Below are 144,179 nucleotides of genomic sequence, written 5' to 3'. Positions count from 1 at the left end.
TTCTGAATTTACTGCTTAGTAGTTTATTTTGATATAGTAGTTGTTGTTTGTTTTTGAGTTTAGAGTTTCTCTATAAGTCCTTTGAATTTATGTTTTTAAATTGAGAAAGAAAATGTCTTTTTTTAAGTTCTCATTACATCAATAAAAGTAGTTTGTTTTCACAAGAATCAATGATGAATTGTTGCAAAAACAAGAGCAAGAGACAAAGACCCAAGTGAGTTAATTCAAATTAAGAGATGAGGAACAAGTATGAAAGCATGAATAAAAATCTGAAAGTAAGTAGATTATAATGGACAATTAGACATAGAGGACATAACAAGTAGATGCCTAGGATGACCCTTGAATATCCGTAGAACCAAGGAGTAGTAAGTAAAAGTCCCAAGGCTCTGAGCATCAACTACTAGGATCAAGGAAAGAAAGAAATAGCTCAAAGAGCCAAAATCCTAGAAGATGCTTATGGTGAAGATGTGTCAAGAAGAGAGACCTGAGCAAGTAAATTTTTAAGGGTGTTTCAACACCAAGTACCCTAAAACCAACTGGTTTGGGAGTGCTAATTGAAAGCTTAACCTAAATGTTCGTCTTGAGACAAAACACTTAGAGTCATGGTCAATCAAGGAAACCAAAAGAGGAATGAAAAGAAAAGAACAATCAAATGAAAAATAATAATAAAACTTAGTACTCCAAGGTGACAATCAATAGAAAGGGCTCTAGAAGCAAGCACTTAAAAGGGTCCTTAAAAGTCTAAGAGTTCATTGTAATATGAAAATCACAAAGTTCATGCATGATTTGATACTTAGCCTCTATCTTTAATTGTGAATACATTCTCTTAGGGGTCAAGTCTCAATCAATTAAGAACAATTCACATTAATTTGCTTGGGGACAAGGAAAACTTAAGTTTGGTATTGTGATGACTTGCATCATCTACCTTTTTTTCTTAACTGAAAGGAACATAGAATTAGTAAATTCTCATTCAATTGATACAATTAATTGAACTAAATGATGAATTTTATGGTACATTATTTTGAAAGGGATCTTATTTGAATTTCAAGTGAAAATAGCAACAAAAGAGGAAGAAAGCAAGAAAAATAAGCTGGGCATGTGTACTGGGCGTGCCACTTGGTGTAATCGCCAACAATTTGAATGGGCGTGGCATGCCAGCTATAGGGCGTGGCACGCCAGTTAGAACCTCCAGAGGAGAACCCATGATGAATTACAATGGGCGTGGCACGCCAAGGCCAGGCGTGGCACGCCAAAGAGATGAACAACAAGGGGGCGTGGCACGCCTAGGCCAGGTGTGGCACGCCAGTTATCTTTTCCAGAGAAGGGACTCTAAGCTTTACTATAGGCGTGGCACGCCAAGGCCAGGCGTGGCACACCAACTACAAATTCCAAAGAAGGATCCTTGAAAACTTACAAAAGGGCATGGTGATGAGGAAAAATCGATTCCACACAAACTAACCGGCAAGTATACCGGGTCACATCAAGTAGTAAAACTCACAAAAGTGAGGTCGATCCCACAGGGATTGATGGATTAAGCAACTTTAGTATGGTGATGAATTTAGTTAAGCTGATATTTGATGATTTGAGTGATAATTGATTGACAAAATGTGAATTGCTAGGAAATTAAAATGCTGAATGTAAAATAGTTGAAACTTAAATGGCAAAAAACTTAAATTGCTGAAACTTAAAGAACAAGAAACTAAAAAGTGCTGAATCTTAAATTGCAAGAAATGTAAATAACTGAATTAAGAGTGCAGGAAAGTAAAATTGCAGAATCTAAAGTGCATGGAAACTTAAATTGCATGAAAAATAAAGGGATTTGGGTGCTGGGAATCAAAACAGAACTGGACAATGAAATCAGAGAGATCTAAATGAAGAAATTCAAAGGAAATAATTCATCAGGGATTAGAGATATTGTAGTCCTTCATGAATCAATTTGGTCTCAACTCCTTTGTCATTCATACGATAGATCTATGGCGGATTGAAATTGATTGGATCCCAATTCCTTGGCAATCCAATCTCTCTTATCACAATCAATCTTACAATTTCTTGATCTAATTGTCATGAGAAGAGGTTAAGTGCATATCTCTCATCCATAAGCCACACTAACTCTCAGTATCCTAATTCCTCCCGAATGGTGTTGACAAGATAGTAGTGAAGGATAGATCTCCAATTCTAATGCAAGTGATTCTCCTACCGAGGCTCACACAAACATTAAGTGAATTGAACCCCATTCCGGAGTGAACAATTCACAATCAACACAGAAGATACCCAATAGCTACACAAATGAATAGAGAAGAAAAATTTCATTGATTCATTGAAATTACAATAGAGCTCCTCCCCCTAATAAAATTGGGGTTTAGTTCATCATTGATCTAACAGAAAAGAGAAATTTGTAGAGAATGAAGAACAGAAGGGAAATTGAAATCAGGTCTAAAATTCTCAAAAAGAAAAGAACTAAAAAGAAGACTAAAAAGAGAAGTGTTCCCTATGAAATCAAATTCTCCTCTATTTATACACTTTCCAATTCAGTCATCAAGTACTTGGAGTGGGCTTTTGGCCTTTGATGCAGTGGGTCAGGATTGGTACTTGGATGCAGCTTCAGGAGAACGTAGCATTCTCAATGAGAGCGCAACGCTCATTCACCGACGCGTATGCATCCCCTGTGCATGCGCGTCCCTTGCAGTATAGCACCATCGATGCGCACGTGTACCATATGCGTGCGCGTCGATACTATCTTTAGCCTCAACCATGCTTGCGCGTAACATCCATGCGTGCGCGTCCTTGGTATTGTTCTTTAAATATGCGCTACGTTCGCGCCATGAGCGCTCCTCACGTGTGCGCATCCCATGCGTGTGCGCGTGGATGGCAAAATATCAACTGCAAGCTTCCACGCCATCCACGCGTTTGTGTGCTTTTTCCCAGATGCCTCATCCACGCGTGCGCGTCTTGTACGCGTGCACGTCGGTGGCAGTTCTTCAATCCAAAATTTAAAATTATCGCAGTTGCTCATTCAAAGTAAATGTAGCGCTCTTTTGTTAATGAGTGCTGATCACACCCACGCGTACGCGTCATGCACGCGTGCGGATGGGTCTTTCAAAATTCGTCTTCTACGCGTAAGCATCCTTTACGTGCGCGCGTCGCTAAAGAGCGTAGCGTTCTTCAATTGAGCGTAGCGTTATTCTGCACTGCCTCCTTTTCTCTGCTTTTTCTTTTGCATCTTTTTGTCTGTCATCAATCAAACATGCAATCAAAGCCTTGCTAAAACCATAAGATTTTGCATCATATCATAATAATCAAATAAATCTTGTATAAATCTCATGATAATGCATAAAATAAACAATGTTTGATTGAATCAAGATGAACATGAAATTCCACTCCAATTACTTACTTATTGTGAAAAAAATGCATGAAACCTAATGAAAATAAGTAAAAATTGCTAGCAAAACTAGCCTAAGATGACTTGTCATCACAACACCAAACTTAAATCTTGCTTGTCCCCAAGCAAGCAGTAAAACATGAGAAAAATGAAAGAGTATAAAAAGGTATACTATAAAGGAACATTCTAACCCTTTTCCTTTATTAGTGAACTTACTTAAACAATCAGACATATATACCACCACTGAACTTTATTATCATCCCTATAAAATTGGACAATTTTACTTCTGTTTCAACATTTTATTTTATTCATGCAGAGGGAAAAAGATATATATTCAAGTAGATGTAGATGAAGCAGACATTCTAGCTAGATTACTGAATTGAAGAATAAAATGACAATATACAAACAAAATGCAAACAATGGTAAACTAATCAGAAAGGGGGTACAATTAGACTTCCAACTAAAGCACTTCAAGGCATAAACAGTTGAGTAACAATACAACCTTTTGGCATCTTCTTGCTTAGTCATTCATCATCCTCCTTGGCTTTTGTGCTTTTCTTGCTGATGATGCACAATCCTTCAAAAAAGTTGAGTGATTTTTTGCAATGATAGTGGAAGTTACTTGTTCCCCAAGCACTTGAAAAATGGTTAGCATGCATGAATGTTTGTAGGCTTTTGAGCTTACTTTGGTGTGTGAACACCAAACTTAGTTCCTTGCCAATGTTTCTTATGCAGCAGATTAATCACATACATGAAACCTTGTGCTTTTATTAAAGAAAACAGATTATGAACTAGAAACTAGACAAGTGCTAAGTAGTTTCTCTAATTGTTTGGAGTTACTGATAAATTCTACAGAGGGTTGTAATGTGTTATTGATGAAATCTATGGTGGAACACCAAACTTAAAACCACACATTCACCCTTAAATTGTTTTGGTGTACAACACCAAACTTAGCTCCTTGCAATGCAGAGAATTCTACTTCACTCTTTTATTGAAATAGCAAGGAAAAAAAACTACCTCTGGTTGGGTTGCCTCCCAACAAGCGCTTGTTTATCGCCATTAGCTTGACGTCCTCCTTCTTTGTTATCCCAACTCATGAACACTCTCTTCTTTGTTCCAAGATCCTCCCAAATAATTCTTAGCTCTGTGACCATTTGTTGTGAATATGTCCTTTGTGGCTTCATTCAGAAGTTCAAGGCTTCCATATGGGAAAACCATAGTTACTAGATAAGGGCCAGTCCATTTAGACTTGAGTTTTCCAGGAAAAATCTTGAGCCTAGAGTTGTATAATAACACATGTTTCCCCGGCTCAAACTCTTTTCTTGTGATCTTCTTGTCATTCCATCTTTTAGCTCTCTCCTTGTATATCTTAGCATTCTTATAAGCTTCCAATCTAAACTCATCCAGCTCATCAAGTTGCAATAACCTTTTCTCTCCTACTGCTTGAGAGTCAAGATTGAGGAGTTTAGTGGCCCGGTATGCTTTGGGCTCAAGCTCCACAAGAAGGTGACAAGATTTGCCATAAATTAGTTGAAAGGGTGACTTTCCAATTAGAGTTTTGAATGTTGTTCTATATGCCCATAGAGCATCATCCAACTTTCTGGCTAAGTCTTTCCTTGTGATCCCAATTGTCTTTTCCAAGATTCTCTTTAGCTCCCTATTTGCCAATTCAGCCTGCCCATTAGTTTGAGAGTGGTATGGTGTGGCCACTTTGTGAATTATTCCATATTTGTGGAGTAGTTTTTCCATTTGTTTGTTACAAAAGTGGCTACCACCATCACTAAAAAGGCCTTTGGGCACCCCATATCTGGTAAACATGTGTTTCTTATGAAATTGAAGAATAATTGGTGCATCACATGTGGTTGTGGCTATAGCCTCCACCCTTTTGGAGACATATTCCACTACTACCAGAATGTATTTGAAGGAATATGATGGAGGAAAGGGGCCCATAAATCCATACCCCAGAGATCAAACAGTTCCACTTCCAGAATGAAGTTTTGAGGCATTTTATTCCTCTTTGTTAACCCACCAGCTCTTTGACATTCGTTGCATTAATGCACAAACTCTCTGGCATCTTTGAATATAGTTGGCCAATAAAATCCACTTTGAAGCACTTTAGCTGCTGTTCTTTTTGGCCTAAAATATCCACCATAAGCTGAACCATGATAGTGCCATCATATGTCTCTCATCTCATTTTCAGGGATACACCTTCTAATCATCCCATCTGGACACCTCTTGAACAAGAAAGGCTCGTCCCACAAGAATTTCTTGGCCTCATTACGCAGCTTCTTTACTTGTTGCTTGGTAAACTCTTGAGGAATCTTTCATCCCACCTTGTAGTTTGAAATGCCAGCAAACCAAGGTGCTTGCTGGACTTGGAGAAGATGTTCATCTAGGAACTTTTTATTCACTAGCCGTGGTTGATGAGGGAAAAATGATTCCACACAAACTCACCGGCAAGTGTACCGGGTCGCATCAAGTAGTAATAACTCACAAGAGTGAGGTCGATCCCACAGGGATTGATGGATTGAGCAATTTTAGTTAGGTGATGAATTTAGTTAAGTGAGTAGTTGGTGATTTGAGTGAAACTTGATTAACAGAAGCTAAATTGCAAGTAGATAAAAGGGAGAAGGTAAATTGACAAAATCTTAAAGTGTAGAAGAAGTAAATTGCAGAAACTTAAAGAGCAAGAAAGTAAAAGAGTTGAAACTTAAATTGCAAGAAAGGCAAATGACTGAAACTTAAAGTACAAAAAACTTAAATTGCTGAATTTAAATTGCTGAGAAATGTAAATTGCATTAAGAGTAAAGGGATTTGGGTGTTAGGATTCAAATTGTACTAGAAAATGTAAATTAAATTAAATCAGAGAGCTATGAGATGAAGAGATTCAGCTCAATAGTAAAACAGAAATGGAAAATTGCTTGAAGAAACAAACAACAAGAAAACTTAGCTCAATTGTGAAATTCTAAAAGAGAAATTAAAAATTGAAGAAGAGTAATGAGAACATAAAGTAGATCTAGATCTCAATTACTCTCTTGACAAAACAAAAAAGAAATTGCAGAAGAAATGAAAACAAAAATAGAAACGATGATTCAGATTCAATTCCCAATTCTTGAAGAGACAAAAAGGAAAAGTAAAAGATGATTCTAAGATGAAGAATTCAGTAGAGTCCTCCAATCTCAATTCAAAACCCAAAACAGAAAGTAGAAGTTGCAGAAGAAAGAACAAACAGAAAGAAAACTAGATCTAGTCCCAATTCCCAAATTCAAAATGAAAATTAAAAGTGATAAAACTAAAATGAGCAAAAGGTTTTTCTGCAAATCAAATTTGCTCCTATTTATACACTTTCTATTCTAGTCACTAAGCACTTGGAATGGGCTTTTAATTTTGGCCTTGAATGAGAAATGGTTGGATCCGAATTGGCAATTGTTTGAAAATGGGTCAGGATGCACTTGGTAACACTCCAAGTGGAGCATTCAGTTTGGAAAGTGAACGCCCAGTTCACTTTTCCAAGGCATGCCTTTGGTGCACATTCCTTCTTGCCTAGCGTTCACTAATTAAACGCTGCATTCTCTCATTGAGCATTGGCTTCCTTCCTTCGTCGAGAGCTTTACTCGTGGGTGCTCCCTTTGGTTGAGCGCTACGTTTGGTTTTTGAATGCTCCTTAGTGAGCTTCGATGCACGCCTTGCTTCCTGGCCCACTACGCCCAAAATCGTTCACTTAGTGAACGTGGCGTTCACTTTTTGAACGCTACCCCTTTTGCTGAGCCTTCCTTGGTGTGCGCTTTTCTTCCTTGGGCGTACATTTATTGAATGCTGCGTTCAAAGTTTGAGCGCCACCCTTTGCTTCTTTGGTGCATTTGGCCTGAGCTTCCTCCCCAAGGCTTGAGAAGCACGAAAACATTCACAAAGTGAACGCCAAGTTCACTTCAAAAGTGAACGCTGGCCTAAAAGCGTTGCTGAGTGTGGCCCCTTGGTGCGTTGCATTAGTGAACTCCAAGTTCACTCTTTGAACATTGTTCCCTTGATTGGCCTCCCGTTTTCTTTATTTCTTCACCTACAAGCAACCAAACAAACAATTAAAGTATCACCAAATTCACAAGGTCTTTGCATCATTCATGAAATCAATTAATTCTAGTATAAACCCTATGATTTTGTGTAAAATAAATGATGGTTGATTGATTCAAGATAATCATGAAAATCCAATCCAATCACTTACTTATTGTGCAAGAAAGTGCATGAAACCTAATGAAACTAATGAAAAATGCTTGTAAAACTAGCATAAGATAACTTGTCATTAGTGGTGCATCCTGGTTGGCCTCTTGTGGCAATCTTGACAAATGATCTGCCACTTGATTCTTGCTTCCTTTCCTATCTCTCACTTCAATGTCAAATTCTTGTAGCAGCAGCACCCGCCTGATAAGTCTTGGCTTTGCATCCTGTTTAGACACAAGATACTTGAGAGCAGCATAATCAATATATACTATAACTTTTGAACCAATCAAGTATTATCTAAACTTGTCAAATGCATATACGATAGCCAAGAGCTATTTCTCTGTGGTGTATAATCTCTTTTTGCCTCATTTAACACCTTACTGGCATAGTATATGACATGATGCAGCTTTTCTTTCTTTTGCCCCAATACAGCACCAATTGCAACATCACTTGCATCACACATTAGTTCAACAGGAAGTCCCCATTCTAAGGGTGTGATGATTGGTGCTGTAGTGAGTTTCCTTTATAAAGTTTCAAAGGCATGCTTGCAATTGTCATCAAAGATGAAAGGATTATCAACCACTAGCAAATTGCTCAGTGGTTTGGCTATTTTTGAAAAATCCTTGATGTATCTTCTATAAAACCTAGCATGCCCAAGAAAACTTCTCACTGCTTTTACATTAACAGGTATAGGGAGCTTTTCAATGATTTCTATCTTAGCTCTATCAACTTCTATACCCTTGCTTGAAACCTTATGCCCAAGAATAATACCCTCTGGTACCATGAAATGGCATTTTTCCCAATTCAAAACTAAAGTTGTTTCTTGACGTCTTTTCAATACAAGAGTTAGATGTTACAGACAAGTTTCAAAAGAGTTACCAAAGACAGAGAAATCATCCATAAAGACCTCTAAGAAATTTTCAACCATGTCAGAGAATATGGAGAGCATACACCTTTGGAAGGTTGCTAGAGCATTGCAGAGCCCAAAATTCATCCTCCTGTAGGCGAAGACTCCAAATGGACAAGTGAATAAAGTTTTATCTTGATCCTTGGGGTCCACCACTATTTGATTATATCCAGAATACCCATCCAAGAAGTAGTAATAAGCATGGCCGGCTAATCTTTCTAGCATTTGATCAATGAAAGGGAGAGGAAAGTGATCTTTCCTTGTAGCCTCATTCAATCTTCTATAATCAATGAACATCCTCCACCCTGTTACTGTCCTTGTAGGGATTAACTCATTCTTCTCATTGAAGATGACAGTCATTCCTCCCTTCTTTGGCACAACTTGGACCGGACTCACCCAAGGGTTATCAGAGATTGGGTATATGATTCCAGCATTCCACAGCTTTATCACCTCCTTTTGAACCACTTCTTTTATGGTTGGGTTAAGCCTTCTTTGATGTTGCACCACAAGTCTTGAGTCCTCTTCTAGCAAGATCTTATGCATGCAGATGGCAGGGCTTATACCCTTGATGTCATCAATTGTCCATCCCAAAGTTGTCTTGTGAGCTTTTAACACTTCAATCAGCTTTGTTTCATCTTCCATGTTCAAGGAGGAATTAATGATTACTGGCACGGTCTCTTCTTCTCCAAGAAATGAATACTTGAGACAAGGAGGGAGTGGCTTCAATTCTTGTTTTGGCACCTCCTTTGTCTTGCCTTCAAAGGAGATTTCAGCTACTCCTTCTTCTATGATGTCTTGTTCTACTTCTATTTCCTCTTCTTGTTCTTCCTGATCGTTGGCTTCAACTAGCTCCTCCTCTAATTCTTCTATCATTTCCACCCTCATATGCTTTTCCTTCTCAGGGGGATATTGCATGTCCTTAAAGACATTGATGATCATTTTTTCATCATACACCCTGAGGGTCATTTAACCTTTTTCTACATCAATGATAGCTCTTGCTGTGGCTAAGAAAGGTCGCCCCAGGATAATTGAGTTGTGTCCTTCTTTTTCCATGTCTAAAATGACAAAATCAGCAGGGAAAATGAATTCTCCAATCTTCACTAATAAGTTTTCTACAACTTCATTAGGTATCTTGAGTGATTTATCAGCCATTTGAAGTGACATTCTGGTAGGTTTGACTTTCTTTATTGTAAGCTTTTTCATTAGTGAAAGAGGCATCAAATTGATGCTGGCACCTAAGTTATAGAGAGCTTTTTCCAAGGACATATTGCCTATGGTGCATGATATGATGAAACTCCCTGGATCTTTGAGCTTTGGTGGAAGACCTTTTTGAATCATTGCACTTCATTCTTGTGTCAAGATCACGGTCTCCTTTTTATTCCAGCTTCTCTTCTTGTTAATAAGTTCCTTGAGGAACTTAGCATACAAGGGCATTTGCTCTAGAGCTTCAGCATGTGGCAAGTTGATTTCCAGCTTCCTGAAAACTTCCAGGAACTTGGGAAACTGTTTGTCCTTGAGCTCTCTTTGCAATCTTTGAGGGTATGGCAGAGGAAGAATGTAAGGCTTCACCTCCTTCCTCTGTTCTTGTGGATGCTTTTCCATGACTTGCTTTCCTTTCCTTGAAGCTTGTGGCTCTTCATCCTTCTACTTGAGCTTCTCCTGGTCCTTCTCTTCAGTTGCCACTTCACTGTTAACCTTATCATTTTCCAGTGTCCTTCCACTTCTGAGTTGAATTGCTTTGCATTCTTCTTTTAGATTTGGAATGGTATCACTTGGGAAAGTGTTGGTTGGTCTTTCTGGCTGTTTGAACAATTGTCCAATTTATCTTTCCAGGTTTTTCAGTGAGGCTTCATGATTCTTATTAGCTAACTCTTGATGCTTCATCATTTTCTCCATCATCATCTTCAAATTGGAGATTCTTTGGGATTCTTAAGGTGGTTATGGCTGAGTGTGGGATGAAGATGGTGAATAAAAGTTTCTTTGGTTAGTTGATTAGTTATTGGGTGGATAGAAATTGGATGTGGGGTATTTATTTTGTGGTTTTCTGTATGGATTTTGGTTAGTTTGCTGATGGTTCTGGTGGTTTGTGCTGCGAGGGTTGCTTGAGCTTAAATTTCTTTGCCATGAGTTTTGGTTGTCTCCCCACCTTAGATTGGGGTGGTTCCTCCAAGAGGGGTTATAAGTATCTCCATGGAACTCATTCTGTCCAGCATGTTGGTTGTGCATATAGTGAACTTGTTCTGGCTGCTGTTCTTCATAGCTTTTTTCATTTTGTCCCCACCTAGCTGGTGGTTGGTTTGTAGTGCTCACTGCAGTTAGTTGAAGACCAAATCCTCTTAGCCATCATCTCTATTTGCTGTTGGATTTGTTGGTGCATCATTTTGTTTTGTGCCAAGATAGTATCCACATCTTCCAACTCCAACACACCTTTCTTTTGAACTGGTTGGCGTTGCCTTTGATGAGCATAAAAGTATTGGTTGTTGGTCACAATGTCTATGAGATTTTGGGCTTCCTCAACTGTCTTCATTAGCTGTACTGAACCTCCTGCTGAATAACCAAGGGCCTCTTGAGCTTTCAGTGTCAAGCCTTCATAAAAATTTGAAGTCTGTCCCATTCACTAAACATCTCAGGTGGGCACTTTCTGATCAAGGCCTTATATCTCTCCCAAGCCTCATAAAGTGATTCTCCATCCATTTGAGTGAATATTTGCACTTCTGTCTTCAATCTAATGATCCTCTGAGGTGGATAGAATTTGGCTAGGAATTTGCTCACTAGATCTTCCCAATTGTTGATGCTTTCTTTAGGAAATGTCTCTAGCCATTAGGATGCTTTATCTCTCAAAGAGGATGGAAACAATAGCAGCTTATAGATATCTGAATGCACACCATTTTTCTTGACAGTTTCACAAATCCTTAGGAAGATAGATAAGTGTTGGTTCGGATCTTCAAGTGGACCTCCTCCAAAGGAATAATTGTTTTGTACCAGAGTAATAAGTTGAGGTTTCAACTCAAAATTATTTGCATGAATATTGGGAGTGAGTATACTGCTCCCACAGTTTCTTGGATTGGGGAAGGTGTAAGAAGCTAGAACTCTTCTTAGAGGTGGGCCATTGTTGTTGGCTACTTCGTCTGGTAGATTAGGGAGGTTACCCTCCATCTCTTGATCTTCCTCTTCTGATTCTTCTTCTCTAATAACTCCCTTCCCTCTTTCTTCTCTTATCAATCTCAAAAATGTTCTCTCTGGCTCAGAATCAAAAGAGGTAGATGCACTTCTTCTCCCTCTTGGCGTACAATACAGACAAAACCAGAAACAAAAACAAAGCACTCTACTACTAGAGTGAGGTTAAGGTTAGCTTAAACAAAATCTCAAACAGTTAGTGTGCTTAACAAAAACAAAGAAAAATGCTTAATCTAGATTATCACCTACTTAATCGTTGTCAATCTAAATCAATCCCCGGCAACGGCGCCAAAAACTTGATGAGGGAAAATCGATTCCACACAAACTAATCGGCAAGTATACCGAGTCGCATCAAGTAGTAAAACTTACAAAAGTGAGGTCGATCCCACAGGGATTGATGGATTAAGCAACTTTAGTATGGTGATGAATTTAGTTAAATTGATATTTAATGATTTGAGTGGAAATTAATTGACAGAATGTGAATTGCTAGGATATTAAAATGCAGAATGTAAATTAGCTGAAACTTAAATGGCAAGAAACTTAAATTGCTGAAACTTAAAGAACAAGAAACTAAAAAGTGCTGAATCTTAAATTGTAAGAAATGTAAATAACTGAATTAAGAGTGCAGGAAAGTAAAATTGCATAATTTAAAGTGCATGGAAACTTAAATTGCATGAAAAATAAAGGGATTTGGGTGCTGGGAATCACAATAGAATTGGACAATGAAATCAGAGAGATCTAAATGAAGAAATTAAAAGGAAATGATTCATCACGGATTGGATTGAAATTGATTGGATCCCAATTCCTTGGCAATCCAATCTCTTTAATCACAATCAATCTTGCCAATTTCTTGATCTAATTATCATGAGAAGAGGTTAAGTGCATATCTCTCATCCATAAGCCACACTAACTCTCAAGATCTCAATTCCTCCCAAATGGTGTTAATCAAGAGAGTAGTGAAGGATAGAGCTCACATTCTAATGCAAGTGATTCCCCTTCTGGGGCTCACACAAACATTCACTGAATTGAACCCCCTTCCGGAGTGAACAATTCACAATCATCATAGAAGATACCGAATAGCTACACAAATGAATAGAGAAGAAGAAGAATTTCATTGATTCATTAGAATTACAATAGAGCTCCTCCCCCTAATGAAATTGGGATTTGGTTCATCATTGCTTTAACAGAAAAGAGAAATTTGCAGAGAATGAGAATAGAAGGGAAATTAAAATCAGATCTAAAATTCTCAAAAAGAAAAGGACTAAAAAGAGAATTGTTCCTTGTGAAATCAAATTCTCCTCTATTTATACACTTTCCAATTCAGTCATCAAGTACTTGGAGTGGACTTTTTGGCCTTTGATGGAGTGGGTCAGGATTGGTACTTGGATGCAGCTGTAGGAGAATGTAGCATTCTCAAAGAGAGCGCAACGCTCATTCACCGACGCGTACGTGTCCCTTGCAGTTTAGCACCATCGACGGGTACGCATACCATATGCGTGCGCGTCCTTGGTAGCTGATAAACCACTATTTTATGGTTTATATTGTGTTTAATTGTGTGGTTTTATCATGATCCTTACCCACTTATTCATTAAATTAGCATGAAATTATAATTCTTTCCTGAATTTATAACATGTTTGAAAACTACTTCCTAGAGACTTTAATTATGTAATTTTAATTCTCCTTTATTCCATTCGATGTCGTGATCTGTGTGTTGAGTGTTTCAGACTTTATAGGGCAGGAACGAGTTGGAGATTGGAAAGGAAGCTAGCAAAAATGGAAGGAACACAAGAATTTGAGGAGATAACCAGCGAAAAGTGACACGATCGCATGGCTCACGCGACCGCGCGAAGGAGAGCACCGGCCGCATGGCTCACACGGCCGCGTGGATTTGAAAAGCTAAAGCGACGCGGTAGCGTGGACGACGCGAATGCGTGGCAAGGAAAAATGCGAATGACGCGTCCGCATGGATGACGCGATCGCGTGACATGTGCGATCTGCATAATCTGCAGAATTTGCTAGGGGAGATTTTGGACCTTATTTCGACCCAGTTTTCGGCCTGGAACAGCAGACTAGAGCCAGAGAATATGCAGAAATAAAAGACAACATTTATTCTACACAGTTTTGAGTTTTAGATCTAGTTTTACTCCTTTAGGTTTCTTTTATCTAGGTTTAAGAATTTTAATTTTCAATTGGTCTTAGCATTGGAACATTGAGAAGAGTTATTTCCTCATCAAGACTTCGTCATTCTAGTTCGTTCTCTTAACTTGGTTCTATTCTTCCATGTTCTTTGCTTTGTTCAATTTTGTCATTTGAATACTTTCATGATTATTTAGTACAAGGATTATTTCTTCCATTTTAATTTATTTTCCATTCCAATAATCATGTCTTCTTTTAATTCCCTTTCATGTGTTATGGATTTATTATTTACAATGAGTGAGTAGTTCCCTCACTTGATGGGGAGTTGATTGAAAGGAACTCTTGAGTTGGAAGGATTGAAAGAAAATTTGTAATTGGGTTAACTGTTGGATTGTTATCTAATCACTAACACCAATCCCTTTGAACTAAGTGGATTGCAACTCGTGAACAGATCTAGCATTCCAACTTGTTTGACTTTCCTTTACCTAGTAAAAGATAACTAAACAGAACAACCATTAATTATAAATTAATGTTGAAACCATCCTATCAATGATAGAGATTCCAACTAATCAACTCCCAGTCAAGGCTTTTATTCATATTATTTGAATTTTCTCAATTTAATTTTCCACCTACTTAACTCAACTTCTTGGAACATCTGATTAATAAAATAGCACACTTTTCTGCAACTCGTTGGGAGACGACCTGAGACTTAAACTCCCAATAATTTTTAATTTAACTCTCTATGACATATTTCTAAATTGATAGGCAGATTTTCGGTGAGTTAAGAACTATACTTGCAACGTAACTATTTTAATAATTTTTAATTCACCAACTTCTGTGTCTCATCAGTAGCGCTCTTTAAAAGAGCGCTACGTTTGCGCCATGAGCGCTCCCCACGCGTGCGCATCTCATGTGCGTGCGCGTGGATGGAAAAATATCAACTCTAAGCTTCCACGCCATCCACGCATTTGCGTGCTTTTTCCCAGATGCCTCATCCACGCGTGCGTGTCTTGTAGGCGTGCGCATCGGTGGCAATTCTTCAATCCCAAATTTGAAATTATCGCAGGCGCTCGTTCAAAGTGAACGTAGCACTCTTTTGTTAATGAGCGCTGATCACACCCACGCATACACGTCATGCACGCGTGCGCGTGGATCTTCTAAAATTCGTCCCCTACGCGTAAGCGTCCTGTACGCGCGCGCGTCGCTAGAGAGCGTAGCATTCTTCAATTGAGCATAGCATTATTCTGCACTGCCTCTTTTTCTCTGCGTTTTCTTTTGCATCTTTTTGTCTGTCATAAATCAAACATGCAATCAAAGCCTTGCTAAAATCATAATATTTTGCATCATGTCATAATAATCTAAAAAATCTTGTATAAATCTCATGATAATGCAAAAAATCAATAGTGTTTGATTGACTAAAGATGAACATAAAATTCCACTCCAATTACTTACTTATTGTGCAAGAAATGCATGAAACCTAATGAAAACAAGTAAAAATTGCTAGCAAAACTAGCCTAAGATAACTTGTTATCACATGGCACGCCAAGCTGGGCGTGGCACGCCAACCCCATCATCCACAATGGGCGTGGCACGCCAAGTTGAAGGCGTGGCATGCCAGTACAACAGAGCAAAGAAGAATGGTGGAAACATAAATATGGGCATGCCACTTGAGACTTAAGGTGTTGCATGCCATGTCAAAGAAACAATGGGCGTGCCACTTGGTACTAGAGGCGTGGCACGCCAAGCTCATGAGCCTTCAACATCACTATGGGCGTGCCACTTGGGTCTGAACCTGGCACGCCAGTTCATTTGACCAGAGAGGGTAAGTAAAGCTCTATCAAGGGCATGGCACGCCAGATCGAAGGTGTGACACGCCAGATCGAAGGCGTGGCACGCCAGATCAAAGGCGTGGCATGCCAGCACAAGCCTCCAGTGAAGAAGATCAATGGGCGTGCCACTTGGGACTTTAGGAGTGGCACGCCAAGACACAATAACAATGGGCGTGCCACTTGATGCTTGGGGCGTGGCACGCCAATCTTGCTCGCACCATGGGTGTGCCACTTGAATCCTAGGCGTGGCACGCCAGCTTACTGAACCAGAGAGGAGTACTCATGCTTTATTGAGGGCGTGGCATGCCAGACTTGGGCGTTGCACGCCAGTTCAACCTTCTAGGTGAGAGATTGAAGGCCTTATTGAAGGCATGGCACGCCAGCCTTGGGCGTGGCATGCTAGTTCATTTGGTCAGAAAAGAAAGATGAAGAGTTCAACAAGGGCGTGTCACGCCGCTGCTGGGCATGGCACGTTAGTTATATTGACCAGAGAGGAAGAAGGAAGACACCACTTGGGCGTGCCACTTGAGTTCGAAGGCGTGGCATGCCAGGCTAGCTACACAAAGGAGGCGTGCCACTTGGAAGCCAGGCCTGGCACGCCAAGCCAAGCTAAGGAGCTGGGCATGGCACGCCTATCACACCCCGGTCACACGCCAGGCACAAGACTTAATTTAATTACCTTTTCCTTTAAATTTCCATTGTAATTTTCTTGAGAGTACTGAAAAAGGGGTTGGTTGTTTGTTGGTTGATTGGGTTGGCTAGTAGAAGGAATTAGTTTAGTTTTACTTCACTTCATCTTCTTCCATCTCTTGTACTTTTCTCTAAGCTATGAGTAGCTAAACTCCATCTCATTGGGAGAGGAAGCTATGTTGTACTTGATAGATTAATGATAGTGAATTTCTTCTTCTCTTCATCTTCTCTTTGATTTGCTAGAAGGAATTTTGTTTCTTAACTCTATTATTCAATCATCTTGGAAAAGAGGTTGAATGCAAATTGGGTTTCATGGGAACCTTGGAAAAGAAAACATGGAACCATGCTTGAAATCCCTTCTCACATTTGAGTATATCTGGGTTTTGGGATTGGATATGGTGATATGAAATCCACCCACTATTTGGATCTATGAGGATGTGTGGTATAATCAGGGTCCAAGCTTATCTCTCTTCATGAGCAATTAGACCAAGGAATTGGCTGATTATCAAGATTTGAGAGATTGAATCACCAAGGAATTGGGGTTCAATCAATCATGATTGCCAAGAGGTCAATGAGTTGTATGATTGAAGATGAGATGATCTAGATTTGATCCAAGAGAGCAACACCTCCTAATCCCAGTGAATTTCCCCTATTCTTATATTCCTTATTCTTTATAGATTTCTTTAATTTCTGCTATTAACCTATTCCCCATTTACAATTCAGTCATTTATGTTTTAGCAATTTACTTTCATGCTCTTTATAATTCTGCACTTTGTTGCTGTTATTTATCTTTAAGTTATTTACAATTTTGTCATTTAGAATTCTGCACCCAACAATTCTTCTTGATTAACTTGACTAAATCACAAATTAACTAAAGTTGCTCAATCAATCAATCTCTGTGGGATTCGACCTCACTCTACTGTGAGTTATTACTTGACGACAATTTAGTATACTTGCCAAGGACGGATTCATTACATTCATTATAGTGGACTTAAAATCCGATCATCACATGGCATTCGGCCTTCATCAACTAAGATTGATGAATATAAGGCTAAGATGCCATTTCCTCAGAAACTCTTTCAAGAGGAAAGGGATAAACAATTTGCCCGCTGGTGCACGAATTGTGAATCACACTTTTCACAACTCACCACTAACCAGCAAGTGCACTGGGTCGTCCAAGTAATACCTTACGTGAGTAAGGGTCGATCCCACGAAGATTGTTGGTTTGAAGCAATCTATGGTCATCTTGTAAATCTTAGTCAGAAAATCAATTATAATTATCAGTATGAATTGCGAAGAATAAAAGAGCATGGATTAAATACTTGTTCTGCAGTAATGGAGAATCTGTTGGAGTTTTGGAGATGCTTTGTCTTATGAATCTCTGCTTTCTCTCTGTCTTCTTCTTCATGCACGCAAGGTTCCTCCTATGGTAAGCTGTGTGTTGGTGGATCACCATTGTCAATGGCTACCATCCATTCTCTCAGTGAAAAAGGTCCAGGTGCGCTGTCACCGCACGGCTAATCATCTGTCGGTTCCCACTCATGCTGGAATAGGATCCATTGATCCTTTTGTGTCTGTCACTACGCCCAGCCCTTGTGAGTTTGAAGCTCGTCACAGTCATTCAATCCCTGAATTCTACCCAGAATACCACAGACAAGGTTTAGACTTTCCAAATTCTCAAGAATGCTGCCAATGGATTCTAGCTTATACCACGAAGATTCTGATTAAGGAATCTAAGAGATATTCATTCAATCGAAGGTAGAACGGAGGTGGTTGTCAGGAACCCGTTCATAGGTTGAGGATGATGATGAGTGTCACAAATCATCACATCCATCATATTGAAGTGCGAGTAAACATCTTAGATAGAAACAAGTGTGTTTTAATAGAAAACAGAAATAGTTGCATTAATTCATCGAAACACAGAAGAGCTCCTCACCCCCAACAATGGAGTTTAGAGACTCATGCCGTCAAAGAGTACAAAGTTCAGATCTAAAAATGTCATGAGGTGCAAAATAGACCTCTAAAAGTTGTTTAAATAATAAACTAGTAACCTAGGTTTACAGAAAATGAATAAACTATGATAGATGGTGCAGAAATCCACTTCTGGGGCCCACTTGGTGTGTGCTGGGGCTGAGACTTAAGCTTCTCACGTGCCTAGGCTATTTCTGGAGTTAAACGCCAGGTTGTAACCGGTTTCTGGCGTTCAACTCCCATTTGTAACATGTTTCTGGCGTTTGACTCCAGACTACAACATGGAACTGGCGTTGAACGCAAGTTTACGTCATCTATCCTTGAGCAAAGTCTGAACTATTATATATTGCTGGAAAGCCCTAGATGTCTACTTTCCAACGCAATTTAGAGCACGCCAATTGCACTTCTTTAGCTCCAGAAAATCCATTCCGAGTGCAGGGAGGTCAGAATCCAACAGCATCAGCAGTCATTTTTCAGCCTAAATCAGATTTTTGCTCAGCTCTCTCAATTTCAGCCAGAAAATACTTGAAATTATAGAAAAACACACAAACTCATAGTAAATTCCATAAATATGAATTTTGCTTAGAAACTAATGAAAATATACTAAAAACCAATTAAAACATACTAAAAACTACATGAAATTAACCCCAAAAAGCGTATAAAATATCCGCTCATCACAACACCAAACTTAAACTGTTGCTTGTTCCCAAGCAACTAGACAAATAAAATAGAATACAAATAAGTCAAGAAGCAATAATATCTCAGAGTTTTTGAGTGATGTTCAGATTCTAATTAGATGAGCGGGACTAGTAGCTTTTTGCTTCCGAACAGTTTTGGCATCTATAGGAACTTAGAATTCAGATAGTGTTATTGATTCTCCTAGTTCAGTATGTTGATTCTTGAACACAGCTACTTTATGAGTCTTGGCCGTGGCCCTAAGCACTTTGTTTTCCAGTATTACCACCGGATACATAAATGCCACAGACACATAATTGGGTGAACCTTTTCAAATTGTGACTCAGCTTTGCTAAAGTCCCCAATTAGAGGTATCCAGGATTCTTAAGCACACTCTTCTTTTTGCTTTGGACCTTGACTTTAACCGCTCAGTCTCAAGTTTTCACTTGACACCTTCACGCCACAAGCACATGGTTAGGGACAGCTTGGTTTAGCCGCTTAAGCTAGGATTTGATTCCTTTAGGCCCTCCTATCCACTGATGCTCAAAGCCTTGGATCCTTTTTTATTACCCTTGCCTTTTGGTTTTAAGGGCTATTGGCTTTTTCTGCTTCCTTTTTCTTTTTCTTTTTCTTTTATTTTCGCCATATTTTTTTGCAAGCTTTTGTATTCACTGCTTTTTCTTGCTTCAAGAATCATTTTTATGATTTTTCAGATTATCAAATAACATTTCTCCTTTTTCATCATTCTTTCAAGAGCCAACATATTTAACATTCATAAACATCAAATTCAAAAGACATATGCACTGTTCAAGTATTCATTCAGAAGACAAAAAGCATTGCCACCACATGTAAATAATTAGAATTTTTTTTTCTTATTAAAAACTCGAAAAATATTGCCTCCTTATTCTAAAGAAAATCTGCTATTTTATTCATGTTTAATGATGATGAGAAAAATAAATTATAGCTTAATTGGAGATAAAATCAGAATATAGATACTAATTACTACTACTCATATATAACTTCTAAGGTAAACTTCAAATAAGAACAGTTATCACAGAGTTAAGGCTAAGATTAGAACTCAACAACCTTGAATCTAGGAAGTGGATGCCTCTTTAGTCTGTGGAGTGCTTGGCCCTTCAAGAGATAGTTTCTGACGCTTTAATTCCTTCAGTTCACGCCCTTGTTCTTCTTGTTCTCTAAGCAGTTTGCAGAGCATGCTGTTTTGATTTTGCTGTTCTTCCTTCAGTTGATTCATAGCTTCTTGCAACTTGGTGACAGATGCTTCTAGGTGCTCCCAGTATTCAATTTGAGGGATTTCCGGAAGGAGCTCCTCTGCTTTTCTCTTGATGGGGTCGTCCTGCACTTGTTGTCCTTCCATAGACTTTTTGGTGATTGATTGCTCAACTGAGATATACTTATCTACTCCTATCTTTATCCCAGCATCTTTACATAACAGATAAACTAAGCTTGGATAGGCCAATTTGGCATCTTTGGAGTTCTTATTTGCAATTTTGTAAAGCTCACAAGCAATCAGCTGATGAACTTCCACTTGTTTTTCCAGCATAATGCAATGAATCATCACTGTCCTTCTGATGGTGACTTCAGAGCGGTTGCTAGTGGGCAGTATAGAGCGCCCAATGAAGTCCAGCCAGCCTCTGGCAACTGGTTTGAGATCTCCTCTCTTGAGTTGGTTCGGGGCACCCTTTGTGATGGTTGTCCACTTGGCTCCAAGGAGGCATATGTCCTCTAGGATTTTGTCCAATCCCAGGTTTGATCTCATCATTCTCCTATTAAAGGAGTTTGGGTCATCTTGCAATTGAGGCAGCTTGAAGATCTCCCTTATTTTGTCAGGGTGGGTGTGAACAATCTTCCCTCTAACCAGAGTTCTATAGTCATAGAATGCGGTTCCAGCTATTCTCTGCTTGTCCGTCTGTCATAGATTAGCATAGAATTCCTAAACCATGTTTCTTCCCACCTTTGTTTCAGGATTAGCTAGGACTTCCCAACTCCTGTTTCGAATTTGCTCTTGGATCTCCGGATATTCATCTTCTTTCAGATTGAATTTAACTTCCGGGATCACTGACCTTAGACTCATTATTTTGTAAAAATGGTCTGAATGTTCTTTGGTTATGAACTTCCCTTGATTCCAAAGTGGTTTTAGAATATTCTCCTTCTTGCCTCTTGAGTCGGTTTGTTTTCCCTTGGGAGCCATGATCTTAGTGGGTATTGGCTTAGTGATCACGGATAAACACATCAAACTTAGAGGTTTGTTTGTCCTCAAGCAAAAGAAAAGAAAGGAGAGGGAAAGAGGGAGAGCCAAGCGCAACTTGTGGAGGAGAGGGGGAGGCCGAATTAGGATTTAAAGGGGAAATGGAGGGTGGGTTCGAAAATTTTGAAGGAGATATGATAGAAGATATGATTTGTAAAAGATAAGTATGATAGGAAAAAGATATGATTTAAAATTGAAAAGATATGAAAGATATTTGAAAAAGATAAATCTGAATTTTGATAAAAATCATGTGAGGATTTGAAAAAGATATTGATTATTTGAAAAGAGTTTAGCGTGAAAAGAGATAGATTTGTTTTGAAAAGGATTTGAAAATAATTTGAAGAGGATTAAGAAAAAGGGCTTATGAATTAAGATACATTTGATATTTTTTGGAAAAAAAAAAGGATTTGAAAAATTAGGATTTGTAACATGTTTGTGCAAGAAATCATGAATTGAAACATAAAAAATGAAAAAATTTGAATTGAAAATAAAATTGCCTACTCCCCACAATCCTGGCGTTAAACGCCCAACTGCTGCATGTTTTGGGCGTTTAACGCCCAGTTGCTGCTTGTTTTCGGCGTTTAACGCCCAGCTGTTGCTTCTAGCTGGCGTTAAACGCCAGAAACCCCTTTGTTACCGGGCATTTTTCTCAACGCCCAGGATGCTGTCAATCGGGCGTTAAACGCCCAGAAGCTGCTTCTTTCTGGCGTTTAACGCCCAGATGGCTATTTTTACTGGCGTTTTCTTGCCAGTGAGCTCTTTTTCTCTGTTTTGTGTGCTGAATCCTTCTGTAACCATATGAACCTATGCAATTGACTCTTTACCTTATTAACATTGAACTTATATGCTTTAAAAATAAATAAATAAATAAAATAAAGAATAGGGCAAAATAACAGAAAAAGTTTTGCTAATGGCTGGGTTGCCTCCTAGCAAGCGCTTCTTTATTATCTTTAGCTGGACTTTGCTGAGCTTTTAATCTAGCCTCAGCCTTGAGCACCCTTGCTCAACATTGCCTTCAAGATAGTGCTTGATTCTCTGTCCATTGACAATGAACTTCTTATCAGAATCAATGTCTTGAAGCTCCACATAACCATATGGTGATACACTTGTAATCACATATGGTCCCCTCCACTGGGATTTCAGTTTTTCGGGGAACAGCCTGAGCCTAGAGTTAAACAACAGAACCTTTTGTCCTGGTTCAAAGACTCTAGATGACAGCTTTCTATCATGCCACCTTTTTTATTTCTCTTTATAAAGCTTGGCATTTTCGAAAGCAGTTACTCTGAATTCCTCTAGCTCATTCAGCTGGAGCAATCTTTTTTCTCCGGCAAATTTGACGTCAAAGTTTAGGAATCTGGTTGCCCAGTAGGCCTTATGTTCCAGTTCCACGGGCAGATGACAGGCCTTACCATACACAAGTTGGTATGGAGAGGTCCCTATAGGGGTCTTGAATGCTGTTCTGTAAGCCCACAGAGCATCATCAAAGCTTCTTGCCCAATCCTTTCTACGGGTACTTATAGTCCGTTCCAGGATTCTTTTTAGTTCTCTGTTAGAAACTTCAGCTTGCCCATTTTTCTGTGGATGATATGGAGTCGCCACCTTGTGGCGAATTCCATACCGGACCATGGCAGAGTAAAGCTGTTTGTTGCAGAAGTGAGTGCCCCATCACTGATTAGTACTCTAGGGACACCAAACCTGCTGAAGATATGTTTTTGGAGGAACTTCAGCACTGTTTTAGTATCATTGGTGGGTGTGGCAATGGCCTCTAACCATTTTGATACATAGTCAACTGCCACCAGAATATAAGTGTTTGAGTATGATGGTGGGAAAGGTCCCATGAAGTCAATTCCCTATACATCAAATAACTCAATCTCCAAGATTCCCTGTTGAGGCATGGCGTAACCATGAGGCAGATTACCAGCTCTTTGGCAACTGTCACAGTTACGTACAAACTCTCGGGAATCCCTATAGAGTGTAGGCCAGTAGAAGCCACATTGGAGGACCTTGGTGGCTGTTCGCTCACCTCTGAAATGGCCTCCATATTGTGATCCATGGCAATGCCATAAGATCCTTTGTGCTTCTTCTCTAGGCACACACCTACGGATTATTCCATCTGCACATCTCTTAAAGAGATAGGGTTCATCCCACAAGTAGTACTTTGCATCAGTAATTAATTTTTTCTTTTGTTGCCTGCTGTACTCCTTGGGTATGAACCTTGCAGCTTTATAGTTTGCAATATCTGCAAACCATGGTGTTTCCTGGATGGCAAACAAATGCTCATCCGGAAAGGTCTCAGAGATCTCAATAGAGGGGGGAAACTCCCCTTCTATTGGTTCTATCCGGGACAGATGATCAGCCACTTGGTTCTCTGTCCCTTTTTTGTCTCTTATTTCTATATCAAACTCTTGCAGAAGCAACACCCATCTTATGAGCCTGGGTTTTGAATCATGCTTTGTGAGTAGATATTTAAGAGCAGCATGGTCAGTATACACAATCACTCTTGATCCTACTAAGTATGATCTAAACTTGTCAATGGCATAAATCACTGCAAGCAATTCTTTTTCTGTGGTTGTGTAATTTTTCAGGGCATCATTTAAAACACGGCTAGCATAATAAATGACATGCAGAAGCTTGTCATGCCTCTGCCCCAGTACTGCACCAATGGCATGGCCACTAGCATCACACATTAGTTCAAATGGTAATGTCCAGTCTGGTGCAGAAATAACTGGTGCTGTGACCAACTTAGCTTTCAGAGTCTCAAAGGCCTGCAGACACTCTGTGTCAAACACAAATGGCGTGTTAGCAGCTAGCAGATTGCTCAGGGATTTTGCAATTTTTGAAAAATCCTTTATAAACCTCCTGTAGAATCCTGCGTACCCCAGAAAGCTTCTGATTGCCTTAACATTAGCAGGTGGTGGTAATTTTTCAATTACTTCCACTTTAGCTTGATCCACCTCTATCCCCTTGTTTAAAATTTTATGCCCAAGGACAATTCCTTCAGTCACCATAAAGTGACATTTTTCCCAGTTTAAAACTAGGTTGGTCTCTTGGCATCTTTTCAGAACAAGTGCTAAATGGTCAAGGCAGGAGCTGAATGAGTCTCCAAATACTGAAAAGTCATCCATGAAGACTTCCAAAAATTTTTCTACAGCATGCACCTCTGAAAGGTTGCAGGTGCATTACACAGACCAAAAGGCATTCTCCTGTAAGCAAATACTCCAGAAGGACATGTGAATGATGTCTTCTCTTGTTCCTGAGGATCTACTGCAATTTAGTTGTAACCTGAATAGCCATCCAAAAAATAGTAATATTCATGACCTGCTAGTATCTCTAGCATCTGGTCTATGAATGGTAAAGGAAAATGATCCTTTTTGGTGGCTCTGTTGAGCCTTCTGTAGTCAATACACATGCGCCACCCTGTAACTGTTCTTGTAGGAACCAATTCATTTTTTTCATTATGAACCACTGTCATACCTCCCTTTTTGGGGACAACTTGAATAGGGCTCACCCAGGGGCTATCAGAAATAGGATAAATAATCCCAGCCTCCAGTAACTTGGTGACCTCTTTCTGCACCACTTCCTTCATGGCTGGATTTAGCCGCCTCTATGGTTGAACCACTGGCTTAGCATCATCCTCCAATAGGATCTTGTGCATGCATCTAGCTGGGCTTATGCCCTTAAGGTCACTTATGGACCACCCAAGAGCTGTCTTGTGTGTCCTTAGCACTTGAATTAGTGGTTCCTCTTCCGGTGGATTTAAAGCAGAGCTTATGATTACCGGAAAAGTGTCACTTTCTCCCAGAAATGCATATTTCAGGGATGGTGGTAATGGTTTGAGCTCGGGTTTAGGAGGTGTTTCCTCTTCCTGAGGAAGTTTCAGAAGTTCTTTCAGTTCCTCTGAATCTTCCAGCTCAGGCTGAGCATCCTTAAAGATGTCTTCCAGCTCTGATTCGAGACTCTCAGCCATGTTAACCTCCTCTACCAAGGAGTCAATGAGATCAACTTTCATGCAGTCTTTTGGTGTGTCTAGATGCTGCATGGCCTTAACAGCATTGACAAACCCCATTTGTAGGGTTTATCTTGTATTGATTTTTGGAGATTTTATCAACTTTTACCCACATTTATTCAAGAAATAGCATGGTTTTGTATATTCTCCTTTGATTGTGCTTAAGTGTAAAAACATACTTTTTAAGCCTTATTTTGGTGAATTCTAGTTTCTGTTTGATTTCATAAGATGCCTTGATGTGTTTGCTAGTAATTCCACGGCGCCATTTTGACGATTGGATTTTTGATGGTTTAGAATTTCACAAATGAATTCTCGTTGCAAGTATAGTTCCTAAACCAAACAATAATCCTTTCATACAAAAAGTTGTTTGTCACTAGTACAAACCCCTAAAATTTATAAACCGAGGTATTGAACCTCGGGTCGTTCTCCCTAGGAATTACAATGAAGTGTCTTGTTATTGGTTATGGATTGTATTTTGGGGTTCTGGGATAAGGGACATGAAATGTAAATGACAATGAAAATAAACTAACAACTAAAAAGCACTTGGCAAGGTTGTGAGAATTAGAAGTCCTATCCTAGTTATCCTCCTTGATTGTGACCACAATTGTCCATTGCTACCACTTAGTTAACCTCTAATAATGGAGGAAAGTCAAGTGGATGAATTGACTTGAGCCACAAGTCCTAGCCAACTCCCAAGGAAAGACTAGCTTTAGTGCACTCCAAACCAATTAGCAATCTCTCCAATTATTAATCAACAAAGGAATTAGATAACTCAAGTGTCACTAATTACTCTACCTAGGCCAAGAGGAACAAAATCTAACTAATAGCTATAAGAGACATTTCAACAAACACATAGAGTGCAATACAAGTAAACACATAAATTTGCAAGAATTAAAGAGAGATCTAACTACAAAGGCAAGAGGTCCACAATAGAAAACTAAATCAATCATGAAACAACAAAGAACTTACCAATTGCATTGAAGGAGAAATGTAGATCTACAAAAGAGAATTCACAAACTACAAACAAAGGAATTACATTAGAAGAAGAATCCTACAAGTGCAATAGAGGAGAGGAACGAAAATTAGAAGGGAGAATAAGAAGAAATAGATCTAGATCTAAGAACTAATCTAATCCTAATCCTAGAGAGAAGAGAGAGCTTCTCTCTCTAGAAACTAACTACAAAGCTAAACTAAACTAATTGGTAACTAACACCTAAAGTGATCAATTATGCCTTCTCCTTAATCCTTCATCCTTTTATTCCTTTCCCTTAGCAATTTGGCGCCAAAATGGGTTCAGAAAACCTCTCAAATCGCCAGGCACGTGTTGCATTAATGAGGTCATGTGCCATCATCGGCGCGTGCGCGCATGGTACGCGTGCGCGTCCCTGGTCGATTCTGCGATGTGCGCGCGAGCGCCTTGTGCGCGTGCGCGTGCATGACTGACTTTGCTTCTTTGACTTTTTATGCTTCTCTCCACTTGTATGCTTCCTTCCTTGCTTCCTTTGATCCATGCCTAGCCTATTTCAACCCTGGAATTACTAGCAAACACATCAAGGCATCTTATGAAATCAAACAGAAACTAGAATTCACCAAAATAAGGCTTAAAAAGTATGTTTTTACACTTAAGCACAATCAAAGGAGAATATACAAAACCATACTATTTCTTGAATAAATGTGGGTAAAAGTTGATAAAATCTCCAAAAATCAATACAAGATAAACCCTACAAATGGGGTTTGTCAACCTCACCACACTTAAACCAAGCATGTCCTCATGCTTAAACCAAGAATGAAGTAAGGGTATGGCATTTATTCAATGGAAACTAACTAAATGCAATCTACCTATATGCAACTATCTAAATGAATGCAAGTGCTTGGTCAAAATAAATCAATTCCCAAGAAACATATATGCACAAGGGCTACGGACTAGCAAGTCTAATCCACAATTAAATTGAGTTATTAAATATTTTTACAAACTTGCATGAAAATTATGATCATAGGTGAAAAACATGTAATTGGGCATCAAACCCTCACCGGTAGTGTTTGCACTCTATTCACTCAAGTGTTTAGGGTTGATTCACTCAATTCTCCTCTATTTCATGCTTTCCAAGATTTGTTTTTCTTCTAACAATCAACATTTATTTCATGCATGCATACAAGTATCATGAGGTCTTTTCATTGGTTGTAATGGGGCTAGGGTCAAGGTAGGATGCATATTTGGTCAAGTGAGCTTAAAATTTGAATCTTTGATAAGCTTAAACTTCCCACCTAACCTATGACATCCTATACAATTAAGTTCTAATCTAGCTACCCATTTTTCATCTTTTTCACATACTCATGCATTTTCTTTTCATTTCACAACTCATATGCATTGATCTTATTGAGCTTCACCTTGGGGCATTTTGTCCCCTTTTTATTTCTTTCTTTTTCGTTTTCTTTCTTTTTCGTTTTCTTTCTTTTTCCATTTTTTTTCTATACTTTTCATTTTTTTTTTCTCATTTTTTCTTTCTTTCAAACTATATTCAAGAGTACCAATGCATAAGGTCTATACATTTAATCAATACATGAGCATGTACCCAATTCCCAATATTTACAATAATAATACAAAACTACCTTTTTATTCACCCAATGTCCCAAGGTTCCCACACTTGAATGATACACACACTCTAGCCTAAGCTAATCAAAGATCCAAATAAGGACATTTATTGTTTTTCGCTTTATGGCTTGTAATGTGCTAAATTAAGAACAAGTGGGTTAATCGTAGGCTCAAATTTGGCTAACAATGGAAGATAAAAGGTAGGCTATTTGGGTAAGTGAGCTAAATGAAATGATGGCCTCAATCACATAAATGCATGAATACACAAAATAATGGACATAAAGAATCAAACAAATCAAAGATTACAATCATAGAAAGAGAATAATGCACACAAGAAGGAAAAATAAGTGGTTATAAGATGTAACCACATCATTAGGCTCAAGTCTCACAAGCTTGTGTTCTTAGCTCAAAACATGATCCATAATACATATAATTCAAGCAAGTTCTATGAAAAGTTTTCACTCAAATCAATTGACATGCCCTATAGATAGAAATCTTGAAAAAAATCTCATTATTTTGACTAAGCTTATTGTGTATGCATATGCAAAAATAAGAAAATGCAAGTAAAAATCCTAAAATCCTAAAATGAAATGCAAAAGTGTTGGGATTAGAAATTTGTCACCCAGAATCGCCGACCGGTCGGACGACCTCCCCACACTTAAAAGTTTGCACCGTCCTCGGTGCACTCAAAGATGAGCAAGGGGGTACGGCGACTCTCCGGATTGCTATGTGTTCTTTCTTCCGCTTCCATGGTTGCTTGTGGTGCATTCGTTATGAAAAACAAAAATATAACACCATAAGATGAGAAGATATAAAAGCAAGGAAGCATACATTGTTGGAATGAGGTAAATCACTAGAATGAGGTGAGTGAATTAGTGTGACATTAAGAAATATTAGGTGTGTGAGTTCTAAATTGCGCGGTTTAGAATACACATTAGCATAAAAGCTATGTCACAAAAGAAGCATGCACTTCACTTATCCTAGTGTGCTCGAGATGCTTTAAGTAAGCTTGTAAGGTAAGACAAGCATTAGAGAAGCATGAAAGCATTCAAGTCAAACATATGGATGGATATAATCATGAACACGATGCATTAAGGTAAATGCACAACATCATCCATCAAGAGGTTGCCTAATCGAGGGAAAAGGATCCAAATCACATGGTGGCTAGCTACAACATGCAATTCAAAAGAGTTATAAGCTCGAAGACAATTCTCATCACTTGGTATTTTTCAAAAGGTAAGCATGAAGAACTCAAAACCAAGTAACAAAATATAACCTCAATCATAGAATCCAACAAAGATTATCTAAAAACATTCATGCTAAAATAGCATTTAGGCAATAAGGGATATAGCAATGTATAGTAAACAAAGTCAATACTCCAACACTTATGATGAAAAGAGAGAAAATAAAATGAAAACTAAACTAAAACTAACTAATCAACTAACTAACTAACTAATTTGTTAACTAAAATAAATGGTTATCAATGGTGTTTGGAAGTGTTGGATGAGGAGTAGGAGAAAGGAGAAGGAAAGAAATAAAAAGAGGAGAAGAAAAGAAATGTGGTGAAGGAAGGAAATCCGCGCGTACGCGCGCATGCCGCGCGCGCGCGGATGGCTTATTTCGAGAGTGACGCGTACGCGTCATGTGCGCGAGCGCGCAAATAGGTTTGTGCCAGAGGCATAACGTTGGCGCGACGCAGGCACAACTCTCTGGAAAATGTATGGAGGTTGGAACTTCTCAATCCACGCGTACGCACGCATGGCGCGCGCGCGTGGATGGTCGAAAATGCTGTAAGTGCGCGTACGCGCCATGTACGCGTACGCGTGGATGGTGCTCTGTTTTTCAAAAAATTTTTTTCTATGTTTTTGCACCAATCCAAGCATTCCAAACCTCCAAACAGCTACCAAAACACAATAAAACCTTATTTAACATACTTAAACTACCAAACATACTTAACTAACTAAACAAAATATGAAATTATACTAATTCTACCAATATATACAAAAGAGAAAATGAAAGGATATTACCATGGTGGGTTGTCTCCCACCTAGCACTTTTGTTTATTGTCCTTAAGTTGGACTTATGGGGAGCTCCTCTCAAGGTGGCTTGTGCTTGAAGCTATCCTTGAACATCCACCAATGCTTGAATCTCCAATAAGCTCCATTCTTCAATTTTAATATCTTCAAGCCTTGATGGAGTTCTTCACAAACCATGGGCTCCCAAAATTGATCCTCATATATTCCCGGATCCCATATCTTATTTCCACACCCATCTTCAAGTTGATTATCATTATTCCATTTGGGTGGCATGACCTTAGAATTCTCAATAAAGTGACCAAACATTCTCTTAGACCCAAACAATCTAGCTCTATACCAAACCGTGCAATTAAGCTTTGAACATGCAACCATAATGAGCCTAGAATAATGTTTCCAACCACTAGCCATTTCCTTTTTGCTTTTAAAGCCACAAATATGTCTAAGTTGACCATCCGTCTCAAGCAAACCATATTCAAGGGGAATAATAAAGCTTGAGTATAAGGAATTTACCCACTTGAATGAAAGAATGGATGGTGGTGGCTTGGGGAGAGGTATCTCCAACGTGCTAGCAAGCTTTACTCCCTTGTGTTCTTCCTTATTAATCTCCACCTCTTCATAAGCTTCTTCACTTCCAATCCTTTGTTCATCAATTTCATCTAACTCTTCCTCATCACTCAAATCATAAATGGGAGGTTGAGAGAAATCTACCTCCACATTGCTTTCTATCTCATTGGGAGAAGGTTCTTCAAATTCAAAGGATTCACCACCAAGATGGTTGGATGCATGATCTTCATCACCAAGGGAACTCAATTCTTGCTTCATTCTTTCCAAGTCTTCATTCAAAAATTGTTTTGGAGGTTGTGCACTTTCCTCCTCGACATCAAATTCAATCTTCTTGGATGGATTTTCTATGATTTTAGCTTCCCATGGAGGTTCCGCATCTCCTAGGTCTTCAACCACTTCTTCCTCTTCTTTAATGATCATAGGCTCCTCCAATTGTTCTAATACAAAGTGGCATTCCTCCTTTTCCACCGGAGTTTTCAATCTCTCCTTCATGCTATGTTCCTCTTTAGATTCTCCACATGTAGCCATGGGAGTTCCTTGAGTGTCCAAAAGTTGGGATGCTAACCGGTTTACCACCGCATTCAAGGCGGTCATGAATTGTTGCACGTCCCTTGTCATCTCCTCATGTCCTTGAAGAAGAACACCAAGGGTTCCATCCATTAGAGGTTGGAGTGGATAAGAAGGTTCATTGTCTTGGAGAAAGGGTTCATTATAGGAAGGTGGTTCTTCTTGGTGAGGTGGTGGTGTGTATTGAAGTGGTTCTTGGGAGTAGTAATCTTGGAATTGTGGTTCCATGTATGGCTCATATGGTTCAAAAGGAGGTTGGTATGGTGGGTAAGGATCATGGTCATATGGAGGTGTTTGTTGAAAATAGGCTTGTGAGTGTGGTTGAGGGTCATGTTGAGGATATGACTCATAGGCATATGGTGGTGGTTCTTGGAAATCACAAGGAGATCCACCATAGCCATTTGATTGATATGCATCAAAGAATGGCTCTTCCTCATAGTGCATTGGTGGGGGTTGTTGCCATGATGATTGATCATAAGCATATGGCTCTTCCCACCTTTGATTGTCCCATCCTTGATACACATCTCCATTATAGTCCTTATCACCTACAACATAGTTGTAATCACACTCATAGTCAAAATGAGAATTCATAATGGAAAGAGAAAACAAAAATCAAAAGATAATGGAAAATAAGAGAAATAAAATTCTACAACTAGCAAATAAAGCAAAAAGCAAGATATTCACACTATTCACATATGTACAATAACCAATAACATAACACCATTGCAATCCCCGGCAACGGCGCCATTTTGACGATTAGATTTTTGATGGCTTAGAATTTCACAAATGAATTCTCGTTGCAAGTATAGTTTCTAAACCAACAATAATCCTTTCATACAAAAGATTGTTTGTCACAAGTAACAAACCCCTAAAATTAATAAACCGAAGTATTGGACCTCGGGTCGTTCTCCCTAGGAATTGTAATGAAGTGTCTTGTTATTGGTTGTGAATTATATTTGGGGTTTTTAAGCTTTTGGACAAGAAATATAAATGGCAAAGAAAATAAACTAACAACTAACAAAGCTCTTGGCAAGATATGAGAACTAGAAGTCCTATCCTAGTTATCCTTCTCAATTGTGATGAGAATTGTTCATTGCTACCACTTAGTTAACCCTTACTAAAGAAAGGAAAGTCAAGTGGATGAATTGACTTGAGCCACAAGTCCTAGCCAACTCCCAAGGAAAGACTAGCTTTAGTGCACTCCAAACCAATTAGCAATCTCTCCAATTATCAATCAACAAAGGAATTAGATAACTCAAGTGTCACTAATTACTCTACCTAGGCCAAGAGGAACAAAATCTAACTAATAGCTATAAGAGACATTTCAACAAACACATAGAGTGAAATACAAGTAAACACATAAATTTGCAAGAATTAAAGAGAGATCTAACTACAAAGGCAAGAGGTCCACAATAGAAAACTAAATCAATCATGAAACAACAAAGAACTTACCAATTGCATTGAAGGAGAAATGTAGATCTACAAAAGAGAATTCACAAACTACAAACAAAGGAATTACATTAGAAGAAGAATCCTACAAGTGCAATAGAGGAGAGGAACGAAAATTAGAAGGGAGAATAAGAAGAAATAGATCTAGATCTAAGAACTAATCTAATCCTAATCCTAGAGAGAAGAGAGAGCTTCTCTCTCTAGAAACTAACTACAAAGCTAAACTAAACTAATTGGTAACTAACACCTAAAGTGATCAATTATGCCTTCTCCTTAATCCTTCATCCTTTTATTCCTTTCCCTTAGCAATTTGGCGCCAAAATGGGTTCAGAAAACCTCTCAAATCGCCAGGCACGTGTTGCATTAATGAGGTCATGTGCCATCATCGGCGCGTGCGCGCATGGTACGCGTGCGCGTCCCTGTTCGATTCTGCGATGTGCGCGCGAGCGCCTTGTGCGCGTGCGCGTGCATGACTGACTTTGCTTCTTTGACTTTTTATGCTTCTCTCCACTTGTATGCTTCCTTCCTTGCTTCCTTTGATCCATGCCTAGCCTATTTCAACCATGGAATTACTAGCAAACACATCAAGGCATCTTATGAAATCAAACAGAAACTAGAATTCACCAAAATAAGGCTTAAAAAGTATGTTTTTACACTTAAGCACAATCAAAGGAGAATATACAAAACCATGCTATTTCTTGAATAAATGTGGGTAAAAGTTGATAAAATCTCCAAAAATCAATACAAGATAAACCCTACAAATGGGGTTTGTCAACCTCCCCACACTTAAACCAAGCATGTCCTCATGCTTAAACCAAGAATGAAGTAAGGGTATGGCATTTATTCAATGGAAACTAACTAAATGCAATCTACCTATATGCAACTATCTAAATGAATGCAAGTGCTTGGTCAAAATAAATCAATTCCCAAGAAACATATATGCACAAGGGCTAAGGACTAGCAAGTCTAATCCACAATTGAATTGAGTTATTAAATATTTTTACAAACTTGCATGAAAATTATGATCATAGGTGAAAAACATGTAATTGTGCATCAAACCCTCACCGGTAGTGTTTGCACTCTATTCACTCAAGTGTTTAGGGTTGATTCACTCAATTCTCCTCTATTTCATGCTTTCCAAGATTTGTTTTTCTTCTAACAATCAACATTTATTTCATGCATGCATACAAGTATCATGAGGTCTTTTCATTGGTTGTAATGGGGCTAGGGTCAAGGTAGGATGCATATTTGGTCAAGTGAGCTTGAAATTTGAATCTTTGATAAGCTTAAACTTCCCACTTAACCTATGACATCCTATACAATTAAGTTCTAATCTAGCTACCCATTTTTCATCTTTTTCACATACTCATGCATTTTCTTTTCATTTCACAACTCATATGCATTGATCTTATTGAGCTTCACCTTGGGGCATTTTGTCCCCTTTTTATTTCTTTCTTTTTCGTTTTCTTTCTTTTTCGTTTTCTTTTTTTTTTCCATTTTTTTTTCTATACTTTTCATTTTTTTTCTCATTTTTTCTTTCTTTCAAACTATATTCAAGAGTACCAATGCATAAGGTCTATACATTTAATCAATACATGAGCATGTACCCAATTCCCAATATTTACAATAATAATACAAAACTACCCTTTTATTCACCCAATGTCCCAAGGTTCCCACACTTGAATGATACACACACTCTAGCCTAAGCTAATCAAAGATCCAAATAAGGACATTTATTGTTTTTTGCTTTATGGCTTGTAATGTGCTAAATTAAGAACAAGTGGGTTAATCGTAGGCTCAAATTTGGCTAACAATGGAAGATAAAAGGTAGGCTATTTGGGTAAGTGAGCTAAATGAAATGATGGCCTCAATCACATAAATGCATGAATACACAAAATAATGGACATAAAGAATCAAACAAATCAAAGATTACAATCATAGAAAGAGAATAATGCACACAAGAAGTAAAAATAAGTGGTTATAAGATGTAACCACATCATTAGGCTCAAGTCTCACAAGCTTGTGTTCTTAGCTCAAAACATGATCCATAATACATATAATTCAAGCAAGTTCTATGAAAAGTTTTCACTCAAATCAATTGACATGCCCTATAGATAGAAATCTTGAAAAAAATCTCATTATTTTGACTAAGCTTATTGTGTAAGCATATGCAAAAATAAGAAAATGCAAGTAAAAATCCTAAAATCCTAAAATGAAATGCAAAAGTGTTGGGATTAGAAATTTGTCACCCAGAATCGCCGACCGGTCGGACGACCTCCCCACACTTAAAAGTTTGCACCGTCCTCGGTGCACTCAAAGATGAGCAAGGGGGTACGGCGACTCTCCGGATTGCTATGTGTTCTTTCTTCCGCTTCCATGGTTGCTTGTGGTGCATTCGTTATGAAAAACAAAAATATAACACCATAAGATGAGAAGATATAAAAGCAAGGAAGCATACATTGTTGGAATGAGGTAAATCACTAGAATGAGGTGAGTGAATTAGTGTGACATTAAGAAATATTAGGTGTGTGAGTTCTAAATTGCGCGGTTTAGAATACACATTAGCATAAAAGCTATGTCACAAAAGAAGCATGCACTTCACTTATCCTAGTGTGCTCGAGATGCTTTAAGTAAGCTTGTAAGGTAAGACAAGCATTAGAGAAGCATGAAAGCATTCAAGTCAAACATATGGATGGATATAATCATGAACACGATGCATTAAGGTAAATGCACAACATCATCCATCAAGAGGTTGCCTAATCGAGGGAAAAGGATCCAAATCACATGGTGGCTAGCTACAACATGCAATTCAAAAGAGTTATAAGCTCGAAGACAATTCTCATCACTTGGTATTTTTCAAAAGGTAAGCATGAAGAACTCAAAACCAAGTAACAAAATATAACCTCAATCATAGAATCCAACAAAGATTATCTAAAAACATTCATGCTAAAATAGCATTTAGGCAATAAGGGATATAGCAATGTATAGTAAACAAAGTCAATACTCCAACACTTATGATGAAAAGAGAGAAAATAAAATGAAAACTAAACTAAAACTAACTAATCAACTAACTAACTAACTAATTTGTTAACTAAAATAAATGGTTATCAATGGTGTTTGGAAGTGTTGGATGAGGAGTAGGAGAAAGGAGAAGGAAAGAAATAAAAAGAGGAGAAGAAAAGAAATGTGGTGAAGGAAGGAAATCCGCGCGTACGCGCGCATGCCGCGCGCGCGCGGATGGCTTATTTCGAGAGTGACGCGTACGCGTCATGTGCGCGAGCGCGCAAATAGGTTTGTGCCAGAGGCATAACGTTGGCGCGACGCAGGCACAACTCTCTGGAAAATGTATGGAGGTTGGAACTTCTCAATCCACGCGTACGCACGCATGGCGCGCGCGCGTGGATGGTCGAAAATGCTGTAAGTGCGCGTACGCGCCATGTACGCGTACGCGTGGATGGTGCTCTGTTTTTCAAAAAAAATTTTTCTATGTTTTTGCACCAATCCAAGCATTCCAAACCTCCAAACAGCTACCAAAACACCATAAAACCTTATTTAACATACTTAAACTACCAAACATACTTAACTAACTAAACAAAATATGAAATTATACTAATTCTACCAATATATACAAAAGAGAAAATGAAAGGATTTTACCATGGTGGGTTGTCTCCCACCTAGCACTTTTGTTTATTGTCCTTAAGTTGGACTTATGGGGAGCTCCTCTCAAGGTGGCTTGTGCTTGAAGCTATCCTTGAACATCCACCAATGCTTGAATCTCCAATAAGCTCCATTCTTCAATTTTAATATCTTCAAGCCTTGATGGAGTTCTTCACAAACCATGGGCTCCCAAAATTGATCCTCATATATTCCCGGATCCCATATCTTATTTCCACACCCATCTTCAAGTTGATTATCATTATTCCATTTGGGTGGCATGACCTTAGAATTCTCAATAAAGTGACCAAACATTCTATTAGACCCAAACAATCTAGCTCTATACCAAACCGTGCAATTAAGCTTTGAACATGCAACCATAATGAGCCTAGAATAATGTTTCCAACCACTAGCCATTTTCTTTTTGCTTTTAAAGCCACAAATATGTCTAAGTTGACCATCCGTCTCAAGCAAACCATATTCAAGGGGAATAATAAAGCTTGAGTATAAGGAATTTACCCACTTGAATGAAAGAATGGATGGTGGTGGCTTGGGGAGAGGTATCTCCAACGTGCTAGCAAGCTTTACTCCCTTGTGTTCTTCCTTATTAATCTCCACCTCTTCATAAGCTTCTTCACTTCCAATCCTTTGTTCATCAATTTCATCTAACTCTTCCTCATCACTCAAATCATAAATGGGAGGTTGAGAGAAATCTACCTCCACATTGCTTTCTATCTCATTGGGAGAAGGTTCTTCAAATTCAAAGGATTCACCACCAAGATGGTTGGATGCATGATCTTCATCACCAAGGGAACTCAATTCTTGCTTCATTCTTTCCAAGTCTTCATTCAAAAATTGTTTTGGAGGTTGTGCACTTTCCTCCTCGACATCAAATTCAATCTTCTTGGATGGATTTTCTATGATTTTAGCTTCCCATGGAGGTTCCGCATCTCCTAGGTCTTCAACCACTTCTTCCTCTTCTTTAATGATCATAGGCTCCTCCAATTGTTCTAATACAAAGTGGCATTCCTCCTTTTCCACCGGAGTTTTCAATCTCTCCTTCATGCTATGTTCCTCTTTAGATTCTCCACATGTAGCCATGGGAGTTCCTTGAGTGTCCAAAAGTTGGGATGCTAACCGGTTTACCACCGCATCCAAGGCGGTCATGAATTGTTGCACATCCCTTGTCATCTCCTCATGTCCTTGAAGAAGAACACCAAGGGTTCCATCCATTAGAGGTTGGAGTGGATAAGAAGGTTCATTGTCTTGGAGAAAGGGTTCATTATAGGAAGGTGGTTCTTCTTGGTGAGGTGGTGGTGTGTATTGAAGTGGTTCTTGGGAGTAGTAATCTTGGAATTGTGGTTCCATGTATGGCTCATATGGTTCAAAAGGAGGTTGGTATGGTGGGTAAGGATCATGGTCATATGGAGGTGTTTGTTGAAAATAGGCTTGTGAGTGTGGTTGAGGGTCATGTTGAGGATATGACTCATAGGCATATGGTGGTGGTTCTTGGAAATCACAAGGAGATCCACCATAGCCATTTGATTGATATGCATCAAAGAATGGCTCTTCCTCATAGTGCATTGGTGGGGGTTGTTGCCATGATGATTGATCATAAGCATATGGCTCTTCCCACCTTTGATTGTCCCATCCTTGATACACATCTCCATTATAGTCCTCATCACCTACAACATAGTTGTAATCACACTCATAGTCAAAATGAGAATTCATAATGGAAAGAGAAAACAAAAATCAAAAGATAATGGAAAATAAGAGAAATAAAATTCTACAACTAGCAAATAAAGCAAAAAGCAAGATATTCACACTATTCACATATGTACAATAACCAATAACATAACACCATTGCAATCCCCAGCAACGGCGCCATTTTGACGATTGGATTTTTGATGGTTTAGAATTTTACAAATGAATTCTCGTTGCAAGTATAGTTTCTAAACCAACAATAATCCTTTCATACAAAAGATTGTTTGTCACAAGTAACAAACCCCTAAAATTAATAAACCGAAGTATTGGACCTCGGGTCGTTCTCCCTAGGAATTGTAATGAAGTGTCTTGTTATTGGTTGTGAATTATATTTGGGGTTTTTAAGCTTTTGGACAAGAAATATAAATGGCAAAGAAAATAAACTAACAACTAACAAAGCTCTTGGCAAGATATGAGAACTAGAAGTCCTATCCTAGTTATCCTTCTCAATTGTGATGAGAATTGTTCATTGCTACCACTTAGTTAACCCTTACTAAAGAAAGGAAAGTCAAGTGGATGAATTGACTTGAGCCACAAGTCCTAGCCAACTCCCAAGGAAAGACTAGCTTTAGTGCACTCCAAACCAATTAGCAATCTCTCCAATTATCAATCAACAAAGGAATTAGATAACTCAAGTGTCACTAATTACTCTACCTAGGCCAAGAGGAACAAAATCTAACTAATAGCTATAAGAGACATTTCAACAAACACATAGAGTGCAATACAAGTAAACACCTAAATTTGTAAGAATTAAAGAGAGATCTAACTACAAAGGCAAGAGGTCCACAATAGAAAACTAAATCAATCATGAAACAACAAAGAACTTACCAATTGCATTGAAGGAGAAATGTAGATCTACAAAAGAGAATTCACAAACTACAAACAAAGGAATTACATTAGAAGAAGAATCCTACAAGTGCAATAGAGGAGAGGAACGAAAATTAGAAGGGAGAATAAGAAGAAATAGATCTAGATCTAAGAACTAATCTAATCCTAATCCTAGAGAGAAGAGAGAGCTTCTCTCTCTAGAAACTAACTACAAAGCTAAACTAAACTAATTGGTAACTAACACCTAAAGTGATCAATTATGCCTTCTCCTTAATCCTTCATCCTTTTATTCCTTTCCCTTAGCAATTTGGCGCCAAAATGGGTTCAGAAAACCTCTCAAATCGCCAGGCACGTGTTGCATTAATGAGGTCATGTGCCATCATCGGCGTGTGCGCGCATGGTACGCGTGCGCGTCCCTGGTCGATTCTGCGATGTGCGCGCGAGCGCCTTGTGCGCGTGCGCGTGCATGACTGACTTTGCTTCTTTGACTTTTTATGCTTCTCTCCACTTGTATGCTTCCTTCCTTGCTTCCTTTGATCCATGCCTAGCCTATTTCAACCCTGGAATTACTAGCAAACACATCAAGGCATCTTATGAAATCAAACAGAAACTAGAATTCACCAAAATAAGGCTTAAAAAGTATGTTTTTACACTTAAGCACAATCAAAGGAGAATATACAAAACCATGCTATTTCTTGAATAAATGTGGGTAAAAGTTGATAAAATCTCCAAAAATCAATACAAGATAAACCCTACAAATGGGGTTTGTCAAGCATTCAACTTAAACTCATCCTCATTGACTCTCAGAGTTACTTCCCCCTTTTGGACATCAATGAGAGTTCGTCCAGTTGCTAGGAAAGGTCTTCCTAGAATGAGAGTAGCACTCTTGTGCTCCTCCATTTCCAGCACTACAAAGTCAGTGGGAAAGGTGAATGGCCCAACCCTGACAATCATGTCCTCAATCACGCCTGATAGGTATTTAATGGAGCCATCAGCAAGTAGGAGACATATCTGGGTTGGTTTAACTTCTTCAGTTAAACCAATCTTTCTGATAGTGGATGCAGGTATTAAGTTGATGCTTGCCTCAAGATCACATAAAGCTGTCTTGATGCAATTACCCTCTAATATGCATGGTATCAGAAAGCTCCCGGGATCTTTAAGCTTTTCTGGAAAGCTTTTAAGAATGACTGCACTGCATTCTTCAGTGAAGAGAACTCTTTCAGTTCCTCTCTAATCCTTCTTATGACTCAAGATCTCCTTCATGAACTTGGCATAAGAAGGTATTTGCTCAAGTTCCTCTACAAATGGAATCTTTATTTCAAGAGTCCTGAGATAATCTGCAAAGCGAGCAAATTGCTTATCCTGCTCCTCTTGGCGGAGTTTTTGAGGATAAGGTATCTTGGCTTTATATTCCTCAACCTTTGTTGCTGCAGGTTTATTTTCTACAGAGGTGGTTGGAGAAGCCTTTTTAGAGGGGTTGTTATCAGCACTTGTGTGTGTCTGATCCCTCACTGGCATTTGAATGCCAGGGTTAGAAGCTGGAGTGGCATTGGACGCCAACTCCTTACTTGTTCCTGGCGTTTGAACGCCAGAACTGAGCTTCCATTAGGCGTTTGATGCCAAATCCTTGCCTGTTTCTGGCGTTTGAACACCAGAGTTATTCCTCTCTGGGCTCTTACTGTCCTCAGAGGGATTTTGGGTAGCAGTTTGTTCTTTTCTTGGCTTCCTGCTGCCTTGAAGTGAGGTATTTAATGTTTTTCCACTTCTTAATTGAACTGCTTGGCACTCTTCTGTTATTTGTTTTGATAACTGTTTTTCTGTTTGCTTCAACTGTACCTCCATATTTATATTAGCCATTATTGTGTCTTGTAGTATCTCCTTCAATTCGGCCAGCTGTTTTGTTAGAAACTCTAATTGCTGATTGAATTCAGTAATTTGTTCTGCAGGACTGAGTCAGCAGTTACTGTTTTAGCCTCTTCTTTCATGGAAGATTCACTATTTAGGTACAGATGCTGATTTCTGGCAACTGTATCAATAAGCTCTTGAGCCACTTCAATTGTCTTTCTCATGTGTATAGATCCACCAGCTGAGTGATCTAGAGAAATTTGAGCTTTTTCTGTAAGCCCATAATAGAAGATGTCTAACTGCACCCATTCTGAAAATATTTCAGAGGGGCATTTTCTTAGCATCTCTCTGTATCTCTCCCAGGCATCATAAAGAGATTCATTATCTCCTTGTTTAAAGCCTTGGATGTCCAGCCTTAGCTGTGTCATCCGTTTTGGAGGGAAGTATTGATTCAGAAATTTTTCTGACAGCTGTTTCCATGTCCTTATGCTAGCTTTAGGTTGGTTGTTTAACCACCTCTTAGCTTAGTCTTTTACAGCAAATGGAAATAGTAATAATCTGTAGACATCCTGATCTACTTCCTTATCATGTACTGTGTCAGCAATCTGTAAAAACTGTGCTAGAAACTCTGTAGGTTCTTCCTGAGGAAGACCGGAATACTGGCAACTTTGCTGCACCATGATAATGAGCTGAGGATTCAACTCAAAGCTACTGACTCGAATGGAGGGTATACAGATACTACTCCCATATGAAGCAGTAGTGGGGTTGGCATATGACCCCAGAGTCCTTCTGGACTTTTCAATTCTACTTAGATCCATGATGGAGAAAAGGGAATTGATATGAATAGCAAATAGAATATATTTTAATTTTTTATTTTTTTTTGTAAAAAAGGAACGAATAAATAGTTTAAAATTAAATATAGAATTTGAAAATTAAGAACAAAAAATTTAAGACTAAAATAATTACTTAATTAAGAAGATTTGAAAAATTTTGGATATGATTTTTGATAAAGATTTGAATTTTGAAATTTTAAAACTAAGATAAGATAAAATAAAAAATTTTAAAATAAAATCTGAATTTTTAAAAGAAAAATTCGAAAAATCAATTAAAATAAAGGAAAAAGATATTTTTGAATTCAATGAGGAAAGAGAAAAACAATAAAAAGACACAAAACTTAAAATTTTTAGATCTAATACTCCTTATTTTTGAAAATTTTGGAGGGAAACACCAAGAAACACCAAACTTAAAAATTTTAAGATAAAAATACAAGGAAGACTCAAGAACACTTTGAAGACTCACAAGAACAACAAGAACAAGAAGATAGAACACCAAACTTAAAATTTTTAGAAAACCAAAAGAAAATTTTCGAAAACTAAAGAAAAATCAACAAGAAAACACTAAACTTAAAGTTTGGCACAAGATTTATTCAAAGAAAAATTAATTTTGAAAAAGTTTTTAAAAAAGAAGATAGCCAATTACCAAGAACATAAGCATCACGCTCTAGCCAATTGAGCTATAAATTTAAAGTGTTTTAACAAGGTATTTAATAAAAAGTTTTTTTTTTAAAATACTAATAATTCAAAAATGCACAAGAAAAACAAGAAAAACTAAAGATCAAACAAGGAAAATAAACAAGAACAACTTGAAGATTAAGAAAGAACAATGAACACAATTTCAAAAATTTAAAAGAAAATAAAAACATGCAATTGACACCAAACTTAAAATATGAAACTAAACTCAAACAAAAAAACTCAATTATTAGTTTATAAAAATTTTTCAAAAAATTTAAAAAGAGAAAATAAGGATTAAAAAGAAAATTTCAACCAAAAACAATAATACAAGACTCTAAACCAAAAAGAAAAATTTTTCCTAATCTAAGCAACAAAATAAACCGTTAGTTGTCCAAACTTGAACAATCCCCGGCAACGGCGCCAAAAACTTGGTGCACGAATTGTGAATCACACTTTTCACAACTTGTACCACTAACCAGCAAGTGCACTGGGTCGTCCAAGTAATACCTTACGTGAGTGAAGGTCGATCCCACGGAGATTGTTGGTTTGAAGCAATCTATGCTTATCTTGTAAATCTTAGTCAGGAAATCAATTATAATTATCAGTATGAATTGCGAAGAATAAAAGAGCATGGATTAAATACTTGTTCTGCAGTAATGGAGAATATGTTGGAGTTTTGGAGATGCTTTGTCTTCTGAATCTCTGATTTCTCCTTGTCTTCTTCTTCACGCACGCAAGGTTCCTCCTATGGCAAGCTGTGTGTTGGTGGATCACCGTTGTCAATGGCTACCATCCGTCCTCTCAGTGAAAAAGGTCCAGGTGCGCTGTCACCGCACGGCTAATCATCTGTCGGTTCCCACTCATGCTGGAATAGGATCCATTGATCCTTTTGCGTCTGTCACTACGCCCAGCCCTTGTGAGTTTGAAGCTCGTCACGGTCATTCAATCCCTGAATCCTACTCAGAATACCACAGACAAGGTTTAGACTTTCCGGATTCTCAAGAATGCTGCCAATGGATTCTAGCTTATACCATGAAGATTCTAATTAAGGAATCCAAGAGATATTCATTCAATCGAAGGTAGAATGGAGGTGGTTGTCAGGCACGCGTTCATAGGTTGAGGATGATGATGAGTGTCATGAATCATCACATCCATCGTATTGAAGTGCGAATAAACATTTTAGATAGAAACAAGCATGTTTGAATAGAAAACAGAAATAGTTGCATTAATTCATCGAAACACAGCAGAGCTCCTCACCCCCAACAATGGAGTTTAGAGACTCATGCCGTCAAAGAGTACAAAGTTCAGATCTAAAAATGTCATGAGGTGCAAAATAGACCTCTAAAAGTTGTTTAAATAACAAACTAGTAACCTAGGTTTACAGAAAATGAATAAACTATGATAGATGGTGCAGAAATCCACTTCTGGGACCCACTTGGTGTTTGTTGGGGCTGAGACTTAAGCTTCTCACGTGCCTAGGCTGTTTCTAGAGTTAAACGCCAGGTTGTAACCTGTTTCTGGCATTCAACTCCCATTTGTAACCTATTTCTGGCGTTTGACGCCAAACTGCAACATGGAACTGGCGTTGAACGCCAGTTTACGTCGTCTATCCTTGAGCAAAGTATGGACTATTATATATTGCTGGAAAGCCCTGGAAGTCTAATTTCCAACGCAATTGAGAGCGCACCAATTAGACTCTTGTAGCTCCAGAAAATCTATTCCGAATGCAGGGAGGTCAGAATCCAACAGCATCAGCAGTCCTTTTTCAGCCTAAATCAGATTTTTGCTCAGCTCTCTCAATTTCAGCCAGAAAATACCTGAAATTACAGAAAAATGCACAAACTCATAGTAAAGTCCAGAAATATGAATTTTGCTTAGAAACTAATGAAAATATACTAAAAACTACATGAAATTAACCCCAAAAGGCGTATAAAATATCCGCTCATCACCCGCTTTGCGGAGTATTTCAGAATATTAAAGATTAAGGTCCCTTTTGTAGAGGCTCTTGAACAGATACCTTCTTATGCTAAGTTCATGAAGGACATTTTGAGTCATAAGAAGGACTGGAGGGAAGTAGAAACAGTAGCTCTTACTAAGGAGTGCAATGCAGTCATTCAGATGAACCTTCCTCAGAAACTGCAGAGACACCCTAACACTCTTCTCGGAGCCACAGAAGCAAATCTAAGAGAAGAGTGTCTGGCCCTCATTAGTACCAAGGAATCCAAACCTCAGGAACATGCTACTGAGGGACTTAAGGCAATCATGGACCAGAAGGATTCTGAGAATTCCATTGAGCACGTCCCTACAAAGGAGAAGGAACCTCGAGTTGAATCTTCATTGGGTGTGCAAGGGGAGCCTATAATTACCATAGAGCACGCCCTTGCAGAGGTGAAAGAGCCTCAAGAGCCATCTTTCCTAGGCGTGCAGATAGAACCGGTAGATGAGCAGTTGGCTTATTTCCCAACTGCCATTAAGGAACTGCAAGTCAATATCTCTGTTGCAAAGGTATTGGAAAAAAGGACCCCCTATACGACCTGTCTAAAAGACATTCCTTTTGAAAAGAAGGACCTAAGGGTGTGTGTGGTTCAAGTATTACTTTATTACAAAGATTCCATTCACATGGGAATTAAAGATACCCAAGGGGAAGGTGGAAATTAAAATGATGGTATTCTGATTCCCTGGAATCAAACTTGATTAGGAATAGCTTTTCAAACTTTGAACCAAACATGGGAATATGATATTCTGATCTTAAAATTCCTAGGAATTATTTATAATTCCTAGGAATTATTTATAATTCCTCCAACTACACACACCTAAGGGGAGATGAAATAGAGGTACTTACTGAGAAGTACAGTATCCTAATTCAGAATGAGCTGCTAAGGAAGATGCCAGATCCAGGGAGCTTTCAAATTATATGGACTACTAGAAAGATCATTTTTTATAAAGCCCTGTATGCTCTTGGCTTAAGTTTAAATCTGATACCTTCCGGAGAGACTGGGAAGGCATTGAACACCAGTGAGAAAGATCTCACTGGGCATTCAACACCCATAATGGCAGCAAGCCTAGCGCTGAACGGTAGTGAGGAAGCCCTCACTGGGCGTTCAATGCCCAAATAGTTAAGAACTCTGGCGTTGAACGCCAGTGAGGAACCCCTGATTGAGCATTCAATGTCCACACAGCCAGGGAAGCTGGTGTTGAACGCCAACAAGGACATCCCTACTGGGTATTCAACGCCCAAAATAACAAGGGGTTTGGTGTTTAATGCCAGTAAGGGTGCACAGCTGGGGCGTTCAACGCCCAAAGAGCTATTAGAGCTGGCATTGAACGCAAGTAAAAGCACACATTCTGAGTGCTCAATTCCCACTCAAGAAACCCCTATCCCAAAACCAAAGGAAGCCAAGGCTCACATAAAGACCATAGAGGTTCCTTTGAATGCACTCTTGTAGTGCCTAAGTTCTGATGAATATTCATCCTCTGATGAGGATGAGGACACTAGGGAAGAGCAAGTTGCTCGGTACCTAGGAGCTCTTATGAAGCTGAATTCCAAGTTATTTGGTACAAAGCCTCCAGAAGAAGAACTTCCCTTGCTTTCCAAAGAACTCCATGCTTTGGTTAAGCAAAAGCTACCTCAGAAGCTTCCAGATCTTGGACGCTTCTTGATTCCTTGCACTATAGACACCATGACCTTTGAGAAGGCTGTGTGTGACCTAGGGTCAAGTACAAACCTCATGCCACTCTCTGTAATGGAGAAGCTGGGAATCCAAGAGGCACAAGAAACAAGGATTACCTTGCATAAGTGATGAGGGAAAAACGATTCCACACAAAACTCACCGGCAAGTGTACCGGGTCGCATTAAGTAGTAATAACTCACAAGAGTGAGGTCGATCCCACAGGGATTGATGGATTGAGCAATTTTTGTTAGGTGATGAATTTAGCTATGCAAATATTTGGTGATTTGAGTGATTTTGATTAACAGAAGCTAAATTGCAAGTAAGTAAAGGTGCAGAAGGTAAATTGGACAGAAAAGTAAAGTGCAGAAGAGATAAATTGTAGAAACTTAAAGTGCAAGAAAGTGAAAGAGCTAAAACTTAAATTGCAGAAACTCAAAGTGCAAGAAATGTAAATTGCTGAATCTAAATTGCTAATAAATGTAAATTGCTTGAAGAGTAAAAGGATTTGGGTACTGGAATTCAGAATTGAACAAGAAAATGCAAGCTAAAGTAAATCAGAGAGCTATGAGATGAAGAGATTCAACTCAGTAGCCAAACAGAAATGGAAAATTGCTTGAAAATACAAACAGCATGAAACCTTAATTCAATTATGAAATTCTAAAAGAGAAAGTAAAGATCGAAGAAGAGCAATAAAATTAGAAAGCAGATCTAGATCTCAATTACTCCCTTGATCAAATAGAAAAGAAATTTGCAGAAGAAACGAAAATGAAATCAGCAAAGGAAACTCAGATCCAATTCACTAATTCTCAGAACTATATAAAAGAAAAGCAAAGATGATTCTCAGATCAAGAAATTCAATGGAGTTCTTCAATCTCAATCCAAAAACCCAAAATAGAAATAAGAAATTTGCAGAAGAAAGAAAATAAAAACAGAAAGCAAACTAGATCTAGATCTAATCCCAATTCCCAAATTCAAATGAAAATTCAAAAGTGAAAAACTAAAAATGAGCTAAAGGTCCTTTACAAATCAAATTAACTCCTATTTATACACTTTCTATTTTGGTCTTCAATGCTTGAAGTGGGCCTCTTGATTTTTGGATTTGAAGAAACAATGGATCCGGATGGCATTTAATTGAAAATGGGTTGGAGGCATGCTCCAGTGGAGCGTTCCAATGGCTTTTGTGAACTTAACGTTCACTTAGCATTGTGTGCCTTGTCACGTGCCAATCCTCCTTGCCCATAGCGTTTTCTTTGTGAATGGCACGTTCACTCTTTGAACGCTACTTGTGATGCTTGGTTGTGTGCCTTCCTTCCTTGGCTAGCAATCCACGAAAAAGGTGGAGATAGTAAACGTAACGTTCACTTCTTTGAACACTACCTTGGTTGATTGCTGCACCATTTGGTGCGTCTTGGCTTCATGGGCCAAAAGCCACGAGAAAGTTGCAAAAAGGGAGCGATGCGTTCTAAATTTTGAACGCTACCCCTTCCCTGGTGCATTGGCCTTTGCTCCCTTGGTTGAGGGGCACAAAAAAGGTAAGGATAGTGAACGTAGCGTTCGAATTCTTGAACGCTACCCTTGGTTTGCTTGATGCACACCCAGCTTTCCTTGGTTCCAAGCTCGAGAAAGGTGAGGATAGTGAACGTAGCGTTCACTTCTTTGAACGCTACCTCCTGGCCATGTCTTGGTGCTCGAGTTTTGTTCCTCTCTTGGGCGCTCTGTTTGCAACTTTGAGTGCTGACCCTTGGCTCCCTTTTGAACGCAATGCTTTATTGTCATGGGCCACACTTTTAAAAGCATGGCCTAAGGTCCAAAGCGTGCTCAAACTTCAAAGTGTGCCAAAAATTCTTCTTTCCTCTGTTTGAGCTTAATTTCTGCATTCTGCTTCTTTTCCTTTATCTTTTCACCTGTCATTAACCAAACAAATACATCAAAGCCTCACCAAAATCATAAGATCTTTGCATCATTTATAAAATCACTTAATTCTAGCATAAAACCTATGATTTTGTGTAAAATAAATGATGTTTGATTGATTCAAGAAAATCATGAAAATCCACTCCAATTACTTAGTTATTGTGCAAGAAAGTGCATAAAACCAAATGAAACTAGTGAAAAATGCTTGTAAAACTAGCATAAGATGACTTGTCATCACAATACCAAACTTAAATCTTGCTTGTCCCCAAGCAAGCACTAAACATGAGAAGAAATGAAGTGAAACAGAGAAGTATATAAGTCCTTATTTAGCAGATAATAGAATTTAAACTATGGGATTTTATGCAGACAAAAATGCAGCTCACTTATTCTTTGCTGATAGATAAGAAGTGTTTCTTTGAGGATTCACTAGAGTTGCTGTCTTAATGCCTTGCTCTTTGATTGATCCCTTTTTGGTTTTTCCTTCTTTCTTTTGCTTAGAAAGCTTATTTCTCAATGATAACTCAGTGTCAAGTGTTGCAACAGCCTTTTAGCTCAATTTTGCTCAACACTTCTTCATTACAGACACTTGGCTCACAAATCCTCTTAGGAACATTGATGCCCAGCATCTCTTTGGATCACTAAATTCTTTGTAGCTAGGTTGCTCTTGATGATGGAATTTTGGTTGGTAATCTTGGATTAGTTAATCCAGGTTACCAAGTTTTAAAAGACTCTTCAGAACCTAATTATCCAAGCATATCCTATTACAAAAAGCACCACAGACATATGTCCTAAAGTCCAAGCTATTGGTGTCTAGCCTGATTGTTTGTTTTCTTGCCAATTCTTGGCTTTTCTTTTCTTTTTCTTTCTTACTTTGCTTCATTTTCCAGGGAATTTCATAATAACAGGTTTCATGATATCAACTAAGTTTACACTACATAGAACATTCTATTATGCAGCTTTTATTATTGAGCTTATCATCCAATCAAGCAATTACCACCACTGAACTTCATTCTAATTCCTACCACATTGAACAATCACTTTCTATTTCAATCATTTTCTCTTATTGACGCAAAAAGGGAGACAAAACATGGACTTAATGCAGATGAGTGATAACAAGCATTTAAACTATTGCAGACATAAAAAATTTGCCTTATTTGAACTAAACATTAAGGCAACCAGCAACTTCTCATTCAGAACATTTCAAAGCATAGTGAATTTTGTGACAATACAACCTCTCAGGAGTGTCTTGTAGCTTCCCTTTTGTCATCATCATCTTTTACTTTTTTATTTCCCTTGGTGATGATTCTTTTAAGAGGCTGAGTGTCTTTTCTGCATAATTATTGGAAGTTGCTTATTTTTCTAAGCACTTAGGCAAATGGTTAGCATGAACTTGAACTTACTTTGGTGAGGGAACACCAAACTTAGTTCCTTGCTACTGTTCGTGATGCATCAGTTACATGAAGCAATGTACTTTTGCTAAAAATAATGAACTAAAAACTAGAAGACAGACAATGGTTTAGTGATTTCTCTGTTTGCTTGGAGCTAGTAACTATTAATGCAGAGGGTTGAAATGTGTTTTTAAATGAGATTTTTAGTGGAACACCAAACTTAGCATCCTTCATTCACCTTTAAATTTTTTTGGTGTGCAACACCAAACTTAGCTCCTTGCAATACAGATAAAACTACTTAACCCTCTTATTGAAATAATTAAGCAAAGAAAACTACCTTTGGTTGGGTTGCCTCCCAACAAGCGCTCTTTTAATGTCACTAGCTTGACATCCTTCATCTTGCTCAGCTTAATTTCTGAATCTCCTTCTCTTTGTCCCAATGGCCTCCCAAGTAATGCTTTGCCCTGTGACCATTTGCTGTGAAATTGTTCTTTGTTGCTTCATCTAGCAGTTCAAGGCTTCTATAAGGAAGAACCTTTGTCACCAAGTAGGGACCAGTCCATTTATACTTGAGTTTGTGATGCGTGAGCATCTTTCCTATTTTTCCTAGTAAAATTGCATGTAATTTGTTGGGTTTAATTAAGAATTAATTATATTTTAACCACTATGGATGCTATTTTGAGTTTTGTGCAATACTGTTTATTTTAGGTAGCATTCGGCTGGATTTGATGGAGTTTCTGCAGCACAAGAATCAAACAAGATGGCAGCGAGGAGCGACGCGTACGCGTTACTGACGCGTACGCGTGATTTGAAGATTTACAAAGCGACGCGTACGCGTGACATGCGCAATGTGCAAAAAATGCAGAAAGACGCTGGGGGCGATTTCTGGGCATTTCTGACCCAGTTTCCAGCCCAGAAAACACAGATTAGACGCTGCAGAATGGACAAATCAAGTGGTCCCCACCCATCAGCTGAAGACTTGTTAATTAATTCGAATTTAAATTCAAATTTGATTTTTAAATAGGAAAAGATATTATTTTAATTTTAATTTTAGAAATTTTATTTTTAAATTATTAGGATTAGTTATAAAAGGGGATTCAGATCCATCAGATTGGAACTCAGTACATTTTACCTGAATCCTTATTTTCTCTTTACCATGAGCAACTAAACCTCCATTGTTAAGGTTAGGAGCTCTATCTATTTGTATAGATTGATTTTATTATTTTTTCTATTTTAATTTATGTATGGATTTATATTTAAGAATTATTTTCGTTCTTTATTTTATGAATTTGGGTGGAACGGAAGTATGACCCTCTTTCTAAATGCGTTCTTGTATAACTTGAAAAAGCTCTTTACTTGAACAACAGCTTGAAAACATATTCTCCTAAATTTCTAATTTATCTGGATTTAATAGGATACGTGACATATAATCCTTTTATGTTTGGGTAATTACGATTTCTGTGGCATATAACTAGAATTGAACTTCACCCCCTAATTGGAATTAATTGACCATGGAATTGGCTGTTGATGAATTTTAGAGGAGACTATAAAGGTCTAAGGAATTAGGGTCTAGTCACATATAGTTGCCATAAATTAGATCTTACATGATTAAAATAAAATAATAAGAAAAGTCAATCCAGAAAATAGATAACTCTGAAACCTTAACTGCCTTCTCAATATTTTATTCCTCACCTATTCACCTGCCTGTCTTCAAACTCTTCTTTATTTTTTAATGCTTTTGAACTTCCAAACACTATTTTCTGTTTGTCTAACTAATCATATCAAACACTATTGTTGCTTAATCCATAAATCCTCGTGGGATCGACCCTTACTCACGTAAGGTATTACTTGGTACGACCCGGTGCACTTGCTGGTTAATCTGTAGTTTGAAAATAAGCACCAAGTTTTTGGCGCCGTTGCCGGGGATTGATAGTGATTAATAACTATTAGTTGTTTGATTGCTTAGATTAGGTGTTTTAGTTTTATCTTAGAATTTTTAATTTTTATTTTTTATTTTTTTATTTTTATTTTCACTTTTATTTTTAAAAATTTTATTTTTGTTCTTTATTTTTTTCCTGCTTTTCGCTTACGCAGCTTTTCTTTTCTTTTTTTTCCTTTTACGTTTCTTTCGTTATTTTCTTTAGTACCCCCGCCCCTGTTTTCTTCTTTCTTTTTTTAACTTCCTTTCTAATTTCGATTTTTTTTGTTTGTTCTTTCATCCGTGTTTGTTTTTATTTTTATTTTTATTTTTATTTTAATTTATTTTATTTTATCTTCTTTTATTTTCGTTTTTGTTTTTTTCTGTTATATTTTTTTATATTTTATTAGATTTGTTTTATTTTTACCTTTAATTTTTAAAAAAAAATTAGTATTAATATTTTTTTTCCTAATTTTTGAAATTAAGTTTGGTGTTACCCAGTTGATTTTATTTTAATTTTCCTGTTTATTTTTCCTTTTAATTTCTGACATTTTTTTATTTTATTTTATTTTAGTTACTAATTTCGAAACTTTTTTTTATTTAGTATTGTTATTTTATTATTTTATACAGGTTACCTCACGGGGACTTCTCTGCACTCTGACGTAGAGAGTCCCATCTTTTCTTGTTTTCTGTTTGTTTATGCGCAAGAACAGAGACAAGGAACATCTCGTAGACTTTGATCCTAAACCTGAAAGAACTTTCAGGCGGCATTTACAACAAGCAAGACTTTACAAGACTGCAAAAACTATGGATCCTAATAATAATGCTGTTAATGCCAATGTGGCAAATCCGAATGGGGATGATCAACAAAGGAGAGTGCTTGGCTCTTACTCTGCTCTTACTGCAAATCTTTATGGAAAAAGCATTGTGGTACCTCCTATAGCTGTGAACAACTTTGAGTTGAAGCCGCAACTGGTCACCCTGGTGCAACAAAACTGCCAGTATCACGGACTTCCTCATGAAGATCCAAATCAATTTATATCTGATTTTCTGCAGATATGTGATACTGTGAAGACAAATGGAGTGAATCCAGAGGTGTACAGACTCATGCTCTTCCCGTTTGCTCTAAGAGATAAAGCAAAGCTATGGCTAGATTCCCAACCAAAGGAGAGTCTGAATACTTCGAAAAAGGTTGTTACAGAGTTTTTCACTAAATTTTTTCCACCAAAGAAGCTGACCAAGCTTAGGTTGGAGGTTCAGGCCTTCAGACAGAAGGAGGGTGAAACTCTTTATGAAGCTTGGGAGAGATACAAGCTACTGACTAGGCAATGCCCTCCGGACATGTTCTCCAAATGGACCCAACTAGATATCTTTTATGAAGGTTTGGGTGAGATGTCCAAGATGAGCCTAGACACTTCTACAAGCGGTTCACTGCACAAAAAGAAGACACCAGAGGAGACTATTGAGCTGATTGAATTGGTTGCAAGCAACCAATATTTATACTCATCTAACAGGAATCCTGTGAACTCTAAGACCCCTCAGAAGAGAGGCGTGTTGGAAGTAGAAGCTGTTAATGCTCTTCTTGCTCAGAACAAGCTGATGTCTCAGCAAATAAATCTACTTACTCAACAGATAGGTGGCATGCAAGTCTCAGCTATCAACACACAAAATTCACCACAAGAAATCTCCTATGACATGACAGGTAATTTTGTGCAAAATGATAATTATGATTATGCTCAACCTTCTTTTGAACAAGTGAATTACATGGGGAGTGGTCCTAGGAATCCTAACAATGATCCATATTCTAAGACATACAACCAAGGATGGAGAAATAACCCAAATTTTGGATGGAGGGACTAACCTCAGAGACCTCAGAACTTCAACAATAGTTCTCAAGGTGGTTTCCTGCAGAACAATGATTTGGAAGCAATATTGACAGGTTTTAGACAGGAAACCAGAGCATCCATCAAGAACCTGGAGATTTAAAAGGGTCAATTAGCCACAAAAGTCACTGAAATTGATCAGAGGACCACTAATAGCCTTCCTGGTAACACAATTCCAAATCCAAGAGAGGAATGCAAGGCTATCACCTTGATATGTGGACAAGTGGCAAGTACGGAAGCATAAGTTATGCAGGAAACCAGAGCCTCCATTAGAAACTTAGAGGTGCTAGTGGGCCAACTGAGCAAGCAAATACTTGAGAGGTCTGCAAGTACATTTTAAGAGGATACAGTGGTGAACCCAGGAGAAGATTGCAAGGTTATTCAATTGAGAAGTGGTAAAGTATCTGGCTCTAAGACCAAGGCCAATGAAGAGCTAGTTAAAAAAGAAGCTCCAGAGGAGAAGAAGGGAGAAGTGGAGCACACCCCTCCAAAGCGTGTGGACAACCGATTCCCAGACTCTCTTGACACTTATCCTACATTGCCAAAGGCTCCTGAGTACAAACCAAAAATGCCATATCCTCAGAGATTTCAAAAGGAGACCAAGGACAAGCAGTTTTCAAAGTTCTTGGAAGTCTTCAGAAAGTTGCAAATAAATATTCCTTTTGCTGAGGTTTTGGAACAAATGCCTTTCTATGCCAAGTTCATGAAGGAGCTGTTGTCAAAGAAGAAGTCTTTAAAGGGAGATGAGACAGTGGTCCTGACTAAAGAATGCAGTGCCATCATTCAGAATAACTTACCAAAGAAGATGCCAGATCCAGGAAGCTTTCAAATTCCATGCACCATTGGGAGCACAACCTTTGAGAAAGCGTTATGTGATCTGGGAGCAAGCATCAATTTAATGCCCTTGTCTGTGATGAAGAAGCTGCAGATCTAAGAGGCACAACCCACAAAGATAGCATTACAGATGGCAGATAAATCTATGAAGCCTGCATACAGATTAGTGGAAAATATATTGGTCAAAGTGGGTAAGTTCTTTCTCCCAGTAGATTTTGTAATTCTTGATACAGGGGAGGATGAGAATGCCTTTATAATTCTAGGAAGACCATTCCTAGCCACTGGAAGAGCTCTGATTGATGTAGAAGTAGGTGAATTAGTGCTTAGAGTGCATAATGAGCAACTGGTCTTTCATGTCTTCAAAGATATACATTCAACAGGTGAAGGAGAGAGGTGCATGCAGGATGAGCTTATTGATCCAAACCTTCAAGAACCCCCTGATGATGCACAGCAGAGTCTGTAACTCAAACCTCCTTTCGTGACAATCAGTAAAATTTCTCCTGACATCAAACCTAAGTTTGGTGTTGGAAATGCATCATCCACCAATGAGGAAGTTCCAAAAGAAAAGAAAATACCCAGGGGATGGAGAAACAAAAAGATCCCCACTGAAGGTTTTTCCCCAAGAATGAAGGTGGTGTTGACTAAAACTCCAGCATGAATTTATACAGTAAATAGAATCCTCTCCCTGGAGCATATTGAGCTAATTTATGAAGACACAGGAAAGAAGTTCAAAGTAAGGGGTGAAGAGCTAAGCCCCTATGATCCCCCTCCTTAGAGGAGCTGACCGTCAAGCTAGAGACGTTAAAGAAGCACTTGTCGGGAGGCAACGCGATAATTTTGTATCCTTAGTTATTTTTTGTAGTAGTAGTTTTCTTACTTATTTGATTTTTATTAAGTTCTTACTAATTTTCTGATCATGTAGCTATTTTAGAACAGGAGCCGGAAAAAAAAAGCACCGGACGCGCAAGCGTCACTGACGCGTATGGGTCATCTAGGGGTGCGAGAAAAATAAAAAGTTACAGAGAGTTGCACGTGCGCGCGGCTGGTTTCGCGCAAATCGCACAAAACCCAGGGCATGCGGACGCATGCCTGACGCTTCCGCGTCGTTAAAAAAAATCTCGCGACCCACGCGTGCCGTACGCGTACGCGTCGCCTGCGCCGCACACCTCCACCAGTTCGCCGCCAGTTTTTTTATTTTTTTATTCTCTTTCCCAAATCCTAATTCTCTCTTGTTCTTTTATCCTTTTATTCTTATTTCAGTATAATATTTGTTTCTTTTTATTTTCAGTTCTTCTTTGCTTGAGGACAAGCAAACCTTTATGTTTGGTGTTGACGCTTTGCTTATAGGATTTTCTGTCTATTCTTATGGCACCAAAGGAAGGGGAATCATCTTCACAAAGGAGCACAACCTTAAGAATAAAACGACCGCTCGGATAACTAAGGTGGTTGAGTTCCTTTCATTTTTTCTTCCCACTTTCATTATGTTATGTTCTGGTTTCCTGCAACTTTGTTTTGTTTATTGCATGATCCTTTATTAGTAGATTCATAGGTTCTTGTTTAATTTTCTATTAAGTGCTTTAATTCTGAAAAATGTCTCATGTATTGCCCACTGAGCTTAAAATCAAAAAGAAAGAAGAACAGATGTAGTGCATGAGAATTTGAGTTTAATTTTTAGAGTAGTCTCATTTACTTAGATGTGGTGGTACTTTCTATTTTCTGAATGAATGCTTGAACAGTGTATAATTTTGATAGTGAAGTTTATGAATGTTAAAATTGTTGGCTCTTGAAAGAATGATGAAAAAAGAAAAATGTTATTGATAATCTGAAAAATCATAAAATTGATTCTTGAAGCAAGAAAAAGCAGTGAAAAACACGAAGCTTGCGAAAAAAATTTATAGAAGAAAAAAAAAGGGAAAAGCAAGCAGAAAAAGCCAATAACCCTTCAAACTTAAAGGCAAAGGGTAAAAAGGATCCAAGGCTTTGAGCATTAATGGATAGGAGGGCCTAAAGGAATAAAATCCTGGCCTAAGCGGCTAAATCAAGCTGTCCCTAACCATGTGCTTGTAGCGTGAAGGTGTCAAGTGAAAAGCTTGAGACTGAGCGGTTAAAGTCGTGATCCAAAGCAAAAAGAGGGTGCTTAAGAACTCTGGGCACCTCTAACTGGGGACTCTAGCAAAGTTAAGTCACAATCTGAAAAGGTTCACCCAGTTATGTATCTGTGGCATTTATGTATCCGGTGGTAATACTGGAAAACAAAATGCTTAGGGTCACGGCCAAGACTCATAAAGTAGCTGTGTTCAAGAATCAACATACTGAACTAAGAGAATCAATAACAATATCTGAATTCTGAGTTCCTATGGATGCCAATCATTCTTAACTTCAAAGGATAAAGTGAGATGCCAAAACTATTCAGGATTGCAGTTGTAAACCCCACTATAAGAAGAGATATGAGCTTAATCAAACTCTCATTCTCATGCAAATTCACATCCTAAGCTTATATTAGTTTTGGTTGCTTAAGGACAAGCAACAATTCAAGTTTGGTGTTGTGATGCGTGAGCATCTTTCCTATTTTTCCTAGTAAATTTGCATGTAATGTGTTGGGTTTAATTAAGAATTAATTATATTTTAGCCACTATGGATGATATTTTGAGTTTTGTGCAATACTGTTTATTTTAGGTAGCATTCGGCTGGATTTGATGGAGTTTCTGCAGCACAAGAATCAAAGGAGATGGCAGCGAGGAGCGACGCGTACGCGTGACTAACGTGTACGCGTGATTTGAAGATTTACAAAGAGATGCGTCCGCGTGACTCGCAAAAAAGACCATCGACGAGTGCGCGTGACCGACACGTAAGCGTGACATGCGCAACGTGCAAAAAACGCAGAAAGATGCTAGAGACGATTTCTGGGCTGTTGATGAGCGGATAATTTATACGCTTTTTGGCATTGTTTTTAGTATGTTTTTAGTATATTTTAATTAGTTTTTATTATATTTTTATTAGTTTTTATTTAAAAATCACTCTTCTGGACTTTACTATGAGTTTGGGTGTTTTTCTGTGATTTCAGGTATTTTCTGGCTGAAATTGAGGGACCTGAGCAAAAATCTGATTCAGAGGCTGAAAAAGGACTGCAGATGCTGTTGGATTCTGACCTCCCTGCACTCAAAGTAGATTTTCTGGAGCTACAGAGGCCCAATTGGCGCGCTCTCAATTGCGTTGGAAATTAGACATCCTGGGCTTTCCAGCAATATATAATAGTCCATACTTTGCCCGAGATTTGATGGCCCAAACAGGCATTCCAAGTCAGCTCAAGAATTCTGGCGTTTAACTCAAAAACTGGCACAAAAGCTGGAGTTAAACGCCCAAACTGGCACAAAAGCTGGCGTTTAACTCCAAGAAAAGTCTCTACACATGGAATCTTCAATGCTCAGCCCAAGCACACACCAAGTGGGCCCGGAAGAAGATTTCTGCATTAATTACTGATTTCTGTAAACCCTAGGCTACTAGTTCTCTATAAATAGGACCTTTTGCTATTGTATTTTCATCTTTGATAAGTCTTATGCTATCTTAGACATGTTTGGGGGCTGGCCTCACGGCCATGCCTAGACCTTGTTCTTATGTATTTTCAACGGTGGAGTATCTACACACCATAGATTAAGGTGTGGAGCTCTGCTATTCTTCATGAATTAATACAAGTACTATTGTTTTTCTATTCAACTCAAGTCTTTTTCTTCTCCAAGATATTCATTCTTTCATCAACTTGATGAATTTGATGATCCGTGACACTCATCATCATTCTCACCTATGAACATGTGCCTGACAACCACCTCTGTTCTACTAGCAATGGCTTGAATGCGTATCTCTTGGGTTTCTAATCTAAGATTGGAACCTTCGTGGTATAGGCTAGAATTATTGGCGGCCATTCCTGAGATCCGGAATGTCTGAACATTGTCTGTAGGTTTCTGAGTAGGATTTGGGAAGGGATGACTGTGACGAGCTTCAAACTCGCGATTGTGGGGTGTGTGACAGACGCAAAAGGATCAATGGTTCCTATTCCGACATGATCGAGAACCGACAGCTGATTAGCCGATGTTGTGACAGAGCATCAGGACCATTTTCACTGAGAGGACGGGATGTAGCCATTGACAACGGTGATGCCCAACATAAAGCTTGCCATGGAAAGGAGTATGAATGATTGGAAGAAGGCAATAGGAAAGCAGAGGTTCAAGGGGAACAAAGCATCTTCATACGCTTATCTGAAATCCACCAATGAATTACATAAGTATCTCTATCTTTATTTTATGTTTATTTTCATCACCTTAAACTCCATAACCATTTGAATCCGCCTGACTGAGATTTACAAGATGACCATAGCTTGCTTCAAGCCGACAATCTCCGTGGGATCGACCCTTACTCATGTAAGGTTTATTACTTGGACGACCCAGTGCACTTGCTGGTTAGTTGTGCGGAATTGTGACAAAGTGTGATTCACGTTTGAGAGCTCCAAGTCCTTTGGCGCCATTGTTGAAGATCACAATTTCGTGCACCAAGTTTTTGGCGCCGTTGCTGGGGAAGGAACGAATGAATGAACAACAATTTCGCATTTGTTTCCGGCAACAACAGTACCAAGTTTGGTCCGGTAACAACACCAAGTTTTTGGCACCGTTGTCGGGGATTGTTCGAGTTTCAACAACTGACGGTTCATCTTGTTGCTTAGATTAGGTACTTTTCAGAATTTTTAAGAATGAATTCTAGAGTTTCAAGGTGATGTTCTTATCATCACAAAAGCTGATTAATTCTCATCAATTTAGCTGATGAATGTAATGTCCTGCTGAAGCTTGGCCAAACATGTCTAATCTTTTTAGACTGAAGCTTTAGACTAACATTGCATGATTCCTGGAATTCTTATTAAAAGTTTTGAATCCCTTTATTTTCTTTTCCATATAATTTTCGAAAATCACAAAAAAAATTTATAAAACAATAAAAATAAAAAATATTTTATGTTTCTTGTTTGAGTCTAGTATCAATTTTTAAGTTTGGTGTCAATTGCATGACTTTCTTCTTGCATTTTTTGAATTTATACATATTGTTCTTCATTGATCTTCAAGTTGTTCTTGATGATTTCAGTGCTCTGATTTTAAATTCTCTTGTTTTGTGTGTTTTGTTGTTTCTCATATGCATTCTCAATTTGTTAGTGTCTCTTATATGAAAATTTTTAAGTTTGGTGTCTTACATGCATTGTTTATTTGATCTTAGTTGCATTTTTATTGATTCCCATCATCAAAAATTCAAAATTATTTTTTAAAACTATGTCTTTTCAAGTCAATAATACAGAGAATTGAAGATTCAGAACATTCAGCAGAGGAATCAAACAAAAAAGCTGGGCGTTCAAAACGCCCAGTGAAGAAGGAAAACTGGCGTTTAAACGCCAGCCAGGACACTAGAGATTTGGGCGTTAAACGCCAGAATGGGCACCATTCTGGGCGTTTAACACCAGGATGACACTAGAGGGAAGATTTTGTTTTTAATTCACATTTTTTCCAGTTTTCATAATTTTTCAAAATCAAATCTTTTTCAAATCATATCTTTTCAAATCATATCTCTTCCAAATCATAGTTTTTAATTCTTTCCCTTTTATATTTATTTTTTCTATTTTGAAAAATCCTTGCTTCAATTCAAGATTTACTTCAAAATTTTCAAGTTGTTACTTGCCTATTAAGAAAGGATCAATTTTTAAATTTTTAGAATCATATCTTTTAATTTCTTGTTAGTCAAGTAATCAACTTTAGTTTTAAAACTTTCTCTTTTTAATTTGATTTTCAGTCATATCTTCTCAATCATATCTTTTTCAATCACATCTTTTTCAAAATTAATTTTCAATCATATCTTTTTGATTTCTAATTTCAAAATCTTTTTCAAAATCACTTAATTTCTTTCCCAAACTTAATTTTCGAAAATCTCAATCAAATTTTCAAAATTTTCTTTTTATTATTTCAAAATATTTTTAATTTATGTTCGAAAATTCTTCTCCTTTTCTCACATCCTTTTATTTAAAGGACTAAAGACTCCTCATCAAGGTGCAATTCGAACTCTGTTCCTCTTGATAAGTTCGAATTCCCTCTTCTCCACCTCCTCCTTCTATTCTTCTTTTTCTCTGACACCTCAAGGAATCTCTATACTGTGACATAGAAGATTCCCTACTTTCTTGTTCTCTTCTCTTTCATATGAGCAGGAACAAAGATAAAGGCATACTTGTTCAAGCTGATCCTGAACCTGAAAGGACCGTAAAGAGAAAGCTAAGAGAAGCTAAAGCACAACTCTCTCTAGAGGGCCTAACAGAGCTCTTCAAAGAAGAAGAAGCCATGGCAGCCGAAAACAACAATGCCAACAATGCAAGGAAGGTGCTTGGTGACTTTACTGCACCTACTCCTGATTTCTATGGGAGAAGCATCTCTATCCCTGCCATTGGAGCAAACAACTTTGAGCTTAAGCCTCAATTAGTTTCTCTAATGCAACAGAATTGCAAGTTTCATGGACTTCCATTGGAAGATCCTCATCAGTTCTTAGCTGAATTCTTGCAAATCTGTGACCCTGTCAAGACCAATGGGGTTGACCCTGAAGTCTACAGACTTATGCTTTTTCCTTTTGCTCTAAGAGACAGAGCTAGAACATGGTTGGATTCACAACCTAAGGAAAGCCTAAACTCTTGGGAAAAGCTAGTCAATGCCTTCTTGGCAAAGTTCTTTCCACCTCAAAAATTGAGTAAGCTTAGAGTGAAAGTCCAAACCTTTAGACAAAAGGATGGTGAATCCCTCTATGAAGCTTGGGAAAGATACAAGCAACTGATCAGAAGATGCCCTTCTGACATGCTTTCAGAATGGAGCATCATAGGTATTTTCTATGATGGCCTGTCTGAACTATCCAAGATGTCATTGGATAGCTCTGCTGGAGGATCTCTTCATCTGAAGAAGACGCCTGCAGAAGCTCAAGAACTCGTTAAAATGGTTGCAAATAACCAATTCATGTACACCTCTGAAAGGAATCCTGTGAATAATGGGTCAACTCAGAAGAAAAGAGTTCTTGAGATTGATACTCTGAATGCCATATTGGCTCAGAATAAAATATTGACCCAACAAGTCAATATGATTTCTCAGAGTCTGTCTGAAATGCAAGTAGCAACAGGCAGTACTAAGGAAGCTTCCTCTGAAGAAGAAGCTTATGATCCTGAGAACCCAACAATGGAAGAGGTGAATTCATGGGAGAATCCTATGGAAACACCTATAATCCTTCATGGAGAAATCATCCAAATCTCTCATGGAAGGATCAACAGAGACCTCAACAAGGTTTCAACAACAATAATGGTGGAAGAAACAGGTTTAGCAATAGCAAGCCTTTTCCATCATCTTCTCAGCAACAGACAGAGAATTCTAAGCAAAACCCCTCTGACTTAACAAACATTATCTCTGATATAATCAAAACCACTCAAAGTTTCATGACTGAAACAAGGTCCTCCATTAGAAATTTGGAGGCACAATTGGGTCAGCTGAGTAAGAAAATTACTGAACTCCCTCCTAGTACTCTCCCAAGCAATACAGAAGAGAATCCAAAAAGAGAGTGCAAGGCCATAACCACATCTCACATGGCCGAACATGGAGAGGAGGAAGAGGCAGTGATTCCCACTGAGGAAGACCTCAATGGATGCCCATTGACCTCCATGGAGTTCCCTAAAGAGGAACCATGGGAGTTTGAGGCTCACACTGAGACCATAGAGATTCCATTAAATTTACTTTTGCCATTCATGAGCTCTGATGAGTATTCTTCCTCTGAAGAGGATGAAGATGTTACTGAAGAGCAAGTTGCTAAGTACCTTGGAGCAATCATGAAGCTGAATGCCAAGTTTTTGGTAATGAGACTTGGGAGGATGAACCTCCATTGCTCATCAAAGAACTGGATGACTTGACTAGGCAGAGATTACCTCAAAAGAGACAGGACCCTGGAAAGTTCTCAATCCCTTGTACCATAGGCACTATGACCTTTGAGAAGGCTCTGTGTGAACTAGGGTCAAGCATAAACCTTATGCCTCTCCCTGTAATGGAGAAGCTAGGGATCATTAAGGTACAAGCTGCAAGAATGTCACTGGAGATGACAGACAATTCAAAGAAATAGGCTTATGGACTTTTAGAGGATATCTTGGTAAAGGTTGAAGACCATTGCATCCCTGCTGATTTCATAATCCTAGAAACTGGGAAGTGTATGGATGAATCCATCATCCTTGGCAGACCCTTCCTAGCCACAGCAAAGGCTGTGATTGATGTTGACAGAGGAGAATTGATCATTCAAGTGAATGGAGACTCCCTTGTGTTTAAAGCTCAAGGATATCCCTCTATCACCATGGAGAGGAAGTACGAAGAGCTTCTCTCAATACAGAGTCAAACAGAGCCCCCACAGTCAAACTCTAAGTTTGGTGTTGGGAGGTTCCAACATTGCTCTGAACATCTGTGAGGCTCCATGAGAGCCCACTGTCAAGCTATTGACATTGAAGAAGCGCTTGTTGGGAGGCAACCCAATCGTTACTATTCTATGATAATTTTCTATTTTCTATTGTTATTTTATGTTTTCTGTAGGTTGATAATCATGTGAAGTAACAAAAACAATTGAAAAAGCAAAAACAAAGTGAAAAACAGAATAAAAAATAGAACACCCTGGAGGAGACAGTTACTGGCATTTAAACACCAGTAAAGGTAGCAGAATGGGCGTTAAACGCCCAGTCTGGCACCATTCTGGGCGTTTAACGCCAGAAATGGGCACCAGACTGGCGTTTAATGCCAGGAATGGGCAAGAAGCTGGTGTTAAACGCCAAAAATGGGCAGCAACCTGGCGTTTAACACCAGGATTGGCAGAAAGGGGCGTTTTGTACGCCACTTGGTGCAGGGATGAGATATCCTTGACACCTCAGGATCTATGGACCCCACAGGATCCCCACCTACCCCACCACTCTCTCTCTTCTTCACCCATTCACCAATCACCAGAATACCTCTTCCCTAAAAACCCCTCACCTATCAAATCCCACCATTCTCTTCACCACTCACATCCATCCTTCATAAAACCCATTTTCACTCCTTCATTTTCACACAACCTAAACACTACTTCTCCCCCTTACACAAAGCCCACTCCATCTCCTCTATTTCTTCTTCTTCTACTCTCTTCTTTCTTCTTTTGCTCGAGGACGAGCAAGCTTCTAAGTTTGGTGTGGTAAAAGCTAAAGCTTTTTATTTTTCCATAACCATTTATGGCACCAAAGGCCAGAGAAACCTCTAGAAAGAGGAAAGGGAAGGCAAAAGCTTCCACCTCCGAGTCATGGGAGATGGAGAGATTCCTCTCAAGGGTGCATCAAGACCACTTCTATGAAGTTGTGGCCAAGAAGAAAGTGATCCCCGAGGTCCCTTTCAAACTCAAAAAGAATGAGTATCCAGAGATCCGACATGAGATCCGAATAAGATGTTGGGAAGTTCTCACCAACCCCATTTAACAAGTCAGAATCTTAATGGTTCAAGAGTTCTATGCCAAGGCATGGATCACCAAGAACCATGATCAAAGTGTGAACCCGGACCCCAAGAATTGGCTTACAATGGTTCGAGGGAAATACTTGGATTTTAGTCCGGAAAATGTAAGATTGGCATTCAACTTGCCCATGATGCAAGGAGATGCACACCCATACACAAGAAGGGTCAACTTTGATCAAAGGTTGGACCAAGTCCTCATGGACATCTGTGAAGAGGGCGCTCAATGGAAGAGAGATTCACGAGGGAAGCCGGTTCAACTAAGAAGGCATGACCTCAAGCCCGTGGCTAGGGGATGGTTGGAGTTCATCCAACGCTCAGTCATTCCTACTAGCAACCAGTCTGAAGTTACTATAGACCGGGCTATCATGATTCATAGCATCATGATTAGAGAGGAAGTAGAAGTTCATGAGGTTATATCCCAATAACTCTAAAAGGTGGCGGACAAGTCCTCTCCTTTAGCAAGGTAAGCCTTCCCTCATCTCATTTGTCACCTTTGCAATTCGGTTGGAATTGACATAGAGGGAGACATTCTCATTGATGAGGACAAACCCATCACTAAGAAAAGGATGGAGAAAACAAGAGAACCTCATCAAGAGCATGAGGAAATTTCTCATCATGAAATCCCTGGGATGCCTTAAGGGATGCATCTTCCTCCACAAAACTATTGGGAGCATATCAACACCTCCCTAGGAGAATTAAGTTCCAACATGGGACAACTAAGGGTGGAGCACCAAGAGCATTCCATCCTCCTCCATGAAATTAGAGAAGACCAAAGAACCATGAGAGAGGAACAACAAAGGCAAGGAAGAGACATTGAGGAGCTCAAGCACTCCATAAGATCTTCAAGAGGAAGAACAAGCCGCCATCACTAAGGTGGACCCGTTCTTTAACTTCCTTGTTCTTTATTTTCCTGTTTTTCAAAAATTATGCTTTATGTTTATCTATGTTTGTGTCTTTATTACATGATCATTAGTGTTTATGCCTTAAAGCTATGAAAATGAATCCATCACCTTTCTTAAATGAAAAATGTTTTTAATTGAAAAAGAAAAAGAAGTGCATGAATTTCAAATTTTAAAACAGTTTAATTATTTTGATGTGGTGGCAATACTATTATTTTTCTGAATGAATGCTTGAACAGTGCATATTTTTTAATTTAATTGTTTATGAATGTTAAAATTGTTGGCTCTTGAAAGAATGAAAGGAAAAAGAGAAATGTTATCTGATGATCTGAAAAATCATAAAATTGATTCTTGAAGCAAGAAAAAGCTGTGAAAAGCTTGCAAAAAAAAAGGAGAGAAAAGAAAAAAAAAGAAAAGCAAGCAGAAAAAACCAATACCCCTTTAAACTAAAAGGCAAGGGTGATAAAAAGGATCCAAGGCTTTGAGCATCAGTGGATAGGAGGGCCCACAGGAATAAAATCCTAGCCTAAGCGGCTAAACCAAGCTGTCCCTAACCATGTGCTTGTGGCGTGAAGGTGTCAAGTGAAAACTTGAGACTGAGCGGTTAAAGTCGAAGTCCAAAGCAAAAAGAAGAGTGTGCTTATGAACCCTGGACACCTCTAATTGGGGACTCTAGCAAAGCTGAGTCACAATCTAAAAAGGTTCACCCAGTTATGTATCTGTAGCATTTATGTATCCGGTGGTAATACTGGAAAACAAAGTGCTTAGGGCCACGGCCAAGACTCATAAAGTAGCTGTGTTCAAGAATCAACATACTTAACTAGGAGAGTCAGTAACACTATCTGGATTCTGAGTTCCTATAGATGCCAATCATTCTGAACTTCAAAGGATAAAGTGAGATGCCAAAACTGTTCAGAGGCAAAAAGTTAAAAGCCCCGCTCATCTAATTAATACTGATCTTCATAGATGTTTTTGGAATTCATTGTATATTCTCATCCTTTTATCCTATTTGATTTTCAGTTGCTTGGGGACAAGCAACAATTTAAGTTTGGTGTCGTGATGAGCGGATAATTTATACGCTTTTTGGCATTATTTTTAGTATATTTTAATTAGTTTTTATTATATTTTTATTAGTTTTTATTTAAAAATTACTCTTCTAGACTTTACTATGAGTTTGTGTGTTTTTCTGTGATTTCAGGTATCTTCTGGCTGAAATTGAGGGACCTGAGCAAAATTCTGATTCAGAGGCTGAAAAAGGACTGCAGATGCTGTTGGATTCTGACCTCCCTGCACTCAAAGTGGATTTTCTAGAGCTACAGAAGCTCAATTGGCGTGCTCTCAATTGCGTTGGAAATTAGACATCCTGGGCTTTCCAGCAATATATAATAGTCCATACTTTTCCCGAGATTTGATGGCCCAAATAGGCGTTCCAAGTTAGCTCAAGAATTCTGGCGTTTAACTCCAAAACTGGCAAAAAAGCTGGAGTTAAACGCCCAAACTGGCACAAAAGCTGGCGTTTAACTCCAAGAAAAGTCTCTACACATGGAAGCTTCAATGCTCAGCCCAAGCACACACCAAATGGGCCCGGAAGAAGATTTCTGCATTAATTACTGATTTCTGTAAACCCTAGGCTACTAGTTCTCTATAAATAGGACCTTTTGCTATTGTATTTTCATCTTTGATAAGTCTTATGCTATCTCAGACACGTTTGAGGGCTGGCCTCACGGCCATGCCTAGACCTTGTTCTTATGTATTTTCAACGGTGGAGTTTCTACACACCATAGATTAAGGTGTGGAGCTCTGCTGTTCTTCATGAATTAAGACAAGTACTATTGTTTTTCTATTCAACTCAAGTCTATTTCTTCTCCAAGATATTCATTCGTTCTTCAACTTGATGAATGTGATGATCCGTGACACTCATCATCATTCTCACCTATGAACATGTGCCTGACAACCACCTCTGTTCTACTAGCAATGGCTTGAATGCATATCTCTTGGGTTTCTAATCTAAGATTGGAACCTTCGTGGTATAGGCTAGAATTATTGGCGGCCATTCCTGAGATCCGGAACGTCTAAACCTTGGTATTCTGAGTAGGATGTAGGAAGGGATGACTGTGACGAGCTTCAAACTCGCAATTGTGGGGCGTGTGACAGACGCAAAAGGATCAATGGATCCTATTTCGACATGATCGAGAACCGACAGCTGATTAGCCGATGTTGTGACAGAGCATCAGGACCATTTTCATTGAGAGGACGGGATGTAGCCATTGACAATGGTGATTCCCAACATAAAGCTTGCCATGAAAAGGAGTATGAATGATTGGAAGAAGGCAATAGGAAAGCAGAGGTTCAAGGGGAACAAAGCATCTTCATACGCTTATCTGAAATCCACCAATGAATTACATAAGTATCTCTATCTTTATTTTATGTTTATTTTCATCACCTTAAACTCCATAACCATTTGAATCCGCCTGACTGAGATTTACAAGATGACCATAGCTTGCTTCAAGCCGACAATCTCCATGGGATCGACCCTTACTCACGTAAGGTTTATTACTTGGACGACCCAGTGCATTTGCTGGTTAGTTGTGCGGAATTGTGACAAAGTGTGATTCACGTTTGAGAGCTCCAAGTCCTTTGGCGCCATTGTTGATGATCACAATTTTGTGCACCAGATATCTGCGGTAAATATCCGCATCCGATCCGAAAATTGCGGATACGATCCGATCCGTAAATTGATCGGATCGGATCCGATCCGATCCGCACTCTTTGCGGATCGGATCCGATCCGATCCGCATTCTTTGCGGATCGGATCGCGGATATCTGCTCTACATCCGCGTATCCGATCCGCGGATCCACAGATCCGCACTATAATAATAAAAAAACAAATAAATATATATATATATTTGGTATTATATTTACTTGTTTGTATGTTTTAGTTAGTAATTATTATTCATATATTGTATTATTTTATTTTTGTTATTTAGAGAGAGTTTGATTAAAAATATTTTAGAAATAAATAAGTTTAAAAGCATGAAAGAAATATTTATCGAATTCTTTTACATAGAAATATGATTAAAAAGAGAAGGTTTAATTATGCGGATATATCCGATATCCGATCCGATCCGATCCGTAAATGTGCGGATCGGATTGGATCGGATCCGGCACTAAAAAGTGCGGATATCATATCCGATCCGATCTGATGGAAATTGTGCGGATCGGATCGAATTTTCGGCCATATCCGATCCAATCCGATCCGCGGACACCCCTGCAGATTAGAAGCTGCAGAATGGACAATCAAGTGGTCCCCACCCATCAGTTGAAGACTTGTTAATTAATTCGAATTTAAATTCAAATTTGATTTTTAAATAGGAAAAGATATTATTTTAATTTTAATTTTAGAAATTTGATTTTTAAATTATTAGGATTAGTTATAAAAGGGGATTCAGATCCATCAGATTGGAACTCAGTACATTTTACCTGAATCCTTATTTTCTCTTTACCATGAGCAACTAAACCTCCATTGTTAAGGTTAGGAGCTCTGTCTATTTGTATGGATTGATTTTATTATTTTTTCTATTTTAATTTATGTATGGATTTATATTTAAGAATTGTTTTTTTTCTTTATTTTATGAATTTGGGTGGAACAGAAGTATGACCCTCTTTATAAATGTGTTCTTGTATAACTTGGAAAAGCTCTTTACTTGAACAACAGCTTAAAAACATATTCTCCTAAATTTCTAATTTATCTGGATTTAATAGGATACGTGACATATAATCCTTTTATGTTTGGGTAATTACGATTTCTGTGGCATATAACTAGAATTGAACTTCACCCCCTAATTGGAATTAATTGACCAAGGAATTGGCTGTTGATGAATTTTAGAGGAGACTAGAAAGGTCTAAGGAATTAGGGTCTAGTCACATATAGTTGCCATAAATTAGATCTTACATGATTAAAATAAAATAATAAGAAAAGTCAATCCGGAAAATAGATAACTCTGAAACCTTAACTGCCTTCTCAATATTTTATTCCTCACCTATTCACCTGCCTGTCTTCAAACTCTTATTTTTTAATGCTTTTGAACTTCCAAGCACTATTTTCTGTTTGTCTAACTAATCATATCAAACACTATTGTTGCTTAATCCATCAATCCTCATGGGATCGACCCTTACTCATGTAAGGTATTACTTGGTACGACCCGGTGCACTTGTCAGTTAATCTGTGGTTAGAAAATAAGCACCAATTTGCCAGGGAAAACATTGAGTCTAGAGTTATACAAGAGTACTTGCTGTCCTGGTTTGAACTCCTTCCTTGAGATCCTCTTGTCATGCTATTTCTTAGCTTTTTCCTTGTATATCTTAGCATTCTCATAGGCTTCCATTCTAAACTCATCCATCTCATTTAATTGCAATAACCTCTTCTCTCCTGCTGCTTGAGAATCAAGGTTGAGGAGTTTAGTGGCCCAGAAAGCTTTATGCTCAAGCTCTACAGGAAGGTGACAAGACTTGCCATATAACAACTGAAAATGAGACTTTTCAGTGGGGGTTTTGAATGCTGTTCTATATGTCTAGAGAGCATCTTTTAATTTTCTGGCCCAATCTTTTTTGTACTCCCCACTGTTTTCTCTAAAATTCTCTTCAACTCCCTATTTGCAAGCTCTGCTTGGACATTGGTCTATGGATGATATGGTGTAGCTACTTTATGCATCACCCCATATTTGTGAAGTAGTTTCTCCATTTGTTTGTTGCAGAAATGACTACCACCATCACTGACAAGACCCTTAGGCACTCCATATCTAGTAAAAATGTGCTTCTTAAGGAATTGAAGGACAATTTGTGCATCACATGTGGTTGTTTCTATGGCTTCCACCTACTTTGAGACATACTCTACTGCTACAAGTATGTACTTGAAGGAATATGAGGGTGGAAAAGGGCCCATAAAATCTATGCCCCAAAGATCAAATAGTTCTACCTCCAGGATGTAGTTCTGAGGCATCTCATTCCTTCTTGTTAATCCTCCAGCTCTTTGGCACTCATTGCATTGATGAACAAACTCTCTAGTATCCTTGAATATGGTTGGCCAATAAAATCCACTTTAAAATACTTTAGCTGCTGTTCTTTCTGGCCCAAAATGTCCACCATAAGCTGAGCCATGACAGTGCCACAATATGTCTTTCATTTCATTTTCGGGATGCATCTTCTAATCATCCCATCTAGACACCTCTTGAACAAGAATGGTTCATCCCACAAGAATTTTCTGGCTTCATTACATAGCTTCTTCACTTGTTGCTTGGTAAACTCTTGAGGGATATTCCTTCCCACCTTATAGTTTGCAATGTCTGCAAACCAGGGAGCTTGTTAGATTTGTAGGAGGTGTTCATCTGGAAAGCTTTTGTTCACTGAATATGGAGCTTGGTTAGCTTCTTGTGATAATCTTGATAAATGGTCTACTACTTGGTTCTCATTCCTTTTCCTATCTCTTACTTCAATATCAAACTCTTGTAGCAGCAACATGATGGGTGAAAATTTGATTCCACACAAAACTCACCGACAAGTATACCGGGTCGCATCAAGTAGTAAAACTCACTTAGAGTGAGATCGATCCCACAGGGATTGATGGATCAAGCAACTTTAGTGAGTGATTAGTTTAGTCAAGCAAACAGTGGTGAATTGGGTGAAATTGAGTAATAGAAAGGAAATTGCAAGGAATTTAAAATGCAGAAGGTAAATTACAGTGAAAGTAAAGTGCAGAATGTAAATTAGCTGAAGCTTAAATGATAAGAAAAGTAAAATTGCAGCAGATCTCACTTGCAGGAATTAAATTGACAGAAGCTTAAAGAACAAAAAATGTAAATTTCAGCAAAAGTAAAGGGGGCTGGGTGCTGAAAAGTAAAGAAAGCATTAAATCATGACTTAGAGCAATTACAGAAAATGTAAACGTGCAGGAAGAGTAAATCAAGCTCAGTGTGAATGGAAAAGTAAAATTGCAGAAGAATAGAATTACAGATTTGCAGGAAAAGTAAATTTGGATCTCAACAATTTCAAATGTAAAGTTGTAGAAAGTAAATTTGCAAGAAAGGAAAGTGTAGCAGAGAATTTTAGAAATTGAAAATTTGCATAAGCCAAATTGAATTCAATTATAATAGAAATGTAAAATTGCAGAAAAGGAAAAGGAAGCTAAGCTCTCTACCAGAGCCTTCTACCCTACTCCTAATGCTCTCTAGCAGAGCCAGCCTCCCTAATGAAATGAAAATGATGCCTTTATATAGGCTTTACAAAATGAAAATGAAATTGAAATTGAAAACAAATTACAATTAAAATGAAATTCCTATTCTAACTATCTCTTGTGCCTTTGAGTGATGTCAATTGGGCTTTGCTTGCTTTGGATTTGAAGAAGAGTGGATCTAGATGGCTTGGTTCAAGTGGCATGGGTCATGGTGTATATAGTTAGCTCCTAGGGGAGCGTTCAGTTGAGTTTTGTGAACGCTACGTTCATTTTCCTTTGGCCAAGCACGCTTCCTTCATGGGCTTATCTCTCCTAGCATTCACTAAGTGAGCGTTGCGCTCAAATTGTGAGCGCTACTCCTTGTTGCTTCAATGTGTGCCCCCTCTTCGATCCTTGGCCAGTGCATGTGTGGTGCACATTTTGCTTCTCTTGGCCAGCATCACGAAAAAGGGGAAGAAAGTGAGAGTAGCATTCGCATTTTAGAACGCTACCTCCTTGGCTTGATGCTTCATGCGCCTAGCTTCCCTTGCTTCTAAGGCATGAGAATGCTCACACTTGTGAGCGTAGCACTCACTTCTTTGAGCACCATCCTTTGATGTGTCCGCTTGTCTTGATTGAGCGCTCCCCCTTCGAGCCTTGGTGCTGGCCTTTGTTCCCTTGGTTGAGTATTTTCTTGGGCCTTAAAGATGTCTATCACTTATGCTTCCATTTCATGCTAAATATAGATTGTTATATATCGTTGGAAAGCTCTGAATGTCAGCTTTCCAACGCAACTAGAAGCGCATCAATTGGACATCTGTAGCTCAAGTTATGGCCCTTTGAAGAAGGCATAGTCATGCTGTCACAAGGCTTAAAGAAAAGCCCGAAAAAGTGAACAAAATTCAACGTAGCACTCCCTTTAATGAGCGTTAGCCTTTGTTTCTTTCGTTCATGGCTTTCATTAATGCCTTGGTATTAATAATATGCATGCTTCCATGGTTTTAACAATACTATATGCTTCCATTTAATGAATACATAAGCCAATGAATACATAATGCGAATTACTTTATATTACTTTAGTAATGCATTACGTAAAGCTTGATTGGCCAATTGGCATAATTAAATGCATGCATGCTTTAATGAATGCATAAGGCATTACAAAAGGCCACGACTTCATGGTCATGGGCCACGCTTTTAAAAGTGTGCCCTAAGGTTCCAAAGCGTGCTCAACTTCAAAGTGTGCCCCAAAATCCTTCTTTTCTTCTTTTAAGCTGATTTTGTGCAATTTTGCTTTTTTTTTCTCTTATTTCCTACAAAATTTATAAAATCAATAGATCAAGGAAATATACCATTTAAGCACAAAAGCATTCAATATTTAAGCACTAATCATAAATTTCTTGTATGAAAAATCATAGAAAAACATGACATGATGACATGTCATCACAACACCCACCTGATAAGCCTTGGCTTTGAATCCTGTTTAGACATGAGATACTTGAGAGCAGCATGATCAGTATATACTATAACCTTTGAACCAATCAAGTATTGTCTAAACTTATCAAAGGCATATACAATTGCCAATAGCTCTTTTCCAGTGGTGGTTTAATTTTTCTGTGCCTCATTCAACACCTTGCTAGCATAGTATATAACATGGTGCAGCTTGTCTTTCTTTTGCCCCAATACAGCACCAATTGCAAAGTCACTTGCATCACACATAAGTTCAAAAGGCAATTCCTAGTCTCGGGGTGTGATGATTAGTGTTGTAGTGAGTTTTCTTTTTAAAGTTTCAAAGGCATGCTTGCAATTGTCATCAAAGATGAAAGGATTATCAATCACTAGTAGGTTGATTAGTAGTTTTGCTATTTTTGAAAAATCTTTGATGAATCTTCTGTAAAAACCAGCATGTCCAAGAAATCTTATTACTGCTTTCATATTAACAGGTATAGAAAGCTTTTCAATGATTTCTATTTTTGCTTTGTCAACCTCTATACCTTTGCTTGAAACCTTATGCCCAAGAACTATCCCTTCAGGAACCATGAAATGACATTTCTCCCAATTCAATACAAGATTAGTTTCTTGGTATCTTTTCAAAACAAGAGTTAAATGATGCAAGCAAGTGTTAAATGAATTGCCAAAGACAGAAAAATTGTCTATGAAAACTTCTAAAAACTTCTCCACCATGTCAGAAAATATAGAAAGCATACACCTTTGAAAAGTTGCAGGGGCATTGCACAGGCCAAAGGGCATCCTTCTGTAAGCAAAGACTCTAAATGGACAGGTGAAGGAAGTCTTTTCTTGATTCTTGGGATCCACTACTATTTGATTATACCCAGAATACCCGTCCAGGAAACAATAATATGCATGGCCAGCCAATCTTTCCAACATCTGGTCGATGAATGGAAGGGGAAAATGATCCTTCCTTGTAGCATCATTCAGTCTTCTATAATCTATGCACATTCTTCACCCAGTCACTGTCCTTGTGGGGATTAACTCGTTCTTCTCATTTGAAATGACTGTCATTCCTCCCTTCTTTGGCACAACCTGTACTGGGCTCACCCAAGAGCTGTCAGAGATTGGGTATATAATTCCAGCATTCTATAGCTTCATCACTTCTTTTTGAACCACCTCCTTCATAGTTGGGTTAAGCCTTCTTTGGGGTTGAACTACAGGCCTTGAATCTTCCTCCAACAGAATTTTATACATACAGATGGCAGGGCTTATGCCCTTGATATCATCCATCGTCTAACCCAAGGCTGTCTTGTGAGCTTTTAACACCTCAATCAACTTTGTTTCTTCTTCTATGTTCAAGGAGGAAATTATGATTACTGGCAGTGCCTCTGCTTCTCCAAGAAATACATATTTGAGATGAGGGGGGAGAGGCTTCAATTCTTGTTTTGGCTTCTCTTCTGCCTTGCCTTCAGAGGAGATTTCTATCACTTCCTCTTCTATGGAATCCTATCCCACCTCTATTTCCACTTCTTGCTCTTCCTAGTTGTTGGCCTCAAGTAACTCCCTCTCTACTTCTTCCACCATTTCCACTCTCATGTGCTTTCTTCCTCATGGGGTAATTCATGGCTTTGAAGACATTGATGATCATCTTCTCATCATGCACTATAAGTGTCATTTCTCCTTTCTCTACATCAATTATGGCCCTTGCTGTGGCTAGAAAGGGCCTCCCAAAGATGATTGAGTTGTGTCCTTCTTCCTCCATGTCCAAAATGACAAAGTCAGCAGGAAATATGAATTCTACTACTTTCACTAACAAATTCTCCAACTCCATTAGGTATTTTGAGCGATCTGTCAGCCATTTGAAGTGACATTCTAGTTGGCCTGAGTTTCTCTATCGCAAGCCACTTCATTAATGAGAAAGGCATCAAGTTTATGCTGGATCCTAGATCACAGAGAGCTTTATCTAACGTTCTGTTGCCTATAGTGCAAGATAGGATGAAGCTTCCTGGATCTTTGAGCTTTGGTGGTAGACCTCTTTGGATGATAGCACTGCATTCCTGGGTTAAAATCACTGTCTCTTTCACATTCCAGCTTCTTTTCTTATTGATAAGCTCTTTGAGAAATTTTTCATATAGAGGCATTTGTTCTAGAGCTTCTGCAAGTGGGATATTGATCTCTAGCTTCTTAAAGACTTCTAGGAACTTGGGGAACTGTTGATCTTTTATTTCTTTCTGCAATCTGTGAGGGTATGGCAAAGGAGGGGTGTAAGGCTTCACTAACTTCCTCTGTTCTTGTGATGGCTCCTCCATGATTTGCTTCCCCTTCTTTGAAGCTTGAGGTTCCTCTTTTTCCTTGAGCCTTTCTTGGTTGTTTTCTCCAATTGTCACTTGCTCTTTACTGCTGGTCTTGTCATCCTGTGTTAGCTTCTTGGTGGCTTCTTTGTCATTCACCAAAGTTCTTCCACTTTTTAATTGGATTGCTTTGAATTCCTCCTTGGGGTTGGGAATGGTGTCACTTGGTAATGCATTGGTTGGTCTCTCAACCACTGTTTGCTTGGATAATTGGCCAATTTGCCTCTGTAGATTCTGCATTGAAGCTTCATGGCTCTTGCTGGTTAGCTCTTGATGTTTCATCATCTTTTCCATCAGTATCTCCAAGTTGGAGATCCTTTGAGATTCTTGGGGTGGTTGATTATGGGATGTTGAGGGTGGATGATAGTTATTTTGGGTATTGGATGGGTTGTTGGGTGGATAGTAGTTGGATTGAGGTTGATTGTTTTGTGGTTTTCTGTACTGATTTTGGTTAGTGTTTGATGGTTTTGATGGTTTGTGTTTCTGGAATTGTTTTGGTTTGAGTTTCTCTGCCAAGGCTGTTGGTTTTGATTGTGATTGTCTCCCCACCTCAAATTGGGGTGGTTTCTCCAGGATGAGTTATAGGTATCTCCATGGAATTCATTCTGATTAACTCCTTGGTTGTGCATGTATTGGACTTGCTCAGGTTGTTGCTCCTCATAGATTTCCTCATTTTTCCTTATGATGGTTGATTTGGAGTGTTCACTGCTGCAACTTGAAGTCTATCAATCCTCTTGACCATCATCTCCATCTGTTGTTGAATTTGTTGATGCATCACCTTGTTTTGAGCTAAGATGGTATCCACACCTTCCAGCTCCAATACACCCTTCCTTTGAGCTGGTTGGCATTGCCTTTGATGGCCATAGAAGTATTGGTTGTTTGTTACAGTGTCAATGAGGTTCTGAGCCTCCTCAGCTGTCTTCATGAGTTGTAATGAACCTCCTGCTGAGTAGTCAAGTGCCTCTTGAGCTCTCAATGTTAATCCTTCATAGAAGTTTTGAAGTTTATCCCATTCATTGAACATCTATAGTGGACACTTCTTGAGTAAAGCTTTGTATCTTTCCCAGGCATCATATAATGACTCTCCATCCATCTGAGTGAATGTTTAGACCTCTGTTTTGAGTCTGATGATCCTTTGGGTAGGATAGAACTTGGCTAAGAACTTGTTCACTAGATCTTCCCAATTGTTGATGCTTTCTCTTGGAAATGCCTCCAACCATTGAGCAGCTTTGTCTCTCAGGGAAAATAGAAATATCAACAACTTGTAAATGTCAGGATTCACACCATTGGTTTTCACTGTGTCACATATCCTTAGAAAGGTGGATAGGTGTTGGTTTGGATCTTCCAAAGGGCCTCCTCTATAAGAGCAGTTGTTTTGCACCAATGTGATGAGTTGGGGTTTCAATTCAAAGTTGTTTGCATTGAAATTTGGAGTAAGTACGCTACTCCCACAGTGCCTTGGATTAGAGAAAGTATAGGAGGCTAGAACCCTCCTTTGAGGCTGGCCATTGTTGTTAGCCACTCCCTCTGGTGGATTAGGAGCATTTCCTTCCATCTCTTGAATCTCTTCCTCTGATTCCTCTCCACCAATGACTCCCTTTCCTCTGGCTTCTCTTCCTAGTCTTCGAAGGGTTCTCTCATCAATGTCACCAGATATGGAGATTGATGACAAGTCATCTTAGCCTAGTTCTACTAGTCTTTTTCTTTGTTTTTATTAGGTTTTATGCACTTTCTTACATTGTAAGTAAGTAATTTGGAATGGAATTGCATGATTTCTTTGAATCAATCAACCACTATTTCATTGATACTAAATCATGAGGTTTAAACTAAATTTAATTAATATTTAAATGATTTATAAACCTTATGAATTTGGTGATACTTTGATTGGTTGTTTTGATTACTTGTAGGTGAAGAAAATAAGAAAACAAGAAAACATAGCTTAAGAAGCGTGGCCCAAGGAAAAGAAGAGTGTGGCAAAGGAAATTAGGAAGCATGGCACATGGAAGGAAGAAGCATAGCGCTCTCTTCAAGAGCGGAGCACTCTCTAAGGGAGCACAACAATGAACCAAGGAAGCAAGGCTTGGATGCTACGCTCTCAAGGAGAGCGGAGCACACTTTTGAACCAAGAAAGAAAGGGGAGAAGAATGATGCTCCGCTCTTGTCAAGAGCATTATCGGGCTTCACTCAAAAATAAATTCAAAAAAAGAAATTTGCTAGTGAAGGCTACAAGGCTCGAACTCATGAGCAAGGGGGAATGGGGGAGCGCTACTCACAAAGGAAATAAGCCAAAAATGGGTAAAATGCTACCTCCAAGGATCGAACAAAGCACCTTAAGGAAGCAAGGAGTAAGGCGCCACTTCCTTCACAAAGAAAAAGAGCCAGTGCATGTCTCCAACAAGTTTCGAACTTGGGACCTCACCCAAGCAAAAGGAGTGCTACGCTCCCAAGGAGAGCAGAGCGCTACTCTCCTCATTCCTTGCACAACATGACAAGGCCAGGGAAGCTTGGAGCGCACAAGACACACACCAAAGTAAGCCAATGCTACGCTCTCCACAAGAGCAGAGCGCTATCCTGATTGCTACCCAACTTGGCACGCAACAAAGAGCTCCAAAACAAGTATTGATGCTCTGCTCCCCACAAGAGTAGAGCACTCCACTTGGAGCAAATACTCTTGGGCTGAAAAGTCAATTAAAAATCCAATTTAATTCAATTCTTCACCAAATTAAAAAGCCCATCCAAATTCTAAAATCCAAGAATAGAAAGTGTATAAATAGAAGCTAGTTTGATTTAGTTAGGATCTTTTTACTTCCTGGAGAATTTTCATTTTATAATTTTTAGAGTTTTTACTTTGAATTTGAATCTTGGAGAATTTGGTAGGAGAATTGATCTCTCTTCTTCCTTGTTCTTGCATGAGCACTCTTTACTTCTTGTCTTGGATCTTGGGTGAAGAATTGAAGAAATTCTGTTTCAATCTCACCTTGAGATCTCTTGTTTTATCTTTCTGCATAATTCTAAGAACTTTGATTTGATTGCAAATTCTGTTTATTGCTTTCACTCTTCTACTTCTTCTGCAATTTACTTTTCCATTTTCTTTTGCAATTGTTCTTGTTGGATCAAGGAAGGATTTGAGATCTAGACTTGTTTTCTAGTCTCTTCCACTCCTGAGATCTTCATTTTCTCTTTTAACTTCTGCAATTAAGCTACATTTACTTTCTTTTTTAATTCTTCAAGCATTTTTACCTTTCTGTTTGAGATCTACTTCAATTTAATTCATCTTTTGCTCTTCTGTTTGTTGCAATTCACTTGTGATTGTTTAATTTCTGAAATCTCAGCTCCCTGAACCCTTTTACAATTCAAGCAATTTATATTCCTTGCACTTTAAGATTCAGTCATTTACATTTCTTGCAATCTAAGCTTCTGCAATTTAATTTACTTGTTCTTTAAGATTCAGCACTTTTACTTTCTGTTCTCTTTAATTTACTGCAATTCTTCCCTCTCCCTTTACATTTCATGCAATTTAGCTTGTGTCAATTACAAACCATTCAAACCAACACTTGATTCGTTTGACTAAATCAACCACTAAACTAAAATTGCTCAATCCTTCAATCCCTGTGGGACCGACCTCACTCATGTGAGTTATTATTACTTGATGCGACCCGGTGCACTTGCCTGTTAGATTTGTGTGCTTGGAATTCATTTTCCAAAAATACACCATCAAGTTTTTGGCACCGTTGCCGGGGATTGAATTAGATTGACAATGATTAAGTGAAGTGGAGATCTAGATCAAGCACTTTTTCTTTTCTGTTTCTTTAATTTTTAACTAACACACTAACTGTTTGAATTTTTACTTAAGCTAACTCAAATTTCACTCTAGCAATGGATTGAAGTGCTACTGTCTTTCTGGTTTTGTGTAATTTTTATGTTTGGTTTGCATGTCAGGGACAAGGGGAGCTATACCCACCTTTTGTGAACAAGACGAAAGAACCCTCAGGAGATTAAGAAGAGCTGAAAGAGGGAAAAGCATTGTTGGAGAAGAGGATTCAGAAGAAGAGTTCCAAGATATGGAGGAACATTCAACAAACCCAACAAATCCACCAGGAGGAGTAGCCAATAACAACAACAATCCACCACAGAGAAGAGTTTTGGCTTCCTACACATTTGTAAATCCTAGACATTGTGGGAGTAGCATTCTTACCCCAAATGTTAATGCAAATAAATTTGAACCAAAGCCACAACTCATCACCTTGGTTCAAAATAATTGCTCTTATGGAGGAGGACCACTTGAAGATCTGAACCAACACTTGTCTACTTTCTTGAGGATTTGTGATACTGTCAAATCCAATGGTGTGCATCCTGACAGCTACAAGCTACTGTTATTCCATTTTCTCTCAGAGACAAAGCTACTCAATGGTTAGAATCTTTCCCAAGAGATAGCATCAACAATTAGGATAATCTAGTGAGCAAGTTCCTTGCCAAATTTTACCCACCTCAAAGGATCACCAGGTTGAAAACTAAAGTACAAACAGTCACACAAATGGACACTGAACCCATCTATGAGGCATGGGAGAGATGAAAAGGCTCTAATCAAGAAATGCCCTCCTGAAATGTTCAATGAATGGGATAGATTGCAGAATTTTTATGAAGGTCTGACATTGAAATCTCAGGAGGCTCTTGATCACTCAGCAAGAGGCTCTCTACAATTGATGAAGACTGCAGCGGAAGCCCAAAATCTCATTGATATGGTGGCTAACAACCAGTATTTCTTTGCTCACCAAAGGCAACGCCAACCATCACAAAGGAAAGGAGTGATGGAGTTGGAAGTAGTGGACTCAATCTTAGCTCAAAACAAAATGATGCAGCAGCAAATTCAACAACAATTTGAGCAAATGGCCAAAAGGATTGATAGCCCCCAAGTTACAGCAGTCAACACAAGCCAACCATCATCCACATGGGGGACAAATGAAGAAACTCAAGAGGATCAATAGTAAGAACAAGTCCAGTATATGCAAAACCAAAATTCTGGGCCAATTGAGGTTTATGGTGACACTTACAACCCCTCATGGAAGAACCACCCCAACCTTAGATGGGGAGACAATAACAATCAAACTCAACATCCATGGCAAAGGACTCCAAATCAAAACAGTTGGAAAAATACAAACCACAACAACCAGCAGAATAATAACCAAAACACATACAGAAAACCACAAAACACTTACCCCAACTCTAACCATCATCCATCCAATAACCAAGCCAACAATCAAAACACTTACCCTCAACCCTCAATACCCCACAACCAACCAATCCCACAAGAATCTCAGAGGATCACCAACTTGGAGATCTTAATGGAGAAAATGATGAAGCACCAAGATATGACAACAAAGAACTAGGAAGCTTCCATGAAGAATATGGAGAGGCAGATTGGACAACTTTCCAAGCAAATTGCCATTGAAAGACCTTTAAGCTCACTCCCAAGTGACACCATTCCTAATCCAAAGGAGGAATGCAAAGCTATACAGCTAAGGAGTGGAAAGATCTTGGTGAAAAATGAAGATGCAACCAAGAAGCCAGAGGAAAATGACAAAAAACAGGGTGAAAAGAGGAAGCCAATGATGAGGATGTAACAGCAAGCAAGCAAACTTCAAAGCAGGCTCAAGAAAAGGGAGACCAGCCACAAATTATAAGAAAAAGAAAGGAAGCAATGAACGAGCCAACTAAGGACCACAGGCAGGGAGTGAACTTCACACCTCCATTGCTATATCCCTAAAGGTTCAACAAGGAGACTAAGGACCAACACTTCCCTAAATTTTTTGAAATCTTCAAGAAATTAGAGATCAACATACCCCTGGCTGAGGCACTTGAGCAAATGCCCCTGTATGCCAAGTTTTTGAAGGAGCTTATTAACAAGAAGAGAAGCTGGCAAGAAAATGAAACTATACTGTTCACTGAAGAATGCAGAGCATTAATCCAGAAGGGACTCCCCCCTAAACTTGAAAATCCTGGAAGTTTCTTTCTACCTTGTACCATTGGCAGTATGACCATCAACAAGGCAATGTGTGACTTAGGGGCTAGTATCAATCTGATGCCTTCCTCTCTAGTAAAAAAGCTATGCATAGAAGAAGTGAAACCAGTACAGATGTCTTTAGAATTGGTGGACAAGTCGGTGATATGTCCCAGGGGCATGGTTGAGAACCTTCTAGTCAAGGTAGACAAATTCATCTTCCCTGCAGATTTTATGGTCTTAGATTCAGATGAGGATGAAGGCGATTCCATTATACTGGGAAGACCATTCTTGGCCACTGCTAGGGCCATTATAGACGTAGAGCAAGCAGAGTTAACCCTCAGAATGCATGATGAAAGCGTCACCTTGAATGTATTTCTAGAAACACAGCTCATTGATGAAAAGAAAGACTGCAAGGAAACTGACAAGGAAAACTTACAGTGGAAGGAAGGAATTAACAAGACAATCAGTAGTTACCTTCCAAAGCAAGAAATAGATAATGCAGCAGGGCAAAAAGAGAAAGAGACTGTGCAGAGCAATGAAGAAATTCAAGAAGACATTGATGTGTCAGTCATCGAGAAGAAGAGTCCCAAAGTGAAACCTACTGTTAAAGAAGGAGGATCAGCAAAAAGAAGGAAGAAAAACAAGAACAAGACTAAAAAGGGTTGGAAGAACAAAAAGATTCCAACAGAGGGGATCTCCAAGGGTGATAAAGTACAGTTGATCTATCAACAATTGGGGGCAATCCAACAAGCTGATGACTACTATACTATCAGCAAAATACTCTCGCTAGAGCATGCCAAAATTGAACATCAAGGAACAAAGAAGAAGCTCACAGTTAGGGGGGATAAGCTGAGACACTACAGTCATCAACCACCATAAAAGAGGGGTCCAATGTCAAGCTAATGACAATAAAAGAGCGCTTCATGGGAGGCAACCCATGATTTAAGATTCTTGCTTGTTTTTGAATTCAAGAAATTATGATCACCTTAGCATGATTTTGAATTTTATTAGATATATTTGACAGAAGCATACACTGTTTTAAAATACATGCCAGACTTCTAAGTTTGGTGTGCTTGACAGCACACAAAAATCAGCTTTTCAAGCATTCTTAGATCATATGCTTAGTCATTTCGATGAAGTATATGACCAAACATTAAGTTTGGTGTCTGCATATGTACCAATTTTCAGAAGAATCAACTTTTGTTCAAAAAAATCAAAGTCATGCATAGATGAATCATACATTGTTTCATTTCAGGAATTTATATTAGAAAATGAATTAGAACTCATGATGAAAGCATCAATTGTGATAAATTGCTTGCATTTGACATCAATCCTTTAGCAAGAGACAAGTTTGGTGTTCACCAAACCTTGGTTCACTAAGTAAGGGACACAATTGGTCTTTTATGACTAAGAAACATAATAAATAATCCAAGCATTCACCACTTCATCACCGTGCTACAATTATGTCCTAAAGTATACCATTTTGATTTAATTAGGAAAAAGAAGGTTGAGGAAAAGACAAGATGAAGATACGGCTATGACAAGCCAAGAGAGAAGGATCACATGTGCCTAGAGAGGTGTGCTTACCTTGGAAAGCAAAAATCTGCATGCTAGTCACCTTGGAGGACAAACCTCATGCAACTAATGGGAAGAGAATCCTTGTCAATCCTCAAGAGAACATGCAAGCCATTCATCTCATGAAGTTACTATGTTGTTCAACTCAATCTCCACCCTTCATAAGTCATGACCGAATCCCTCTTCAAGTATCGTCTTCGTCCAAAGTTTTAACGCCCTGCCTATAAATAGGTTGGGACATTTCTTCCATCACATATTCATACAAGTCTTCCTTACAATCATAAGTCCTTGTTCCACCTTGTGCATTCCTAAACACGTCCCACTCCCCTCTCAACAGCAACATTTCTTTCTTCATTCTCTTTACACTATAAAACCGTACCTCAACCAACCACAAATCCACCTTTTCCTTCTCTCTCTAATTGAATTCATGGCTTCATCAAGTTCAAAGAGAAGACAAGGGAAGGAACCAATGGTAACCGAGCCCCCATCCTATGATACAATGAAGTTTAGATCTCAGTTTCATGAAAAAAAATATCATAGATTCATGAAAACAAAGCACATCATTCATGAGAGGGGTTTTGAGCTGAGGGACGGGGAATACCCCATCATGAGGCAGATCAATAGGGAAAGAAGATAGGATCTTCGATGCGATCCTCTCACCAAGATTAGTGTAGTCATGATCAGGGAATTTTATGCAAAAGCTGTGAAAGAGAGTGAAGACAGCATCCTTTACAAAAGTTATGTTAGAGGAGTTGAAGTGGATTTTAGTCCAGCATCCATTACAAGGGCCTTGAAGTTGAGAACCATAACTTATGAAGAGCTCAGCTATGAGGCCAGACTGCAGGGAGAAAATGACCTTGATGAGATCTTACAGGGTATATGCTTGGAAGACACAGATTGGGAAAGAGATTCAAAAGAAATCCCAAGCCAATTGAAAAGAATAAATCACATTCCTGTCGCCAAGGGGTGGTATGAAGTAGTGAGGAGATCTATACTCCCTACTGGAAACACCTCAGGGGTCACAATCAAGCGAGCACTCTTGACATACTGTATCTTACATAGGGGAGAAATCAACCTTGCATAACTCATAGCTGACAGTATTCAAGAGATAGCTGAGAGCACAAACAAATCAACTAGGCTCGGCCATCCAAGCACCATTCTAAGGCTATGCAACAGAGCTGGAGTGATTTTTGAAGATGAGGACACAGAGAAAGTAAAAAAGGGGACGGGGATCACAAAGAGAAACATGGAAGGAATTACTGAGGATGATGATCAAGAAGAAAGACCCCAAAGGAGAAGAAGATCAGAGGAAGGGGAAGAGCAAGCTCACAGTGCCATAGATATGAGTCATCTACAAAGATCTCTTGAGGAAATATCACAACAAAATGTGAGAGTACAAGAGCAATATTCAAGGCACCAAGAGCAATATCTAAAGCACTGGGAGTAATATTTGAATGATAGGGAGCAAAATGAAGCTTGGCAGCATAGAATGGAGGAAAAACTAGAGAGGTGGCAGCAACAAATGATGGTCCAACAACAAGAATTTCAAGCCAAGATTCTTGAGGGGCAAGGAGAACAAACAACATGACTTCAAGAGTCATATGACAAAATGTTCCTGACCCAAGCCAAATATGGGAAATATACTCAAAACTTGTATCAGTGGAAAAACATTCATCATACTATTGGAGAGATTAGACATGTGCAAGAAATAGAGTCTGATGAAAATATGCAAGCAAGGTTAGAGTATTTGACCCACAATATGCCAGCACTAGATCCACAAATCAAACCATTTTAGCAGTGCCAAGAATTTAGAGATCGACAGAAAGCAAGATCTCATCACTTCAAAGAGGTAACACATGAAAGATTGGAGGCAGTTGGGCTCTCAGGTCTATTAGATCCTGTCTGGGATAGAAGGTGCCCTAGTGAAAAAATTCAGGCCTACTCCAAGCTCTGGAAGAGAAAGAAGAAGAAGGGAGAATCAAGCAATAACCAGGGACATGACAACTAGAAGGTGGTTGGTATGCGAAATTGTTACTCTGAGGTTGTAAAATTTGTTGTTCGTTCTCTCCCTGGCAATGGCGCCACAACTGGTGTACAATACCATGGTCCAGACAAAACTTCACAACTTCGCACAACTAACCAGCAAGTGCACTACGTCGTCCACGTAATAAAACCTTACGTGAGTAAGGGTCGATCCCACGGAGATTGTTGGTATGAAGCAAGCTATGTTCATCTTGTAAATCTCAGTCAGGCGGATATCAAATGGTTATGGAGTTTTCGAATAGTAATACTAAATAAATAGAAAATAAAGATAGAAATACTTATGTAATTCATTGGTGAGAATTTCAGATAAGCATATAGAGATGCTTTCGTTCTTCTAAACTTCTGCTTTCCTGCTGTTTTCATCCAATCAGTCTTACTCCTTTCCAGGGCAAGCTTTCTGTAAGGGCATCACCGTTGTCAATGGCTACATCCCATCCTCTCTGTGAAAATGGTCCAAATGCTCTGTCACGGCATGAATAATCATCTGGAGGTTTTCGATCATACTGGAATAGGATTCACCCTCCTTTTGCGTCTATCACTACGCCCAGCACTCGCGAGTTTGAAGTTCGTCACAGCCATCCCTTCCCAGATCCTACTCGGAATACCATAGACAAGGTTTAGACTTTCCGGATCTCAGGAATGGCCATCCATGGGTTCTAACTTATACCACGAAGATACTAATAACTCGGACTCGGTCCCCTGTATTAGATATCTAAGAGATATTCATTCTAGCTTGTTTGCATGTAGAACAAAAGTGTTTGTCAGACACGCGTTCATAAGTGAGAATGATGATGAGCATCACATAATCATCACATTCATCATGTTCTTGGGTGTGAATGGATATCTTAGAAGCGGAATAAGTTGAATTGAATATAAAACAGTAGTACTTTGCATTAATCTATGGAGTGTAGAAACTCTATCGTTGAAAAATACATAAGTGAAAGGTTCAGGCATGGCCGAATGGCCAGCCCCCATGATCTAAGAACTAGACGTCCCAAGATGTCTAATACAATAGTAAAAAGTCCTATTTATACTAAACTAGTTACTAGGGTTTACAGAAGTAAGTAATTGATGCATAAATCCACTTCCGGGGCCCACTTGGTGTGTGCTTGGGCTGAGCTTGAAGTTTACACATGGAGAGGTCATTCTTAGAGTTGAACGCCAGTTTGTAACGTGTTTCTGGTGTTCAACTCTGGTTTTGTGACGTGTTTCTGGCGTTTAACTCCAGACTGCAGTATAGAACTGGCGTTCAACGCCTTTTTGCGTCCTCTAAACTCGGCCAAAGTATAAACTATTATATATTGCTGGAAAGCCCTGGATGTCTACTTTCCAAAGCAATTAGAAGCGCGCCATTTTGAGTTCTGTAGCTCCAGAAAATCCATTTTGAGTGCAGGGAGGTCAGAATCCAACAGCATCAGCAGTCCTTCTTCAACCTCTGAATTTGATTTTTGCTCAAGTCCCTCAATTTCAGCCAGAAAATACCTGAAATCACAGAAAAACACACAAACTCATAGTAAAGTCCAGAAATATGAATTTAACATAAAAAGTAATAAAAACATCCCTAAAAGTAACTAGATCCTACTAAAAACATACTAAAAACAATGCCAAAAAGCGTATAAATTATCTTTGGGTTGAGAATCCAACCACACTCTAGCTCTGTCTCTTACAGCAAACGGGAAAAGCATGAGCCTGTAGACTTCAGGATCTACTCCATTAGTCTTAACAGTATCACATATCTGCAAGAATTCAGTTAAGAACTAAAAAGGATCTTCAGATGGAAGTCCATAGAACTTGCAGTTCTGCTGCATCAGAGAAACTAATTGAGATTTAAGCTGAAAATTGTTTGCTCCAATGGTAGGGATGGAGATGCTTCTTCCATGTAAATTGGAATTAGGTGCAGTAAAGTCACCAAGCATCTTCCTTGCATTATTATTATTTTCGACCATATTGTATTCTTCTTTTTTGAAAATTTCTGTAAGGTTGTCTCTAGATTGTTGTATTTTAACTTCTCTTAGTTTCCTTTTCAGAGTCCTTTCAGGTTCAGGGTCTGCTTCAACAAGAATGTTTTTGTCCTTGCTCCTGCTCATATGAAAAAGAAGGGAACAGAAAATAATAATAGGGATCCTTTTTACCACAGTATAGAGGTTCCCTTGTTGTTAGTAGAAGAAGAAAGGGAATAAGAGTGAAGAAGAATGGAGAATCCAAACACAAGGGTGAGGATAGGAGCAGTGATGTGAGATGAAGAGAAGTGTTAGTAAATGAATAAATAAATAGAAGGAGATGAGAGGAAGAAGTTTTCGAAAATAAATTTTGAAAATGGGTTAGTTATTTTCAAAAATTAGATAAGAAATAAAGTTAGAATTAAAATTTGAAACAATTAATTAATTAAAAAGAATTTTTGAAAAAGAGGGAGGTATTTTCGAGAATTAGAGAGGGATAGTTAGTTAGGTAGTTTTGAAAGAGATAAGAAACAAACAAAAAGTCAATTAGTTAGTTGAAAAAGATTTGAAAATCAATTTTGAAAAGATAAGAAGATAAGAAGTTAGAAAAGATATTTGAAAAAGATAAGATAAAAAGATATTTTTGAAAAGATATGATTGAAATTAGTTTTGAAAAAGATTTGATTTTTAAAATCACAATTAATGACTTGATTCACAAGAAATCACAAGATATGATTCTTGAACTTAAAGTTTGAATCTTTCTTAACAAGCAAGTAACAAACTTGAAATTTTTGAATCAAAATATTAATTGTTGATGATATTTTCGAAAATATTGAGATAAAATTAAGAAAAAGAATTTTGAAAAATATTTTTAAAATTTTCGAAAATAAATAAGAAACATGAAAAAGATATGATTTTTGAAAAAGATAAGATTTTTAAATTGAAAATTTGATTTGACTCATAAGAAACAACTAGATTTTAAAAATTTTTGAAAAAGTCAATCCAAATTTTCGAAATTTATGAGAGAAAAAAGGAAAGATATTTTTTGATTTTTGAATTTTTAATGATGAAAGAGAAAAACAAAAAAAAAATGACTCACAACATGAAAATTATGAATCAAAACACATGATGCATGCAAGAACACTATGAATGTCAAGATGAACACCAAGAACACTTTGAAGATCATGATGAACATCAAGAACATATTTTTGAAAAATTTTCAAGAAAAAAAAAACATGCAAGACACCAAACTTAGAAATTTTTCATGCATAGACACTATGAATGCAAGAATGCATATGAAAAACAAGAACATACACAAAACACGAAAATATGAAGATCAAACAAGAAGATTGGCCAAGAACAACTTGAAGATCATGAAGAACACTATGAATGCATGAATTTTTGAAAAATGCATAAAAATTTTTAGAAAAAATGCAATTGACACCAATCTTGAAATTGACTCAAGACTCAAACAAGAAACACAAAATATTTTTGAATTTTTTTATGATTTTATAAATTTTTTTTATTTTTTTCAAAAATTAATGTGAAAAAGAAAAATAAAGATTCCAAAATTTTAATATATGAATTCCAGGAATCTTGCACTCTTAGTCTAAAGCTCCAATCCAAGGGTTAGACATGGCTCACTAGCCAGCCAAGCTTTAGAAGATACAAATCAGGCATATAACAGCTGATACTTCATCCAACTTCATATACATGCCTTTTATGTTGACAAGTGGAAGCCTCAATCCAAAAGAATTTGGATATGGCTTTACAGCCAGCCAGGCTTCAACATGTTACCATGAAACTGTAGAATTCATTCTTAAAAATTTAGAATAATTTTCAAAAACAGATGAGAAATTTTTGAAAGATTTTTGAAAAATTTTTGAAAATAAAACAAAAAGAAAATTACCTAATCTGAGCAACAAGATGAACCGTCAGTTGTCCAAACTCGAACAATCCCCGGCAACGGCGCCAAAAACTTGGTATGTGAAATTGTTACTCTGAGGTTGTAAAATTTGTTGTTCGTTCTCTCCCTGGCAATGGCGCCACAACTGGTGCACAATACCATGGTCCAGACATAACTTCACAACTTCGCACAACTAACCAGCAAGTGCACTGGGTCGTCCAAGTAATAAAACCTTACGTGAGTAAGGGTCGATCCCACGGAGATTACTGGTATGAAGCAAGCTATGGTCATCTTGTAAATCTCAGTCAGGCGGATATCAAATGGTTATGGAGTTTTCGAATAGTAATAATAAATAAATAGAAAATAAAGATAGAAATACTTATGTAATTCATTGGTGAGAATTTCAGATAAGCGTATAGAGATGCTTTCGTTCTTCTGAACTTCTGCTTTCCTGCTGTCTTCATCCAATCAGTCTTACTCCTTTCCATGGCAAGCTTTCTGTAAGGGCATCACCGTTGTCAATGGCTACATCCCATCCTCTCTATGAAAATGGTCCAAATGCTCTGTCACGGCATGGCTAATCATCTGGAGGTTCTCGATCATACTGGAATAGGATTCACCCTCCTTTTGCGTCTGTCACTACGCCCAGTACTCGCGAGTTTGAAGTTCATCACAGCCATCCCTTCTCAGATCCTACTCGGAATACCACAGACAAGGTTTAGACTTTCCGGATCTCAGGAATGGCCATCCATGGGTTCTAACTTATACCACGAAGATACTAATAACTCGGACTCGGTCCCCTGTATTAGATATCTAAGAGATATTCATTCTAGCTTGTTTGCATGTAGAACGGAAGTGTTTGTTAGGCACGCGTTCATAAGTGAGAATGATGATGAGCATCACATAATCATCACATTCGTCATGTTCTTGGGTGCGAATGGATATCTTGGAAGTGGAATAAGTTGAATTGAATATAAAACAGTAGTACTTTGCATTAAATCATGAGGAATAGCAGAGCTCCACACCTTAATCTATGGAATGTAGAAACTCTACCGTTGAAAAATAAATAAGTGAAAGGATCAGGCATGGCCGAATGGCCAGCCCCCATGATCTAAGAACTAGACGTCCCAAGATGTCTAATACAATAGTAAAAAGTCCTATTTATACTAAACTAGTTACTAGGGTTTACAGAAGTAAGTAATTGATGCATAAATCCACTTCTGGGGCCCACTTGATGTGTGCTTGGGCTGAGCTTGAAGTTTACATGTGGAGAGATCATTCTTGGAGTTGAACGCCAGTTTGTAACGTGTTTCTGGCGTTCAACTCTGGTTTGTGACGTGTTTCTGGCGTTTAACTCCAGACTGCAGCATAGAACTGGCGTTCAATTTTATGTCGTCTAAACTCGGCCAAAGTATGGACTATTATCTATTGCTGGAAAGCCCTAGATGTCTACTTTCCAAAGAAATTGGAAGAGCACCATTTTGAGTTCTGTAGCTCCAGAAAATCCACTTTGAGTGCAGGGAGGTCAGAATCCAACAGCATCAGCAGTCCTTCTTCAACCTCTGAATCTGATTTTTGCTCAAGTCCCTCAATTTCAGCCAGAAAATACCTGAAATCATAGAAAAACACACAAACTCATAGTAAAGTCCAGAAATGAGAATTTAACATAAAAACTAATAAAAACATGCCTAAAAGTAACTAGATCCTACTAAAAACATACTAAAAACAATGCCAAAAAGCGTATAAATTATCCGCTCATCAGTGGTGAAGTTCTTTCATTATTTCAAACTAAATAAGGAAGATGTGTATCTGAAACATGATATACCTCCAATTGTTCTTTGTTTTGCATATATTTTAGCTTAAAAAGTTATCTGCATAATAATTGTCATCCTTCATTAGCTTGAATATTCTATTTTGCTCCCCTTGCTGTTTGAATAAAAGAAAGATGTTTGATTTAGAAAAGTAATTGTTCAATGTTGCAAAAGTTAGGATGAAAGTTAGTGGTGGTATGTGTTTGATTCAATTGTTTGCTCACAAAATAAATGCTGCATAATGACATGTTACTTGAAGTTTAAGCTAGTTTCTGCTATGATCCTTCAATTGATCATAGCAGAAATAGAAAAGCCAAAAAGTGGCAAAGAAACAAACAAAAAGGCTAGACACCAATAGCTTGGACCCTAAGACACATGCCTGTGGTGTTTTAAGTGATCTGTCAGTAGGAAATATGAATTCTCCTACTTTCACTAACAAATTCTCCACAACTCCATTAGGTATTTTGAGCGATCTGTCAGCCATTTGAAGTGGCATTCTAGTTGGCCTGAGTTTCTCTATCGCAAGCCACTTCATTAATGAGAGAGGAATAAAGTTGATGCTGGCTCCTAGATCACAGAGAGCTTTATCTAACGTTCTGTTGCCTATAGTGCAAGATAGGATGAAGCTTCCTGGATCCTTGAGCTTTGGTGGTAGACCTCTTTGGATGATAGCACTGCATTCCTGGGTTAAAATCACTATCTCTTTCTCATTCCAGCTTCTTTTCTTATTAATAAGCTCTTTAAGGAACTTTTCATATAGAGGCATTTGTTCTAGAGCTTCTGCAAGTGGGATATTGATCTCCAGTTCTTAAAGACTTCTAGGAACTTGGGGAACTGTTGATCTTTGATTTCTTTCTGCAATCTGTGAGGGTATGGCAAAGGAGGGGTGTAAGGCTTCACTAACTTCCTCTGTTCTTGTGATGGCTCCTCCATTATTTGCTTCTCCTTCTTTGAAGCTTGAGGTTCCTCTTTTCCCTTGAGCCTTTCTTGGTTGTTTTCTCCAATTATCACTTGCTCTTTACTGCTGGTCTTGTCATCCTGTGTTGGCTTCTTGGTAGCTTCTTTTTCATTCACCAAAGTTCTTCCACTCTTTAATTGGATTGCTTTGTATTCCTCCTTGGGGTTGGGAATGGTGTCACTTGGTAATGCATTGGTTGGTCTCTCAGCCATTGTTTGCTTGGATAATTGGCCAATTTGCCGCTCTAGATTCTGCATTGAAGCTTCATGGCTCTTGTTAGTTAGCTCTTGATGTTTCATCATCTTTTCCATCAGTATCTCCAAGTTGGAGATCCTTTGAGATTCTTGGGGTGGTTGTGGTTGATTATGGGATGTTGAGGGTGGATGATAGTTATTTTGGGTATTGGATGGGTTGTTGGGTGGATAGTAGTTGGATTGAGGTTGATTGTTTTGTGGTTTGCTGTACTAATTTTGGTTAGTGTTTTGATGGTTTTGATGGTTTGTGTTTCTGGAATTGTTTTGGTTTGAGTTTCTCTGCCAAGGCTGTTGGTTTTGATTGTGATTGTCTCCCCACCTCAAATTGGGATGGTTTCTCCAGGATGAGTTATAGGTATCTCCATGGAATTCATTCTGATTAACTCCTTGGTTGTGCATGTATTGGACTTGCTCAGGTTGTTGCTCCTCATAGATTTCCTCATTTTTCCCTATGATGGTTGATTTGGAGTGTTCACTGCTGCAACTTGAAGTTCATCAATCCTCTTGACCATCATCTCCATCTGTTGTTGAATTTGTTGATGCATCACCTTGTTTTGAGCTACGATGGTATCCACACCTTCTAGCTCCAATACACCCTTCCTTTGAGCTGGTTGGCATTGCCTTTGATGGCCATAGAAGTATTGGTTGTTTGTTACAGTGTCAATGAGGTTCTGAGCCTCCTCAGCTGTCTTCATGAGTTGTAATGAACCTCCTGCTGAGTAGTCAAGTGCCTCTTGAGCTCTCAATGTCAATCCTTCATAGAAGTTTTGAAGTTTATCCCATTCATTGAACATCTATAGTGGACACTTCTTGAGTAAAGCTTTGTATCTTTCCCAGGCATCATATAATGACTCTCCATCCATCTGAGTGAATGTTTAGACTTCTGTTTTGAGTCTGATGATCCTTTGGGAGGATAGAACTTGGCTAAGAACTTGTTCACTAGATCTTCCCAATTGTTGATGCTTTCTCTTGGAAATGCCTCCAACCATTGAGCATCTTTGTCTCTCAGGGAAAATGGAAACAGCAACAACTTATAAATGTCAGGATGCACACCATAGGTTTTCACTGTGTCACATATCCTTAGAAAGGTGGATAGGTGTTGGTTTGGATCTTCCAAGGGGCCTCCTCTATAAGAGCAGTTGTTTTGCACCAATGTGATGAGTTGGGGTTTCAATTCAAAGTTGTTTACATTGACATTTAGAGTAAGTATGCTACTCCCACAGTGCCTTGGATTTGGGAAAGTATAGGAGGCTAGAACCATCCTTTGAGACTGGTCATTGTTATTAGCCACTCTCTCTGGTGGATTAGGAGCATTTCCTTCTATCTCTTGAATCTCTTCCTCTGATTCCTTTACACCAATGACTCCCTTTCCTCTGGCTTCTCTTCCTAGTATTTGAAGGGTTCTCTAATCAATGTTACCAGAGATGGAGACTGATGACAAGTCATCTTAGCCTAGTTCTACTAGTCTTTTTCTTTGTTTTTATTAGGTTTTATGCACTTTCTTGCATTGTAAGTAAGTAATTTGGAATGGAATTGCATGATTTCTTTGAATCAATCAACCACTATTTAATTGATACTAAATCATGAGGTTTAAACTAAATTTAATTATTATTTAAATGATTTATAAACCTTATGAATTTGGTGATACTTTGATTGGTTGTTTTGATTACTTGTAGGTGAAGAAAATAAGAAAACAAGAAAACGTAGCCTAAGAAGCGTGGCCCAAGGAAAAGAAGAGTGTGGCAAAGGAAATTAGGAAGCATGGCACATGGAAGGAAGAAGCATAGCGCTCTCTTCAAGAGCGGAGCACTCTCTAAGGGAGCACAACAATGAACCAAGGAAGCAAGGCTTGGATGCTACGCTCTCAAGGAGAGCGGAGCACACTTTTGAACCAAGAAAGAAAGGGGAGAAGACTGATGCTCCGCTCTTGTCAAGAGCATTATCGGGCTTCACTCAAAAATAAATTCAAAAAAAGAAATTTGCTAGTGAAGGCTACAAGGCTCGAACTCATGAGCAAGGGGGAATGGGGGAGCGCTACTCACAAAGGAAATAAGCCAAAAATGGCTAAAATGCTACCTCCAAGGATCGAACAAAGCACCTTAAGGAAGAAAGGAGTAAGGCGCCACTTCCTTCACAAAGAAAAAGAGCCAGCGCATGCCTCCAACAAGTTTCGAACTTGGGACCTCACCCAAGCAAAAGGAGTGCTACGCTCGCAAGGAGAGCAGAGCGCTACTCTCCTCATTCCTTGCACAACATGACACGCCCAGGGAAGCTTGGAGCGCACAACATGACACGGCCAGGAAAGCTTGGAGCGCACAAGACACACACTAAGGCAAGCCAATGCTACGCTCTGCACAAGAGCGGAGCACTATCCTGATTGCTACCCAACTTGGTATGCAACAAAGAGCTCCAACACAAGCATTGATGCTCCGCTCCCCACAAGAGCAGAGCACTCCACTGGGAGCAAATACACTTGGGCTGAAAAGTCAATTAAAAATCCAATTTAATTCAATTCTTCACCAAATTAAAAAGCCCATCCAAATTCTAAAATCCAAGAATAGAAAGTGTATAAATAAAAGCTAGTTTGATTTAATTAGGATCTTTTTGCTTCCTGGAGAATTTTCATTTTATAATTTTTAGAGTTTTTACTTTGAATTTGAATCTTGGAGAATTTGGAAGGAGAATTGATCTCTCTTCTTCCTTGTTCTTGCTTGAGCACTCTTTACTTCTTGTCTTGGATCTTGGGTGAAGAATTGAAGAAATTCTGTTTCAATCTCACCTTGAGATCTCTTGTTTTATCTTTCTGCATAATTCTAAGAACTTTGATTTGATTGCAAATTCTGTTTACTGCTTTCACTCTTCTACTTCTTCGGCAATTTACTTTTCCATTTTCTTTTGCAATTATTCTTGTTGGATCAAGGAAGGATTTGAGATCTAGACTTGTTTTCTAGTCTCCTCCACTCCCGAGATCTTCATTTTCTCTTTTAACTTTTGCAATTAAGCTACATTTACTTTCTATTTTAATAATTCAAGCATTTTTACTTTTCTGTTTGAGATCTACTTCAATTTAATTCATCTTTTGCTCTTCTGTTTGTTGCAATTCACTTGTCATTGTTTAATTTCTGAAATCCCAGCTTCCTGAACCCTTTTACAATTCAAGCAATTTATATTCCTTACACTTTAAGATTCAGTCATTTACATTTATTGCAATCTAAGCTTCTGCAATTTAATTTACTTGTTCTTGAAGATTCATCACTTTTACTTTCTGTTCTCTTTAATTTACTGTAATTCTTCCCTCTCCCTTTACATTTCATGCAATTTAGCTTCTGTCAATTACAAACCATTCAAACCAACACTTGATTCGCATGACTAAATCAACCACTAAAGTAAAATTTCTCAATCCTTCAATCTCTGTGGGAGCGACCTCACTCATGTGAGTTATTATTACTTGATGCGACCCGGTGCACTTGCTGGTTAGATTTGTGTGCTTGGAATTCATTTTCCAAAAATACACCATCTGAGATCTCTCTCCTTGCTTCTGTCATACACACAAAACCAGAAACCAAGAAACACAATCCACTCTATTGCTAGAGTTATGTTAAGGTTAGTTTAAACAAAAATTCAAACAGTTAGTGTGCTTAGTGAAAAATAAAAAGAAAATGATTAATCTAGACCATCACCCTACTTAATCATTCTCAATCTAAATCAATCTTCAGCAACGGCACCAAAAACTTGATGAGGAAAAAACAATTCCACACAAAACTCACCAGCAAGTGTACCGGGTAGCATCAAGTAGTAATAACTCACAAGAGTGAGGTCGATCCCACAGAGATTGATGGATTGAGCAATTTTAGTTAGTTGATGAATTTAGTTAAGCGAATATTTGGTGATTTGAGTGATTTTGATTAATAGAAGCTAAATTGCAAGTAAGTAAAGGTGCAGAAGGTAAATTGGACAGAAAAGTAAAATGCGGAAGAGATAAATTACAGAAACTTAAAGTGCAAGAAGGTAAAAGAGCTGAAACTTAAATTGCAGGAAAAGAAAATTGTAGAAACTTAAAGTGCAAGAAATGTAAATTGCTGAATCTAAATTGCTGAGAAATGTAAATTGCTTGAAGAATAAAAGGATTTGGGTACTAGGATTCAGAATTGATCAAGAAAATACAAGCTAAAGTAAATCAGAGAGCTATGAGATGAAGAGATTCAACTCAGTAGCCAAACAGAAATGGAAAATTGCTTGAAAACACAAACAGCATGAAAGCTTAACTCAATTATGAAATTCTAAAACAGAAATTGAAGATCGAAGAAGAGCAATGAGATTAGAAAGCAGATCTAGATCTCAATTACTCCCTTGATCAAATAGAAAAGAAATTTGCAGAAGAAATAAAAATAAAATCAGCAAAGGAAACTCAGATCCAATTCTCTAATTCTTAGAACTATATAAAAGAAAATCAAAGATGATTCTCAGATCAAGAAATTCAATGGAGTTCTTCAATCTCAATCCAAAAACCCAAACAGAAATAAGAAATTTGTAGAAGAAATAAAATGAATACAGAAAGCAAACTAGATCTAGATCTAATCCCAATTCCCAAATTCAAATGAAAATTCAAAAGTGAAAAACTAAAAATGAGCTAAAGGTCCTTTACAAATCAAATTAACTCCTATTTATATACTTTCTATTTTGGTCTTCAAAGCTTGGAGTGGGCCTTTTAATTTTTGGATTTGAAGAAACAATGGATCCGGATGGCATTTCATTGAAAATGGGTTGGAGGCATGCTCCAGTAGAGCGCTCCGTTGGCTTTTGTGAACTTAATGTTCACTTAGCATTGTGTGCCTTGTCACGTGCCAATCCTCCTTGCCCATAGCATTTTCTTTGTGAACGGCATGTTCACTCTTTGAACGCTACTTGTGTTGCTTGGTTATGTGCCTTCCTTCCTTGGCTAGCAATCCATGAAAAAGGTGGAGATAGTGAACGTAGAGTTTACTTCTTTGAATGCTACCTTGGTTGATTGCTGGACCATTTGGTGCGTCTTGGCTTCATGGGCCAAAAGCCATGAGAAAGTTGCAAAAAGGGAGCACTGCGTTCAAAATTTTGAACGCTACCCTTTCCCTGGTGCATTGGCCTTTGCTCCCTTGGTTGATAGGCACGAAAAAAGTAAGGATAGTGAACGTAACGTTCGAATTCTTGAACGCTACCATTGGTTTGCTTCGTGCACGCCCAGCTTTCCTTGGTTCCAAGCTCGAGAAAGGTGAGGATAGTGAATGTAGCGTTCACTTCTTTGAACGCTACCTCCTGGGCATGTCTTGGTTCGCGAGTTTTGTTCCTCTCTTGTGCGCTCCGTTTGCAACTTTGAGCGCTGACCCTTGGCTCCCTTTTGAACGCAACGCTTTATTGTCATGGGCCACGCTTTTAAAATTGTGGTCTAAGGTCCAAAGTGTGCTCAAACTTCAAAGTGTGCCAAAAATTCTTCTTTCCTCTGTTTGAGCTTAATTTGTTCTTTCTGCTTCTTTTCCTTTATCTTTTCACTTGTCATTAACCAAAAAAATACATCAAAGCCTCACCAAAATCACAATATCTTTGCATCATTTATAAAATCACTTAATTCTAGCATAAAACCTATGATTTTGTGTAAAATAAATGATGTTTGATTGATTCAAGAAAATCATGAAAATCCACTCTAATTACTTACTTATTGTGCAAGAAAGTGCATAAAACCAAATGAAACTAGCGAAAAATGCTTGTAAAATTAGCATAAGATGACTTGTCATCAATAAGGGCTGGATGGTGTTCAAGGTTCTTGACCCTCGATTACCCCCTGACAAAGGAGGCACTTACATAAAGGATTCAGCATCCAAGCCTCCTCCCTTGGATGAAACCAATTCAATTCCTCCTAAGACCAAATGTAAGTTTGGTGTGGGATGTACACTATCCACAAAGGAGGAAGGCCCCAAAAGGAAGATGCCTAGTAGCTAGAAAAACAAAAATATCCCCACTGAAAGGTTTTCACCATGGAAAATGGTAATGTTCACTTATCTCATCATGGTATTCACCACAGAAGAGGGAAGTGACAAAAGGGGACACCAGCATATTGCTGCAAGCCCAACTGATGAGATCGGATTTACACCGGTTCGGAATTTCTCAAAAGAAGAATAAGCGGTTCATTGCAGTAGAGTCCAAACCGGCAATTCAATCCCAAACATCAATGTTTAGATTTTCAAATTGCAAAACATATAAACCGAGAGTCTTTCAACCTCAGGTTGTCTTCCTCGTGGATGCAATTGCAATGTTACCCTTTCGGTTGTGGAGGCAAAAAGGGGTTTTGAAATAAAAAAATGAAATATTAAAAGAACTAAGAAATGAAAGAACAAATAGATGATTAAAATTGGAATCAATGCAAGTAAAAAGGAAACAAGGAAATGCTATAAATGCAATAAAAAGCCTTGACTTAGGAATGAGGATCCAAGGAATTCTATCATCATCATAACCACAACTATGATAATTATGATGAGTCAATCTCGCCTAGTCAACTCCTAACATCGAGGAGTATGTCAAGCAAGCATAATTGACCTTGGTCCATAAGTCCTAGCTAACTTAACAAATTAATTGGTAAAAAGCTAGCTTTAATGGACACAAGAGTCAACTAACTACCCAAGAATTACCACTAAATGTCGCACATCATGACTCTAGTATACTGGGAACTCAAGTCCCAATTCAAGGTGTGAAAATCTACTCAAAATCCAAAATTGGACTTTTCATAAAAACCGTGTGGGCATAAAACCAACACGGCCAACACAACCCTTGTTCACAAAGCAATACTTGATGGAAATCAATTTGAATTGCTCAAAAAACTCGAAGGAACAAGTGGCTATGTGTGTGATCATTTATGTTTTAAAAACTGCATGAATAAGCAATATTATCACTTCACTCGCTAACTTTGTATGCACTTAACATATGATGCCAACCAAGTAATCAAAGCTGAAATTTCAATTCAATTTGGCATTTTAAGCAAAATCAGCAACTAAGTGCATAACCAAACAAATCATCAAGTTAAAGTATGATATGCACAGCTAAAATTACACCAAACAGTTGATCAAGCTGAAAAGTTAAAGCCAATTTGGTGTTTCAAGGAAAAGTAACACTAGGTGCATATAAGAATTCAGTCTTAACCATCCTCCAATATGTTAGAAAACTGCACAAGTATGAATTAAAATGCCTTATGAAAACAAAATTTAAAGCTCATGTTGATCAGGCAAGAGAATCAAATCAAAAACTCCATTCAGGCAATATATCAAGCATGTGGTGTGCATCAATTTCAGACAGCTTTCTCAGTTCAGTTTCAGCATCAATCAACCCAGAAATTATAGAAATATCAGCCAACAACAATTCTAGGCCAGAAACAAAAGTTTAACTAACCTAAGCCTAACCATAATTTCTAAAACAGAATAAAAAAGTAGTTAAAAATAAACAGCAAAGAAATGGAACAGGGTAGGGAGAGGGTAGAACCTGTGTTGATGAGAGGGAAGGAAGAAGGTAGGGTGAGGCGGAGGGGTGGTGGTGTCGCAGCGGCACAGAATTCCACCCCTGCTGGTGGCTGCTCGCTGGAGCTGAAGACGCGGGCAGAGAGGGCGTGGAGACAGGGGTGACGTGCAGAAAGGAAGAGAAATGGAGAAAGGAAGGAAGAACGAAGAGAGAGAGAGGGTGGGCGACGATGATCGCAGTCGGACGGAGGTGGTTGGGGTTGGGTGGTGATGTGGCAATGTAGGGTTGTTGGGTGTTGGATTTTGTAACAACCCTAGTTTTTGAAAATAAAATAATTAGTTATTTGTGATTTATTTTATTTGTTGATAATTTTATTTTAAGAAAATTATTTTACTAAAGGTAATTAAATGGAGTTTCATGATAATTGAAGTTTAAATTAATTAGAATTTTTATATAATCTTTATTAGATATTTGGTAAAATTGAAATTATAATTTTGGTAATTGAAAAATAAGAAAGAATTGTATAATTTAATTTAAATAAATTCTATTTTGAATGAATTATGTTATTAATTTGAACTCATAGGAATTAATTTACTAGAAATGATTAGATTAATTTTTATAAACACTTTATGTTTAAGTCAATTAATATTTATGTACAATTTTTATTATAATTAATTATTTTGTAAATTGAAATTAAAGTTTCGGAGATAGAAAAATAATGAAAAGTTATCATTTAATTTGAATAACTAATATTGAGCTAAACCATATTTTATGAAAATGTGATTAATATGCTTATTTTATAATTTATATTAGAAATAATTAATTGAACTTAGCAATATAATGATAAATAATGTTCCTAAATATTTTTAATAGAGTATATTTGATTCTAAAATTACTCTACCCTTTAATTTTATCAAAATATCTATTCATATCTATCCATATTACTTTATAAAATTCCTAATTTCTAACCCTAAATCCCAAAAATCCCCAAATTCATTCAGAAACCCTAATTCCCAAATTAATTACGAAACCCTAACCCTAGAAACCCCATCCCTCACCCACGAAAACCTCACAGTAAGAAAAAGGGGGGAAATGAAAACAGGGGAAGATGGGAATCAGAGAAGAGAAGAGGGAATCGGAGAGGAAGGGATGGCGCTACGGCTAGGGCTCGCCGCCGTCGTAGTCGCCATTGCGCCTTGTTGCGCCGTCACCACCGTTCCATGGAGCCGCCGCCGTCATTCACGCGTTGTTGGGGGAAGTCCGAGATGGAGATGAAGGAGATGCCGTCGCCATGCAGCCACCGTCCCGTCGCCAACGCCGTCGCGGGGGAAAACCAGAGCCGAGGCAGGGAGCAGCGCCGAGAGGGAGAGAGGCCGCCGTCGCATCCTGTTCACCATCGCCGTCGATCTGCCTTAGAGCCACTGTGTCACGTGTCGCCGACGAAGAATAGAGAGACGCACGCAGAAGAGAAGCCCGCGACCAGCCTTGTCACCGTCAGCGCTGCGGATTGCTGTCGCCAAATCACCGCGCCGTCGTAGCCGTCTCTGGGAAGGTCATTGGAGCTTGCTGAGGATATTGTTCTGGTTCTGAAGCAATCCATCCATTGTCAGTGCTCATTTTTATCCCCTGTTCTGCCTCTGCCTCTGGGTTCTGTGAGTTGCTGGAGCTCTCTGCCACCAGGAACCAACATTCGAGCTTCCCAGGAAACCACCATTAGAACCACTACTGTTTTGGTAAGCTCTGCCCCTATTTTCGCTTCCTTGTCCTACCAATTTGTTTCTACTTTGAAGCTTGTCCCTGAAACTGTTTGTATTGTATAGAGAGATTATTGTAAATTACCTTGCCGCCACCGTTACTTGAGGTACCTGCAGGCACTATTTGGAGACTGCTGCTAAGTCACCACCAAAGCTAAGAACAGGTGCTGGGATTTGATGGAGCACCGCTGCTGCTGTGGATTCGTAATATTAGGTTTACCGCGTTTAAATTCTTCAATTATGGCTAATTTAGGTAGGGGATTTATTTTTAGAAATTTAACGGTTTAAATTCTAAAATGCCTACATGGTTAATTAGATAAGTGCAAATGGTTAATAATAGTTAAGAACTTCTTAATTGACATGAATGAATTGAAATGTGTTTGAGAATTGTTAGCTATTGCAATTTTTCTGAGTTATGATTTGAATTAAATGTGGTTGTGAATGGTGATTAAGCTTGTGTTATTTACTAAATTGAAAATATGTTGAGTTACTTATTGAAAAACTGACATGTTGATGATTGATGAGTTGAGATTGAATTGTGATTGGTTTTATTGCTATGAGTGATTAACTGGTGATATTGATTTTGATTTGAGGCTGTAACTGTTACCAGTTTTCTGATTGTTTGGAATTATTGAGAATCCTGTTATTGGATTATGTTGAGTTGGTTGCCATAGGCTGGTTTGCTTGATGGTTGCAAATTGACTGAAATTCTGATCTTTGACGGATTTATACTAAATTGAATGATGTGCTGGTTATTTGATATATTGTAACTGTAGTGGATTTAGTTGGTGGCTGATTGAAGATTTGTTTTGGGAAATTAGTTATGAGTTTTTAAAGTTAGACTGGTTTACTTTTAAAAGAAATGATGACTGGGTGAAATTCTGATTTTAATTGAAGAAAGGATGCTAGTTCTTAAACTGAATTATGATGAGATAATTATTGAGAATCTGTTATGGAAGTTGCTAATAAACGGATGGAGAATTGATTGAGTTTAATTTGAAAGGATTTTATGACTTATGAATTTAGTTATGAATTGATGAGATGAAAAATGGATTGTTGGATTATGTGAGAATTGCGAATTGTGGATTTTCTGATTGCTTGAGAATCTTGTATTTGATAATTGTTGTGAAAGAATTGTTGAATTGTTGAGAAAGAGGGAACCCGTAAGGGTGGCTAAGTCCGAGTTTTAGGGGAGGTGCTGTCGAAATTTTATGAAAACCTGAGGTTTTAATTAAAAAGTAATTTTAGAAGACTTGAACTTGGAAAATTATATTATTGGAGTTTTATTTATGTAAGAAAAAAATTATACTATTTTGAATTTGAATTACCAAGAAAAGGTTTATGTTCAAGTTTGAATTATTTATAAAAGAAGTTATGTTTTGAGATTTATTCAATACGAAGAGAGTTATGCTTGGGGTTTGCAATAAAGGATTACTTTTTAGAAGTTTAATGAATATATAATATTTGAATTTCAATGATAAAGAGAGATGGTTTTTGAGTCCTTGGGAAGTTAGTAAACTTGAAAAAGAGTTTTATTTGGTTACTTTTAGTAAGAGGGTGATGCTTTGAAAATTATTTAGCGAATTTAAAATAAATGATTTTCTTGAGTCTTTTGAAAGAAAATTTAACTGAAAATAGTTTTAAAATTGGTTCGAGTTAAGAGGTTGCAAAAGTGGAAGTCGTAAAGTTTGTACAATATGATTGAATAAAGAAAGAGAGAGATATTGTATAAGAATATGTAACTGGAGATGAATAACGAGAGTGATAACTTATGATGATAATTACACTGATTCTTTTGAGGAAAGGTATTCAGTTTATGAAATTGTTGGCAAGGACGTGGTTTTTGTCCCGCTTGCGTATTTATGATTATAAAAGAGAATAAAAAGCAGAGGACCTGTTGAAAGGTCATTTGTTGCTTGAGGCAACCCAAGAGATGTGTTTATTCATTTGTTGTGTTAAGGCAACGCCAGATATACTTGTATGATCATCTGCTGTATTGAGGCAGTCAGATAGATAGTGGTGCGACCAATGAGAACGCTTTCCTGCAGTACAGATCCATATTTTTAATTCTATAAGGCAGAGGGGTTATTTCCTGCTACAGAAGTACCGTGACCACCTGTTTCATTTATGTAGTGGCAGAGGGGTTATTTCCTGTATACAGAAGGTGTGTCGGCATACATCCCTGCAGTGGCAGATGTGTTATTTCCTGCGTGCAGTGGACCCTGTGGTGGCAGAGGGGTTATTTCCTTTACACAGGGGTATAGCCACCAGGGAAGCCTTACCTGGTCAAAGGACTCCGGTTAACGTCAGGAGCGGATATGTAACCGACAAATGAGCTCATTACCTGCACTAGGGCTAGAGATGCATCATCCTTGTATGTGCATTTGCATTTGATTGGGTTTGCTCGTTGTACTTCCCTGTGATTGTGCTGCTTGCCTTGCTGTGACTTGTTTGTGTGCTGAATTGAATTTCTTGTTAGTGCTCTTAGTTGGTGAATGTATGATGATGGTTAAGAATTGGCGTTGTGATTGAAAATTAACTATGTGGTTGAGAAATGCTTAATGTGACCAGTTTTATATTTTGGAATTTGTTTTGAGCTTAGATTTTTGAAAGAGGTAAATAATTAGTTAAAGTAAAACCAAGAATAGTATTTTCAAAAAGGTTTGATAAAAATATAGTTTCCTTGAGTATGTTAATTATTTGCATGTTAATCATTACTTTTACGGCATTCCCATTCCCTACTGAGAACGTGTGGTTCTCACCCTAAAATCTTCCACCCTTTCAGTGACACGGGTTCGAAGACACCGTTTGAAGCTGCGGGTGATTATAGAACTTATTTATGAGTTAAGTTTATGACTTGAGTTTCTTTCATAGAATTCCCTCGCCTTTGTAGCTTTAGTTTCTATTTTATGCAGAGGGATAGGAGTTGTACCTGAATTTTATTTAAATTTTTTTGTATAATATTTATTATTATTAATAATTCCATGATTATTATTACTCGCTGATGTTTGCTATATGATTTTAATTAATAAAAACAAATTTTTTCTGGAATTTTCAATAAAACTAAATCGCAATATGGAACTAAAGGCTCAATAGTAAATAGTTAATAAAGGAAAGCAGGTTGGTAACGCCTTACTTGCGGTACGATCATGACGTCCTGGAAGTTGGGTCATTACAGGTTTACTTCAGAGACGAAGCAAAGAAGAAAAGAGATTTGGGGCAGCTGAAGTGCGAGTGATCTCATTTTCGAATTAACATTTGAAAAGGGACTCGTGCGTACGCACCGATGTGTGTGTACGCACACAAGGGAAAACAAGGGTATGCGCGTGCACAAAAGCGTGCGTGCGCTGAGAATAGAAGAGGTTTTGGGGTCTGTGCGTGCGCACAAGGTTGTGTGCGTGTGCACAGAGGGGAAAAAAAAGGTTGTTCTGACGCACACTTGGTGCGGGCGCCACAAACAGAGGGGGCGTTAGGGAGTGTGTGTACGCACAAGTCTGTGCGTACGCATGAGGAACAAAAAATAGGGGAAATGCTCACACGCACCATGCTGTGCTACGCACAGGACTCTGTTCCTGCAAAATTTTTAGTGCCTTTAGGGCACCAACATGACTTCCAAAATAGGTTTTCATGTCCCAAAACATGCCAAAACTCCAAAAACATATTATTATACCAAAATTACCTAACAAACATCAAAATGCAACTAAACTAAGCAAAGCAACATAACCATTTATTCAAGAAATAGAAGCTAAAAGAGAGCTTAAAGAGAGAAGGGGGATAGAAAGATATTACCATGGTGGGGTGTTTCCCACCTAGCATTTTGGTTTAAAGTTCTTAAGTTGGACTTTTTGAGGAGATTCTTGTTAGGGTGGCTTACGTTTCCACTCATCCTTGAGTCTCCATCCGAGTTTGTTCTTGATTTGACCTCCGGGGTCCCAAATAAATTGCATCAAACTCTTGAGAAATTCCAAACTAGCAACTAGGATCCATAAGTGTTGACTCTTGAAATTGATGCCCGGATCCCATACTCTAGTCTCTTGTTCATCCTCTTGTTGATCCTCATTTTTACACTTAGATGAACAACTTCTTGAATCACCATTAACACACTTGTACACTCCCCGGAATCCACTCAATTGACTCTTCCACCATAGTTGAGTTTCAATTGTTGAATTGGCTTCTTTGATGAACTTTCTATCTTCTTGCCAATTAACATTCTTCTCTCCACCATCCACTACTCCAAGAAGGGTTTGAAGTTGACAATCTGTCTCTAAGATGGCATATTGATGTGGGCCTAGAAAGCTTGTTGGCAAAATTTGTACCCACTCAATTTGCTCTTGTGCAAATACCTTCACTTCTTGGCAGCTAAAGTTTTCCTCAACCTTCTTTACATCTTCTTCATCATCACTCAAGTAAAAAATTGGAGGTTATGTGAAGTCCACATCAACGTCTTCTTCAAATTCAATCAAGGGAGATTCGTCATCTTCTACTTGATTTTGCAATTCTTCGTCCATTCCACACTTTGCACTTGAACTCAGTTCTTCACATTCAACCACTAGAATTTCTTCGTTGTGGCATGAACACAATGAAGCTAATCGGTCAAGAGTTTCTGCCAAAGTAGACATGACTTGCTCTTGCTTTTTCTGGAACTCTTGTTGTTCTTGAATGAGCATTTAGAGTGCTTCTTGTGTGGCTTGATCCATATATAAAGATGAAATTTAAAGTGATGAAGGTTGACAATCAAGCTCTAGAGGGTGAGTGATGAGCGGATAATTTATACGCTTTTTGGCATTATTTTTAGTATGTTTTTAGTATATTTTAGTTAGTTTTATTATGTTTTTATTAGTTTTTATTCAAAAATTTACATTTCTGGATTTTACTATGAGTTTGTGTGTTTTTTTATGATTTCAGATATTTTTTGGCTGAAAAGGGACTTGAGCAAAAATCTGATTCAGAGGCTAAAAAAGGACTACAGATGTTGTTGGATTCTGACCTCCCTACACTCGAAATGGATTTTCTGGAGCTACAAAAGCCAAATTGGTGCGCTTTTAATTACGTTGGAAAGTAGACATCTTGGGCTTTCCAGAAATATATAATAGTCCATATTTTTCCCGTGTTTTGAGGACGCAAATTTGGCGTTTAAACGCTAACTTTCTACCCTATTCTGGCGTTAAACCCCAGAACTGGCATAAAAGCTGGAGTTAAACGCCCAAACTGGCACAAAAGCTGGCGTTTAACTCCAAGAAAAGTCTCTACATGTGAAAGCTTCAATGCTCAGCCCAAGCACACACCAAGTGGGCCCTGGAAGTGGATTTCTACACTAACTATCCTAGCTTACTCATTTTCTGTAACCCTAGGTCACTAGTTTATTATAAAAACCACTTTTAGTGATTCATTTTGGACCTCATGACATTTTACACATTTTATATTGTATCTTTGATGGCATGAGTCTCTAAAATCCATGGTTGGGGGTGAGGAGCTCTGCTGTGTCTCGATGAATTAATGCAATTACTACTGTTTTCCATTCAATCACGCTTGTTTCTATTCTAAGATATTCACTCGCACTTCAACCTAATAAATGTGATGATCCGTGACACTCATCATCATTCTCACCTATGAACGCATGCCTGACAACCACCTCCGTTCTACCTGCAATAGCTTGAGTGCATATCTCTTGGGTTTCTAATCTAAGATTAGAACCTTCGTGGTATAGGCTAGAATTATTGGCGGTCATTGACGTTAGGATTTTTGACAGTAAAGAATTTTATAAAAACAGTCGCGTTGTAGGTATAGTTTCTAAACCAACAGAAATCCCTTCGTATAAACGTTTTGGTTGTCACAAGTAACAAACCCCTAAATAAATTGATAACCGAAGTATTTAAACCTCGGGTCGTCTTCTCAAGGAACTACAGGGAAGTATGTTCTTATTATCGGTTATGGAGATTGTAAATCGGGGTTTTGAAGATGAGGAGCAAGTAATTTAAATTACAATTGAAATAAGTAAAAGACTGTAAAGTAAATAAATAACTATAGAATAAACTTTTGGCAAGGTATGAGAAATTAGAAGTCCTATCCTAGTTATCCTTATCAATGATGATGAAGATTGAATCTTAATTTCACTCAGTTAATCTTTGCTTAAAGTAAAGAAAAGTCAAGTGACTAATTAGTTAGATCCTCAAATCCTAGTTAATCCCTCAGAAAAGATTGGGATTGTTGAAGTTCAATTCAATTAGCAAAGATAACAATCATCAATCATGTTGAGTTTGATAACTCTTGAGTTACTGATTTTTTAACCAAGACCAAAAAGGGAAAAAGTAAATATACCAGAATAGAAATGTCTTTAGATTGGAAGCAACAGTAATATAAATAAAAAAGAACAATAATAAACTAAAATACCACAATTAACATTAATTCGAAAGAGTAATCTATAACATAGAAGAATTCATAAATTAAATTGAAAAGATAAATAAAAAAGAATGTTGAACCTGATAAAAAGATAATCCTAAAAGCGAATAAAATCCTAAATCTAAATCCTAATCCTAAAGAGAGAGGAGAGAACCTCCCTCAAAACTACGTTTAATTCATGAATAGTAACTAATTAGAGACTCTCTCTGAATGGATGCATTCCCCCACTTCATAACCTCTGATCTATGATTTCTGGACTTGGATTTGGGCCAAAAAGGGCTTCAGAAATTGCTGGGAGCATTTTCTGTTATTTCTGGTGCGTGGCCTCTGTCATGCGGTCACGTCAATTGGAGTTTTCCTTGTCGTACGGTCGCGTCAGTCATGTGTCCGCGTCATATGCGTTTCGCTCAAGGCGCGCGATCGCGTCAATCACGCGGTCGCGTCGCTGTTGATTCGCGCTGGCATGCGGCCGCATCGTCCATGCGATCGCGTCGTTGCCAGTTTCTTCAAAAACTCCGTTTTATGCTTTCCTTCCAATTTTGTATGTTTCCTCTCCATCCTTTAAGTCATTCCTGCCTTAGAAGATCTGAAACTACTCAACACACGAATCACGGCATCGAATGGTAGTAAAGGGAAATTAAAATAATTACTTTTAAAGCATAGGAAACATGTTTTTCACATACATCACATAATAAGGAAGGGAAAGTAAAACCATGCAATTGATATGAATAAGTGGGTGAAGGATTGAATAAATCACTCAAATTAGGCACAGAATATATCATAAAATATGGGTTTATCAACCTCCCCACACTTAAACAATAGTATGTCCTCATGCTAAATCCAAGATAAAGAGTAAGGTAAGGTTGAAGTGGTGGAATCTCATGCAATGCAATCTATTCTAAATGCAACTACCTAAATACATCATGCAATTCTAATTATTTTTATTCACTTGTATATAAAGCTCACATGTAGTTGAATTAATTCACATTTCTCAAGGAATCATATATATAGTCAGACCTTAGATAATGATAAAGCACTTTTACAATTGAGATGGGAGAGAAAAATATTTTATAAACTTGCAAGACAATTAATAATTCAAGCAGAGATATATATTAATAAGCTATTGAACCCTCACTGGATTTTGTGTTTACTCTCTAGTCACTCAGTGTTTATTGGGTTAATCACTCTATTCTTCTTTTTATCCTTACTTTCTATAACTTTGTTCTTCATCTAACCAATCAACAATTATAGAATATAGACATACCAAAAATCATGAGGTCTTTAATTAAGGTTGTAATGGGGCCAAGGTAAAAGCAAGGGTATATGTATAAGCCTAAGTGAGCTAATTAAGCGAATCCTTGATTAGTCTAAGATCTCACCTAACATACATACTTTGTAAAGTAGAGCTTCTTTACCTATTTTCCCATATTTTTTCCACTTTTGATACATGCTCATATTTTAATTTTTATCTTATCCCATGTGCATTGCTTTATTCTGCATGTGGGGAATTCTTATGTATCCCCTTTATTTAAATACTGAAATATATATATATATATATATATATATATATATATATATATATATATATTATTTTTTAATACACATGGTAATTCAATTATTTTGATTTCACATGAGCATGCTTCCCAAAAAAAATTTTTATTTTCAATTATTTCATTCTTTTCAACTTTCTACCCTTTGTTTTTATCATCCATGTTCCCAATAGGTTTCTCACACTTAAACAATTACACAATTTCTATCTTAAGCTAACCAAGGATTCAACTTGGGATTTTTATTTTGTTTTTCTGCTTAAGGCTAGTAATGTGGTTTGTAGAATAAGAGGGGATTTTAAAGGCTCAAGGGCGGCTAACAAGGGTGATGTAAAAGGTAGGCTAATTTGGGATAAGTGAGCTAAAATCAAACAATGGCCTCAATCACTCTCTTGGTATGTATTTCTATCTAATATCGGACATATAGATTAAAACAAAGTAAAGAACACCAGAATAAAAAAGAAGGGCGGAACACACAGGAATAAAAATCATGGTTTGAATGTAGCCATACAATTAAGCTCAAAACTTACAGGCTGTATGTTCTCTAACTCAGAAATCATATATCAGTTATATATGTCATGCAAGTAAAAATCAAGAGTTCCCATTATTCTTCAATGTAAAATTTATTTTGAGTGGCTTTAAAGTTTGTGTTTCTCCTTGATGAAATGTTGTTAACTAACTAACATGGAATGCTATATATACAACGTGTGGGTTATTTCTATTATGTTCAAGTCTCTAGTTTACTTCCTTTTTATATTTTCAAATTAAACTAAGTTATCTTATGCTAAGAAAAAAGGGTAAACTATACTAATCAATCCACAATTTCTATAACTAATAAGTTAGAATTGCAACTAAACTAAATGGCTAAAATATGAACTAAGGTGCAACATGCAGAAATAGAGTCAAAATACATGAAAATAGCAATGTATAAGTACTGAGAAAATAAAATAAAAATAAAAGAGAAAAATACAGAAAAATAGCAAAATAAAATGAAAGAGTCTGTAGTGGTTCACCAAAAAAAACGCCAGAGATGGCGACCTCCCCACACTTAAAATGAAGCATCGTCCTTGATGCTCACTCAAGCAGGGTGTGAAGGGGTGTCATCACTGGAAGGGTGGGTACCTGGAGTCTCTGTGGTGGTGGTCTAAGGGTCTATCTGCTGCAGAGGAGGTGCTGATTGGATAGGGATCTCTGGGTCTACAGCCTGAATCTGAGGCGGAGCCTCCTGATGTGATGCAGCCTGCTCTGTGCCTGCCTGCGCAGCCTCGGTCTGTGGATGGGTCTCTGCCTTGTGATCATCTGCCTCCTCCTCAGAAGGCTGATGAGCGAATATTTTATATGCTTTTTGGGGTTAATTTCATATAGTTTTTAGTGTGTTTTAGTTAGTTTTTAGTTTATTTTTAGTAGTTTCTAGGCAAAATTCATATTTCTGGACTTTACTAAGAGTTTGTGTGTTTTTCTGTGATTTCAGGTATTTTCTGGCTGAAATTGAGCGAGCTGAGCAAAAATCTGATTTAGGCTGAAAAAGGACTGCTGATGCTGTTGGATTCTGACCTCCCTGCACGCAAAATGGATTTTCTGGAGCTACATAACTTCAAATGGCGCGATTCTAATTGCGTTGAAAATTAGACATCCAGGGCTTTCCATCCATATATAATAGTGCATACTTTGCTTAAGGATAGATGATGTAAACTGGCGTTCAACACCAGTTTCATGCTGCTGTCTGGCGTCCAGCGCCAGAAACAAGTTACAAAATGGAGTTCAACGCCAGAAACAGGTTACAACCTGGCGTTGAACGGCCAAAACAGCCCAGGCACGTGAGAAGCTTTAGTCTCAGCCCCAGCACACACCAAGTGGGCCCCAGAAGTGGATTTCTGCACTATCTATCATAGTCTACTCATTTTCTATAAACCTAGGTTACTAGTTTAGTATTTAAACAACTTTTAGAGACTTGTTTTGTATCTCATGATATTTTAGATCTGAACTTTGTAATCTTTGACGGTATGAGTCTCTAAACTCCATTGTTGGGGGTGAGGAGCTCTGCTGTGTCTCGATGAATTAATGCAAGTATTCCTGTTTTCCATTCAAACATGCGTGTTCCTATCTAAGATATCCATTCGAGCCTAATTACGGAGAAGGTGATGATCCGTGACACTTACCACCTTCCTCAACCCACGAACGTGTGTCTGACAATCACCTCCGTTCTACATTAGATTGAATGAATATCTCTTAGATTCCTTAATCAGAATCTCCGTGGTATAAGCTAGATCGATGGCAGCATTCATGAGAATCCGGAAAGTCTAAACCTTGTCTGTGGTATTCCGAGTAGGATTCTGGGATTGAATGGCTTTGACGAACTTCAAACTCACGAGTGCTGGGCGTGGTGACAGACGCAAAAGGATAGTAAATCCTATTCCGGTACAATTGAGAACCTGCAGATGATTAGCCGTGCGGTGACAGCGCACTTGGACCCTTTTCACTGGAAGGATGGATGGTAGCCATTGACAACGGTGATCCACCAACATATAGCTTGCCATAGGAGGAATGTGCGTGCGTGATCAAGAAGGCAGAGGAAAGCAGACATTCAGAAGACAAAGCATCTCCAAAACTCTAACACATTCTCATTTACTGCATAACAAGTAACTTTTAATTCATGCTCTATTGTTCATTTGCAAGTCAATTGATAATCACCTATTAATATCCTGACTAAGATTTGCAAGACAACCCTAGCTTGCTTCAAGCCAACAATCTCCGTGGGATTGACCCTTACTCACGTAAGGTATTACTTGGACGACCCAGTGCACTTGCTGGTCTTGTGTGCGAAATTGTAAGAGAGTAACAATTATGTGCACCAGGTTTTTGGCGCCGTTGCCGGGGATTGTTCGTGTTTGGACAACTGACGGTTTATTTTGTTGCTTAGATTAGGAAAAAACTTTTCTTTTTGGTTTAGAGTCTCTTATTATTGTTTCTGGTTAAAATTTTAGAATCCTTATTTTCTCTTTCAAAAAAAAAAAATTCTTTTTAGTTATTTAAAAATACTTCTTCAAAACAAGTGTTATATTTACTGCCCAATTGGCTAGAGCGTTGGTCTAAGTTCGTGGCAATTTGGTATACTCTTTTCAAAATCTTCTTTTTCAAAAATAATAATTTCTCTATTAAATTTTGTGCCAAACTTTAAGTTTGGTGTTTTCTTGTTGATTTCCCTTTGGTTTTCGAAAATTTTAGTTGGGTTTTCTAAAAATTTTAAGTTTGGTGTTCTTTCTTCATGTTCTTCTGTTCTTGTGAGTCTTCAAAGTGTTCTTGAGTTTTCCTTGTGTCTTGATCTTAAAATTTTTAAGTTTGGTGTTCCTTGGTATTTTCCCTCCAAAATTTTCGAAAACAAGAAGCATTAGATCTAAAAATTTTAAATCTTGTGCTATTTTATTATTTTTCTCTTTCCTCACTAAATTCAAAAATATCTTTTCTCTCTATTTTTAAAACAAATTTTTGAAAATTATTTTTAAAAAAAAAATTCAGATTTTTTTTTCAAAATTTAAAATCTTTTCCAAATCATATCTTTTTCAAAACTTCCTAACCACTTCCTCTCTCCTCATTTTTTTCGAAAATCTTCACCTATTTTTATTTATTTTATTTTAATTTAATTTATTTTCAAAATAATTGAATAAATAAATAAATAAAAATAAATATTTTTTTTACATCATCTCCCTTTCTCCATCATGGATCTAAGTGAAAATGAACAGTCCAGGAGGACTCTGGGGTCATATGCTAACCCCTCTACTGCTTCATATGGGAGCAGTATCTGCATACCCTCCATTAGAGTCAGTAGCTTTGAGTTAAATCCTCAGCTCATTATCATGGTGCAGCAAAGTTGCCAGTATTCCGGTCTTCCTCACGAAGAACCTACAGAGTTTCTGGCACAGTTTTTACAGATTGCTGACACAGTACATGATAAGGAAGTAGATCAGGATGTCTACAGATTATTACTGTTTCTATTTGCTGTAAAAGACCAAGCCAAGAGGTGGTTAAATAACCAACCTAAGGCTAGCATAAGGACATGGAAACAACTGACAGAAAAATTCCTGAATCAATACTTTCCTCCAAAACGGATGACACAGCTAAGGCTGGACATCTAAGGCTTTAAACAAGGAGATAATGAATCTCTTTATGATGCCTGGGAGAGATACAGAGAGATGCTACGAAAATGCCCCTCTGAAATGTTTTCAGAGTGGGTTCAGTTAGACATCTTCTATTATGGGCTTACAGAAAGAGCTCAGATCTCTTTAGATTGCTCAGCTGGTGGATCTATCCACATGAGAAAGGCAATTGAAGAATCTCAAGAGCTCATTGATACAATTGCCAGAAATCAGCATCTGTACATAAGCAGTGACTATTCTATGAAAGAAGAGGCTAAAACAGTAACTGTTGAACTCAGTCCTGCAGAGCAAGCTGCTGAATTCAATCAGCAATTGGATTTTCTAACAAAGCAGTTAGTTGAATTCAAGGATAAACTACAAGAAACAAGGAAGGCTAATATAAACATGGAAGTGCAATTAAAGCAAACAAAGCAGCAGCTGTCAAAACAAATAACAGAAGAATGCCAAGCAGTTCAATTAAGAAGTGGGAAAGCACTGAATGCCCCATTTCAAGGCAGCAAGAAGCCAAGAAATGAGCAAACCATCCAAAATCCACCAGAGGACAGTAAGAGCCTAGGGAAAAATAATTCTGGCGCTAAAACGCCAGAAATTTAGTGGAAGGCTGGCGCTGAACGCCCAGACCATGCTCAGGACTGGCGTTCAACGCCAGAAACAAGCAAGGATCTGGCGTTGAACGCCCAAAAGGAGCACAGTTCTGGCATTCAGACGCCAGGAAGAACTGGGAAGCTGGCATCTAACGCCACTCCAGCTCCTAACTCTGGTATTCAATTGCCAGTGAGGGATCAGACACACACAAGTGCTGATGACAACCCATCTAAAAAGGCTTCTTCAACCACTTCTGTAGGAAATAAACTTACAGCAACTAAGGTTGAAGAATATAAAGCCAAAATACCTTATCCTCAAAAAATCCGCCAAGAGGAACAGGATAAGCAATTTGCTCGCTTTGCAGATTATCTCAGGACTCTTGAAATAAAGATTCCATTTGCAGAGGCACTTGAGCAAATACCTTCTTATGCCAAGTTCATGAAAGAGATCTTGAGTCATAAGAAGGATTGGAGAGAAACTGAAAGAGTTCTCCTCACTGAAGAATGCAGTGCAGTCATTTTGAAAAGCTTTCCGGAAAAGATTAAAGATCCTGGGAGTTTTCTGATACCATGCACATTAGAAGGGAATTGCACTAAGACAGCTTTATGCGATCTTGGGGCAAGCATCAATCTAATACCTGCTTCCACCATCAGAAAGCTTGGGTTAACTGAAGAAGTTAAACCAACCGGGATATGTCTCCAACTTGCTGATGGCTCCATGAAATACCCATCAGGCGTGATTGAAGACATGATTGTCAGAGTTGGGCCATTCGCCTTTCCCACTGACTTTATGGTGCTGGAAATGGAGGAGCACAAGAGTGCTACTCTCATTCTAGGAAGACCCTTCCTAGCAACTGGACGAACTCTCATTGATGTCCAACAGGGGGAAATAACCCTAATAGTCAATAATGATGAGTTTAAGTTGAATGCTGTCAAAGCCATGCAGCATCCAGACACATCAAAATACTGCATGAAAGTTGATCTTATTGACTCCTTGGTAGAAGAAATCAACATGGCTGCGAGTCTCGAATCAAAGTTGGAAGACATCTTTAAAGATGTTCAGCCTGATTTGGAGGATTCAGAGGAAATGAAAGAGCCTCTGAAATTTCCTCTGGAAGAGGAAAAACCTCCTAAACCCGAGCTCAAACGATTACCACCATCCCTGAAATATGCATTCTTGGGAGAAGGTGACACTTTTCCAGTAATCATAAGCTCTGCCTTAAATCCAAAGGAAGAGGAAGCACTTATTCAAGTGCTAAGGACACACAAGACAGCTCTTGGGTGGTCCATAGGTGACCTTAAGGGCATAAGCCCAGCTAGATGCATGCACAAAATCTTATTGGAGGATAATGCTAAACCAGTGGTTCAACCACAGAGGCGGCTAAATCCAGCCATGAAGGAAGTGGTGCAGAAAGAGGTCACCAAATTACTGGAGGCTGGGATTATTTATCCTATTTCTGATAGCCCCTGGGTGAGCCCTGTTCAAGTTGTCCCCAAAAAAGGAGGCATGACAGTGGTTCATAATGAAAAGAATGAACTGGTTCCTACAAGAACAGTTACAGGGTGGCGCATGTGTATTGACTACAGAAGGCTTAATACAGCCACCAGAAAGGATCATTTTCCTTTACCATTCATAGACCAGATGCTAGAAAGACTGGCAGGTCATGATTATTACTACTTTTTGGATGGCTACTCAGGCTATAACCAGATTGCAGTAGATCCCCAGGATAAAGAGAAAACAGCATTCACATGTCCATCTGGAGTGTTTGCTTATAGAAGGATGCCATTTGGGCTGTGTAATGCGCCTGCAACCTTCCAGAGATGCATGCTCTCTATTTTCTCTGATATGGTGGAAAAATTTCTGGAAGTCTTCATGGATGACTTCTAAGTATATGGAGACTCATTCAGCTCCTATCTTGATCACCTGAAACTAGTTCTGAAAAGATGCCAAGAGACCAACCTGGTTTTAAACTGGGAAAAATATCACTTTATGGTGACTGAAGGGATTGTCCTTGGGCATAAAATTTCAAACAAGGGAATAGAGGTGGATCAAGCAAAAATAGAGGTAATTGAAAAATTACCACCACCTGCCAATGTTAAGGCAATCAGAAGCTTTCTGGGGCATGCAGTATTCTATAGGAGGTTTATAAAGGATTTTTCAAAAATCGCAAAACCTCTGAGCAATCTGCTAGCTGCTGACACGCCATTTATGTTTGACACAGAGTGTCTGCAGGCGTTTGAAACGCTGAAAGCCAAGCTGGTCACAGCACCAGTTATTTCTGCACCAGACTGGACATTACCATTTGAGCTAATGTGTGATGCCAGTGATCACGCCATTGGTGCAGTGCTGGGGTAGAGGCATGACAAGCTTCTGCACGTCATTTATTATGCTAGCCGTGTTTTAAATGATGCCCAGAAAAATTACACAACCACAGAAAAAGAATTGCATGCAGTGGTTTATGCCATTGACAAGTTTAGATCATACTTGGTAGGATCAAAGGTGATTGTGTATACTGACCATGCTGCTCTCAAATATCTACTCACAAAGCAGGATTCAAAACCCAGGCTCATAAGATGGGTGTTGCTTCTGCAAGAGTTTGATATAGAAATAAGAGACAGAAAAGGGACAGAGAACCAAGTGGCTGATCATCTGTCCCGGATAGAGCCAGTAGAAGGGACGTCCCTCCCCTCTCCTGAGATCTCTGAGACTTTTCCGAATGAGCATTTATTTGCCATTCAGGAAACACCATGGTTTGCAGACATTGCAAACTATAAAGCTGCAAGGTTCATACCCAAATAGTACAACAGGCAACAAAAGAAAAAATTAGTTACTGATGCAAAGTACTACTTGTGGGATGAACCCTATCTCTTTAAGAGATGTGCAGACGGAATAATCCGGAGATGTGTGCCTAGAGAAGAAGCACAGAGGATCCTATGGCATTGCCATGGATCACAATATGTAGGCCATTTCGGAGGTGAGCGAACAGCCACCAAGGTCCTCCAATGTGGCTTCTATTGGCCCACACTCTATAAAGATTCCCGAGAGTTCGTACGTAACTGTGACAGTTGCCAAAGAGCTGGTAATCTGCCTCATGGTTACGCCATGCCTCAACAAGGAATCTTGGAGATTGAGTTGTTTGACGTATGGGGAATTGACTTCATGGGACCTTTTCCACCATCATACTCAAACACTTATATTCTGGTGGCTGTTGACTACATATCAAAATAGGTAGAGGCCGTTGCCACACCCACCAATGATACTAAAACAGTGCTGAAGTTCCTCCAGAAATATATCTTCAGCAGATTTGGGGTCCCTAGAGTACTAATCAGTGATGGGGGCACTCACTTCTGCAACAAACAGCTTTACTCTGCCATGGTCCGGTATGGGATTCGCCACAAGGTGGCGACTCCATATCATCCACAGACTAATGGACAAGCTGAAGTCTCTAACAGAGAGCTAAAAAGAATCCTAGAACGGACTGTAAGTACCCGTAGAAAAGATTGGGCAAGAAGCTTGGATGATGCTCTGTGGGCATACAGAACAGCATTCAAGACTCCTATAGGGACCTCTCCATACCAACTTGTGTATGGTAAGGCATGTCACCTGCTCGTGGAATTGGAACATAAAGCCTACTGGGTAACCAGATTCCTAAACTTTGATGCCAAACTAGCTGGAGAAAAAAGATTGCTCCAGCTAAATGAACTAGAGGAATTCAGATGCACTGCTTTCGAAAATGCCAAGCTTTATAAAGAAAAATAAAAAAAATGGCATGACAGGAAGCTGTCATCTAGAATCTTTGAACTAGGACAAAAGGTTCTGTTGTTTAACTCTAGGCTCAGGCTATTCCCTGGGAAACTGAAGTCCCGGTGGAGGGGACCATATGTGATTACAAGTGTATCACCATATGGTTATGTGGAGCTTCAAGATATTGATTCTGATAAGAAGTTCATTGTTAATGGACAGAGAATCAAGCACTATCTTGAAGGCAATGTTGAGCAAGAGTGCTCAAGGCTGAAGCTAGATTAAAAGCTCAGCAAGGTCCAGCTAAAGACAATAAAGAAGCGCTTGCTGGGAGGCAACCCAGCCATGGGGCATCACTTCCTCTAAGCATTTTGCACTATTCTTGATTTTATTTGTTTATATAAAGTTCATTGATCCTAAGGTAAAGAGTCAATTGTATAAGTTCACAGAGTTACAGAAGGATTCTGCATGCAAAATAGAGAAAAAAGAGCTCACTGGCAAGAAAACGCTAGTAAAAGTCTGTTTTGGGCGTTCAACGCCCAACAGAAGCATCCACTGGGCATTGAATGCCAGTAAGGATAGCCATCTGGGCGTTGAACGCCAGAAAGAAGCTCTTTCTGGGCGTTTAACGCCAGATTTACAGCGTTCTGGGCGTTCAGAAAAACGCCCAGTAACAAAGGACTTCCTGGCGTTCAACGCCAGAAATAAGCAGCAGCTGGGCGTTGAACGCCCAGGAGAAGCAGCATTTGGGCGTTGAACGCCCAAAACATGCAGCGTTTGGGCGTTCAAACGCCAGGATGGTGGGGAGGAGGTAAATTCGTTTTTTTCTTCATATTTTTCATTTTAATCCTAATTTTCATGTTTCAATTCATGATTTCTTGCATAAACATGTTAAGAACCCTGATTTCTAAAATCCCTAATTTCTAAAAACCCTTCTTTAAAAATATTAAATGTATCTTAATCCATAAGCACAAATCCTTTTTTTCAATCCAACTCAACTTTTTTTCAAAATTTTTAAAACAAATCTCTCTCTTTTCATTCAAAAATCTTTTCAACTAAGCAGTATCTTTTTCAAATCTCCACACTATCTTTTTCAAAATTCCAAATCTATATTTTTCAAATATCTTTCTTATCTTTCCAATTTTAAATCATATCTTTTCTCATCATATTTTTTCTAAAAATCATATCTTCTATCTTATCTTTCTCCCTATTTTTCAAAAACCCACCCCCCTCTCCCTTTAAATATGGGTTCGGCCTCCCTCCCCTCCCATCCACCATTGCACCTAGCTCTCCTTCTCTCCCTCTCCTTTCTTTTCTTTTTGCTTGAGGACAAGTAAACCTCTAAGTTTGGTGTGCTCATCCGTGATCACTAAGATCATGGCTCCTAAAGGAAAACAACCCACCCCAAGAGGCAAGAAAGAGAGTGTTCCAAAACCACTTTGGAATCAAGGGAACTAAAGAACATTCAGACCCTTATTACAAAATAATGGGTCTAAGATCAGTGATCCCGGAAGTCAGATTCGATCTGAAAGAAGACGAATATCCGGAGATCCAGGAGCAAATTCAAATCAGGAACTGGGAGATCCTAGCCAATCCTGAAACGAAAGTGGGAAGGAATATGGTCCAGGAGTTCTATGCTAATATGTGGCATACAGACAGGCAAAGACTATCTGTGTCTGATATCTATGACTATCGGACCGTGGTCAGAGGAAAGATTATTCATACCCACCCTGACAAGATCAGAGAAATCTTAAAGCTACCTCAGCTGAAAGATGATCCAGACTCCTTCAATAGGAGAATGATGAGAACAGACAAGGGCCTGGATAAGATTCTAAAGGATATATGTATCCCTGGAGCCAGGTGGACCACCAGCACGAAGGGTGTTCCTAATCAACTCAAAAGAGAAGATCTCAAACCAGTCGCCAGAGGATGGCTGGACTTCATTGGGCATTCTCTGCTGCCCACTAGCAACCGTTCTGAAGTCACTATTAGAAGAGCAGTGATGATCCATTGCATCATGATGGGAAAAGAAGTGGAAGTTCATCAACTGATTTCAACTGAATTTTACAAAATTGCAAATAAAAATTCCAAAGATGCCAGGCTGGCTTATCCAAGCTTGATTTCTATGCTCTGCAAGGACGCTGGAATAAGGATGGGAATAACTGAGTATATCTCGATTGAGCGACCAATCACCAAAGCATCAATGGAAAAACAACAAGCACAGGATGACCCCATCAAGAAGAAAACACAGGAATTTCTCCCAGAAATCCCTCAATCTGAATACTGGGAGTATCTTGAAACATCAGTTACCAAGATGCAAGAAGCTATGGAACAAATAATAAAAGAACAGAAGGAACAAAGTAGCATTCTTTGCTATTTGATTAAAGAACAGAAGGAACAAAGTAGCATTCTTTGCTATTTGATTAAAGAACAGGAGGAGCAAGGGCGCGACTTAAGGGAATTGAAGCACCAGAAATTATCTCTTGAAGGACCAAGCACCCCACAGATTAGAGGAACATCCACTCCCCAGAACAAAGGTTGTTAAATTCCAATCTTAGCCTTAACTCTGTGATAACTGTTCTTATTCTAGTTTTACCTTAGGAGTCATATAGTAGTAATTAGTATCTATATTTTTTATTTTATCTCCAATTAAGCTATAATTTAATTTTCTCATCATCATTAAACATGAATAAAATAGAAGAATTTCTTTAGAGTAAGAGGCAATAATTTTCGAGTTTTTAATAAGAACATTCTAATTATTTACATGTGGTGGCAATGCTTTCTGTCTTCTGAATGAATGCTTGAACAGTGCATATGTCTTTTGAATTTGATGTTTAAGACTGTTAAATATGTTGGCTCTTGAAAGAATGATGAACATGAGACATGTTATTGATAATCTGAAAAATCATAAGAATGATTCTTGAAGCAAGAAAAAGCAGCAAAGAACAAAGCTTGCAGAAAAAAAATATTGAAAGAAAAAGAAAAAGCAAGCAGAAAAAGCCAATAACCCTTAAAACCAAAAGGCAAGGGTAAATAAAAAGGATCCCAAGGCTTTGAGCATCAGTGGATAGGAGGGCCTAAAGGAATAAAATCCCGGCCTAAGCGGCTAAACTAAGCTGTCCCTAACCATGTGCTTGTGGCGTGAAGGTGTCAAGTGAAAACTTGAGACTGAACGGTTAAAGTCAAGGTCCAAAGCAAAAGAAGAGTGTGCTTAAGAACCCTGGACACCTCTAATTGGAGACTCTAGCAAAGCTGAGTCACAATCTGAAAAGGTTCACCCAATTATGTGTCTGTGGCATTTATGTATCCGGTGGTAATACTGGAAAACAAAGTGCTTAGGGCCACGGCCAAGACTCATAAAGTAGCTGTGTTCAAGAATCAACATACCAAGCTCAGAGAATCAATATCACTATCTGAATTCTGAGTTCCTATAAATGCCAATCACTATGAGCTTCAATGGATAAAGTGAGATGCCAAAACTGTTGAGAAGCAAAAAGCTACTAGCCCCGCTCATCTAATTAGAATCTGAGCTTCACTCAAAATTTCTGAGATATTATTGCTTCTTAAATTATTTGTATTCTATTTTATTTATCTAGTTGCTTGAGGACAAGCAACAATTTAAGTTTGGTGTTGTGATGAGCGGATATTTTATACGCTTTTTGGGGTTAATTTCATATAGTTTTTAGTGTGTTTTAGTTAGTTTTTAGTTTATTTTTAGTAGTTTCTAGGCAAAATTCATATTTCTGGACTTTACTATGAGTTAGTGTATTTTTCTATAATTTCAGGTATTTTCTGGCTGAAATTGAGGGAGCTGAGCAAAAATCTGATTTAGGCTGAAAAAGGACTGCTGATGCTGTTGGATTCTGACCTCCCTGCACTCAAAATGGATTTTCTGGAGCAATAGAACTCCAAATGGCGCGCTTCTAATTGCGTTTGAAAGTAGACATCCAGGGCTTTCCTGCAATATATAATAGTCCATACTTTGCTCAAAGATAGATGACGTAAACTGGCGTTCAACGCCAGTTCCATGCTGCTGTCTGGCGTCCAGCGCCATAAACAAGTTACAAAATGGAGTTCAACGCCAGAAATAGGTTACAACCTGGCGTTGAACGTCAAAAACAGCCTAGGCACGTGAGAAGCTTTAGTCTCAGCCCCAGCACACACCAAGTGGGCCCCAGAAGTGGATTTCTGCACTATCTATCATAGTCTACTCATTTTCTGTAAACCTAGGTTACTAGTTTAGTATTTAAACAACTTTTAGAGACTTGTTTTGTATCTCATGATATTTTAGATTTGAACTTTGTAATCTCTGATGGCATGAGTCTCTAAACTCCATTGTTGGGGGTGAGGAGCTCTGCTGTGTCTCGATGAATTAATGCAAGTATTCCTGTTTTCCATTCAAACATGCGTGTTCCTATCTAAGATATCCATTCGCGCCTAATTATGGAGAAGGTGATGATCCATGACACTCACCACCTTCCTCAACCCACGAACGTGTGTCTGACAATCACCTCCGTTCTACATTAGATTGAATGAATATCTCTTAGATTCTTTAATCAGAATCTCCGTGGTATAAGCTAGATCGATGGCAGCATTCATGAGAATCCGGAAAGTCTAAACCTTGTCTGTGGTATTCCGAGTAGGATTCTGGGATTGAATGGCTTTGACGAACTTCAAACTCACGAGTGCTGGGCGTGGTGACAGACGCAAAAGGATAGTAAATCCTATTCCGGTACAATTGAGAACCTGCAGATGATTAACCGTGCGGTGACAGCGCACTTGGACCCTTTTCACTGGAAGGATGGATGGTAGCCATTGACAATGGTGATCCACCAACATACAGCTTGCCATAGAAGGAATGTGCGTGCGTGAACAAGAAGGTAGAGGAAAGCAGACATTCAGAAGACAAAGCATCTTCAAAACTCCAACACATTCTCATTTACTGTATAACAAGTAACTTTTAATTCATGCTCTATTGTTCATTTGCAAGTCAATTGATAATCACGTATTAATATCCTGACTAAGATTTGCATGACAACCATAGCTTGCTTCAAGCCAACAATCTCCGTGGGATCGACCCTTACTCACGTAAGGTATTACTTGGACGACCCAGTGCACTTGCTGGTCATGTGTGCGAAATTGTAAGAGAGTAACAATTTTGTGCACCAAAGGCTCTGATGGTGTGTCAGGCTCAGAGGGGATATCGCCAGAACGTATCATCAGCTTCAAGGGCGGTAGACGGTGGTGGCGGTGGTGGCGGCAGACGCGGCGGTTGAGGGTGGCACGGCGGTAGTGGCGGCTATTCGGAGGTAGGGTTTCGGGTAGGTAATGGGGGGAAAGGGAAGAAAGGGAAGGGGGCGTGGGTGGCGGATGGGTGGTGCGGCTGGGACGGAGCGGCGGCAGTGGATGGTGGTCGCGGCGGGGGGCAGTGGCGGTGGAGGGAGGAAGAGGAAGAAAGAAGAATAAAGAGGGGGAGAATGGGGGAGGGGGTGGTGGTACGGTGAGGTCCGGGGGGTGGTTAATGGTGCGGCGGCGGCGTAGGGTAGCTGGGTGGTGGCTGGAAGTTGTGGGTAGTGGTTGTAGAGAGAAGAGAGGAAGGAGAGGGGGCTGGGGGGCGCGAATGGGTAGGGTTTCGCGTGGTTGGGGGTTATTAATTTGAATCCACGCGATCGCGTGGGGCACGCGGTCGCGTGGCTGGGGTGAAATGGGGGTCGACGCGATCGCGTGGGTGGCGCAATCGCATGGAATGGCGAAAAGAGTGAATGACGCGATCGCCTGGGGCATGCGATTGCGTCGCTGGAAATTGTGCTAAACGCGTGATTCTAGCGTCATTTTAGCGCAACTCTCTATCTCCTGTGGGGTGATGGTGCAATCCATGCGACGCGATCGCGTCGCTCACGCTGTCGCGTGGGATTGGTGTTGTGCAAGTGATGCGATCGCATCAGGGAAGCGACCGCGTGGGTCGTTTTGTGCGAAACGCGCAATGGCCGCACGATTCCAGCCTAACTCTCTAGACGCTGGGGATTTATGCCGATCTCCAGATCACACGGCCGCGTGAATGACGCGGACGCATGGGTAGTATTTTTCGCAAGTGACGCGATCGCATGAGTGATGCGGTCGCGTCGCGCACCCCTTTTTTTTTGTGCAGGTATGCAAGTATGCAGTATGCAATGCGAATGAATAATATTCAGGTTCGATTGAAAAAGGAAATAAAAATAATAACACGAAATAAAGCTGAAAAAGAAACGACTATACCATGGTGGGTTGTCTCCCACCTAGCACTTTTAGTTAAAGTCCTTAAGTTGGACATTGGACGAGCTTCCTGTTATGGTGGCTTGCGCTTAAATTCATCCAGAAATCTCCACCAACGTTTGGAATGCCAATAGCCTCTGGGGTCCCAAACTAGGCATATGAAGCTTTTGAGCAGCTTTAAACATATTCTCAGGTTCCCAGGGTGACGAATGTCAGAATAGATTCCAGGATCCCAAACCTTGCTTTTAAATCCGCCTTTATCTTGATCTATTTTTTTCCATCCGGGTAGTTTAGAAAGTAGATTTTCACCAAGGTGACTAAACGTCTTCTGAGATCCATTCGATAGATCATGATGCCAATCCACACACTTCAAGTTGAAGCGTGGAACCTTATTGAACCTTGTGCACCAGCTCTGAGAACGAGCCATTTCCCTCTTACTCTTAAAGCCGTAGAGAGCTCTAAGCTGGCCATCTGTTTCAAGCAAACCATATTCAAGCGGAAAAGTAAAGATAAAGGTTAAGGATTGTACCCACTTGAAGCTTGTATTAGGCGGTAATGGCCTTGGGATAGGTGTTTCCAGTGGTTCTGTGAGTTCTACTCCCTTGTGCTCTTCTGTGAATTTCTTCACTTCCTTGCAGACTTCTTCAATTGCATCCATGTCCTGATCAAAGCCTTTTATGTCTTCCTCGTCACTTAAGTCATAAACGGGAGGTTGAGAGAAATCTACCTCCGCATCGTCTTCGTATTCACTTGGGGAAGATTCTTCGATCTCAGAGAATTCACTTGCTGGTGCAAGTTCACTACTGGGAGAACTTGACTTGAGATCATCATCATCAAGGAAACTTGCTTCTTGGATTATTCCGTCCAGTTCTTCATAAAAGACTTGCCTTGGGGGCTATGTACTATCCTCCTTAGCATTAATTGTAACGTCCTTGATAGAATTCTCCACAACTCTGGATTCCCATGGAGGCTCAGCGTCTCCTAGGTATTCAACCAACTCTTCTTCTTGTGTAATGACAGCTTCCTCTACTTGTTCCAGTACGAAGTTATGCTCTGTTCTATCCACTGGAGTTTCTAGTATCTCCTTCATGCTACGCTCATCATTAGATTGTCCACACGAAGTTATGGGAGGTCCTTGAATGTTCAAACGCCTAGAAGATAATTGACTTATTGCTTGCTCCAGTTGATAAAAGGTTGTTTGAAGTTTATTTACTGTTTCCTTGAGGCGAACCTCTGATTCTCGGGGTGCTGGATTTAGATGTGGTACATTGGGAAGTGGTGGTGTTTGGGAGTAATTGGATTGGAATCGGGATAAATGAGGATCGTATGGTGGCGAATGGTGAAAAGAAGCTTGTGAGTGTGGTGGTTCAAAGTTATGTTGAGAGGATGGCCTATAAGCACAGGGTGGGACTTGTTGGTAGCTACAAGGTTGTCCACCATGTCTATTTGCTTGGTATGCATTGTAAAATGGTCTTTGTCCATGATATCTTGGAGGGTGTTGTTGCCTAAAGGGTTGATCAGATCCTCTTGGCTCCATCCATCTTTGATTGCTCTGACCTTGATGCATGTTCCTGTTATAACTTTCACTCCTTTCAACAATATTAGAACCAAACTCGAAGCGAGAGGGGTGAGAATTCATAGTAGCTAATGGAAATAAAAAGGGAAAATAAAGACAAATAAACAAGTAAAAGAAAAATATTTACAATAACCAATAATAAGGCACACAATTGCAGTTCCCCGGCAACGGCGCCATTTTGACGTTAGGATTTTTGCCAGTAAAGAATTTTATAAAAACAGTCGCATTGTAGGTATAGTTTCTAAACCAACAGAAATCCCTTCGTACAAACGTTTTGGTTGTCACAAGTAACAAACCCCTAAATAAATTGATAACCGAAGTATTTAAACCTAGGGTCGTCTTCTCAAGGAACTGCAGGGAAGTATGTTCTTATTATCGGTTATGGAGATTGTAAATCGGGGTTTTGAAGATGAGGAGCAAGTAATTTAAATTACAATTGAAATATGTAAAAGACTGTAAAGTAAATAAATAACTATAGAATAAACTTTTGGCAAGGTATGAGAAATTAGAAGTCCTATCCTAGTTATCCTTATCAATGATGATGAAGATTGAATCTTAATTCCACTTAGTTAGTCTTTGCTTAAAGTAAAGAAAAGTCAAGAGACTAATTAGTTAGATCCTCAAATCCTAGTTAATCCCTAAGGAAAAATTGGGATTGTTGAAGTTCAATTCAATTAGCAAAGATAACAATCATCAATCATGTTGAGTTTGATAACTCCTGAGTTACTGATTTCTTAACCAAGACCAAAAAGGGAAAAAGTAAATCTACCGGAATAAAAATGTCTTCAGATTGGAAGCAACAGTAATATAAATAAAGGAGAGCAATAATAAACTGAAATACCTTAATTAACATTAATTCAAAAGAGTAATCTGTAACATAGAAGAATTCATAAATTAAATTGAAAAGATAAATAAAAAGGAATGTTGAACCTGATAAAAAGATAATCCTGAAAGCAAATAAAATCCTAAATCTAAATCCTAATCCTAAAGAGAGAGGAGAGAACCTCCCTCAAAACTACGTTTAATTCATGAATAGTAACTAATTGGAGACTCTCTCTGAATGGATGCATTCCCCCACTTCATAACCTCTAATCTGTGCCTTCTGGACTTGGATTTGGGCCAAAAAGGGCTTCAGAAATCGCTGGGAGCGTTTTCTGTTATTTCTGGTGCGTGGCCTCTGTCACGCAGCCACGTGGGTTACGCGGTCGCGTCAATTGGAGTTTTCCTTGTCGCGCGGTCGCGTCAGTCATGCGTCCGCATCATATGCGTTTTGCTCAAGGCGCGCGATCGCGTCAATCACGCAGTCGTGTCGCTGTTGATTCGCGCTGGCCTGCGGCCGCGCCGTCCATGCGATCGCGTCGTTGCCAGTTTCTTTAAAAACTCTGTTTTATGCTTTCCTTCCAATTTTTTATTTTTCTTTCAATTTTTCGAATTACATGTTCTTAGTTCTTTCTTGATCTTCAAGTTGTTCTTGTTTATTTTCCTTGTTTGATCTTTAGTTTTTCTTGTTTTGTGTCTTTTCTTGTTTTTCTTGTGCATTTTCGAATAACTAGTGTCTAAAGTATAAAAATTTTAAGTTTGGTGTTCCTTGTGTTTTTATTTACTTAAAAATTTTCAAAAATTTGTTATTGGTGTTCATCTTGATCTTCAAGGTGTTCTTGGTGTTCATCTTGACATTTAAAGTTTTTCTGTTTGTTCTCTTTGTTTTGATCTAAAAATTCTAAGTTTGGTGTCATTTTGTTGTTTTTCTATTTCCTCATTAAAATTCAAAAATTAAAAAAATATCTTTTCCTTATTTTACTCATAAATTTTGAAATTTTGCATTAAATTAGTCAAAGATTTTCAAAATCATATATTTTTTTTAGTCAAGTTAAAATTCTAATTTCAAAAATTGATCTTTTCAAATCTTTTTCAAAAATAAAATCTTTTTAATTTCTTCTTCAATCATATCTTTTCAATCATATCTTTTTTTTTTAATAAATTACAATCATATCTTCTCAATCATATCTTTTTCAAAATAATTTTCAATCATATATTTTTTATTGCTAATTTCAAAATCTTTTTCAAAAAAATCACCTAACTACTTTTCTCTTTCATATTTCGAAATTAACTAAGCATTCTTTTTTCAAAATGTTTTTAATTAATTAATTAAATTTTCAATTTGCTTTTATTTCATTTTCTTCTAATTTTTGAACTTATATTTAATTTTTCAATTATTTTATTTTATTTTATTTTCTTTTAATTTCGGTATTCAAATAATAATAATAATAATAATAATAATAATAATAATAATAATAATAATAATAATAATAATAATAATAATAATAATAAAAGAATAAAATTTTTAATCCACATCATCTCCCTTTCTCCATCATGGACTTAAGTGGAAATGAACAGTCCAGAAGGACTCTGGGGTCATATGCTAACCCCACTACTACTTCATATGGAAGTAGTATCTGTATACCTCCCATTAGAGCCAGTAATTTTGAGCTAAATCTTCAGCTCATTATCATGGTGCAGCAAAAAAACCTACTGAGTTTCTGGCACAGTTCTTACAAATTGCTGACGTAGTACATGATAAGGAAGTGGATCAGGATGTCTATAGATTATTGCTGTTTCTATTTGCTGTAAAACACCAAGCTAAGAGATGGTTAAATAACCAACCCAAGGCCAGCATAAGAACATGGAAACGGTTGTCATAGAAATTCCTGAATCAATATTTCCCTTCAAAAAGGATGACACAGCTAAGGCTGGACATTCAAGGCTTTAAACAAAAGGATAATGAATCCCTTTATGACACCTGGGAGAGGTACAGAGAGATGTTAAGGAAGTGCCCTTCTGAAATGTTTTCAGAATAGGTACAGTTAGACATCTTCTACTATGGGCTTACAGAAAAAGTCCAGATATCTCTAGACCACTCAGCTGGTGGATCTATACACATGAGAAAAACGATTGAAGAGGCTCAAGAACTTATTGATACAGTTGCTAGAAATCAGCATCTGTACCTAAGAAGTGAGTCCTCCATGAAAGAAAAGGCTAAAGCAGTATCCACTGAACTTAGTCCTCAAGAACAAGTTGCTAAACTCAATCAGCAATTGCTTATCATAACAAAACAGTTTGAAGAATTCAAAGAGATGCTCCAAGACACTAAAAATGCAAACAAGAATATGGAAGCACAATTGAATCAGACAAGACAACAGCTATCTAAATAGATAACAGAAGAATGCCAAGCTGTTCAACTAAGGAGTGAGAAGACATTGAATAATTCAGCTTAAGGTAGCAGAAAGCCAAGAAAGGAACAACTGACAGAGGATGATCAAACCACTGCCCAAAATCCCTCTGAGGACAATAAGAGCCCAGAGAGGAATAATTTTGGCGTTCAAACGCCAGAAAAGGGTGAAAAATTGGCGTTAAACGCCCATTCCATGCCCAGTTCTGGCGTTCAAATGCCAGAAAAGGGTGGAACATTGGTGTTAAACACCCATCCAACCCCTAATCCTAGCATTCAAATGCCAATGAGGGATCAGACACCTGCAAGTGCTGATAGTAACCCTCCTAAGAAGGCTTCTCCAGCCACCTCTGTAGGAAATAAACCTGCAGCAACTAAGGTTGAGGAATACAAAGCCAAGATGCCTTATCCTCAGAAACTCCGCCAAGAGAAACATGATAAATAATTTGCCCGCTTTGCAGACTATCTCAGGACTCTTGAAATAAAGATCTCGTTTGCAGATGCACTTGAGCAAATACCCTCTTATGCCAAGTTTATGAAAGAGATCTTAAGTCATAAGAAGGATTGGAGAGAAACTGAAAAAGTTGTGCAGTCATTCTGAAAAGCTTTCCAGAGAAGCTTAAAAATTCGGGAAGCTTTATGATACCATGCACATTAGAGGGTGTTTGTACCAAGACAGCTCTATGTGACCTTGGGGCAAGTATCAACCTAATACCTGCATCCACTATCAGAAAGCTTGGCTTAACTGAAGAAGTCAAACCAACCCGAATATGCCTCCATCTTGCTGATGGCTCCATTAAATATCCATCAGGCATAATTGAGGACATGATCGTCAAGGTTGGACCATTTGTCTTTCCCACTGACTTTGTAGTGCTGGAAATGGAGGAGCGCAAGAGTGCAACTCTCATTCTACAAAGACCTTTCCTAGCAACTGGACAAACTCTCATCGATGTATAGAAAGAGGAAGTGACCCTGAGAGTCAATGATGATGAGTTCAAGTTAAATGCTGTCAAAGCTATGCAGCATCTATACACATCAATTGACTGTATGAGAGCTGATATTATTGACTCCTTGGTAGAAGAGATCAATATGACTGAGAGTCTTGAATCAGAGCTAGAGGACATCTTTAAAGGTGTTCAGCCTGATTAGGAGGAACCAGAGACAACGAAAGAACCTCTGAAAACTCCTCAGGAAGAGAATAGACCTCATAAACCTGAGCTCAAACCACTACAACCATCCCTGAAATATGCATTTCTGGGAGATGATGACACTTTTCTCGTGATCATAAGCTCTGCCTTAGAGCCACAGAAAGAAAAAGCACTACTTCAGGTACTAAGGACACACAAGATAGCTCTTGGGTGGTCCATAAGTGACCTTAAGGGCATTAGCCCAGCCAGATGCATGCACAAGATCCTATTAGAGGATGATGCTAAGCCAGTGGTTCAACCACAGTGGCGGTTAAATCCAGCCATGAAGGAAGTGGTGCAGAAAGAGGTCACTAAATTACTAGAGGCTGGGATTATTTATCCTATATCTGATAGCGCCTGGGTGAGCCCTGTCCAAGTCATCCCAAAGAAGGGAGGAATGATAGTGATTCATAATGAAAAAAATGAACTGGTTCCTACAAGAACAGTTACAGGGTGGCGTATGTGTATTGATTATAGAAGGCTCAATACAGCCACCAGGAAGGATCACTTTCCTTTACCATTCATAGACCAGATGCTAGAAAGATTAGCAGGTCATGAATACTACTGCTTTTTTTATGGCTATTGATGACTTGCATCATCTACCCTTCTTTCTTGCATAAAGAAGACCATAAAAGAGCATAAATCTCATTTGATCAATACAATTCATGCATTATTTGATGAATATTATGGTACACTACTTTGAGATAAGTTGTGCTGAATTTCATGTGAAAAAGGCATCAAAAATGGGTAGAAGACAAACAAGAAGCTGGGCGTGTGAAACTGGCGTGCCACTTGGGAGCAAATGCTAAAAAAATGCACTGGCGTGGCACGCCAGGAGCTGGGCGTGGCACGCCAGTACTAAAGTCCAGAGAAGAAGTCCAAGCATGCATGTGGGCGTGGCATGCCAGGGACTGGGCATGGCACGCTAATACAAAATTTCAGAGAGCTACAATGGAGGACACAAAAGGGGCGTGGCACGCCAGGTTGGGCGTGGCACGCCTGACCCATCAACTACTATGGGCGTGCCACTTGAGCAAAGGGGCGTGGCACGCAAACTCACCATACCAAGAAGAACCTCCACTATGGCGTGCGACTTGGTATCGAAGGCATGACACGCCAGCTCCAAGAAGTCACTTGGGCGTGCCACTTAAGAACCCAAGCATGGCACGCCAAGCTTGAAGAGTTCACAAATCCATGGGTGTGCCACTTGAACAGCATGGCGTGGCATGCTGGTACAATAATCCAGAGAAGGGGCTGAAGGCAATTGAAGACTAGGCATGCCACTTGAAGTCGAAGGCGTGGCATGCCAACCTCTCAACCTCACTTAGGCGTGCCACTTGAGCAAGTAGGCGTGGCACGCCAATGCATAAAGATAACAAAAGTAAGGACTGAGCATGCCACTTGGTATCGAAGGCGTGGCACGCCAACCCAAGCATGTCACTATGGCATGCCACTTGAAGGCTGAGGTGTGGCATGCCAACTTCTGGAACCAAGACAAGATCATGGGCGTGGCACGCCAGCCTTTAGGCGTGGCACGCTGGTATAAGTTTCCAGAGAGGATGAAGGAGGCCAATTACATGGGGCGTGCCACTTGGTATCGAAGGCGTGGCATGCCACTCACCATTCTTCACTTAGGCGTGCCACTTGAGCAACCAGGCGTGGCACGCCAGTGTCATTTAGAGAGCAAAGAAGCATTGGGGCGTGCCACTTGAGTTTGTGGCGTGGCACGCTAACACAAGAATTCCACTATAGCGTGCCACTTGAGTTCGAAGGCGTGGCATGCCAAGGTTGATAAAGAGATGAGCGTGCCACTTGAAGGATTGGGCGTGGCACGCCAAGATAGAAATGAAGGGCACCTGACACGCCAGTAAAGCGCCAGCCACATGCTAGCTGTGAAGTCATGCTTATTGAGTGTTTTCTTTTCCCTCCAAAATGTAATTTTCCTTTTTCACTTTTGTAATTCTTTTATTTTACTAGGAGTAGTATAAGTACCCCCAAGGAGTACTAAAGAAGGGAGTTAAGCAGTTAGTTTTAGATCCACTTTTACACTTCACTTTTGAGTACTTTTTGAGCTATGAGTAGCTAACTTCCCTCTCATTGAGAGAGGGAGCTCTGTTGTACTTGATGGATTGATAATAGTGAAATTCTTCTTCTCTTCATCTTCTCTTTGATTTGCTAGAAGGAATTTCGTTCTTCATTCTAGCGTTCAATTATCTTGGAAAAGAGATTGAATCCAATTCGGTTTTATGGGAACCTTGGGAAAGGAAACATGAAACCATGCTTGAAATCCCTTCTCACACTTGAGTAGAATCTAGGTTTTAGTATTTGGATATTTGACATATAATCCTCCCTCTACTTGGACCTATAATGGTGTGTGGTATAATCAGAGACCAAGCATATCTCTCTTCATGAGCAATTAGACCAAGGAATTAGCTATTGATCAAGATCTGAGAGATTGAGTCACCAAGGGATTGGGGCTCAATCAATCATGATTACCAAGAGGTCAATGAGTTGCATGATTGAAGAGGATATAAGCTAGATTTGATCCAAAGAGACAACATCTTCCAATCCCAATGAATATCTCCCATTCTTATCTACCCATTTCTCTATAGCTTAATTTTACATTCAGCAATTCCCCATTCCCATTTACATTCAAGTCATTTACGATTCTGCACTTTACATTTTGCCATTTATATTTCTGCACTTTATTGCTTTTCTTTATATTCTAGTCATTTACAATTCTGCACTTCACAATCCTATTAATCCGCTTGACTAATTCATCAATTAATTAAAACTGCTCGAATTTGCCAATCTCTGTGGATACAATCCCACTTTACTATGTGTTATTACTTGACGATAATTTTGGTGCGCTTGCCAAAAGAACTAATTCACCAATTTTTGAATGGGGTGTGAATTGGACTCATCAAGTTTTATGGCGCCGTTACCGGGGATTGGCTTAAATTTGACAGTGATCAAATTGATTGGAGAGCTAGATTAAGCAATTTAAATTCCTTGTTATTTTAATTTCTTTTATTTAGCACCTTTTAATTTTTTTTATTTCTACCCTGAGTCCTATTTCTTTCTTCTTTGATTATTTTTATTCATCATCCATATTTCCACTCTTCTAACTGTTTGATTAATTGCACCACTCACACTAACAACCACTCTAACAAGAGTAATTTCTTGATTCATTTTCTTTCTTGCTTTTTGCCTTGTTGGTTGTATGACATGTAGAAGAAGCGGGGCTTCAACTTCCTTTGATTCTGAACCTGAGAGGACCTTCCTTAGATTAAGGAGGGAAGCAAGAGGGAAGGGAGTCGTTGGTGTTGAGGAAGAGGAAGAGTATTTTGAAATAGACATGGAGGAGAATATGGAGAACCTCCATGAAGAAGAAGCTCACAACCATGCTAGAGAAGGCCCAGTCAATCATGATGGGCAAGAAAGGAGAGTCTTAGGCTCCTACATCAACCCAAACCCAGGAAATTGTGGCAGCAGCATCCTAAAGCCAACAATTCATGCCAATAATTTTGAGCTGAAGCCTCAGCTCATCACACTTGTTCAGAATAATTGCTCATATGGAGGAAGTGCCCAAGAAGACCCTAATCAACATCTCAGCACATTCTTGAGGATATGTGATACTGTAAAGTCCAACGGGGTACACCCCGACATCTACAAACTACTCTTGTTCCTTTTCTCACACAGAGATAAGACAGCAAATTGTTGGAATCATTCCCCAAGGATAGCCTAACTACGTGAGAGGAGGTCGTAAACAGATTCCTTGCAAGATTTTACCCTCCACAAAGAATCAACAGGCTGAGAGCTGAGGTGCAAACCTTCAGACAACAAGATGGAGAAACACTCTATGAGGCCTGGGAGAGTGATAAACCCATATTTTATGATGTATTTTATGCTCAATTTAAGTGATTTATTCAATTCTTCACCCACTTATTCATGTAAATTACATGGTTTTACTTTCCCTTCCTTATTATGTGATATATGTGAAAAACATGTTTCCTATGCTTTAAAAAATTAATTTTAATTACCCTTTATTACCATTCGATGCCGTAATTTGTGTGTTAAGTATTTTCAGATCTCCCAAGGCAGGAATGGCTTAGAGGACAGAAAGGAAACATACAAAATTAGAAGGAAAGCACAAAAATGGAGTTTTGAAGAAAAGGGCAGCGACGCAAACGCATGGACGACGCGGCCGCGTGCCTAGTGCGAAAAGGCAGCAACGCAAACGCGTGACTGACGCGGATGCTTGCCTTGAGCAGAACGCAAATGACGCGTACGCGTGACCGAAGCGAACGCGTGACAAGGAAAACTCCCAGATGACGTGACCGCGTGACCCACGCGAACGCATGACAGACGCCACGTGCAGAAACTGCAGAAAACGCTCCCAGCGATTTTTGAAACCCTTTTGGCCCAGATCCAAGTCCAGAAAATTCACATTAGAGGTTATAAAGTGGGGGAATGCATCCATTCATGGAGATGTCTTCCATTATTCACATTTCATAATTTAGATGTAGTTTTTAGAGAGAGAGGTTCTCTCCTCTCTCTTAGGATTTAGGATTTTAGGATTTCTATTAGTTTAGTTCAATTCATCTTCAGTCACACGTTCAATATTCCTTTTACTTTATATTTCTCTTCTGCTTTCAGATACTTTAATGCTTTTATTTGATAATTACTTATGTTGCCAAATTGGCTTATGAACCATTCATGTTAGGCTTTTCTTTATTTAATATAAGCTGAGGTATTTCAGATTTATGATTCTTATTTAGCTTTTTATATTTTTGGCTTTAATTGATTTATTGGAGACTCTTGAGTTATCAAACTCATCGTGATTGATAATTGTTATTTTTGCTAATTGAATTGAATTCCGATAACTCTAGTCCTTTCTTAGGAGTTGGCTAGGACTTGAGGATCAAACTAATTAGTCCACTTGACTTTCCTTTGCTTTAGTAAAGGTTAACGAAGTGGGATTAAAACTCAATTCTCATCACCATCGATAAGGATAACTAGGATAGGACTTCCAAATTTTCATACCTTGCCAAGAGTTCTATTAGTTATTAATTTATTAATTCCTGCAATTTATTTCCCTTGTTCAAACCTTTTAAAACCCGAAAACACTGTTTTCCATAACTAATAATAAGAACACCTCCCTGCAGTTCCTTGAGAAGACGACCCGATGTTTGAATACTTCGGTTTATAAATTTTATTGGGTTTGTTACTTGTGACAACCAAAACTTTTTTATGAAAGGAATTCTTGTCGGTCTAGAAGCTATACTTGCAACGCGATTATATTTTTGTGAAAATTCTAGATCGCGTGAGAATTTCGCTCTCTTCAAAATGGCGCCGTTGCCGGGGAATTGCAAACGTGTGCCTTATTATTGGTTATTATAAATATTTTTCTTTTGCCTGTTTATTTGTTTCTGTTTTCATTTTTAATTCTTATTAGCTACCATGAGTTCTCACCCCTCTCGCTTTGAGTTTGGTTCTAATATTGTTGAAGGGAATGAAAGCTATAGCAGGAACATGCATCAAGGTCAGAGCAATCAAGGATGGATGGAGCCACGAGGACTTGATCAACCCTTTAGGCAACAACACCCTCCACAGTATCATAGGCGACGACCATTTTACAATGCATACCAAGCTGATAGATATGGTGGACCCCCTTGTAGTTACCAACAAGTTCCACCCTGTGCTTATGAACCACCCTCTCAACATAGCTTTGAACCACCACACTCACAAGTTCCTTTTCACCATTCACCACCGTATGACCCTTATCCACCACAATTCCAATCCAATTATTCCCAAGAACCACCACTGCAATATTCACCATCTCTATATCCTTATCAAGAAGAACCACCTCTGTATTATGAGCCCTCTTTCCCAACCAATGAACCCTCATATCCACCCCAATCTCCAATGGATGACACCCTTCGTGTTCTTCTTCAAGGGCAAGTGAAGATGCAAAGGGACGTACTGGAACTCACTACTGCCTTAACCGAGGTAGTAAATAAATTAGCTTCCCAACATCTTAGCACTCAAAGTACTCCCATGGCTACATGTGGAGAATCAAAAGAAGAGTGTAGCATGAAGGAGACACTAGAAACTTCGGTGAATAATGAGGAGCGTGGCTTTGTATTGGAACAAGTGGAGGAAGCCATAATAGTTATAGAGGAAGAAGTGGTTGAAGATTTAGGAGATGCTGAACCTCCATGGGAATCGAGAACTGTAAAGGATTCCGCCGAGAAGTTTGAATTTGATGCCAAGGAGGATAGTGCACAACCTCCAAAGCATATACCTTGTGGAAAAGTGGACGGAACAGACCAATAAGTTGATTCCATAGGCAGTGATGATCATGAATCAAGCTCTCCTAGTCACGAACTTACATCCGCAACTGAACTCCTTGAGCCTGAAGAACCTAATGCAAGTGCATACGAAGATGATGTCGAGGTAGATTTCTCTCAACCTCCAACTTATGACTTGAGTGACGAGGAAGACATAAAAGACTTTGATCAAGACGCAGTTACAGTTGAAGAATTTTGCAAAGAAGTGGAGGAATTCACAGAAGAATACAAGGGAGTAGAGCTTACAGAACCACTGGAAACACCTATCCCAAGGCCATTACCACCTAATACAAGCTTCGAGTGGGTACAATCCTTAACCTTTATCTTTACTTTTCCACTTGAATATGGTTTCCTTGAAACAGATGGCCAGCTTAGAGCTCTCTGCGGCTTTAAGAGTAAGAGGGAAATGGCTCGTACTCAGAGCTGGTATGCAAGATTCAATAAGGTTCTACGCTTCATTTTGAAGTGCACGGATTGGTATCAAGTTCAATTAAATGGGTCTCGGAAGGCGCTTGGTCATCTTGGTGAGAACACAATTTCTAAACCGCCCGAGTGGAAGAATATAGATCAAGACAATGGCGGATTTAAAAGTAAAGTTTGGGATCCTGGAATCTATTCGGACATTCGTCACCCAGGGAACCTGAGAATCTGTTTGAAGCTGCTCAAAAGCTTTACATGCCTAGTTTGGGACCCCAAAGGCTGTTGGAATTCCAAACATTGGTGGAGATTTCTGGATGAATTTAAGCACAAGCCACCATAACAGGAAGCTCATCAAAAGTCCAACTTAAGGACTTTAACTAAAAGTGCTAGGTGGGAGACAACCCACCATGGTATGATCGTTTCTTTTTCAATTTTATTTCGTGTTGTTTGTTTTTATTTTATTTTATTTTCATTGAACCTAGAAGTATTCATAGCATCTACATTAGCATTGCATATTGCATACTGTATAATTGCATAAAAAAAAATTTCACGCCACGCGAGCGTGCAGGCCACTCATGGGCATGAGAAGGAAATCGGCGTAAAGATCCAATGCCCAGAAAGCTGGGCTGGAATCGTGCGGCTGGTGTACATTTAGCACAAAACAGCCCACGCGTTTGCGTCACTCACAAAACACTCATCCTACGTGAAAGCGTGAGCGACGCGTCCGCATCGCATGGATATAATGGCCCCTCGAATGGAAACAGAGAGTTGCGCTGAAATGACGCTGGAAGTGTGCGTCTAGCACAATTTACAGCGACGCGGTCGCGTGCCTAGCGCGTCCGCGTCACCCATCTTTTACGCAACCCACGCGACTACGTCGATCACGCGAATGTGTCAAACCCATTTCACCCTAGTCACGCGATCGCGTGCTCCACGAGTTTGCGTGGATTCAAAAATACTAACCCTCTTACCCACGCGAAACCCTACCCGTCGCGCCCCCATACCCCCCTTCTTCTTATCTTCTCTGCAACCCCCTCCCTCCTCTGCAACCACCACCACCGCGCCCAACCACCCAAACCACCGCAACCACCCAGACCACCACAACCACCCAGACCAGCCGCTAACCCCCCTCCTTCTTCCCTTTCCTCACCTCCCTCCCTTCTAAACTGCCCCCCTGCGGCCACCATCAGACCTCCGTCTTCCACCACCGCCGCCCACCACCACAACCCTCGCCCCAACCTTCTCTCCACCACTACAACCCTCGCTTCAACCTTCTCTCCATCACCCACCTCGCCCAACCCAAACCCCTACCTCCACCACGCCATTCCTGCTCCACCACCGCGCCGCCGTGCTCCCTCCCAGCGCCACCGTGTAACCACCACCATCTCTCTGCCCTCATCTCTATTCATCCCTATACCAGGTTCCGCCAAACACATTTCTCTATCATCCATAGTTAATTGCATATCTTTCAGATTCCGTTCAAATTAGGATAGTTAAAGATGCATGTTTGTAGTGGATTCTAGGTGGTTAGGTAGCTAGGATGTGGTTAGTGGATTTAGGCCTGCTAATTGCGCTGTTCTTATTACTTGTTTTACCTAATTTGTAATTTTGATCTGGCTGTGACATTAATACTGTTCATATGCTGTTCTTTAATGTTTCACGCTGCTGTTAGACTATTCTTTACCACTCCTAGTGTTTGTGACTCTTTGCAGCGCTTTTTAATCTCATATGAACTATTTTTTCTTACAGTTTATTACCTGGGAACATCGAATTTTAGCCGAAATGCTGCCGAATTTTCTACAAATGGTTTCATTTTTTTTTCATTCATGTATTGGTTTTGGCAATTTTGAATTTTTCATTACTTAGCTATAACCAAACCAATTCATGAATGCACGGGCTCGCATTCTTATTCCTTTCGATTCCCTGGTTAATAAATTGCATTATTGATGATTTCATTTTAGTTTTAGCTACTCCTGTATCTATATGAATTATCATCAATAACCTGATATCCTTGCTTAACTATGAGTTAATTATTCTTTAAACTTGTGAAATTTATTGTAAACTAGGAGACCATTATCATGCCCCCTACTTTAACTTTCTTTTTACTAACTCACTGCTTTCCACTTTCTAACCTCCTTTTTACCTACTAACCACTTTAACTTTCTAACTCGGGGCATAATCTTTATTTTTCCTATTTAACTTGAATTCCGCTTAGCATATATTTTGGATTGCATTTTTTTCTTTTCATACTTTTTCACTCGTATACAATCCAAATTGCACATATACTCAACTCATTTCATGCTTCTCTTGCTCTTTTGCCACTCTGTGCTTATATTGCTATTATTCTATTCGCCTACTTCTTTTCCTGCTTTTGTTCTTCAATTATATCCTGGAATTTCTACTTTTCAGGATGTCTGACCCTCAACACAAAGGAAAAGGCAAAGCAACCACTGGCAAAAGGAAAAGAGGCGAATCCTCTATGACCATCCTCGACATTTTGCATGACGACTCCTGGCGGGAAAAGCACTTTACCCCGAGGGAGAAGGCTGACCAGCTCCTCACTACCACAGATCCAATTAAATTTGCAAACAGATACTGTGAGCTATAATATCTAGTGTTTGCCACTTCCAGGAACCTGTACCTGGAGAGAACTCTAAAAATTCCAGAAGAACTATAGCAGTACACCTCCGAACAGATAAAACAGAGAGGCTGGTTCTTCTTGGAACAAAACTTGACAGAGGTCAATGCTTCCTGGGTCAAAGAGTTTTACTGCAACTATTTCAAGACTTCCCTGGATGCAGTGCACCTCAGAGGGAAACAGATTTTGGTCACTGAGGAAGCTATTGAGGACATCCTCCACCTTCAGCCTAAGTCAGATCAGCCTGACGGTTACCAAAAGGCTGAAGAGGATATGAGATTTATGAGATTTGACTGGGATGCTGTCAAGCAGAGAATAGCCCTTGATCCTACTATCCCATGGGTCATGGGAAAGAATACAGTGATGCCTAAGGGAATCAAGCTGATTTACCTAAATGATGAGGCTCGGCTCTGGCACCAGATTCTAAGCAACTATGTGATGCCGAGCACTCATGAGACAGAGCTGCCCACTACTATGATCACCCTCATCTGGTGTGTGATGGAGGGTAAGGACCTGTATCTTCCATGTTTCATCAGGCATTATATGGCCAGGGTCCATGTCAGAGGCACCCTTCCTTTCCTTTATCTGATCACCCAGCTAGGCCGCCGAGCTGACGTGCCTTGGGAGCTGGCCGATGCGAAGCCAACTGCTGCAGATTGCAAGAAAATCATTTTACACAGCAGGAAGTTTCAGGCTTTAGGCTACAAACCCCTATTCCTCACCGCTTTTGCTGAGGCAACCACATCTTCAGCTGCCCCTTCTACCTCCACTGCTGCACCAGCCTCATCCACTGCACATCCACCTGCTCCTGAGCCCATTTATCATTTGGTGCATCGACTCTTCGCCCTCCTGGATCGTATGGAGCGTCGCAACAAGCGGTGCTATGAGCACCTTAAGTTGATGATCCGATCCAGCAGCGACATCCCCTCCGAGCCTGACACCCCTTCTGATACATCTGAGGCGGAGGCGAGCGATCATGAGGAGGAGACACATACCCAGGCCGAGCAGGGAGGACCCAAGTAGGCTGCGCCACAGCATGAGGAGCCACAGAACCAGAGATTCCTCTACAGTCAGCGCCCCCACTGCATCAGACCCATCCCACTACCCTCATAGAGACTGCAGACCCTCAGGCCACCACAGAGACTCCAGCAGCCCATCCTTCCGGTGATGACACTTTTTCACACCCAACTTGAGTGAGCATCGAGGATGATGCTATATTTTAAGTGTGGGGAGGTCGCCATCCCTGGCTTATCTTTTTGGTGAACCACTACAAACTCTTCTATCTTATTTTGTTTATTTTTCTGTATTTTTATTTTTATTTTTATCTTTCAACACTTGCACATTGTTCTTTTGCTGTATTTTTACTTTATTTCCGCATTTTGCACTTTAGTTTATATCTTAGACATTTAGTTTAGTTTACAATTCTAAACTTATTAGTTATAGAATATGTGGATTAATTAGTATAGTTTACCCTTTTAGCATATAATAGTTTGGTTTAATTGAAAATAAAAGGAGTAAACTAGAAGCTTTAGTAAATTAAAACAATCCACACACCTTGTATATATAGCATTACATGTTAGTTAGTTAACAACATTTCTTCAAGGAGGAACACTAAGATTTTAAAGGCCACCCTAAGATTTACATTGAGTTGAATGGAAACTCTTGATTTCTACTTATATGACATGTATAACTGATATATGATTTTTGAGCTGGAGAAAACACCGCCTGTGAGTTTTGAGCTTAATTGTATGGTTACATTCAAACCATAAATTTCATTCCTGTGTGTTTTGCCCTTCTTTTTCATTCTGGTGTTCTTTATTTTGTTTTAATCTATATGTCCAATATATAATATAGATACATACCAAGAGATGATTGAGGCCATCGTTTGAATTTTTCCTCACTTATCCCAATTTAGCCTACCTTTTACATCACCTTTGTTAGCCCCCTTGAGCTTTTTAATCCCCTCTTGTTCTATAACCACATTACTATCCTTAAGTAGAAAAACAAAATAAAAATCCCAAGTTGAATCCTTGGTTAGCTTAAGATAGATATTATGTACAATTTAAGTGTGGGGAATTTTATGGGAACATAGGATTATAGAAACAATGTAGGGATTTAAAATGAATAAGTTATTTCAGAAATTTGGGAAGCATGCTCATGTGAAATCAAAATAATTAAATTACCATGTTAAAATATATATATATATATATATATATATATATATATATATATATATATATATATATTTCAGTATTTAAATAAGGGGATACAAAAATTTCCCAAATGCAAAATAAAAAGAATCAATGCACATGGGACAAAATTTCAAGATTAAATTTAATACATGAGGTTGTAATACAAAGTGGGAAAATTTGGGTAAATAGGTAAAGGAACTTTAAATTATATAAAGTATGTATGTTAGGTGAAATCTTAGACTAATCAAGGATTCACTTTGTTAGCTCACTTAGCCTTATACATATACCCTTACCTTTACCTTGGCCCCATTACAACCTTGAAAAAGACCTCATGATTTTTGTATGTCTGTAATCCATAGTTGTTGATTGGTTAGATGAAGAACAAAGTTTTAGAACACAAGGATAGAAAAAGAATAGAGTAATTAACCCAATAAACACTGAGTGACTAGAGAGTAAACACAAAATCCAGTGAGGATTCAATAGCTCATCACCATATATCTCTGCTTAATTGTTAATTGTCTTGCAAGTTTGTGAAATACTTTTACCCATCTCAATTGTAAAAGTGCTTTAACATTATCTAAGGTTTGGCTATGCATATATTATTCCTTGAGGATATGAATTAATTTAACCACAAGTAAGCTTTATATACAAGTGAATAATAACTAGAATTGCATGACTCATTTAGGTAGTTTGCATTTAAAATAGAATGCATTGCACGAGATTCCAACATTCTAACTTTACCCTTTCTCTTGGATTTAGCATGAGGACATGCTATTGTTTAAGTGTGGAGAGGTTGATAAACCCATATTTTATGATGTATTTTGTGCTCAATTTAAGTGATTCATTCAATTCTTCACCCACTTATTCATGTAAATTACATGGTTTTACTTTCCCTTCCTTATTATGTGATATATGTGAAAACCATGTTTCTTATGCTTTGAAAATATTAATTTTAATTACCCTTTATTACCATTCGATGTCGTGATTTGTGTCTTAAGTATTTTCAGATCTCCCAAGGCAGGAATAGCTTAGAGGATAGAAAGGAAAGATACAAAATTGGAAGGAAAGCACAAAAATGGAGTTTTGAAGAAAAGGGCAGCGACGTGAACCCATGGACGACGCGGCCGTGTGCTTAGCGCGAAAAGGCAGCGACGCGAACGGGTGACTGACACGGACGCTTGCCTTAAGCAGAACGCAAATGACGCGTACGCGTGACCGAAGCGAACGTGTGACAAGGAAAACTCCCAGATGACGCGACCGCGTGACCCACGCGGACGCGTGACAGACGCCACGTGCAGAAACTGCAGAAAATGCTCACAGCGATTTCTGAAACCCTTTTGGCCCAGATCCAAGTCCAAAAAACACAGATTAGAGGTTATAAAGTAGGGGAACGCATCCATTCATGGAGATGTCTTCTATTATTCACTTTTCATAATTTAGATGTACTTTTTAGAGAGAGAGGTTCTCTCCTCTCTCTTAGCATTTAGGATTTTAGGATTTCTATTAGTTTAGTTCAATTCATCTTCAGTAATAGGTTCAATATTCCTTTTACTTTATATTTCTCTTCGGCTTTCAGATACTTTAATGCTTTTATTTGATAATTACTTATGTTGCCAAATTGGCGTATGAACCATTCATGTTAGGCTTTTCTTTATTTAATATAAGCTGAGGTATTTCAGATTTATGATTCTTATTTAGCTTTTTATATTCTTGGCTTTAATTGATTTATTGGAGACTCTTGAGTTATCAAACTCATCGTGATTGATAATTGTTATTTTTGCTAATTGAATTGAATTCCGATAACTCTAGTCCTTTCTTAGGAGTTGGCGAGGACTTGATGATCAAACTAATTAGTCCACTTGACTTTCCTTTGCTCTAGTAAAGGTTAATGAAGTGGGATTAAAACTCAATTCTCATCACCATCGATAAGGATAACTAGGATAGGACTTCCAAATTTTCATACCTTGCCAAGAGTTCTATTAGTTATTAATTTATTAATTCCTTTATTTCCCTTGTTCAAACCTTTTAAAACCCAAAAATACTGTTTTCCATAACTAATAATAATAACACCTCCCTGCAGTTCCTTGAGAAGATGACCCGAGATTTGAATACTTCGGTTTATAAATTTTATTGGGTTTGTTACTTGTGACAACCAAAACTTTTGTATGAAAGGAATTCTTGTCGGTCTAGAAGCTATACTTGCAACGCGATTATATTTTTGTGAAAATTCTAGATCGCGTGAGAATTTCGTTCTTCAGAGAGATTCAAAGATCTGATAAGAAGATGCCCACCCGAAATGTTCGATGAGTGGGTACAACTACATATCTTTTATGAGGGACTATCCTATGAAGCAAAGAAGGCAATGGATCATTCTTCAGAAGGCTCACTCAACAAAAAGAAAACTATTGAAGAGGTCATAGATGTCATTGAGACTGTAGCTAAAAATGAGTATTTTTATGCTTCAGAAAGGACTCAGAAGAAGGGAGTGCTAGAACTCAACTCTGTAAATACTTTGTTAGCTCAGATCAAGGCAATTGCAGCTCAAATAGCAGCTCTAACCAAAAGAATGGAGGCCAATCAAGCCTCAGTCATTCAAAACCAAACCTCTCAACAAGAAAGGAATGCACCAGAATCTAAAGGTGACTGGGAACAAGCCAATTATGTGAATAATTCATCCAGACCACCATATGACCCACACTCTAAGACATACAATCCAGGTTGGAAGAACCACCCAAACTTTGGGTGGGGAAATCAACAAAACCACAACCAGGACCACAACAAGCTTTATTCATCAAATCAGCATTCCAACCACAACCCCAACCATCAAATAGGGAACCATAGACCCTATCATAACTCACAAAACACATCATACCATAGTAACCAACCCATACACAACAACCTCAATCAAGATGCACCATCCTCAACTATGCAACCATATGAAATCAAGATGCACCATCCTCAACTATGCAACCATATGAAATCAAGAGCAACTTTGAGAGAATGGAGGCTGCAATAGCACAACTGTCCTCACAGATTACAGGGGCAGTCTCCACCCTTATGGATAGACAAGCACAAACTGAAAGAAGGATAGCCGCTAATAAAGAAGAATACAGGTCAAATCTGAAAAATCAAGGGGCAGCAATCTCAAAGTTGGAAGCACAAGTGGGGATTTTATCCAAGCAAATCCCACTTCCCACACACATATTTTCTAGTGATACCATGGCTAACCCAAGAGGGGAATGCAAAGCCATTACTCTAAGAAGTGGGAAGGTTGTAGAAGAAGGAACCCCAAGCAAAGACAATCATGAAGAAGCTGCAGCAAGGCATGGGAATAAGGATGAAGGGGAGATTCCTGCTACACCTCCACCAAAACCAGTCTTGAAGCCTTTTGTGCCAAAGGCACCATACCCATAAAGATTTGGAAAAGATGGGAATGATGGCTAGTTTTCTAAGTTCTTAGAGATCTTCAAGAGGCTCCAAACCAACATACCATTTGCTGAGGCATTAGAACAAATGCCACTCTATGCCAAATTTTTGAAGGAGCTTATAACCAAAAAGTGGAACTGGGAGGCAAACGAAACCATAATATTAACTGAAGAATACAGCGCCATCATACAGAAGAAGCTGCCTCAAAAGTTGAAAGACCCAGGGAGTTTTCAAATCCCCTACATCATGGGGGACATCACTATTGAGAAAGCTTTGTGTGATTTGGGAGCTAGCATAAATCTTATGTCCCTAACCATGATGAGAAGGATGAAGATTGAGGAAGTCAAGCCAATAAGAATGGCACTCTAATTGGCTGACAGAATATTTAAGTTTCCACATGGGGTGGTGGAGGACTTGCTAGTGAAAGTAGGAGAATTCATTTTCCCTGGTGATTTCATTGTGCTGGACATGGAAGAAGAGGCCAACACGTCAATTATCCTAGGAAGACTATTTCTAGCTACTGCTGGAGCCATCATTGATGTGCAAAAAGGGGAACTAGTCTTGAGATTGCATGAAGAGAAAATGGTCTTCAACATCTTTAAAGAAATGAGTTACCCTAAAG

At 38.7% G+C, this 144,179-nt stretch overlaps 1 non-coding gene across 1 annotated transcript; it reads right to left on the bottom strand.

Moving 5' to 3' along the window:
- Positions 1-60,431: 60,431 nt before the first annotated feature.
- LOC112738759 (small nucleolar RNA R71) lies at positions 60,432-60,539 on the bottom strand. Its single transcript, XR_003169702.1, has one exon. It is a non-coding gene; the product is annotated as a small nucleolar RNA R71 (small nucleolar RNA).
- Positions 60,540-144,179: the final 83,640 nt, after the last annotated feature.

Source organism: Arachis hypogaea, chromosome 13 (assembly GCF_003086295.3).
Source record: "Arachis hypogaea cultivar Tifrunner chromosome 13, arahy.Tifrunner.gnm2.J5K5, whole genome shotgun sequence".
NCBI lineage: Eukaryota > Viridiplantae > Streptophyta > Magnoliopsida > Fabales > Fabaceae > Arachis > Arachis hypogaea.
The sequence above is the reverse complement of the archived record's forward strand: the minus strand, read 5'-3'. Positions and strand labels throughout refer to the sequence as shown.